General features: G+C 38.2%; 1 protein-coding gene across 2 annotated transcripts; it reads left to right on the top strand.

Moving 5' to 3' along the window:
- The first annotated feature begins 35,014 nt into the window (after window positions 1-35,014).
- On the top strand, window positions 35,015-103,385 carry LOC126754140 (uncharacterized). 2 transcript variants are annotated; one of them, XM_050466066.1, is made up of 12 exons: window positions 35,015-35,668; window positions 50,400-54,973; window positions 64,042-64,196; window positions 76,455-76,615; window positions 78,908-79,180; window positions 84,697-84,793; window positions 85,617-85,744; window positions 92,017-92,159; window positions 94,735-94,857; window positions 97,838-97,940; window positions 98,696-98,877; window positions 101,402-103,385. In XM_050466066.1, exons 2-12 carry the CDS (start codon window positions 50,774-50,776, stop codon window positions 101,807-101,809), a joined length of 5,973 nt encoding a protein of 1,990 aa, XP_050322023.1. In that variant the 5' UTR covers window positions 35,015-35,668; window positions 50,400-50,773; the 3' UTR covers window positions 101,810-103,385. The 2 variants fall into 2 exon arrangements, with proteins under 2 accessions (XP_050322023.1, XP_050322022.1); XM_050466065.1 differs by having other exon boundaries at window positions 35,015-35,812.
- Window positions 103,386-103,715: the final 330 nt, after the last annotated feature.

The raw sequence follows: 103,715 nt of genomic DNA, 5'->3' as shown, positions 1-103,715 counted from the left end.
GTGAGCTCTTCATTTGCGCTATATTTCCCCGACACGTCTGCGGCTGACAGCGCTAGTAAGCAAACTGACACAAGTGTACACTTGGCTATGTGCGTGCGCAGATCTTAGGATTTATGAACTAGGTATAGCACATACATATGCAATAATATATACATATATGTATGAACGCATATGCATGTCCCCGTGTTACTCGCAGTTGTATGCCACACGAAAGCACATTTCCATGTTTCAAAGCCACGTCTCTGCTTTTCTATTGAATTTGCGTGTTTTCACTTTTCCATCTTTCTATTTGCCTTTCGCTGACGTTGCACGGTTGTGTGGCAACTTAAAAAACAATTTGCTTGCAAAAGCAAAGTTGTGCCAACAGCTTAAGATTGCTTTGTCTCCAGTTTTTGCTTTAATGAAATTTCACCTTATGACAAATGTCTGTAAAGTGTCAGCCAAGCCAGCGGGAACTGTTTGCAATATTATTTATGCATCTTTTTTTAAAATGCCTGGTATGTATGTACTATGCTAAATGCATAAAAGTACGTGCGCATGCGTAATGCTTGTGACAATGCTGGATTTTTGTCTCATATTTGCTTTGTATTTGCTGAGATCAGAGCTTTAGAGATTTTATGATATCTTTTCATATCTTTTCCAGGATTGTACTATGCAAATTTCTTCTGAAAATGCTGTGTGGAAATAGTGAAAAAATCAACGGTATTTGTTTCTGTTTAAGGATAAATGTGCGTACTTCTCTAAAGCGCGGTTTCTTTCAGCGATAACACAGCTGATATGCAGGTCTTAAACTCGTTGGCAAAGAGCTCAAAGCTAGTGAAACAGTGTATGACCTCACTATCAGTATCAACATTACACTTATCTGGCTGCTTGGCCAAAGCGGAATCATTGAAAATTGTGAAGCCGGTGAGTCTGCTAGAAAAGGCATCCTAAATCAAATTCCATCAGATTGGGAACTAGCAGTTCCCCTGTCTTCCTGCATTCGCCCGCTGGACTTATGGGCTCAGCAAACTCTGCTCAGCAGCAAATACTTGTGTGGTTCCAAAAGCCTTCTGTCTCAGAGTGGAACATAATAGGTCCATTGAGAAGCTAGCTCTTAGCACTGCTCATATCACCGCATTGATAAATATTCTAACTGGACACTGCCTTATTTCTACTCATACATTGAGACTAAAGAATTTGGAGGACGCAACTTGTCTAAGTTCGCCATAATTCGGATAATAAAAGGATCTCGGTAGCCATACTTTCTAAGAACCCGACGAAATAACTGGAATTGATGTTAGACGCTTTAATAAATTTGTGGCAGACTCTAGTCGTTTTGTCAATGTGAGATGGTCTTTCCGAACCAGAACTATAAGTTCTGAGCATCACAACGGACAAGCGGCGCAAGCTGTCCAAGTTGAACTATTCGCGCCTTCACGAGAAATCACACTATTTACTTAACCTAACTTAACCAGGTGATAAATGTTGAATTTTAATTTTTTTTTTTACAATTTTGAGCAATTGCGGAATTATTTTTTATCCCATAATTGAAATTGGAAAAATTTTAAAAGCTGTTAGTCCTGGAGCGGATATGGTCAAATAGGTTTTTGGAATGTCCTTGTTAATCATCTGAAGAAAGTTTTTTTATTCCAGTTTTTCAGTTACTGCAATTTGCGCACGTCGTCTTCTTTCGAAGGAGCTGCTCATTTATCGAAACCACAAATATGGCAGCACTGTACCACTTACAAAAAATCGCGGCCGCAATTCACGTCCACGGATCCGATACTCGCAAACCAGGCTGATGAAGGAATTTCAGTCAAAACACATCTTCCAGCTGGAAGCGAAACAGCAGAGCCGGCAAAACTGCCGAGGAAAAATGACGACGTTCTAAAGCCAAACTTCAAGCTCGACCAGGAGAAACCAGCAAAGTTCGGGGCATCAGCGACGGTCGCCGGCATTTAAGCGTGGTACTTATTTACCGAAGCAACTTTTTTAGGTAAATTACTCAAGAGAAACGGAATGCGGTATTGCTGAAGTGGCTGGATGTGCTCTTCGCAAAATTGTATGGAGACGCGTGTGACAACTAACGATGGTGTGAGCTGTGATTGTGAAGCTTCAAAGCCTGTGTGAAAGCGCCGTTGTCACACCTCGCACGGCAGAACCGAAAATCGCTCTGCGGCTGCTTAAAGGACTAAATTCTGTTGAGCCGACGGAGAACTCGAGAGTGCAGAAGGTGACCAACTTCGGCATGGATGATGACAGCTAGTTCTTCAAATAAATACGTCGATCGATGCCATTTTATAAAGAAGTTTCGAGAAGATGGCTTGAGGCGCAGGTAGCGTGTACTTTCGTCTCGAGAAGCTCAACTCGGCCGACAACGACAAAAACACGTTGGAGGAGGGTGTATATCTAATATTGACAGATGTCTAACAAATCTCTACCAAGCATGGTAGAGTATATAATGAATGTGTAATGTGACGCAAGCTGATGGAAAGTGTCGCCATGAATTATTCAAGCAAATTTTAGCAACAATGCGAAATCAATGTATGTATATGTAAATATGTCAAAAACACAACAACAAATTCGCATACAAAGTCACAACTTTATTTAACTCTTTTGCGCATTCAAACGCACACGTATTTGCATATGCCTCCACTGTGTTAGCTGTGGCACCAGTGCGTATACGTAACCCAAATACGCCCACGCACAAAGAGCGAATTTCGTGGAATTTTTCGTGTCTGCAAACAGCAAAAATTGACGAGTAAATAAATAGCAAAATAAACTCATAAATGCCACGCTAAACACGACAGGCAAATAAATGCTAACGCTGCTTATTTACGCTGTGCTTACTGTTGTTGTTGTTGTATGTACCTGTGCAAGCAGTCGAGAAATTAGCAAAATGACGTTGGGGTACTTTGCGCGTTTAAAATACTTTATGCTTTACATTTCACCTCCGAAACTGAAACTTAAGCAATTTCACTGGAAATTTGCACAAACCGTTCCATGGAGAAGTTCGAACAATACCTGCCATCAAATCGAATCGATATTGTCGCATAATTCCACATTCAACGCACATCAGCGCGCCACAACAACAACTGCAAACATATAGTACTCGTAACAATGAGCAACTTGGCTATTTCCACTTGCCATACGGCTTGTTTAGCTTCACTGCACACCCTCAAAAGTTTGCGCAACATTTTTTGGTGCTAATTTGAAATTTTTCGCATGTACCTGATGGAATTTTCCAATTCGCTTTTAATCGACAATGTTAACAATTTTATAGCATCTCTTCATTGCACTCATCCGGTTTGGCTTTTCGCATTTTATGTGCACTTACGTGTGGTTTGTTGTTGTTTTTCTTGGTAGGTATGCCAAAATGATGTTGTACAAATGCGCTGTGGAAAGTTGAAAGGCGAGTGCCAAAGGGCATGACATACACGAATCAGTGGGTAATGTTGTAAGTAGAGAGATATAAATTGTGTCTTACTTCAAATTTTCTTGTGATGATTTTTCGATAAAAGCTAACAGATCGATAAAGTACTTTGAATCTATCACAAATTTGTTGAGTCGGCTAACATCAGTTTCCATATGCTGCTCGGTCGAAGGTATAACTGCTGAGATGTTTCAACCTCAGTCCGACAAAATCTGGACAATGGAGGGTAAAATGTTTGACTGTTTCCACCTCACGCTCACCTTTACAACTTTAACAACTATCTTGCGCCAAAAAGTTTAGACTTAATGCCTAATGGACAATGTCCAGTAAGAACCACTACTATTGCGGTACGATGAGCTTTGCAAAGGACAAGTAGTTCAGAACATCTTCTAGGTTCTACTTTAGGCCAAAAGAATATCGAAATCACACAAGAGCTAGCAATCCAACGTCTATTTAGTGCAGTTGAGATACATATTAGTATGTGTGAGTCCAGTGTTAGAACGTGGGATGCCAATGGAGTTCGAACTCGGTCCCATTCCAATGTTTACGGGGCAAGAGTGCTCCATTTGTCTAGACCGTCAGTTTAGCAGTTGATAGCGATTCCGTTATTACCGGGCACCAAAACGAGTCTGACGATGCAGTAACTTAAGTGAAGAAATTTAGGACAGGGGTCCGGTAGCATAAAGCTAAGACTGACGGAGAGCTCTTTACCGAAAACTTCCCTCCAACCTTAACTTCCCATCTACATATCTCTCGTCGGTACGTGAGCAATGAAAAAGCTGTCACGAGCAGCATATGCGAAGCAGTAATCCAAGCTTTTTGAAATGCAGTTTGAACAGAAAATTTCAAAGTGTAAATTTTCGGAACCCCTTATACGTCCACCATAGCACATATTGGAAAAATATGCTCGTAAACTAACATTTCTACCAAGAAATTCCTCTTTCGAATAGACAACAATAATTCAAACCTTTGACTAAATAACACAATTTTTGCCTAGTTAGTTATTTCTATTTGAGGACACATACTTGGTCTTCCCATCAATTCTACATGCATCCAAATTCATTTCAATATTCAAGGTGGTCAATACTCTCGTCTATGGAAAGCATAGTGTGATCCAACAAAATTATTATCCAACATACAAGGCCAAAACCACGCTGGAGAGGCTTAAAGTAATATTCTTGGCTTCAAAGCTGCTGATAGTTGGCCATCTGGAAGTCTAGATTTGAGGCTATTGAACTACAGTTTGCGATCAGAGCTGAGGAACATACGAGTAGCATGTCGATAACCCACAGAGAATTTCGAAACATGTTTTGATTCGAGCAACATCATCAACACCTATTTAAGGACCTCTAAGATCTTGCTATCTCAATTCATCTTTGCGCTCAAACCAATTGGTAATCTCAATGAAACAACTTACGTCCGTTATGCTTCTTGTGGTCAGCCGTTCACAGTTTGGTGCCTGTTGGGTGCCAAGTATTCTGTGTCTGATTTGTGCATAAACTGGGTATTTACGGAGAAAGCGGAAAAGATTTCCTTATTCCTAGAAGCTGAAAGTCTCCGGTTCGGATTTATCTAACCAGGCTCCTAAATTGGCCAAGTCGTCTGCCTTTACATTGCCAAAAATATTCCTGTGACCAAGATATGACCAAGTGGAGTTGTCCTATCAGTAAGCTCAAAGCCTTCCTGCAATTGTATGGCAATGGAAGAAATAAGTGGCGTCCGCAAGGCCAGAAATGACGCTTAACTATTCGTGTATATGGTTGCTTTTTGTATCTTTCCGAAGTAATTGAATGGAACCCCACAGACCTTCTCCAAGAAATTTAGCTTGGAAGATGCTGCTGGTTTCGTAGACAGAACAAAGTATTGTAGTTTAATTTTGTATAACGGCCGCAAATTATAAAAGAACTTATGGTAGGACAAAGCATATATACTAACCATTGTCTGGGGTTGAGCGCAGGCAACCACAAGTAATTTCCGAATTCAACTCAGAGCCAAAATAAAGTGGTGGAGCTTTTCAGTTGCAGACTAACAGCGGGTACGCAGACTAACAGCGCAGGATGGTCCATTTACGTTTCAGGTTTACTACATCCGCCACTTAATTATTATTATTATTATTTACAATAATGCTTGGGGCAATATTTTCGTTTATAGCTTGCTAATTTTGCTACAGGTAGTGAACACAAGCGGAATACGCCGAGCCATATGTTCGAAAATCGATTTTCGGTTAAATGGTATATTCAAGCATATACAAACACACATACACATACAATCAAACAGTTGGTTGGTTAGAGTTTTCGACACAGCATTAGCGTTAGCACAAGCCCAGCTGCTGCGCTGTGGACGTGTGGGCGTGGATTAATTATGGCAACGCTCAGTTATCGGCCAGCTGTTGTTGCTCTACGTGCCGCAGCAGCTTAATTAGTAAATTTTCGAATACTGAATGAGTGGCAAGTGTGAGGATTAGCCGTTATTTTCTTTGCACAGCATAATTGGCAAGTGGTTGGCGGGTACTAAGTCGGCTTAGCGATGCTGGTGTTGTAGTCATTGTGGTCTCAACGCCAATTTTAATAAATTCTTTTCGCAGTATATTTTAATTGGCGATTAGCTTTGCTTTGACAGCGCACCTATTTTATGCTGCAGACATTTTCGGCCGAAATATGCACCTTTAACCTTTTCGCACTAATTCTTAAACAAACATTTTCTGCTATCAAGGCGGTCGCTTGTGTGTATTTATATGTATATGAGTAGCAAAAAATTAAGCATATAAATTATTGTTAATGGCGTGTAAAGCAGTTACCGGCATTTCTCACATAATTAACGAGTTTGCATATTCTGTGTCTATGTGCGTGTGCGTGCCCGTATTGCAATTATATGCTATTCATTTCGTCGAGTTTACCTTCTGCTTTCGCTTTACTTTTGAGTGCACTTGAGCACAAGCTGGTTCCGTAAGGAGCGCCATTTCATTGTCGCTTGCTTACTCGCTCGCTTCACTCTTTCACAGCGCTTATCAGCTTCTATATACATACACACATAAATATGTGTGTGTGTGTTTCTAGGCACTGTCTGCTTGGCCGGTTTACTTGTTTGCTGTTTGCCGCGGCTTCATAAAAATGAAACATTAATAGAGCGCCAACGATAAAGCGTTTATTTATTGCGCCTCCGACTCGCTGCTCTTCGGTTGCTCATGTGGCCTCCACATTCCAAGTCATTGGCTATCATTTTTTATTCTTCATACATAAGGCATTCATTTCAACAGCTTATTTATTCCCTGTGGCATGCTTAAGACATTTGTATACACCGCATTTTGCCTAAGTCTACACACACATACACTTGTGTCTTTTCCTTTTATTTATTAACTTATAAATATTATTCTCTATTGCATTATTTTCTAAAATATTTATTGTTACTTAAAACGTGATTTATTCCAGCGTTGACAGCGAATTTTGCAAAATTTATTTATATGTGATATATTACAGATTTACATAAATAAAAAGAGATATTACATAAGTTTAAAGCTCCTCAATGCATTGGGATTTAAATAGAAATGAAGACAAAACTGCTTCAAAATGGAAATTACTTCGAACCGACCTGCTTAAAACTAACAAAACTTCCAAAATCTGGAAATATATTTAAAAATCGTCAACCAAGCCTTGGCAGCCAATCAGTCTTATCAAAAATAGAATTGATGCTATTGATAACAGGTTAGGCATTCCTAGATTAAGGTCAAGGCTGGTTTCGCCGCCCTGTTATCTGAGTGGATGGTCACTTCTCTGAATCAGGCTGCACTTCGGAGCAGTAAATCTACTGCTACCTTAATAGCAGCAACCTCGATTTGAAAAACATTACAATAGTCAGGAAGTCTGAAACGGGAGTTGATAGAGAACTCCTGACACTAAGACCTCTGTCACTGCCCCTGTCCACCAACGGCTTCTTCCCACCCACAACTCTCTCGCCGTTATGGGGGCAGAGAAGGAGCATTGAGTCGCCAAATGATTCAAGTGATCCGATATGAAGTCAAAGGGTGTGAGGATTTCCTTGTGTTCAGACACGTTTTCCTTTAGGAACCCAGATTTTTCGAGTCTGATAGCAACTTTCGCACCATATACCCTTCCGAAAATGTATATGGGCACTATACGCAAAATGGCGTTAAGTGGCATGGACACACACATGCTGATGAGCGCCACATGTTGAATGCTCTTTGCAAGAGTGGTCTTTTCTAGAGCCCTCCACCACATAAAGACTCCATTGAACATAATGGGCTTGACTATGGTGTCATATAGCCAGAGAACCACTTTCGGTGAGAGACCCCACCATCTGCCAATGGCTCCTCTACAGCAGTATAAGTCAAACGATGACTTTCTTGCTCTCTCTGTGATATTCAACTTCCATGAAAGCTTCCTCTCCAGAATGAGCCCGAAATATTTCAATGTATCCGCCGGTTTCAGACGGATGCCTGTCATTTGTGGCAGCGGCGTCAACGGGATCATGTATCTTCTAGTAAATAAAGCCATCTCGGAATTCTTAATGAATTGTTTGTTTTGTCGGATGCATCCTGTATACTAAGTTTTCAAAATTGTAATATTTTCATTAGTGATTAGAAGCTGGATTACCCTGTATTTTTCAATAATAAGCAAATTTCTACATTACAGACGAGCAAAAGACGCAATTTGCTTGTAATTATCAGTTTGTTGCTTTTATTCCCAATTCTGCTCCATTTTCTCTAAAAGAGTTTCATTGAAACTGAGGGAAATGCTTCATTTGTTTCGGTTCTTGTTTGCCACATTTCGCTCTAACTCAAAATCCTTACGGGAAGTTAATTGCAGTAGCTTGTAAGAAAGAGGCCCGAGGGTACTGTAAAATAATTGCCGCACTATTGGAAGAGTTGAAAGTTCTACTGATTTAAATTGGTTTGGCAATTAAAGCTTGTATCGCTTGTTGCACGTAACTGTAGGCACTTTTACAAAATTTTTGTCTCTTCTCCACAGAATACTACACAGTCACCAACTATAAAAGAAATATTTCATGCACGCAGACTTTATGCTGCTTTAGGCATCATTCTTCTTTGCAGCGAAGCAGTTAAGAGACAAAAACGGAGACCTTATTACAGGCGACAGAAAGACAATGGCGACAGCAGTTGAGCCGCCATTGTTGATAACATTTTAATTTGCAAAATCACAAGCAGCCACAAATCAAGGAACACCGAGTTGACAAGCTGGCTAAGCAACCCTGCAACTCAGAACTACCATCCGTACATATGTACGCATGCAGACAAATAGCTGTTGTGCCTATGACAAGAAATAATTGCGGCTGCCAACTTGCCAGTCTGTCAGCTTTGCCACGACTCGGGAATCAAGGGAATCATTTGTCATGCGGCATTATCAGCACGACAAGCGTAAAGACAAGCTATGCAGCTCACTCAGACACACATCACACATACACAAACGTGCTATCTACCGCATTTGGTATGCATAAGGTATGTCGCTGGCAGCCTGCGCGCATCTCGTGGTAGGCCACAGTGCTACGGCAACCCCCGTACCTTGCATATCTCTCAATCGTGTGGGCAGCGCGACGTCATAAACTGGCAGCTGCGGTGGTGGCCGCGTATTTCGCAGCTGTCATGTGACCTGCTGCCTTGGCCCAGCCGCGCGCTGACACTCACGCGCGCACGTTGGACGTTCGCCATAGCGGTACATTCGCATAGTTATGCATGCGAAATGGAAATTCTGCATATGCATAAGAGTGTGGAAAAACTGCCGGGCTCTCGTGAAGAATACTCTGTTTTTTATGGGCGTACGCTCGTGCAGCGGTGAAGTGGCCGCACTTGGCATGCAAGCATAAAAAAGTGGTAAATTAACTGCGCAAGTGGCATTTGCAAATTACACTCACCAACCTCTTTTATACGCCCTCCATTTTGGCTGTCATTAATTCTACTTTTTTCCACAACTTTTTCCTCTTCTCCCAAGCCGCGAGTGTCACACGGCCATTATATATAATGCAGCGCGTTAGCAGCAGACCGCTTAGGTGTGTTGTAGGCTTGCGAGTCATGTGTCGGTATGTGGCGGTGTGTGTGTGCAGGTGTATAAGTGCCTCGGCGCAGGTAATGCATTTGAAATGAGATTAAAAATGCAAAAGTTGCTAATTGCGTGAAACATGACAGCGGAAATTAGCTGCTCTAATGTCACAAGACGCCGCAGCGGCGCGGCAGCTGAAGGGGTTGCTGGGCGAATATTTGCAATGGCATTGCTGTGGACGTAAATTATGCACATGTTAAAGCATCGCGGCTTAAAGGTGTTTATGAAATCTATTATTTCATTATATTGGCTTTACACCAAGCGAAGAGCAAGCTGTTAGCTAGCAACACTGATAAACTGCAATTTGTGGCTTAGATGATTTAGTGCAGCGGTATATAGCCTACTTCAGCACTTTGCTCACGTAACGGCGCAAAATTAACAGCTGTGGAAAAGGAGAGAGACAAACGAGTAAAATTGATTTGAGGATATCTGTTTGATCAGCTACGACCTTTTAGGGTCTGGATATTTGAATAAAGAAACAAATGGAAGTAGTCTTTGCCACGATGAATGAAGTAGTTTTGAAAGTGACTGGAATGGAACAACCTATGGTAGGTTAGTAAGTCGAAAAGGGAGGCACAAGAGCGCTGGATCGCAGACGGCTATCCTAAGCCATCATTAGACTAATAATGGCCCCGAATGATAATCAAATAAAGCCTTATCCAAAAACTCAATAGATTTGATAAAATCCCTAACTTTCTACACCCATGCCGACTTATGACCCTTAAGTTGGAGCACTGCGAGTCGTGGTATACATCTCATCTCATCCGTCTGAAGGCTGGACATTCGCAAAGATAATGTTTTAGCCGCTTATTATGCTTCGCGCATGCCCTGCTTTCCGTCAAATTTCATTTCGCATTTATCTGAAGGTGGGATCTTATAGGTAGGTGCTCTGTGATGATCTTGCAATAAAACTAAATTCCATTTTACCTGGCACTAAAAGCTTTTTGGTCTGTCAATCAGTAACGATACCACAAAGTGATTTTATGGTATGCCATGTATTGCTAGTGTTCTAAGATCTATGATGTTCCTCGAGGGTCCATTGCTTCAAATAAGCCTTGCAGAAACTGAAAGCTCTGGAGTAGCTTAAGTTAATTGTGTTCCCAGCTACCTTCTAGCAGGTCAACTATTCTGCCTTTTAATTTCCTATATGACCGGGTATACAGAATATATTAAAGGGGTATTCTCATTTTGACAGTAAAACCTATTGAAAACATGCTGTGAAAAATTCAGACCGAAATTCATAGTTTTTGATAAGTTACAGCTCATAGTCGCCGACGTGTCGTAAGCGACTGCTACCAAGCGCCATGACAAGTCTCGCATTTTTCTCGAATCATCATTTTCTGAAACTGTCATGGTCCTAAAAAAAAGTATTCAACCGATTGCTTTAAAATTTACATATGTTCTTCTACTCATTTATAGTTATCGTCCCTACCAGAATTGTTTATTTTCGAAAATATTTTCACATTTTTTTTAACGATTTTTAACGAAAACAAAAACAAGATTTTCGTGACTTTTTTTTGAAGTTCGACATTTTTTTTTTAATGAAATTGTTTATATTTGGTAAGGACGATAGCCGCAGAACTACTGAATAATAATCTATTACCAGATTTTTTTTTTCAGAAAATATTTTCACATTTTTTAACGATTTTTAACGAAAACAAAAACAGATTTTCCGACTATCACCATTTTTTTTTGACCAGTGAACTGTTTTTTTTGTTGGGGACATGAACAGCCGCTATCACCATGACCAGTGAACTACTTTTTTTGTTGGGGACTTCTTTGATTTGAAAAAAAAAATATATTAAAAATGTATGTGTAAATGTTCTTTGTACATTTCAAAATACAAATAAAAATATATTAAAAAATTAAAATGATTGAATTTTGTTGTCGCATAAAAAAAATTTTCCTAAAAAGTGGTAAAACGTATGCGTTCACATGAGAGTACCCCCTTAAGCGATTTATCTACTGAAAGTCTTATTATTGCTTGCTTGCAAAACTCAAAGCAGTGAGACTTGGAATTGGCGCTACGGAGACTTTTCTGTTGGAGCGGTAGATCACTTGGCACCTTTTGTTATTCCTGAAAGTCTGAATTGTAGTTATTTAGTTTAAAGGGTTACCTGAACTTAGAACTTGGACGGAGGAAAAAAAACTGAAAATAGGATTGGAAAATAAAAATCTCAGCGAAAATTTCGCGACATTTTTTTTTCAAATAATCGTAATCCAAGTCTTTAAGGATAGTATTTCAAAGACCTGTGCTAAATTTCATGAAGTTTTGTTGAATAGTTCTCACGAAATCTTGCCAACTGCATTCAAAAACACAGTTTGAAGAAAAACGCGTTTAAAGGTGGCGAACTTAGCCTAGCTAGCCTCGAGTGCACAGGTTCCCAAGGCTGTATCTGCGAAACTATTACTCGGATAAACTTGAAAATTTAGGAAAATATTCTACATGTGTTGTAAGATAATGAGAAATTCAACTTTTTGAAACCCATGTAACCCCTTAAAGCTACTTTCTGAGTATGAATTAATACAGAAAAAGCCAGCTCTTGTTCCTATATTGCACTTTGATTCGCCGTGCTTTATATTTTATCGTTGGAACTGTCGATCTCAGAACCATTGATACATTAGCCCGAGTTCTTTAACGAAGTATGATACCATGGCCGTGGTGACATCTTGCCTGGCTTCGAGCCGGCTGGTCGTAAGCATTGCAACATAGTTCAGAATTTTTTCTGGCTGGATTTCCGGGATAACCCCCTCAGCTTTTGTTGATAGAGTTTTCATTGCATACGTAATCCTCAAAAAGCAGGCCCATTGCATCTGTTCCAGAAGGTGGGCGGCACTTTTTCGATAATGTCATTAACCACACTACATATGACTATGCGAGGTCATAAACCCCATTTTTGGGCAATCGCTGTTCTACAGGAGTTCCATGTTCGAAGTTCGTTGCAAGCTGCTCAATGTGTTCTCCCTGCTCAGTTATTTATCTAGGATAAGTTCGAGATATTTGGCACAGCTCGATATTACAATAAAAACAGAGATTTATTGTGTCATTTTTGTCCTCCTTGTATTGGTCAGATTTCTGTTCTTTCCCCGATTGACAGCTAGATTGTGAATCTCCGCTCAGTTGGATGAAATATCAAGGGCCCTAGATGTGAATTGGGATGGGCGATTAAGATTCATTCCTGCCCAGCGAACACATAACAGACGACCTTAAATTGCTCTCTATCGAGTAGAAAATATTAATCCCTCAAACCTTTAAGCTTAGACCCAATTGCAAAATATAGCGTATTAAAATATCATACTTAAAATTTAGATCTAAAAACAGATATCCCAGCGAAAGTAATAAAGCCTGCGATACTTAAAAAATTACTACTATTTTTATTACACGCTCATTACTCTTGCTCAATTTGTTTGGCTAATAAGCAGTTGAGCTTACAGCCAGATAAGCAAGTTCACTAAAACAGCTACGAATAGTGTCGGTAATAAAAGACTGGCGAAATTTCAGAAAATTATTTTAATCGCACAAATTATAACCACAAGTCACAGCGCTCAGAATTAAGGCATAAAATTCACGGCATGAACACACACATACTACTGCACACGGTAACCCAAGTGGTAATATCGCAACCTAATCCCAGCGACAAATTCTTGTATTAATTTTATGCTTAGAAATTTTACACAACAGCAACAAAGTTATATGTCTACTTTCACATACATATATGCATGTTTGTATATGTATGCATTGGTATTATGTATGTACAGGTCGTTATAGGTATGTTGCACAGACTTTTTCTAACATCAAAAAGTTTAAAATTCAAGGTAAACTCAAATCATTTACTTAAGCACATATGTATACAAATATTATATGTATATATGGGTAAGTATGGTATATACATATCAACCGGTATGCATAATTGCACCTTTCGGCATATCCTACCTCTAACGGTCCGGATTAAAAAGCCAACGAACGGACGCTATTCAAGTTGAGAAGTTAATTAAGGAACATTCAAAGGATTAGGCACACCTACACACACAAACTGAAAGTACATAGTGCGCATACACACCTACATACTTAGCTGCCTTGGGATGTGGTGGAAATTTGAAAATAAAATGAACTAAGTTCAGCAAATAATATATAAAATGGAAGAGACGCTGCCAAAGCTGGCTTTTTTGCAATGAATGAGTATAAAAGAGATGAAGAGGAGGCAAGGAGTAGAAGCGTAAACTCAGCAGTGGCAATACGCATAGGAATGCAGATAAGATGCGTTGAGGCTTAGTTGAGTGAGAAAGTAGAGCGAAGGCAAGCCAAGTGTGCGTGGCAGTGAAGGATTGAGGAAAGTATACGACAGTTAGTTGTGTTGTTGTAAGGCTACTTGATGAGCGTTATTTAAGCCAGACATTGCTAGCAATGAATTTATATATATATTATATATATATATATGAATGTCTGTATATATATATGTATGCATTAAATATATATATGTATGTGTGTGCAATATATATATAATAAAAGTGTTTGAAAAACACACTTTGAGTTGTGTAAGTGGGCACTGAAAGGATTAAAAAGTGTAGACACAAGTTTCAACGTGTTATCCAGCAGCTGCTTAAAGTCGGTTGCCATTAGAATTAATAAGCGTATCGCTTGGTTATGGCTGGGGAATTAAATATGATAACTTAACGTTGTTGAAGTGGAAATGTTAGTTGAATTCAAAGGTGGGCAGATTTTGTTGCGAGAGTATTTTAGCACAAGATGAAAAATGAACCGGACTGACAAAAAAATGCATTTTCAAGTATTTGTATACAAAACTTCATTATAATCTTGAAAATGAGCTGCAGAGAAGATACATGCATGCCAACCCAAATATAAGTTATACACTTTTTATATGTAAGACGCGGCTGGGTTGGCCTTCAGGGCTTTCAGCGTGTTACTTTTATTGGCTGCAATTGACTGATGTCGTTTGCTCCGAGGAAGATTTTTCAGTTTCCAAAAAAGAAAGCAGAGAGCCGAATCTGGCAACTACGGTAACTAAGTGATGACACTCGCTTCGTGTTTAGCCCAGAGGTCAATCAGAGTCATTCTAAAGTGTGACGGTGCATTATAATGGTGTAAGAGCCTCAAAATGGCCAAGTAGTGTTACTTATTGACATTTCGACTCTGTGAAATGAATTTATGCTGAACCACACCAATGAAAATGACCATCACTTGGATATGACGAGATCTACGTTCCCACGACCGTCGGGTCTACGTAACCGGAATGAATCCGAATGTTTTTATCGGGTCAGGGACTGTCAATTCAGCAGAATTCTGCCGCTACAACAACAAGAAAAACCATCATCTGGATAATCTGACCGATTTTGAAATAGTTTTTTCGGTTTTGGCTCATTTTGGAGAGCCGATCTCTGGAGTGTTGAATAGTTTGCATGTCTACACGTCTCATTAGCAGTAATAATGATTTTGAAGTAGTTTGGGTTCTCAGGCACGTTGAAAGCAACTCTTTTGCATTCTCTAATCTACACCGTTTTTTGTAAAAAAACTTGTTGCTTTGCTATTAACCCAAATAAGTTGTGTTGCTCCACAATGGATGGTTAGATTTCTTGCTAGCTCTCTGATATTCACACAATGATTATCAAGCACCGTTTATTTGAATTTTTTCAATGTTATTCCTTTTAACAAAAATAGATGGACTACTCGCCTAAGGCAAGTTTGAGATGTCCTCATAACGTTCGCGGTGTACTTTACGCCTCTGAAATACTTTTGAAATTAGTAGGGGTGATATTAGAAATATATTTGTATTTTATTAGAAAACTGCAAGTTTTCCGATTTATAATGATTTTTTTCTATTGAATTACAAAATTCATAATAAAAGAAATTTGTCTCAAAATAATCAAACTTTAACTGCTAATATCTTTTAAATAGAAAAAATCATCAGAGACTTTTTGTGTGGCATTCAATTTTCTACCAAATGAATGAAACGACATATTTTTGCAAGTAAGTAGTTGGAAGCGAGATTTGAATTTATCCATCTGATAATGAGAAAAACAGTAGAGAAAGGATAGACCTTCCAAGAGGTGTCTAAGAGCCTATTTTCACAGCATCAAGCGAAAAATCTATAAAACCACTCTAACATATATGTAAGTATACAGCCAATAATTACTATGATTATATATTTCCACTTTACAATTTTTACCCTATACATATACCATATTAATCTCTAATAGCGTATGCTAAAATTTCTGGCTAAAATCTGTAAATGTGCAAAGTTTAGTTTTGCCATTGAATTATTGTTATTTAACCTTCGACCCAAAAACTCATAACTAATCCCGTCAGTTTGGCAATCTTACATATGCATTGAAACTAATTTGAATGAAAATTCCTGTTATCGTTGCCATGTGCAAGGGCGATATGTAAGTAAGTGATTTTTCGCATATATTACTTTCTATATATGTATATGTATGACTGCGTTAATATTTAGACAAATTTCCGTGCATGCAAAGGGCCGCATGTCCACTGACACATGGTCGTGGCGCTTGGTCAAACATGAAGTATTTGATTACGACGGCGAGCAGCGATGTAAACAGAATTTGCATTTGTATTTAATTTACGCAGATGAAGATACTGTTGCCGGATTTTATAACCATGGACACAAAAACAAATACAAAACGGATATCCGGCATATGTGAACGTTAGCATGTAGATAAGTGAGCGCTTATGAACCCAAATGTATTAAGGTGGATGCTAATTTCGATTTTAAATTGGAATAAATGTTCACATTATTATAAGACAAGTAGAAAGGGTGTAATTTTAGTTGCACCGAAGCCCTTCGAAAATAAAAAAATATTTCTTACAAGAATTTGATTTCTATCTGTTAGTTTGTCGTCCAATCTTTACAATTTCCACAAAGATTCTACCGTTGTCTTGGACAACAAACCATACCAAGTTTAGTGAAGATACACTTGATTCCTATTGTTCACTTTGTATAGCAGCTATATGAAATAGTAGTCCGATCTGCACAATTTCTTCACAAATTATGTCATTTCTTCAAATAATAATCCCATTTAAATTTTAAGAAGATATATCGTCAAATGAAAAAGTTGTCAATACAAACATTTGATTTCGATCGTGCGGTTTGTTTGGCAGCTATATACTATAGTGGTCCGATCAGAACAGCTTCTTCGGAGATTACAGCATTGCCTTAAATAATAATCCGTGCCAAATCTCGTGAAGATATCTCGTCAAATGAAAGAGTTTCATATACAAACAGTTGATTCCGATCGTCCAAGCATAGTATACTACTTTATTTTGTACATTTTTATTAGCAACCCTCTCTGTACTACCCATATTAAAACATTTTATATAGCGTATATAAAAGCAAAAATACCATCAGCCTTTAAACTTCATTGTCAGTGAAATAATAACCACCCTAATAGACCTTTATGTTCATACGTTCGCCTGCTTTTCGCACTAATGGCTCTCGTGGACGGAAATATAGGTACATATGTGTGTGTGTGCGTTTGTGCACGCACTGCTAGTGGAGACCGGAAAATTAAGAGGATGTCCAATGCGGAAAACCGGACATTTTGTGCGTCCACACATACTCACACACAGCAGTGGGCGTTTGCTGGTTGCTTGGTTGAAGTTGGTTCTTATCTGTAATTCACTTAAACGAATAAGTCATTGAGTGTTAGGTGCACATAAACTCGTGTTAGTCCGTATGAGAGTGTATGTGTGTGTGGACTCACTCCTGTGTGTAGTTTAATGTGCAGCCTAAAACCAAAAATTAATTCAAAAAGTTGTTAGCTGTGGCTACATGGGGGCCCTCAGTAATGTGCAATCAAATGTTATGACTACATTTGTGCGAGGAATAACCAATGAACATGAGGTTGTGGAAGCATATACACAAATTATTGCAATTTTAGACTTTTTTGCAACCACGTATGCCTCTGTAATATATGTATGTATTTATGGTAATATGCTTTCATTTTATACAGTAAATATTCTTGAATATTTTAATAGAATTGAAGAGTTCTAGTTTAAAAAAAAAATTGCCTTATATTAGTATAGAATTTTATGGCAAATGAGTAAATAGATTAGACACAAAAAAAAAAAGTTTTTTGAACAATTTCAAAATCCAAGTAAAACTGAAAGGGTTATATTTACGTTGCTCTCCTCCCTTCCGGAAACTTCACAACTTCAACCTGTCGATAAGCGAAATATCGAGGGCTTTATACTTCATAGAAAACTTTAATGGAAGCCATATCTTGGGGAGAGAGTAAAAAGCGCATTGGTTACCTTATACTCGTCTTCCTTATAGGTGGTATTTTGGCGCAACGAAACTGTAGTCGAATACGAATAAAATTCTATGGTGTATTTATCTGGAGGGCCCTCAAAAAGCCTTTCTAAGAAGCTTTTCCGTGCCCAAAGAACAGCTCTCATAGACATCTCTGGTACACTGCCGACTACGCCAACAATAGTACTTGTTGCCATTTTACACATAGCACCCGTGAGCATTGCCAGCAGGTGTAGTGCTGTAAAGTCCGGAGAGGACAGCTCAGAGAAGCTGCTTATATGAAGGAGCTCGAAAAAGGATACGCCGAAGTTCTCTTCATCTTCAACAGCATCCCTTAAATCTTAGAGGCGCAGTGAGCTTTTTCACGGTCGCGTCAAAGCTTTCCTTCCTTTAGGGAGGTAAGGATCCACTCCGACAGCAGAGCGACGACACTAGGATTGCGCTTAGCAGGCAATAATCGAAGAACCGCTCCTGTGCTACTCCAAGATCTCTTTGGCCTAGTGTAGAATGCAGAAGATCTTCTTAACTATTTTCCCCAATAGTAGGGGTTCTAACTGGACATTGTCTAATAGGCATTAATGTGGTAAGGAAAAAAATCTTGACGGACCAAAGTTTTTGAAGTTGTATGAAAGCGGATGAGGTGGCAATATCCGGGTACTCTATTGTCCAGACTTTAAAATACTGAGGCTCAAACATCTTGACGATTTGACCATCGACGGTTGTGCTTACAATATTTAGGAGTTTTAGGTAACATAACGGACCGGCATTCTCAGACGTTCAAGTGAGATTCTCAATAGGATCGACCTCTTAACTATCCTTTTCGTTCCTAAAATAGAGATTTTCCTAAAAAATTATTTTTTTCTTTTCCTTATTATTATTTTTGTGGTTGTTGATAAATAGCAATAATATATGCTTCAATATAGAAAATATTCCAATGACGCCTGTTACGTATTTAATTAAATTTCTTTGTAAAATCAAAAGTGATTTGTGGTTTATAATGTCGTAGTTCATAATGAAAGTGTATACACTATAAATATAAAATAGAGCAAAATACATAAAATATTACTAAAATTGTGCGGAAAACAAATGATACATATGAATATAATATTACAAGTATACTACATATAATATATTATATTTATTTGTAATCGCATAAAAACCTAGTTATAGAAATCTCTGTTCTTAATTTTTCATTTAAACTAAAATTTTCCTACCACTTTATATTCTTATTTAATTCAGGAAACAAGTCTATAACAAAATGCCCGTGCGTATGAGTGACAATGTGTGTGTTCAAAAAGTGTCGCGAATTTTGTGTTTTTTCAATAATTTTTTATTTATTCATGAATATCTATTTTGTCCCCTTCAAAGTAATCCCCATGAGATGTTATACACTTATGCCAACGGTTTTTCCAATCTTCGATGCACTTCAAAAAATCATTTTTTTATCTTCTTCAGCTCCTCCTTCCATGCCGTCTTTATCTCGTGAAGAGAAGCGTAACATCGTCCTTTCATAGGCCTCTTCAGTTTAGGGAACAAGAAAAAGTCACGGGGGGCCAGATCTGGGAAAACGATGGCTGCGGTATCATTAGTGTGTTGTTTTTGGCCAAAAAGTCGCGCACAAGCAACGATGTGTGAGCAGGGGTGCTATCGTGGTGCAAAAGCCATTTTTTGTTCTTCCACAAATCCGGGCGTTTCTGGCGGATTGCTTTGCGCAAATTGCGCATAACTTGCAGGTAATATTCCTTATTGACCTTTCTTCCCTGTGGCAAGAACTCATGATGCACCACGCCCCTGCAAGCGCAGAAAACTGTCAGCAAACTGTCGCAATACTTTTTGAACACACCTCGTATGTTACCTTGAGCCTTTCATCAGTTATGTAGTATAAATTTACACTTTATGCACAGAAAAATTATCAATTCACAAGAATTATGTTCTACTATTACTATTATTAGTGTAATGATTTTATTGTCAAAACAAAAGCCAATTTGAAAATGCCAGTGCGTATGAGTGATATTTTGCTCAAGCGTATCTTGCTTTTATGCACAAAAAAAATTTATACTTAGTTCATATATGCAGACGCTTAGAGTAGATCGAAATTTTCTGTTCACAAAAAATATTTCGTTTCTCATCATTGAAATTATCTGCTTGCCGAAGTGTACACTCACTAATCCGTTAATTAATGCGATGAGTGGGAAGTGGCATCGTCTTGTTGAAACCAAATATCGCGGAGATCACGAACTTCAATTACAGGCATCAAATAGTCGGTTATCAAAGTACTATAATGGGCGTCATTGATGGTTACGTTCTCACCGGCATAGTTTTCGAAGAAATATGGACCGATGACTCCACCGGCCTAAAAACCACACCAAACCGTTGTTTTTCTGGATGAAATTGAAGCTCTTAAATTTCTTCAAGTTGTTCTTCGTCCCAGATGCGGCAATTTTATATGTTTATATACCCATTGAGCCAGAAATGGCTTTTTTCAGCAGCCCATAGAGCGAAGCGTTGGTGCTTGGGTAGGTCGAGCGCCTTCATTTCTTGCACAAGCTGCAGTTTGTACACTTTCAATTTAAGATCTCCACATAAAATACGCCGAGTCGTTTTACGAGTATATGTCAGACCGAGTTGCTGCGAACGGTGCCGAATCAATACCCATGGACTTCGTGTACACTCTCAGCTACTGCTGCTATATTTTCTTCGTTGCGTGCTGGACGTGGTCTATTCGGTCGAATATTATCTAAAAATAAATGCTGGGTCTCAAGATGGGTCATGATGCTGCTAATAGGCCGATAATATGACCATAAGTTGAGCCGTAAGATGAACGATTTGTTAACGTTTTACAGACGTAAGTCTTTCTTTTCATGATATTTAGAATACCAAGTAATGAACAAAAATAACTTAACAGCTTGACGCGACTTACGCGTGATCTATAAAAGAAAGACTATTGAAAAAGTACCTCCACTTATATTATCCGTTATCTATATATATCCGTATATTTATATATTGCTTGCATTTGGCCTCTTTAAGAGCTTTCATTTGTTAGTTATTATAAAATTAATATATTTTTTTCATTTATAGTATATTCTCTCACTAATTTGTCACTTAATTAATAGTAGACAAAACACTATTTATTAGGGATTTTTAAATTTCCTGCTCCACCTCACTCACACTTTTAATCCAGACTAAGCCTCACATACTATTTAGCGATATGCCACGCACAAGCCACTGATTGCATAACACTTGTTAGTTTTACCGTGGCAAATATAAGTGATTCAACGTGCTTTTAGTTGGGGTTGAATTGTGGAAAATACGGTTGTAATTGAGGTTAATCATAACGCGCGTGTTCATGATGCGAGCTTGCCGACAGCAAACCAGATTCATTTACAAGTGTACGCATTATGCTGCAATGCCTGGTTATATATACATAACTTATTATGCTAATGCAGAAATATTGATAATTAACTACATGACATGTTTTGATGTACAGTCATAAGCGAAAATGAGTCAGCAAAACGATTAAGTGAAAATACACTAGCTTCATTTCCATGAATTTCAATACTGATTTCGGCTGATTTTTGATGAATTCACGCACAGTTTCGATGGAATATCCGGTGATCACGGATTTTGATTGGCCCACAAGTTGATCGTCATTTATGTCCTCACGACCACTTTGAAAACGTTGAAACCACTCGTGCACTCTCCTACGGAATAGGCAATCATCGCCTATTTCATTTCATCAATTGAAACGTTTCGGTAAAAGTTTTACACATTTTAAAACAAAATTTAATGTATTAAAATTTAAAAATGTTATATTAATTTGTTTGAAACTCATTTTCGCACCGATAACACAAACATACTGACACATAAAACGCAATAACTTCACTTCCAATAAATGAAATATCATGAGATTCTCACTGGACAATCGATAGAAATAGCAGATTTTAACGCACTAGTCGACACATATGTAGATCGCTCCACCAGGGAGCGATAGATTCAAAATTTACTTTGGAACGCAACTTGTAATGGTCCTAAGAAATCCCTTTATTCACAGTAGAGCGAGCTGTTGAACGCACCACCATCGGTTTGAGAGCGCTACTACTGCATCATAGAGCAGAATTAGTTTTACAATAGCACCAGTGGATAAAAAAAGGAGTGGAAAAAAGGAGAAAGAGTCAGGTTGTGCCAAGTATCTTCCTAGATAGTTATAAGGCTTTGTGGGCCTTTTCACTCTTTGTACTGACCAAAGCTACCCCAACGTACTTGGTGTGGTCTTTGTGAGAAAGTCGTGTCCCATTTATCGAAGAAAGTTTTTATGGAGAGATTGTGTATTTTTTTATTTCCTCAACCGGACTACTTTTATTACTTCCGGACTCAACCCCAGACCCACTTAGAAATGCCAATTCTAGACTATATTGAGAATGGTGTTCATAATAATGGTTAGGCACATTCTCGTTATTAAAATCGCAATGTCGTTTGCACGTGTGTCATGTTCCCTCTAATTTCCATAGGAGCAGAAATACATTTTAATCCACCTTAAAATGTGCCTCTATGGACTTCCTTTGTCATTCTAGCGTCGTTCTATTATGCTTTTATCCTTTTGGAGTTCAATCGGGTTCTCATCCAACGTGTTAATACAGGATCAACACCTATTTACTCGGTACTATTCAGAATAAAATCTGTAGAAAAGTTGCTGAATGCTCCATAAATTACTAGGAATACCCCTTATATATTATATCCAAGAGTCCTTTCGATATTAAATACCAGTGTGTGGAGTGCAGCCTCTATTTATCTGCCTTTTGTGTGCGTATTGCATTTTAGACAAGTTTCCAGGAGACGCTGCAGTACTGATGTGCACAAAAACTTTTATAACGTTTTCTGAGGGAGAAAGTTAAGCTGATAGACCTAAACTCTTTCAAGTTTATACCTGCCTGCGTATGCTATAAACTACTCTAGCCTCTCTTCGTGCGTGCGGCTTATAGCTGAACTTCAGGCATCCCCTAAAAACCGCCTTTAGTCACTGAATGGTGATACAGCGCATTTTGCAACATGGCTAGAATTGTTCCATCCGTGGCGGGAGATTTGTATGAGGCGAAGGAGAGGATTTTCTATTATTTATAAATTTTAGCATTAACTAAAAATATATATAAGTTAACTTTACATATTTACTTTTATATAGTGACTTATGGTTGCATCAGCAGCTAGTTGCTGCTAAACCACTGAAGCTCCTCGTCCGTTATGCTGAAATGATTGACAACATATCTATTCATAGATGTACGGGTGCATTCTCCGAATACCCCAATTGTCTAGGTATCTGAATTCAAACAATCAAGCAAGAAGACGAGTGGCTAATGTATCTTCTGAGGCCATAAGCCTTGTTCTCCTTCACAATGCTGTGGTTGAAGCGAAATTCAACACCGACAAATTAACCCTATCCACAAGAGAGTCAAACAAAAAAAGCAGAATGGTGGAACACAATGACTAACTGGACTCCGAAAACTTCAAAACGCAAAAAAATATCTAAAAAATTAATATCAAATAGTAGCATAAGTAAAGAGTAGACAACAAAGTTTATTGATGGCAATGGGAAGCATTATTAGTATGAACAACTATTATGCGAAATAGTGCCTAATTTTTTGAGATATTGAACTGAAATTTTGCATGCTTTTAGTTGTTACCAAGAAGCTACTTAAGTGTCGGAACCACCGATATCGGACCACTATAGCATATAGCTGTCATACAAACTTATCGATTCAACTCAAATCCTTGCATGGAAAACATTTTTATTTGACAAGATATCTTCGCAAAACTTGTCACAGATTATTTTCTCAGGTATTGCTACAATCTCCGAAGAAATTGTTCAAATCGGATCACTATATCAAACAGCTACCGTACAAACTGACGAACAAAATCAAGAGAAAATATTTATAATTTTTTATGTCATAAAAAATGCAGCCTTGAATGAAAAAACATTTTTATTAGCGCTTGAATTTCATTGAATGAGCTCACGACTACTTCATTTCACTGCGGGGTAAGTGTCGGCGTATAAGTATGCCGGCATAAGTGCAGCATGAATTCTCTGCGATATTTTCAACTGTGCTGCAGCAAATATGTTCGTGTTTAATTAACTCGTCTACCGCGTCACCGTTGCTGCTGGCATCCAAGGAGTTGAAGTGCAAACAAAAATTACATAAAAAGACAAAAAAACCGACGCAGCAGTTGCATGAAAAATGCAAATACAAGGCATGCAGGCAAGCGCCGTTTACAGCACATATACACACATACATACATACATTCAAGTCATCTTTGTTGTTGGCGTGAATTTATTATTTTCCAAAGTTCATTAACTTCCACTCGAACAGCGGAAATGCCAAGCGACAGCACAATTTGTTGCACAGTTGCATAACTGTTGCAGTGTGTGGCGTAGATGCTTGTCTGTTGATTATTGCAGGTGGCAAGGTGGCAATGCACAGTAAGGTGGAAAAGTGCAGAAATAATTGTTGCCACAGCTTGAGATTATACTTTTGTGGTTGTTGTTATGTGGCACCGAGTGCAAAGCAAACATGTGAATGCTATACTATAACTGTGGCAACCACACACTGGGAAATTTTGTTAACATTTGCGGATAAAAGGAGTTAACAAATAGTCTTAACAGTTATGCCTTTAATAAACTGTTAAAAATAGTTTCAAACAAATAGATGTTTATAATTTTTAACCAAAATTTTCAAATAATAAGAATTTCAGGAGCACTGAAGCTGTAATACTTTTCACAAATACAAAAAATTCCATAAGAGAACTTGATATGCTTGGTCAGTTGGTATGATAACTATATGCTATAATTATCCTATTTGAAAAATTGATCCGGAGATTGTACCTTTGCTTTGAACAATAGGTTAGGTTAGGTTAGATCCGACAGCATAGTAGGGGGATTACACTTAGGCTATAATGTACAGTTCTTTGTGAAGCAAGACCAAAAACTTCTGTTGTTGAATATCAGCCAAGGGTGAGCTTAAGGGTTATATCAGCTGGATATCTAAAAGTATGAAATCTGAGGTATTTTTGCCAGGAATTGGAAAAAGCGGGAAATTCGAGAAGGAATTCTTCTTCCAGATAGGGTATGTAGCTGGCATCCAGTAATATATTTAAATTGACTGCATAAATCCCGATTGCATAGTGTCCAGTGAGAATATTGAAAGATTAACTTTGCTGAGGGCGAAGAGCTCCAGTCCTCTTCCAATTTACTCAGGCTCAGAGGGACCTTGCGAGTGTACAGCTGCTGGTTGAATACCAACGCTTGTTGAGCTGATCTGAATCCCGATTGGACGGTAGAAGCCCCAAACCGGCCATGCCGGAGCTCCTATCCTCTCCAACTACGTAGTTATTAAGGCTGAAGTAGCTGTCCTAGCATCCAAACCGGTCTAATCATAACATAGCTTGATCGTAGAGATAAGGAGATCTCACGTCCCAGCACTTGTGCTGAACGCACAGTCAGCGAGCTCGAGGCTAGTATCGCTGCCCTACCATCGGATTTAATATTCACCACTTTGGAGGAGACGGCGCTCCGAAGCTGTAGATCTAATGCTACCTTTATGGCAGCTACCTCCGCTGGGAATATGCCGCAGTGGTAGCGAACACTAAAACCGAAGTTAAAGTTGGAAGTTCCCAACAGTTTAGGAAATCTCTTTGGTAATATTCCCCACCTCGATTTGATTAAGATTAAGTTTCCAACGTATCCTTCCGGCTTTTACAGCAATACACGGCAACGAGATGCGAGTATATTATAATATTTTCTGCAGCTGAATTACTTTTTCTAAGACAAGTTCGATGTTGGGTTTGCACTTTTTGCATGTATCGTCGTTGATACTGCCCATCTGAATCGAATGTGATATTGAGTAAGTTGCGACCTGTCATTAAGCCAGCAATCATCTTGTAGGCCTTTCGAAACAATAAGCAAAAAGCATGCGTGTTTTTTCAGGGCTGTTGCACATAATCCTGCCGATTCTACATTTCCCTAATGTATTCCATCTCATGATTCGGTCAGCATTTTCGAAAGTTTAGTATCGTTTTAAGCCACTTATCCTGATGACACTTTTAAGAATCTCCTCAGCTATTACCATTCCTGGAATTCTTTGTGGCCTGGCCGTAGTGAATATGCAGCCGTTTTCTGGCAGCCACAACATCTATCCCTGCTTCTAAGCACATTATTTAGCATAATGTGGGGTTTGGACGTTAGAAACTTCCTGGCAAAGTTACTATACCCTCTTCAGAGTATAGAAACAAAAGTTAAGACGGTATCTGATAGAGACATACAGATTTCGTTACTCGTCCTTGTGTAGTAGTTACATGTAAAGTATATCGAATATTCGAACACTTCGTTTAAATGGTCAAAAAAAACATATTGACATAAAAATTTCACTTAACTGCCTTCACAGTCAGGCCCGAAGCTTTAAAATTCTACATTTAAGCTGATAACTTATACAATAACATTCCCTGGCCACAAGAAAGTTTGGCTAATGTACTAAAAGCGCTTGACCACGCCGCCACATATTCAAACACAGCTTTGGACACAACAAAGGATCAAAGTGCATTGCATACTGTTAGTGGGCACAAATTCCTACGCATATTATATTCGGCAATATTTGCTCAACAACCAACTGTTTCTAGGCGGCTTTCAACAGAAACTAAAATGTACTGAATCTTGTGTGTATAAATGCTGTGGTGTTATGTGTATTTAGCAATATTCTAAGAAGCTTGGTAGCGAAGTCCACTATTGAGGAACCGCAGATCTGCCTAAAGTCCGTCTGCATGCAATTGTTGCCAAAGTTTTGTAATATTCACTTTTCGCCTTGATACACAACCACCCTAACCATTTATTCTTCTTACTGCTTAATCCTGTACCATACAACTTGAGTCCACCTGCATGCCAGCACTTTCTATTATTAGTTTTCGTGAATGTTGCTTTATGCCTCTTTGATTTTTGCTTGCGCACAGAAATATAACTTCGTTATTGCCTACACGAAGAGCTGAGAAAAAAGTGCAGTTTGTGGAAACCGAAAACTTTTGCACTTGCCAAACTTGCCGCAACAGCTCTCACACACATACGCAGGCGCCAAACACGTTTGCATTCGACTGGGATAATATTCAATACAAAGTATTTTTATCGCCTTATATTTGCGTGTTTCTTCTTTGCGGATTTCCCTTTATAGCACTGCATAATCTCACTCTTCCGCACAATGTATGTATGCGTGTGTCTATTGCTAAAACACACCTTTGGCAGGAAGACTTCTTTTCACTTTTTCAGTGAGAATACTTCTTCCCAGCGCTGTTCGTTTTCTCTTGTGCTAAGTGCTTATTTGCGCAAGCAGCAACTTTCAAAATTACATTCAACGCTGGTGTTTCGCTTTTGCAGCCCTCATGCATAAATCATTATCTTTATTCGTCCTTGGCATTTGACGTCAGCGAATATATGCATATTGAATCTCAGAGTCGTGGAGCTGAGTGGAATTTCCACTGATAGTCATTGTGTGTGGGACCTTTTTGACAGTTAAGTGCAATGATCTTGGCGCGTTGAGTGTAAATTTTGTTGTTGGGTTATTGTTATAGGCGGAAGAGTATGTATAGCGGAGAACATAGTATAAAACGGATTGCGAAAGAATTTTATGCATGTTTTTTATTAAAAAATAGTACACGTTTTCATTAAGCAACCAACTAGAAGAGAAAAAGTGTGACTTTAAGAATTTTAACTAACAATTCATGGGCAGCAAATTTGAAGATATTTTTACATGCGCTCCTAAATGTAGGCAACATTGTTTGTTATAGTACATATTAAGAACTATTTACAGCTCCTCTATATATTTTTAACAGCTTTTATTAGATAGCGTGCAATAACTAAGAATCACTCGCACTCCTAATTGTAGACAATTCTCTCTAATATCCATAAAGTATCCTTGACCGCACTTGTATATGTTTTCAACAGCTCCTTAATAGCGTAAAGTAACGAAAACGTTACTGGCGCTCCTAAATGTAGCCAATATTTCTAGCATCTATGAAGTGTCTTTGACCTCACTTGTATAACTTTTTCGTGGCTCCCAAACAGAGTGACATAATTTCTCGTTGACCACGCCTGTATATATTTGCTGCAGCTGTTTTTAGCTACCACGAAGTAACTATATAATTACCAGCGCTCCTAAATGTAGGCAACATTTTTTCCTTTATAAATAAAGTAGCATTGACACCTTCTGTATATCTTTTCTGCAGCTTCCAACTTGCATTTAGTAATTAAAGAAAGTCCAGTCACCGTTTATGGGTGTAAATATTTATAATATAATATCTGGATCCATTAACTTACATAATTTCTAATAGCTCCAACTATTTGTTGAGGGTGCTTGCTAATTACAGAGAATGAGAGCGAATTTGTTGAAATTTATCGAATTCTTATTACTCTGACTTACACTGACGATACCATTTAATAACTCGCTGCTATTTGGAGACCCTAAAGGGGACTCCTCTGAGGTTTATAGCAACCAAAAGGTAGCGTCGGAGACCATATAAATGATCGTCATGACGAGCTGAGGCCATTTAGCAATGTATATATACGCAAAGTAGTCACTCCGTTTTTGAGATATCGTTCTAAAATTTTTCACACATCTTTTTTCCGGATCCACCGATGTCGAACCAGTAAGCATTTAGCTGTTATACAAACTAACAGTTCAAACTCAAGTCCTTACATGGGAAACTTTTTTAATTGACAAGTTATCTTCATGATGTTTCGCACAGATTAATGCTTAAGTCAACAGTATAATCTCAGAAGAAATTATTCAGATTAGTTCATTATAGCATATACCTGACATACAGACTGAACGATCAAAATCAAGTTTTTGTATGGAGAACTTTTTTAATTGTAAAATTATCTTTATGAAATTTGGCGTGGATTTTTGACAAAGGCAAGATCGGGCTACTATAGCATATAGCTGCCATAGAAACTGAACAATCAATATCAAGAAAATGATCTTTTTAAACCCTTCTGCGCTACAAAAAATACACCTGCGAAGGGTATTATAGCTTCGGTGCAGCCAAAGTTAACTATTTTCTTGTTTTTCTTCAATATGGATCCATTTAAATCATGTTCGATGAGTTCACACAAAGCGCTTTTGACATCCAGCAATACTAAAGCCTCACCTCTCGCACAAATACGAATTGATATGGAATTACTTGAGCGCATTGTCTTATGAAATGCCGTCATGGTCAAATCACAATAATAATTAGCCGCAACTGCGCCCGTTACTACTAGCAACATATTTTGCCTGTCAACAAGACAGCAACTAACATTTGTTGCACAAATATGTTATCTGCTGGCAGCTTACTCAACAATGTTTGCATTGCTTGCATCAACGCTTTGACCACTGTCACTTAGCTGCGAAGCTGTCGTGTACCACAAATATACACACAATATCAATCCGTTTACTGGTAGCGACAACAAGCGCACAACATTGACGAGCATAGCAAGTTGTAGCGAGAGGAAGTGCAAAACATAGTCGGCTTATGCAATCAGCATTTCCGTGACGCATTCCGTGAATATAATCGGAAATGTAAGCGCCATTGAGTAATGCACAGTACGCGCGCGTTTATAGCTGTAGACTCTCATATACAGAAACCAACACGACCGCATACATACTGACGCATTTGTGGCTGGAAGTGCCGCATATCCGCAGTTGGCTTGTGGTGAACGTCGCCACACACGCAGACACAAGCGAATAGCTGCAGCATCGCAGTCATTGTATTTGATGCGAAGAAAAATAATGCACTGATAAAGTCATAGCAAGAACTTGTGTGGCAATATTGTGTACTTGTATAATAAAAAGGTAAACAGTAAGTGGCTTGTTGGTTGTAGCTTTTTTGGTATTTAATTATCACTTGATATAGTAATTGCTATAGCTGACCGCTCGTTCGTTGTATTGGAACGGGCAGCAATTGAAATAATACGTTAAAAGCGAAAGGTTCGCCACAAAAGAGTGAGCACTTTGTATCATCTATGTATATAGACAACTTAATCTACTATATTAAAATATGCAGTATTTTCACTTTTTAAAATACGTAAATACGTCCTTGGCAAATTATTAGCATTTTAGAGACATTATAGAATTACTCTTTGGAAGAATTTGTAAAAAAATTCATTCAAAATTCCAATTAATCCCTATTTGTAAGAATTTTTTAAATTAGTGTCATCGGCTACCCAAAATTTTCAACGCATCGAAACGCCACTATATTCATAGTTGGCGAGTAAAATTTCTGCGAAATGGTTAGATCAGTCGACTTGAAATTTCCTTATGAACTTTTCAGATATATTTTTTTAGTAATAGTCGATAAACGAGAGTTTTGACAATAACTTTGACTTTTAACCGACTCTGAAATGAGGTTTTTTTACAAAAAAAAAGAATTTTTTTAGAAGCCGCCATTTTCTGTTTTGAATTCATTTATATTAATAATAAATTCTTTGGTTTTTAGAATCAAGAAAGAATTTGCAGAAAAATCTTCATCACTGCCTGACACCTTTCTCCAAAGGTCCTCTTGGGGATCGACTACGTCTCCAAGGGAGACCAAAATATTTCAAAATTAATCATCCATTTAGGTGAGGTTCGATGGCTGATCTAGAGATCGCACTTAAAGTACTTTATGCAGCTCTTTGTAAAGCCATAAAAATAGATATCTTGTATCCGATCTTACTATATATGGTAAGTAAACTAAGCACCTTTTGGTCAACACAACTTTTCGCAGGCGTATAATTTCTATTTCGATCAGTTAGGAAGGATAACTGAAAGCGGGACCTCCCAGGTGTTTGAGCCTTGATCCTATAAAAGCGGTACCATAGAGAAATAAAAGTTGAGATATTTCCAGCTCGTTTTCTTCCATACACTTCTGCAGCGAGCCATCCAGTATGATTCTCATCCTTATAGCGTGGGGGCTGTTAGAACCTACACAACTAGGGAATAGTTAGCCTTACCGAGATCAAAAACAGAACAATGAAGAAGGAAGTGTTAAGATTTCTCTAACTCGACATCGTGCATACAACTTTTACAATTGGCTACCAGTAAGATTTCCAACTGTACAGCGTGTACGCCGATCTTCCTAATCGAGAAGTCTGAAAAAGTTAATGTCGAGCCCCTGACAAATTATTGCTCAGTAAGAAGTAATCGCGTTGGACGTCAGAACTTTCTCTAGTCTTCATATAATATGAAAGCATCTTTTCATCAAATAATTTTAGGATATATTATCTTGCAGTATCCGCAAAACCCCGGTTAAGTCCAGTTGGTCGGTTGGATGAGAACATTCCAGCTTTAAAAGTATTCAATTCAGTATAGAAGCATAGGTAGAGTAAGAGTTGGAGGGATGAGGTAGACAAGGACTTATCTGCTTTTGAATCGCCAATTAGCGCCAAAAGGCGAAAAGAAGAAACGACCGGCTGTTGTTAGCTCGGCTATAACTGTAAGTAGTATCTCCAGTAAAGAAGAAGATCTGTAAAATATAAGATAACAAAACAAGAAACTGTGTATTTATTGAAAAAAATCCGAGAAACCATTGCGCACATGCAGTTATATTCCCTCTCTTCTACGTATAAAGTACTGTCGGCAATAAATTACGTTTTTCGAAATTTTATTCGGAATTCCCGCATAAAATGAATGCACTTTATTTTGGCCATTTTAAAGCATTAATGTAATTTATTGTTTAATGTTGAATTTTGTTGACCTCAAAAGCGGAAACCATGTACTTGAGTGCTTTACCCACGCTCCACCCTACACAGACTCACTCATGTGCCCACATGTTTGTTAAGCGAGTATATATATACAAGTATATATATTTAAATATATATATACAGCTGCATGACTCATGCAATATTTACGGGATGCCGCTATGAAATTCGATGCGACATACATGCACAGGCAACTTCAGCGCACGAAGCAAACAGTTTTCGAGGTTACCACTCGAAAGGCGTGCGAAGAAACAAGTAGAATAAAAATTACGAGTTCAAAGTGAAATTCAAAAATCGATACTGACACGTAACCCATAAAATGAGAGAAAGTTCAGCAACAGAACACAAGGAAATGAAATTGGTGCAACAAACAAATATAAAATAACAAAAGAATTCGCAACGCGTTAATGCCGCTGACAGACACAAAACAACAAGAATCGCAAAAATGAAATCCTGCGCTGCGAATGTCCTTGTGACAGACAAACAATGTGTAAGTATGCAGTATGTGCCGCATGTTTTTGATTCGAAAGGAAAAGCAACGGTACATGCATTACGAATGAGCACAGCAAAATGAGCTGATAATTATTTCATAATAGGGGAAAACAAGCGGCGCAAAACAATTTCAAATTGTTGAGTGTGGCAGCGAAAACGTTTTGTGTTGACAGTATTGAAGGCAGAAAGCCCTTTTAAAAGGCTGAACATATTCAGGTTTTAAATTTAAGAGTTCAATACGTGAGTAGCAGCAGATTTTGAAAAATTTAAATATTTTCATATTTATGTGGAAAGGTTTGGAATCACTCTGGTGAATCCTTTTCTATATTTTCTTCTAGTAATGCATGGATGCCTATTGGACAGTATCTTCTAAGAACTTCTACGATAGCTGCAAGATAACCTTTGTTCAAAGCAAAGTAGTTCAGTGGATCTCCTGTGTTCAACTAGGCAGGGGCAAGGGTGCTTCTTTTGGTTAGCTCACCAGCGCATCCGCTGTGTCTAGGTGACCCAAACGAGGTGATAATGAAGTATAAATAAATTTTTTTAGGTTCCGTCGATGAATCTTTAACCTTCACTTTAGCATCAAGGGAAACAGCTCCCTTACTATCCTCGGATACTCCTAGACGCTCACTTTCCGCTAAACCTATCTATGGAAGAAGCAACCCTTCGAGAGCTTCAAGAAGACTACAAGAAGGCTAAACAGCTGTCGCAGATATTCTGAACGAGCGTTGTCTCAAGTGGGCTATGAACTCCTTTAAAGGTTTTAAGTCGCCGGAACCTAACGGCATTATACCCCGCACAGCTTCAGCGAGCAATAATGCCATCAGGCAGTTGGTTGGGAAAGCTCTCATGTCAATGCTAAGGTCTATAGGTCTATCAGTCTCTCCTCGTTTCTACTGAAGTTGTTGTAGAGACTCATCGATATGTACATTAAGAGTCGACTTCGAAGGAACGGGCTAGGAAATGCTCAGCATGCACAAAGCAAACGCATGCCGGTCAACACTGTCTTGCACTCGGTAGTGTCATGGTTAGTGAGAGCTCTTATATGTATATAAGGACTATGCTGCAGATACCTTTCTTGATATCGAAGGGGCCTTTAAAAACGTATGACGAAGGCGATTATTAGAGCTCTCAATAATTTTGAAGTCGAGGCTAATCCCAAGCATATCATCTATAGTCTCCGTTGCGACAGAACGATTGTGGGGGAGTGGAGAAATACACGGGCATTTCGAAAATTGAAGGGTGAATCCCGCAAGATAGCGTCCTTTCTCATTTGCTTTGGATCGAAATGATTAACGAACTTTTGAGGAACAAGGCTGTCAGGTAGGACAGGTGTAGAATTCCTGAATACCACTTACGATTCCACTTAAGGGTATGTAACTGTGTGGAGTAACCATAAATCCAATTAAGTAAATTATTTATTTACTAGGAGGTTTAAATTCGCTTATATTGCTCTCTCCTCGTTCCCATTATTTAACAAGACTGGGTAAAGTACTTGGGGTTTATACTTACTAGGAAAAGCTCATTGAAACCAAATTTCGCGAATAGAATGAAAAAACCAGCGGTTGCCTTATACTATTGTGGAGGAGCAATTCACAAGAGGTTGGGCCTCTCAGCAAAAGTGGTGTTTAGTCTCTATGAAACCGTAGTAAAATCAATAATATTTTGTGTGGTAATTGTCTGGAAAAACTATACTGTCAGAGCAGCTGGACTGTCTTCAAAGAGCGGCCCTTATCGATATTTATGGTGCACTAAGGACAACCCCAACAATCGCATTCAATGCAATTCTACAAGTCCTGTAGTCATAGCTGGTAGGTGCTTGGCGGATCTAGTTATCCACTTTTAGCAGATTATGGGAAACACAAAGAACGACTATCTGGCCAAGTGAAATTAATTGATCTAGATCAGAGGAAGACCAAATTTACTGAATATTCCCAAATAAATATAAATATACGCTTAAGAAATTGAAAAATAAATGTATTTCCAAAACGCCTTATCTTTAAACTATTACGTTAGATTTTTCCATTAAAAAGTTCATAGTTTATAATACGAATTTGTACCAGAAATTATAAACTAGCACACAAAGACTACCGCTTCTCCAATTATCTAATTAATAATATAATTATGCTAGATCATGGCATCCATTTCATATAACATACCTAATATCAGCTGTTATATTTGCATGTGCCTGCACTATAACCTCCCAGTCGCCTGGTGACCTACCACATTTCTAATTTGTACCGCATAATCACAATAAGCGGCATACAAATACTCATTATTGATGCTAATGCTTACATTGCACCCTCACTGACCGTTGTTTATGAGTGCAAAATTGCTGAGAACCCCAACACTGCACTGCGCTTCATTACACTACAGCGCAGAATGGCACACTTCTCTACGTACATATGTACAGGCTGACAAACTCAATCGGCGGATGCAAGCTATGCAAGTGGATAAAAAATATTTACCAGCAGCAACTTAAAAATTATAAATGTTTATATACAAATGGATACACACTAACATTAAACTGAAAAAATCACGTATACGCCATGTGAGCCAGCCAAACAAAAAAATATTCATACATATATGCAGAACGTACTAATAGCACAGCAAAACAGTAGTTAAAAGCTTTTGGTTGCGCACGTGCGACTAACAACACAAAATGACTACAATACCGTTATGTACGCCGCATTTAACAACAACAACTTAAAAGCGACGCGCACTAAAATCCAAACGCCTTGTGCAGCAATCAGCTGTCTGTGGCGTAAACAATGTTGCAGACAAAATGTTTTGGTATATTTTCACCTGCCACTCCTTGGCTTGTTATTGTCCTTGCTGCCACAGCGAAATACCCAGTATTTTTACGAGCAGACACGCCAAATGCTCGGCGCTCTCGCTTTCGTACGGCCGTCAGCGCTCTCGCAGCATCATGGCAAACTCGCAAAGTCTCGATTTCACTGCTATGAAATCACGCAGCATCCCTGCTGTGCCAGCTAGTAGCGGAGTGACTTTCAAACGGCACGGTTCTCGTACACATTGGTACTGCACGGCGTATAAGTAACGTGTGAATCAGTTCATGTGTGTCAACTATGCTAAACAAATGTGTCAAAAGTGAGAAGTGCAGGACCAAACAAAAATAAATTAATAAGAAATTATTTGTGCAGGAGAAAAACTGAAGTTTTGAAACTAAGTGATGAGTAAAGTTTTTGGCATTACTCGCCTTTGCATGTGGCATTGAAGCTCAGTTGCTTGATAGCGCTACACTTTTACCGTTGCGCAACTTAAATTTACGTATTCAAGCGCGCATAAGAGCTAAGACGTTACTAAAACAAACACAAACACACAAACGCACATACACGAAGATGCGGTTCGGTCCGCGAAACTGCTCTGCTGGAAATAACAAATGTCCAAGTGTGTTTATGTAGTGCATGTTGAATTCATATTTGCTTTGCACATACACCAGCACGTGTGTGTGCCAGTGTATAAATCAGAGTAGACGCTTTCAAGTACAAAGCGTTAAGTACAAAGCGCGTTGCAAAAGTGTGCCCACATGTGTGTGTGTTCCTGTGCCAAGTGTAAAGTGTAGACAAAGCAGATTAATGTAAACGTTGCTGCTAAGGCATTGTAGGCGTGCCGTGTGGAGTGAGTGCGCATGAAAACAGTAAGTGGCATTGCATAAATCATGAACCAATGCGTGTACTATTAAATATTTCAAACTGAATGCAGATTTAACTTGTACAAGTGTGTACATGTGCTAAATGGGCCGACACGCAGGGCGCCAGCCGACGGTGTGAAGTGGTCGAAGGTGAGAAACGCAAAGCGGCAGTTTGAGTTTGGTATATTTAAGTTTGAATTTATTAGCATACGCTTGCATTTTCTCCTAGGAGTGGCAGCTACAACCTTTGCAGCATATTATATATGAAGTTAAGCGTGATGAATGAATTGTCATTTGTAATGCAAATATGCTTAGCGGTGTTAAAAAAGTATAGTTAAGGAGTAGGTTTGTTAAAAGTATTTGAAATGGGATTAAAATGTGTTTTTCACCTACCTTTTTCCTTCGTGCAATGACATTTTTGGTAATGCTGCAAAATCAGCAGCGCAAGAGTCCGGCACTTAATATGATTAAGAGCCAAGATTAGCAATCTGAAAACAAGAAGCGATTTTGATTAAATGTTTACCAATATATCAATTTTCATCGACCTAAAAAAAAATTGTCTAATAACATTTCGAAAAATTTGAAAAATTCCATTTTAAATAAAACGTTGGTCAAAAAAAAAAAGTTTAAAAAATTTTAAAATTTTTCCTAAAATTCAGTAGTTAGTTTGAATAATAAATTTCGACATTCCAAAAACAATTCAGAATTTCTCAGATGCAGTAAAAATGCAAAGGCCTTCAGCAACGTTGAATTAGATCATCTATAAAAAAAAATATACTTTCATTGCTTCAAAGAAATCTGCGAGTCGTCTGCAAGATATCCCCAATTCCTCAGAAAAAACTATTCTAAAGTTTTTTTTTTTACTTTTTTCGCTTTAAATCTTAAACAGAAAGTCATGTGTATGTGTGGATTAGATCAAAATATGAAGACTTTAAAAGTTTTGAAATTTTTTATGCTCAGATCAATGTAACGACTGAACTAAATAGTCAACAACCCTTGACAGTTGTTTTAACCGGATATTACATGATTTTACCGTTATTTACGCCATTCTCACGACAGTCGTTTATACGTAACCAGAATGTAGCCGAGACATAACCGGAACGTACCTGGATTTTTAACCATACAATTATTGCGGTTTCATCAGCGTTTCTCCAAATTACTTCAAGGACGTTTTCAAACGGTACAACAACTACATATTTTGCACAAAATAAGCTCAGCAACCTAAGAATTTAATTTTGAAAATTGTAAAGGCTGAATTAATTTAGATTGAAATTTGAAAGAGAATCTCTCAAGGATACCTTCAAATATTAAAAGTTAGCCAGATCATATTTATAATATTCAGCGCGAAGTCTTCTTACAAAAAAGTATGCGAAGCGGCATACAATAGTATTTTGGAAATATGTACACATTATGAAGACCTTCATCATTTTTTCTTCTTTATTTTTTGTTGACGGAGGAGGAATCTTCAAAAGATACCGTCATTGATCCTATTTGCTATGAATACAGCTCATCAGGGATCATGCCCAGCTAGTTTTAGTTTTTGCAGGACTTGCGAAGTAGGACGCCTACGGACTAAATCCTTAACTCCATCTCCTATAGTTCTTTATTTTCCATCCGGGACCGTCGCTAGGCATTTCTTCGCTAGGACAAGTCTTATCCGATTGACTCTTCGTTTAAAAGTTTTTCTACTCGTCGTGCATGCAACTCTCGCTCTTTTTTAGTCACTCTTTCTTTCTAAACTTTATTAAGGCTGTTACACTTCATTTTATAACACGATTCCACACCTCCTGGAATCGGATCATGTGTGGTACTTTGTTTTTAAGGGTCAGCCGCTCGGCATAGATTGAAACGCCCAAGCTTATTTGCAAAAGCAAGCAGTCATACCCATCTTCTCGCCCGTATTTGTATAAATACTCTCTAAGCTGTGTCCAATGAGGTATTGCGCCCTGTATTAGTCAGAGTCCCCATGGTTCCTCTCTACCCACGCTTGCACCTTTCCAATTAAGGCGTGTGTCCATCTACGTTTTACTTAATTTAGGCTAATTTACCTTTCGTGCTCCCTCTCTTCAGTAGTAAGCCGTTTACTAAAGCTTTTTGTTTCATCGAAAACTGTTTTGAGCTCCATCGCTATTATGCTTGATAGCATCCATATATCTGCAACTTCCACTTCCAAAGGTTTCGAGTCACAAAGTCCGGGAAGCGCAATCTCCTCGAATTGCGTGAAACCGAAGTACTGATTTTTCTTTTTCCGATGTGCATAAGTTCCGACTGGCTCACTTTGACTGGAAAGCGTGTCTACTCTGCCTAGGTCCACCTATGTTTACCATTATTCTTGTTGTTGTGATTGTTTTTATCTTTGCTGCTTTTTCGCAGATTTACTAAAAGTGAACGATTATTTCAATATTGTATCCATTAATGTTGAGTATTACCGCTTCGGTTTTTTAGCCTGTTTTTTTCGCCACGTGCTTTAACTGCTTCAGCTATATCGTAAGCATACCGGATTACCTGTATCTCCTGTGGAAGACGTAATACTCATCCCTATATATCATTCCACAATAATTCCATTCCGCCTGCCGCTATATATAGCTTTTAGTTCCTTTATATGTGTCATATGTATAACAACCTATCCGAGAGGTAGCTAGATATGATAATCAGCAGGGATAGTGGTGCTTCTACGATATACCACTTCAATGCCGAGTTGCAGACATTTTTAGCATCAAACGTGACTACTGCACAGCTTTCCTTAGAGTCATATATCCATCTGGTTGCTTCAATTTCTTTGATTATGATTGCATTAGCATTTTTGTTGGCATCTATTGTTAAGCTGTGTCCTCGAAAACCATATTGATTTTTTATCAGGCCCAGTGGTTCCCCTTCCAGGTGTTGTTCTAGCCGTATACGTATTATACACAAAATAGGATCTTCAGCTTCCCACATAACATATGTACATATAATAAATAGCATTCACAAAGTGGACGACTTCAAACGCTAACTTAAGCGAAAATATCTGCCACGGCGCCTACTTCTTCCATCAAAAAGAGACGGCTCTTAAAACCTTCATTAAATCGAGCAACCACAATAAGCCTATCTATGCCTCAAGAGTAATCGTAGCATTGATTAAAATAGGCAAACTAATTTCGGCAATATTTCAACGACAATTAAAGCTTATTACGCAACTTCGCATCAAGTTGGCTTACACTGATCAAAATCTAGTTTTTAACCAAGCTTTAATAGAAAGTCTCTCATGGATTCACACTTCTGCAGGGCTGCAGGCGTTTGCCTAACGTAATGTGTAGTTAGAGTAATAGTTCATAGCGCCTAGTGTCTGGCGGCAAATCAAGATAAATGTGAATTCAAGCAGCGTGCTTTGCAACTGCTTCACAGCCATATACTTTCATTACCAGCGTTGCTTTCGCACCAAAGTGCTTTCTCTCACACAGTGCTTTTTTCTTGTTGTCGTAGTTTTTGTAAATTTATCTGTCTATAGCTAGGCGTGCTGTGATATACTATATATATATACATATGTATCTGCATAAAGCATTTGAAGTCCTGTTATGATACTCTCTGTACATATGTATGTGTGTATGGGTTAGTCACCACGTGTACATGGTTGGGGTTTATTTTTCAACTGCGCTTATTTACCGTGTCCTTTGCATACTTTCCTCTTTTTCAACATGTTGTTGTTATTTTTTGTTGTTGCTTTTCTCCTTTTCTGCTTTTTGTGTAGCGCCCGCAGTTTTTTTTGCTGATGTCGGTGTTAATGCCGTTGGTAAAGCTTTCGTATGGGTGTATGTGTGTGTGTGTGCGTGAAATGTTTGTGGTGCATGGTGCCACTGTTACTTGTTATTATTGTTATTGCTTTCATGCCGCCGGTTCTTTTTCCTTTCAGCTTGAGTTGTGCTACTGTATAAAACAGTTGTGGTTTTATTGCTGCTGTTGGTGCCACACCTTCCCACATTTCCGTTCGCCGTGTGATTTCGGCAACGCTTCAAATTTAACTGAATTTTCCATGCAGCCACATAGGCTGTGAGTGGCGTAGTCCTGATTTTTTTCAGTTGAATACCCGCAGCGTTAGTAATTTTTTCCCCATTGTTGTTATTGTTGCTGGTACCGTTAGCATTGTCATTGTCTGAGTCGTTATGCTTCGCTGCATTTTAAATTACATTTCGCTTTTTTCATTTCCCCTTTTTTTGCAAGAGTTAATACTCTCTTTATTATACCCATTTATACAGTTTTTACTTCAAAAGTAACAGTATTTAAAATTATACTTGTAGCTTGTTATTAAAAGTAGCATTTCTGAAAGGTTACTGATGTAGCTTTTGGGATACATGGCTCAATTCTAAGCAAGGAGCTATAACTAGTTGTTAGCAGACGTGTTGACGCATGATAAGACTAACCGAAACGAACCCCAATTTTTATATTTCTAAGAACTAACAAGGTAGCACCGATCCTCAAAACTACTTGAAGCATATTTTTTGCCACTACTACAACAACAACGCTTGATTGGGAGTTTCTGCCACAAGCATGAACATTATCGACTTCCGAATATCGCATTTACAATACCTAGATATTGTGAGAATATTGGAGTTATTATGTTAATTGTCTATTTTTGTAAGAAATAAAGTTTTCTGCGTCCATTTTTTCTTCGAATGAATTATCATAGCTTTAATGGTTCATCACAACTGCACTCTAAATTTCAATAGTTAGAGAGTTACGAATCCAACATACTATACTAGATATGCGAACTGATTGCCAGCACTTTCGTCACAACCTATCGCTAACATGTGCTCTAAATTACGCTGAATTGTGTGACGCTTTATTCTGCGCAAAGAAACTTGATAATAGCCAATAACCCGTGAGATGATTTTTGATGCTGATCTATGCGACAATACTACCTATTTTTACACCCTTAACAAGGAATATGTTAATAAAAGTTTGGCACTGTGTTTATAATACTCAAAAGGAAACTTCAGAGATCCTATAAAGTACATATATTAAATGATCAGCCAGACGAGCTAAGTCAATTTAGTTCGTCTGTCTGTCCGTCGGTAAATCCTCATATTAGTCCTTCAGTTTTTGAGATATCGATCTGAAATCTTGCACTCGTCCTTTTATCACCATTATGATCATATGTCGGAATGGACGACATAGCACCATTATAGCATATAGCTGCCGTACAAACTGAATGATTGGAATCAAGTGTTTCTATGTATTAAGACGAAGTCGTTTTAATTTTGCAAAGCCAGTAGAAAAAGCTCATGTATGACATGACAGTCGAGCTAAAAATTCGAAACTGGAAACAAGGATGCAGAATCCCGGAAGTTTCAGACCCTACTTGAGGGTAAACAATAAGTTATCTGTCATCAAAATCACTTTACCGTAAGCCCAGGAAGAGAGCTCTTTCGACGGGTTAGGACCCAAAAACAACGCAGAATTAAGTGAGAGTGGTTTTCATTGGGCATTCAAAAAGGTGATTAGTGTCAGGGAGGGCCTCAAGCATGCAAGAAGTAGGATCTATTGCAGATAAGTAGATGTTTAACCTGCTACAATACCCAAAACGAAGTTACGCAAGGGTCACCCCGATCTCGACAACTCGAGTACTTGTTCAGGGCTTTGGGCTCCAAGTACATCATTCACTGGGAGGCAGTCAGGGAAGATGTTAAGTCCCAGTGAATGCCGTTCAGTACCCGACGGAAACAGTTTGCGTCTGAAATTTGGTCGTCATAGTGTTCTTGTTCGTCCACATATTGGAGGAGTGTTGGGATGATTTCTGTTTTCGAAACTACTTCGAGAGAAATGTATTATGCTCCTTAACTGGCAGCACGGGGGTCTTGCAGTTAATATGTTCCATGGAAGGCATTAATAGACGTTCTGTTATAATGCGGAGTGCGTTATTCTGGAAGGTTTGCATCTTTCTCACCTTGTCGCTACATCTAGCAGACCATGCTGGAGCGGCGTACTTAAATACCGACCTGCCGATTGCCTTGTATGTTGTCAACGCAGTCTTTTTGTCCTTGTCCCAACTGCTGCTGGCTAGCACATTGATTATTTCTTATTGCGACTCTGCTTTTTTGTAACAATCGGGGTTGTCTGCGGAGTGAAACAGAGCAAACCTTCGTTTATTGTTTCAATTTCAGCTCCATCGATGGCGATATTGAAGTTCAGTCTATACTTCTTCGCCCAGTTTGTAAATAGCGTGGCCGCGTATTTGGCAGGGAATAGTTTTAGGCGCTTTACAATGAAGAAGCGAGTAAGTTTTGGAAGATAGGTGTTTACCTGGAAATTTCTTTTAGCTTTGGCCAAAAGTCTAAAAGTACGGCTATAATGCAGATTATGATAGAAAATTTAAGTGCCCAAATAATTATGTTATGAAATATCGAGTTTCTGAATTTGTTTCATGAAACATCTACTCATAAAAATAAAACAAAAATGTATTTTCAAATGCTTTTAAACATAAAAATTCTTTAATTTCTTTACATTTGCCATAACTTAACTTCATTATACTTTATTATCATTTAAGCAAGTTCTCACTTAAGCTGATGAAGCAACATTACTATTACTCTTTTGTAATGATTTTTAGAAAAAACCTTACAAATACATAGCTTGAGAAAATACAGTGCGAAATATTTTTATATAATTTGTTCTAGAAAAACGCCATGCTTTTCACGAACTCTTAAAAAGAGAGTGGAAAAAAGTTAAAACTTAGCGCAGTAGACGCCGCCGCTAGTCTGTCTGGCTCACTCTAATGCGCAGTAATGTTGTTTAAATTTTAAAATTCAGCAGCATGCAGCTGCGTCCGATTCGGCTATGAAACTTTTATATATTTTTCCATGTTTATTTGTATGCACACTCACCGCCACACACACAGGTACACGCCGTGCACATAAAAGATTGATTACTAATTTAGCTAAGTGCAGAGCTTTGCAGCGCCAAAAAAAATCTATACAGAGTTGATTATATAAACGAGTACACTTTTCAACCCGCATTACCGAAATACCGAATTTGCACATTTTACGAAATTGGATACATTCCAAGACTCAAGGTCGGTGGATTTTGCGGCATCGCCTAGTTTTACTGGTTGTCATTTAGATGATTTATATTGCAGCGTAAAAATACGAGTTTTACGAAAACAGTATTTTCATGGCCTTATTTGGCTACATTATTACGTTATTTCTTTTTTTGATTTTTTTCTTATTTTTTTTTGTTTTTCTTCTATTTACCATTCAACTGATGAAAGCTTGTTTGCTTTTCAGCGCATTAGCGCAGCTTTGTTGTGGGTAAAGCTGACGTCGCCGTTTAAATTGTCTACCCGAAAGTATACATTTCAATAGCGGCGGAGATTTTCTTTTATTTTTGCGTCTATACTCATGGCGCCTAGTAAGATTATATAACATTATTTAAATCGAAAGCATTTACAGAGACATTTGAATACGTTTTAAATTTTTTTATGTATTATTTCGTTATTTACATTAGACATTGGCGAAGACATTGTGCTGTAATCTGCTTAAACTTTCTTTTTTTTTTTAATTGCGAGGATATTTTTATAAAATCCGACTTTTGTTTGACTGAATTTTTTTCAGCAAAATTAAAACTTACATTTTATAATATATAAAATTAATTATTTTTTATGAAATCATATTACGAAAATTTACGAAGAATTCATAGACCATATTTTCCCTCAACAGAAGCATTTCTTATTGTTCTAAAGCGTATAAAAAAGCAGCTATATGCTATAGAGGCCCGATCTAAACAATTTCTTCGGAGTTTGTAGCATTGTTTTAGGATATAATTCGTACCAAATTGCGTTGAGATATTTTCTCAAATATGTCAAGCGCGGTGACTGCTTTATTTATATAGAGCCAGCTTTCCCTGAAGTCACCTTATGACTTTCGAATCACATCACATGGAGACGCGAGGTAACTTAAACACTCACCAGACGCGGTGCCTGCTTTTCTTTTATGGAGCCAGCTGGCAATAATTCGTGCCAAGTTTCGAGATGATATCTTGGCAAACTGAAACGTTTTCCATACAAAATATTGACGCCGATTGTTCAGTCTCTATGAAATGTCAAGCAATACTGAACAAAAATAATATGACAGCTTGACAAGTGATCTGTCAAAAACAGGCGATTGAAAAAAGTACCTCTTCTTTATTCATCCGTTATATATATATTTTTTTTACTTAATATAAATATTGGTTAATTTTGTTTCAATACTTCTTTAATTAATAAAGACTAACAGCTCACTCCATGTGCCACTGTACTGTTCTGTACTCTCAACAATCGTACCATCTGAAGGAAGCAATCGCCCTGAAGCATCACATTTTTGTCAATATCAGATTTTTTATTTTCCATATAGTGTACATCGATAGTGACTCGAAAGAAGCTACGAGGCTGAGAAGTTTCGTCCCATGCACCTGATAAGCCGGACTTGGCAAAAAATGATTTCCATATCCTCTTGTCTATGGCGAATAATTTTTCTTCTGAAAACTTCTCACCAAGAGAAGGTGTGAAAAACGACTGACCCAGTTGTTTGCTAATATAGACAATGGTATTACCAAATTATCTTCGAAATAGCAACAAGTTATTGAACAAAATGCATATCTGACTTACAAAGAACCAGCAGGTATATGTATAGCATGGCAGCCGGAGAGTATAACCTAATCCATCCTGACTTAAATAGGATCATTTTAACATAACCTATTTTTTTTAACGAAAAAATAATGAGTTTCCTTTTACTAGCCCTCTGTAAACATTTTTAAAGTATGTGATTAAATTCTTAACGCCTATCAAGCAGCGTTTATTAAGTTTTTCCCCCATTTTCATCACACGATTAGAATAGTAATTGATTGCGTTAAAGCAAAATAGGAAGACAACTTTTTGTTACCTTACTTTGCTCCAGTATTATCGCGATATATTTTAATGGGTCTGGCGTGAATGTGCACGTGCCTGTAGTGTACGACTTTGTGCTCCACCATATCAACAGCAATTAAGGTAAATGTTAACACGCCACGTACATATGGCCGCCATAAAAACAACGTTGCAAATGCATTAGTGTTGAAGTGGTTATCCAACGGCTAGAGCTGAGTTCATGCTTTATCGCTGAACTGGGTTATATTGTGTGCAAAAACCGTTGCACATATCGATTACATTGTCATTAATAGCGTCGAGGTACAGCTACTACATGGAAGCAGACAGTAACCAGCTAGGCGTATACGTAACTTTTCACTTTGAGGGAAGAAACGCCACATTCGAGCTTATGCAGACACACACACCTGTATTTAAGTAGCTCTATATTGAGATTTACAAATTTGCCAGCAAATGCACTGAATATTGCATATAAATAGGATACTCACACTCACATACTCATATGCGCACTGAGCAGATGGGAAGCATAAACAAACACATTTATTGAAGCCATTCAAGCGTACAACGATTTATCTTAAGACGAAGTCATAGCCATAAAAGCACTATAGGGAATATATATATATATATATGTCTATATAAATGTATTAATACATAAATGTGTGTATTTATGTGTCTATGCATGCATCTGTATTACAGCAGTCTATATACAAAGCCGACTAAGCAACAATATTTTACTTAGGCAGATGAGCGTCAATGTATGCTTCTGCCTGCACATTCAGTATGTCGTTGGAGAGTTTAGGTGCGTATAGCAAAAGGCAATAGTTACACACACACACACTAACATGTGCAGCTGACAATATTTGCTGCTGATCGCTTGTGTTCGCCTGTGACAAACTACCCAAAAGTACTAGGATTAAGCCTGAATGATGCGGCAAATGCTTGTCTCATGTCGTGAGCGTATTAATACGTTATTACAAACGCACATACGCGCACACGCATATGGTTACATGCTTACATGCACATTTGTCTTAGCTGGAGGATTTGTGGTGCCTAAGATATATTGAGTAAAATCAATTAAGGCGGAATGATATTGAATGATGTTGAAAATAATGAGTTGTAAGATTGTGCAAGCGCAAAACATACAAATATATGTAAATACTTGCTTTAGGGTGGTGACTAAAGACAAAGATGATGGCAGAAAGTTGTTTGTTAATGTCTCTTTTGTAGCAAACTGACAACGAAATGTATTTTGTGGTTGGTTCGGTTAACAAACAGTAATTTAAGGCAAAATTATGGGCGATATTTGACTGTTCAAACGAATTTACTTGAACAACAAGAAAATGGGTGGTTTATAGAAAGCACTGGAAACAAGATAACTCCAGTTTCACTAGGAAAATAAATCAAACATTCAATAAAAATTTTCTTTTAATATTTCTTTTATTTCTCACACTTATGTACTGTATATTTGTTTCTAAACACTATTCAAAAACACAAAAAATCTTAACTTTGGCTCCATCTAAGTTGTAATACACTCTACGGCTGCATTTTTTATAGAGTAAAGAATATGAAAAATAATTTTCTTGAGTTTGATCGATCGGTTTGTATGCCGGATCTATGCTATAGTTGTTCGATCTGAACAATTTCTTCGTAAATGCTGACAATGCCTAAGACAATCGCATTTTTTGAAAATATATTGTCAAATAATGAAGTTTTCCTTACATAGATTCGTCTTTATCAATCAGTTTGAATGGCACCTATATATATGCTATAGTTTTTCGATCCTCAAATTTTCTTTATATAGTAAAGCAATGCTTTTGATTATTATCTTTGTAGAATTTCATGAATATACCTTGTCAAATGATGAAGTTTTCCATACACGTACTTCACTAAGATCGGTCATTTGTATGGAAGCTATATTCTAAAATGATCCGATACTAACAATTTCTTCAGAAAATGCATAATTGCTTTAGAAACTAACCTATGCCAATTTCGTGAAGATATCTCACCAATTCGATCGGTAACTTTGTATGACAGCTATTTGCTACAGTGATCCGATACTAACAATTTCTTCGAAGATTACATAATTGCTTTAGACAATAGTCCACGCCGAATTTCATGAAGATATCTCACCAAATGAAAAAGCTTTCCATACAAGCACTTTATTCCGATCGGTCAGTTTTTATGGCAGCTATATGCGATTATGGGCTATAACAGCCGTTCCGATAAAGGAGCTGCTTCTAAGTGAGAAAAGGGCAGGTGCAAAACTTTAGATCGAAATCTCAAAACCTGAGTGACTCGTTCACATATATATAGTGCAGACGAACGTGTCTAAATCAGCTCAGCTGGTAACGCTGATAATTTATATACATACTTTATAATAACTCCGATGTTTCCTTTTGGGTGTTTCAAACACGATGGCGACATTAAAATACCCTGAGCTCAGATTTTCTTAAAAGCTATTATTCCAATATACAGAAAAAATTTTCTGCCGATTTTTTAGGTCATTAGGAGATATAAATGCTTTCAATTCGAAACAAAATTTACAAACAAAAAAATATATGTATATATTTTACTCTGATGTACCACCCTAACAGCTTTACATTTCTCCACACAGACTTCTGCCTGACAACAAAAATATTATCTCACTTAGTTTTTCTTAAGGCAGACGTCAACTTAAGACAATCAAAAAGACTGATATACGCACATACCACACATTTATACACTTATGCATATACATATGTACACACACATGTATATATCGATAGGTCAATATTTGCTCATATTGATACACCACAACCCATCATTTGCAAATACATACCTACTTCCGTATTCAAAATAACTCAATTAAGAATGCTTGCATATTTAATAGTTTGGAAGTGTGAGTAAGCTTAAATGGCAGCGAATATTCAAGAAGAAACGAAGAAAGTAGGGAAAAGCTAATAAATTGTTATAGTTGAAACTTTCTTCACATAATTTGCATATACATACATACATGTACCTGAATTAGGATTCAGTTTTTAGCACATTAATTGGTTATAATTAAATGTAATGAAGGGCTTAATGATTGTTAATATGAAATGGGTTCGAAAACGGTAGAGGTAACTAGAATTAATGAAGAGCATGGGTTTCATTGTATCTACTTCGGAACTCTTAATGATAATGTATGGTCCACTACGCAAGAGAACATGATTTGTCATGTGGTCACCATGTTTGTATTTTAGAAATGAGGAAGCAACTCTGAAAAGATAATGGTTTGAGCAAGGTTTGAAAGCAGACTTCGCTGTGTAAAGAATTTTAGCGGTATGATTACCGAGAACTTTAGAATTGATTTGTTTTTGTAGAGTTATTTAAAAGGCTAAGCATACCACCGATTTGATCGAAGTAAATTTTCACACCGAAATCAAATCATATCAACGTTATACCGGGAGTGATGTTCAAAAAGTGAGGAAAAGTATGCAAAATATGCCCGGCTATAATCTTAAGAGGCAGTAGGTCGAATTAAATTCTACTCAACAAAAGCTACCAAAATATTCAAAGGGATCCAAACTAATGAAAAGTTTTAGGAAAAACCGTATTATTTCTATCGATCTTCTTCTTCTTGTTCTTTGGCACTACAATCTTGTGTAGATCCGCAATACAAAACTTCGCCATTTGCCTCAATCCTTTGCCGTTTCCTGAAGTAATTTCAAGGAATAGTGCCGAGTTTACAGTCCTGGACCGGATAAAAATCCGTTCCAGTTACTCTGACGCGACTGTCGTGGGAACGAACTTCTATCCTCCGCAAGTTCACGTCAGTTGCATATCCCAAGTCGCTAAAGGCTTTGTCATTGATGGCGCTTTTGCTCCCGTTGTCCACCCATGGATATAAAATATAAAGAGCTTTTTGTTAAGGCATCATCTTCTATTATTAACGCCTTCGTCGAATTTTTATGCGCCTTACTAAGTACATGTCACCGTAGAGCTCATACAGCTTCTTCATTTTTCATCTTCTTCATTTCTCGTGGACGGCTCCAAAGACCTTGCGGAGAATAGTTCTCTCGAATGCGTGTACCTACACCATATAATGGGACGGGATTAATGAGAGGAGTCTACTTTCAATTGCCTATCAATTCCAAACCCTTACCAATGATTTACTGTTCGCTTGATCTACAGGCTCAGGTTATTAATGGAATTGATGCTGACCCCATGGTATACAAAGTCATTAACTTTCTGTAACTTTATAGCTACCAACAGTGATGTAGTTCGCAAGATGTGAGGAATCATTGTGTGAAACCTCCAGGTATTCGATACTTTCGTGTTCGTTCCCAAACGCAGCGGCTCAACCCCAACTGGGGAGAAACGTTCATTGTATTCATGTTAATATACCGATTCGCTTGTTCCAACACAGACACTCGACTGCAGACGCACCTCCTAGTGGTCAGACGCTACAATCTTGTCTTGCCCTTAAACTGACTACCTCGGAGTGACACCGTCAGGGATTCCACTCTCTTAGTGGTGAGCCCTCGAGTTCCACAGAGTTGGCTACCGCATTTCACTCAAGATTGCTCACGTTGCTCAGGGTGTTCGACGCGAATGTAGGAGTAGAAATTGAGTTGTACACTCATGTATAAGATCGCACCTTCTCTATTTAGCTCTGCAGCTCAAATTATTTTCTCCTGCAGTAGTATGAAAAAGTCGCACGATAAGCAGTCGCCTTGTCTGAAACCTCTTTAGGAATCGAACGACTCGGAGAGGTTCTTCCCTTTACTGAGGGGCTTTTGGTATTGCTCAAAGTCAGTTTATACACTCATATTAGTTTTGCGGGGATACCAAAACTTTCACACAATACGCTCAATAGAACCTTATATGCGCTGTTGGCGCAGATTGTTGGATCTTCCTTTTTGTGGATGGGATTGGATGCTACAGATGCATGCTTCTTATCAGTTTTCCGCTGGCGAGTAATTGCTATTCTATCTTCTTCATGGTCGAGCAATGGAACGTCTGCTCAATCGTCATCGATTGGGGAATCGGGTTCATTATCTCTTGGTGTTATGCTTTCATTGCCATTCAGCAGGCTGGAGAAGTGTTCCCTCCATAATTTCGGTATGATTTGAGTATCAGTCACTAGATCAGCTCTGGGTGTTCGACAAGAGTATGATCCGGTCTTAAAACCTTCTTTTAGTCACCGCATCTTTTCTCCTTTTACTTTTTTTGTTTGCAAATCCGTCTCACTTATCTCTTTAACTCTCGGTATCTAACGCACCCCGCACGTGTTGTAACGTTGCGAGGTAGGCAGTCTGTTTTCTCGCCACTGCGACACCGCACTCCTCATCGCACCAGCTGTTTTGTTGTTATTTCAAGGGATCATAAAAATTTGTTCGTCAGTTTTGGAGATATCTGAATGAAATTTAGTACGTAAGTGCATTTTGGTATTCAGCTGATCATTTGTCTTAATCGGCCAAATCGAACAACTATATCACATATCTGCTTACAACATAGCTCGAAACTGTTTTCAACCTTGTTCTCCTAGGCAAAGTTGTTCAGAATGATAGGTAGAATGTTTCCCACATACACGATTTTATGATATATACCCTTGATATACTACATATACTCCTTAATTAAGTGCCATAATGAGCACGTAGCTATAATGCATTTCTAGTAAATTTGCTGAAGCAATTCAAGTCACAATCTCAGAAAATAGCACATATATAAGAACTTTCCCAGGATCCCAAACACAAAAACGCTTACATGCACACCACTTAATTGGCTCTTGTGCAACCAAAACTACCACACACAAATATGTTTGTCTTTAAAGAAGCTATCCTACATTTCATGGTAATAATTTATTTCTTTTTCCGCTTTTTTCTCTCGAACGCTGCTGTTTCCGTTTAGTTGCAAAATCGAGGAACGGAAAACAATGTCACCAGTAGCACCACAAATACCGGTAGCAAATGCATTCTTTAAACTAAAAGCAAAAAGAACAACGTTACGAGCAGCTGATGCAACAACGGAAGCCCTAATATTGGGTAACGCAGAGCATAACGAAAACTTAACCGAATTTAATAGAAGTTAAAGGGTAAAAGAACAGTGAGTCCAGCAGAGTGGTGCACAGAGCACGGGGTGTGCAGCGTTTTGAGTGCGCCTACCACATCTGAGCGGAGGAAATAGACGAACAACAGGAAGTGTGAGAAAAACAGGAAGTGCTGAAATAGCAAAAGCCAAGCGAAATAAAAATAAACACACACACAGCCGAAAATTCAGCGGAAATGTTTACAAAAATGCAAAAATTCTACATTTTAGCATTTTCAATTGCAACAGTGTTGGTGTTTGCTGATGCAGATGGCTTTGCCGAGTCAGGTTTACGGCCAGCGACAACGACAGCGGAAGCGCCGATAGTGGGTGCGACGGTGACAGTGGGCGAACAGGCGTTGGAAGGGATGCCGGTGAATATAAATGCAAAGGCGATGCGTCAACAAAAACTGGCGACGACCCACACCCACACGGGAACAACAACCGCCACAGCAATGGCAGGGGCAATCGCAGCAACAACAACAACAACCGTGACATTGGGATCCTCAAATGCGCCTGCAACACTAACGTCGACAAACGATGCGGACGAGCAGGTTTTGAATACAGCAACAGTAACAACAGCGCCAGCAGCAGCACAGCCAGCTGAATGGGTGAGTGATGAGCAGGCAAAGCCAATTCAGCTGCAGCAACAAGAATATGCAGTAGAGGCGGCGGCAGCAGCAGCGACTAGTGAAGCTGATGGCAAACAGCAAGTGTATGGCTTTGTAAAAAATGATATTAGAGAGCGGCCAACAACAACAACAAACAAAATTAATGCTGCGGCATACGAGAATGGTGTTGCCACACCAGCCATGCCCACGAGTAGTGGCAGAGCAACAGCAGGCGGTACAGCCAGCATTTTCGGGGAAGCGCCAGCAGTAAATGTCGAAAGTAAATCACGTGCGGATACACTTCCGCCAGGCAATGGTGCGGCGAGTAATGGCGGCCGCGGTGCAGCAAAACTCGAAGAGCACGGAAATGTAGCAAACACACAAATCATTAAAAATGCAGAGGAGTTGCGTGAGGCGCACACGAACGACGAGCGAGCGGATGTATATGCAGATGAGCTGGACGGCGAGCGCACCGAGTCCAAAGTGGGGGAAATTGAAACAGCCGAAAGGGTTTCGAATGCTGAACGTGGTGTTAGAAAAGTGACAAAGCAGTGGGAACCGGATGGCAAAATAGAAGCGACTAGTGACATGCAGCCAATTGCGAAAGAAAATAGCGGAACAGCTGAAGTGAAGAAGCCACAAGAGGACGCCACCGCAATGTGGTTAAAAGAGGCGGTGAATACAAGCAAACAGATGACAGGGGTGGACGACACTAAAACTTTAAGCGCGAAGTATACTGTTAGCACGGAGCCAAAGAGAGAGCCAGATGCAGCGGCAGAGGAGAGGAGCATAAAGCCAACGACGACAAACGAAGAGACAACGGTGGAACCAGTGAAAGATGACACAGCAGCAACACAAACAGCGAAGGATGGCATCAATATTGAGCTCCGACTCACGGATGGACTATACCGCATTAAATTGGCTGAAATTGTAACAGACGAATACAATGGCAGTGGCGCGGAGGAGCAGCAGCAGGTGCAGCAGGCAACAGCTGGCTCTCGAACAACGGACGATGCAGCTGCAGCGGGTACCAGTAAACCAAGCGAGCTGCCAGAGGTACAAGTGAGCGCACAAGCGCGATACGGCAAAGCACGAACGGCAGGGGCGGTGACAACAATACCCATGCTAGATAAGCCACAAAAGCAACAAGCAGGCACTGAACAAGTAGGCCAACATGCACAGCAAACTGCGCTGACAAAACCGGTTAAACAAAAAACACAACAAGCGGCAGGCGAACAAAAACTCGTGCAACAACAGTCACAACAGCCAGAGCAACCAAACCAATTACGTCGCAAGCAGCCAGCGAACAAAGATATAGAAAACCGACAGGTGCAGCAACACAAAACAGACACCGCAAGCGAGTTGGATAACATGAATAGCCAGCACATGAACAACAACAAACATGAAAACAACAGCAACGAAGAACAGAATGACCATGTCGAAAACACAAAGCGTACAAGCACTGTAATTGGGTCGCGCGCCACGCCGCCCGCACTCAACATAGTTGATCTATATCCCATGAAAATGGAAGATTTCAATCCAATTATACGTGACTCCAATGCGAAGTTGCTAAAAACGCGTACCATCTATAAGCCGGTGGATAGCGACGACGCAGATCAGCAGCCGCAACCAGCTGAAGGGTTGTACGTACAAGCCGACGACGTCGGGGAAATAGCACACCAACAGAATTTATTGCCAAATGAAGTGAACGCGGCGGATAACATTGTGCTACGTTACGATAACATCAATAATTTGGCAGCGGCACGGCACAGCGTCAATCGTAGGCCAAGCGCGGCTACATCAACAACAACAACAGCCACGGCACAGGGTAATGGTAATGGAGTTGTAGCGGCAGCTATTAGCCCAGCACCCGAACGCCGGCAGCAGCAGGCCGATAGCATCAGTGATTTCACCGGAAAGCTGCTGGCCGAACAGGATGGTGTCATTACGGAAATCGAGCAAAAGTTCCGCTTGAATGAGTTTGCGGCAACGCCGACCGGGTTGCCCACCGCATCGCCGACAACAAAAGCAACAGCCAGCAAAGAACGACAACTGGTTGGCGGCAAAGCGAGCTACAGTGTCAACCACAAAGTGCAACCAACCAAAGGCGCCAGCAATAAATACACAAAATACAAGAGCGCTGGTATGCAACGCAGTGCGACGCAACAGCACGACTTCATCGAGCGACGCGTCAAGAAAAGTTTCGACTTCCCCATGCACCGCGCGGCCAGCGTTAGCGATGCGCTCGGCATGCCACATGTCGATTTCGCCAATACAAAGTTCAACACGGATGGTGGGGCAACGCAAAGTCACAGCGACATGCCTGTTGGCGGCGCGGAGGGTGGTAATGGCGCATTGAGAGCGGCGCTTGGCACACATCCGGAATTTTCGACAACGAAATTCTACAACAGCAAAGAACTCTACAATGAAATGATGCTGCACAATCGGCAACGGCTGAAGGCAAAAGCCAAGGTGGAGCAGGCCGCAGCTGCAGCAGCAACAACAGCAAAAAATACCGTGGAGAGTGCGGCAAGTCGATTTGCGTTGCGGCAAAGTGCAAAGTTGGCAACTTCCAAGTACACGCCAAACGCAGATACAAGCAAAGCAATTACGGGTGAAGTGCGCATGAACTCTCAGCAACGGGTTAATAGCGACAGCGATGCCAAGCATGTCACCGAGTTACGCGCAGATAACAAAGTTGCGGCGAATGTGGGGAGTAGTGGCGCACAAAGCGTTGTGAAGGCTAAAAGTGTTGCCGCGCATGCAGAAAGTAAAGTCGTGGAACTAGAGGGGAGTCAACTGGTGGCGCCGGAAAATGCGCAAAACGCAAAGGCAAGCGCACAAATGCTGTCAACAGCAACCACAGTAAGCGCTGTATATACACAACCAGCTATTGGCGACAAATCGACTAAGAAGTACCAAAAAGAATTGCAACACGCTAAATTGCTACTCAAGACACTTTTGTTGCCGCCGACAAGCGTTAATGCCACCAGTGCGCACAAGTTCAAGCCAACTGTAGCCACAGCGACAACAACGCGCGTAATTGCAGCAGCAAACGGCCAAAATTACAGCAGTCAAGCCAACTTGCACACACCGCACACCGCTGACGACACGCCTGACACCGTTACAGTTACTGCGAGTCATTTAGATGCGCTTGCAACGGCCAAAACTTTCGACATTAAGTCGCTGCCGCGCAAGAGCCAAGCCGTTACGCCTCCAATAGCTACGGATGCAGCTGTTGGCAATATTGACAGCGCCACACACAGTGCAGTAACGAGCCAGCCACTGCAACGTGTTAATTTCGATGGCGTTAACATCGTGCATGTTAAGCGCGCGCAACCGGCGCATATTGCAACAACTGCTATCACGACAACAACCAAAAATGGTATGACAACAGCTTCGTTGATTTCTTCCAAAAAGCCTTTTTCAGACTCAACTACAGCAGCAGCAGCTGACCCTACGACACCAACGTCGCTCATCTATCCCTACCCACAATTGCAGCATGCCAAGACGACCCATATTAGCCAACCGCATGATACTACCGCCACAGTGCGCAGCACAAGCAGCACAATGGTGTTTGCCACTCGCACCAGCGCCGCCCCCACCACCACCACCACCACCACCGCAAATCTCTCGAAATCCTCCTCAAAGCCAATCGTCCGACCACGCATACTTAGTCGCCTGCAGGAGAAAATCAACTCACTCGAATGTGAAATACAAAACGTGCCGAGCGATGCGCATTTGTGGCGCGGCAATGAGACGCATGAACTGCTGCTACCCATTATGGTGAGTAGGCCAATTGCCTTTATGAGTTTTCGCATTGTGTTCTATTTATTATACAATACATATTTTTATCCCGCATAAGCCTGCAAATACGCATATTATATTAGCAAATATACATATATTGCAAGGTATAACTGTATGTCTACTACTAGCAAAATATTCGTGGGTGTGTATGGTATTTGATAAGTAAACCTTTATTGGCTTTCATAACAAATTCATTGTATTATATGAAATATATATGCCCTGCCTTATAAGTTAGGTAAATATTTATGATATATGTGAAAGCCTGGCTTAAAATCTCATTTAGCCATGATTGTTACACATTTCTTGCGTCACTCAAATGATAGAGAGAAATACTTATATAAAATATTAATATTTGTGTATGTGTATATTTTCATCCATTTTGGCTAAAAATAACAAAGTTTATTACCCATAAGATTTGTGTTGGCATATTTCAAACAAAAACAAGAAAAAAAATCAACTTCGGCTGCTCCACAACTATAATACCTTACACAAATTCAAAAGATTCATTACATGGGTGGATTTTGTTATGCTATAGTCATCCGATCTCAACAATTTTTTCGGATATTGTACAGTTACTTTAGATAATATGTAATGCCAAATTTCGTAAAGATATCTTATCATATGTAGAAGTTTCCCATACATGGACTTGAGTTTGATAGATCAGTGTGTATGGGAGCTACATATATGCTATAGTGGTCCGATATAAACATTTTTTTTGGAGATTGTACCGTTACTTTAGATAATATTTAATGCCAAATTTCGTAAAGATATCTCGTCATATAAAGAAGTTTCCCACACATGGACTTGAGTTTGATAGATCAGTTTGTATGACAGCTGTACGCTATAGTCGTCCGATCTGAACATTTTTTCATAAATTGGATCATGGACTCAAACAATAGCTGTTACCAAATTTTGTGAAGATATCTGTCCTAATAAAAAAGTTTTTCCCACAAGAACGTAAATTTGATCGTTCAGTTTGTATGACATCTATATATATACCATAGTAGTCCGATGTGAACAATTTCTTCGTGGTTTATACCGTTGCTTTGGATATTAATCTGTGCTAAATTTTATGAAGTTACCTCGTGAAATGAAACAGTGTACCATACAAGGACTCGATTTCAGTTGGTTCCGTCAAATGAGCGTCGTCTTCGAGAGAATTTCAGATCGATATCTAAAAACTGAGTTGATTAAAGTTTGGCTGTAGTGGATTGAGGCCATCCAAACTAATAATTTAAAGAGTTGAGATTGGATTTCATCTACTAATTTCAGTTTTAGCCAGAGGCGGGTAAGCGGAGCGCACATAAGTTCAGTGTTTGCTCTCGAGCTCAATCACTTGAGTTTAACTCTTGGTATCATAAGCAGTTCTATGAAACAATGTGAGAACTTCTCTTCTGACAGAGACTTCTGGTCATATTAGATTCTGTTATTAACTCGATTACGACGCTCATAACGAATTCGTAACTAATCATATTAGCTTCTGATATAAACTCGTTTAGGGCACTCATATCGAATTCGTGTACTAAAAAACTAAATTTTGAAATGGTAGATTCAAAAACTTTGCCTATTTTTTTCATAAGCAGGGAAGCAGCTTTCCGTTGATATAGAAGCAAGCTAGAGAACCTTACCGGCAACTTATTATCATTTATCTCTCTTTCTTTCTATAATCTTTAAGCGGACAACACCTGCTATGTTTCCTAACCTTATCTGGAGCTAATAATCAGCTGTTATTTCACCTTCTCTCTCTCTCCGTTTATTTTTGCCGGGTTATAGCAAAAAAATCTTACGCCGTTTCCACGATAGTCGGGTCAAGGTAACTAGAATGGACCCGGATATCGTTAAATAGATGCTTTAAATATTATTATCTAATCATAATAACTTTGAAATAAATATATGCTAGCGCTATTTTTATAAAATATAGCTCTATATATTTATTATTACTTATGTGTATTTGTGGCTATTTTGTGTCCGGGGCAAACGAGTAAATCAGCAGCAGCTGCTGTCCGAATAAACGAATAATTTTCACCCTTTAAGGGTGGAGGTCAACAGAAGATTGCTGTTAATTAAAAAGCATTCAACGCTCCAACAATCAAACGAACTGCCCGCAGCAACAAGAATACCCAGATAGTATAAGTGCTTGAAGCGCAACACACACAACTACAACTATAAACATACGCAGACTTGCATTTGTGCATAGCTTGAGTGCGCAATAACTGTGTGTGCTGAAATTGAAATATAAAAGAGGTCAGTACAATCGAGACTACGAGTGCAAACATATAATATTGCAGCTTGTTAAGAAACTTTATGAGCTGCAAGCAAATGAGAGGAAAATTAAATTTCAAATTTTCGAATATTTATACAATAATAAAAAAATTAAAAAATAAAGAAAAATAGAGAATTGGTGGCTGAAAATTTTCTGCAAGGTTTTGATATTGCAAACTGCCTTTTTATACAAAACTTTTTCCAATATATAACAGCTTTATTTTCACACCAATTGATTCGCCTCCCTCAATAAATGCAAATAAATAAAAGTAAAATACTCAAGTAATACAATCATGCTGGGATTATTTGAGCGCACAATTACTTGATTTACACCAAAATAAACACAATATAAAATCGGAACAGCTGGACGTTGTCGAGTTCACCCTCAGAGCCAGCATGTATACATTTGTATATAGAAAATCATATATGAACTTTCGCTTACAATACAATGGAAAGCACTTGAGCAAGCAAAGATGAGCTGAAACGAATACAATGAAGGCACGTATGCTTATAACCGATATACCCAGTAGGAAATGGTAAGTGTAAATGTTCGTTAAGTAGATTTGTAGAAAGATTGTTGAACGAAGTTAGCTCTTTACCACTTTTAGAAGCAAACTCCTTAAATTCAAACAACACCAATTAGAAAAAACTTCCTATAGCGCACTAGTTCCCCGGTTTTTAAGATATCGTCCTGAAATTTTACACACCTAGTTTCTAACCACGAAACAGTTCATTTGTCGGACTATTATAACGTATAGACGCCATACAAAGTAAACTATCGGAAAAAAAGTGCTTGTATGGAAATCATTTTTATTTGACGCGCTATCTTCAAGAGTTTTGACATAGCTTACTACCCAAAGATTTACTACATTTTCCGAAAAAATGGTTCGGATCGGACAACTATAACATAGAGCTGCCATACAAACTGACCGATCAAACTAAAGTTCTTATGAGGAAAGCTTTTTTAGTTGCCAAGGTATGGTGATAAAATAAGGCATGTATTGTAACTCAATGCAGTATACGAAGAAGTTATTCAGATCGGACGACTATATCATATAGCTGCCATACAAACTGATCGCTCAAACTCAAGCTCGTGTATGGAACATTTTATATTTGACAAGGTATGTTCACGAAATTTGCCACAGATTATTATTTTAAGTATCTCCACAATCTTCGAAAAAATCTTTTCAATCGGACAACTATAGCCTTTAGCTGCCATACAAACCGATCGGTCAAAAACCAAGCCCTTGTATGGAAAACTTTTATATTTGACAAGATAAAACTCACTAAATTTGGCACACATTATTACTTTAAGTATCTCTACGAACTCCGAAAAAAATCTTTTCGATCGGACAACTATAACATATAGCTGCCATACAATCTGATCCGTCAAGCTCAAGCTCTTGCATGTAAAACTTTTTTATTAAAAAAACTATCGCCACGAAATTTGACACAGATTTTAGCTCAAGACATTGCTACAATACCCGAAGAAATTATTCAGATCGGACCACTATATCATATAGCTGCCATACAAACTGATCGATCTAAACCAAGATAAAGAACTTTTCATACTTTTCAGACTATAAGAAATGCAGCTGCAAGATAATTAAAGCTTTAGTACAGCCGAAGTTTGTATTTTTGCTTGTATTGTTATTAAATATACTTCATATACTTCAAAAATTCTAGTCCCCGATTTGGTTTTCAATATAAAAATAAAATAAAATCTCAAAACAACTTAATTAATTTTGCATTTCGCGAAAGAATACTGCAAAGGCACACATATTTTCATTGTTATATGTATAAGTAAATAGTTTACACATTCTCTCCAATGGAACCATAGAACAATTATAACCACACCAACGCCGATTTAAGCCGAACCACAGCTCATTTTGCATACTTTCCATAAAGCGCCCACTGAAGTGTGTGAACATTGGATACTAAAGAGTATGGCAATGAGTTTATATATATGTGTGTGCACACGCACCTCCAATAAGTAGTGGCATTATGCGGTAGATATTGTTGGGAATATTAAATCCTTCTTTCTCCGAGCATACGCTTGCCCAGCGGATCAAATTACATACATAGATGCACTTGAAACCCATACAAGGCAGACGCCACTTAAACACAAAGTCATATGCACACGCACACACGCCTCTCAAGCAGGCACCGTTATGTTGATAAGCATACAGAGAAAATAATACGAACTCGCCAGCAGAGAGGGAATATGCAAATGTACTCTATACTTTAACTGAAAATTCTATGAAAACTGTATGGATGCTGAAGGGTATACTCGCAACAACAGTAACATCAATGAAAAGAAGTACGGTACGCACACACACACGCAATTGTGTACAAAATTTCCGGTCAGTTTATTTTCTATTACAGTGAAATTTCCATACTTTTGTAATTTGTAAATTTGCACGCAGAAAAACAAATTGCGAGCAAAAAAGGAAATAGAAAAGTCGAAAGTAGAATGAAATGAAAAAGCAGTAAAAAATCAAATAAACTGCGAACTAGCAGGGGAAACGAAATGGAGAGTGTTTCAAAAAAATCTGCGATGCGTGCGCTGACGATTTGCACGAAAATAGCATAGTAATTGAACAACAAACGGTAACAGCGTTGTTGGTCCACAATGAAAGGGAAAAGGTTGTGCTGGGCGTTGTAAATGCGAAAAAGTTTTGCGTGTACTCCAGCAACTCTCGGCAAGTGATATTGCATTTGTATTTAAATAAAGACCAAATTACCAACCCTTTTCTATAACTTATTTAAGCTGCAAAGTTTTGTGAAAAAAAGTGCAAAAGCGAAATGAAGAGAAAGCTTTTGTAATGGGTTTCAAAAACAAAAAAACACAAAATATAAAAAAATAAGAACCACTATTTCAGCGATCGAAAATAAAAACTGAAACCAAGTTACCTTTGGTAGCACAGAAGCTATACGAGTAATACTCTTCAGAGACAAAAGTTTTCACACATAGACTGAATTTTGATGGATCCGTTTGTATAGCAGCTATATGCTATGGTAGTCTGATATGAACAATTCAGCTGCAGATTGTAGTGTTGCTTTGGAAAATAATCCATGCCAAATTTCGTCAAGTTACCATATCAAATAAAAAAGTCTTTCATTCAAGGACCTGACTTCGCTCATTTAGTTTATAAAGCAGCTATATGCTATGGTTGTTCGATATTAACTATTTCTTCAGTGAATGCACCATTGCTTTAGAAAATTATTTATGCCAAATTTCGTGTAGCTACCACGTGAAATAAAAAATTTTTTCATACAAGGATATGATTTTGATAGTTCAGTTTGTATGACAACTATATGCTATAGTAGTTCGATGTGAATAATTTCTTCGGAAATTGCAATATTGGCGTAGGTAATAATCCTTCCTCAAGTTCGTGAAGATATCTCTCAAATGCACAAATTTTCCATACAAGCACTTGATTCCGATTGTCCGGTTTATATGACAGCTGTATGCTATAGTGGTACGATATCGCCGGTTCTAATAAATAAACTGCTTATTGGGAAGAAAAGAACGTGCGCAAAATATCAAAGTGTCATCTTCAAAACTGGAGGACTAGTTTGCGCATATACGGACAGGCGGACTCGGCTGAATCGACACAGTTCGATCTATTATTTTGCTTGTATTATATTATAATGAAATATTATGAGTGATGTTTGAGTAATGAAAAATTTCGAAAATTTTGTTCGTAAGCAGGTCCATCTCTCATACAAGCCTATTGTTAAAAAATACTAAAAGTGCGATGATTGAGTTGAAACTAAGGCCATAAACGTCCAATTCGTTTCTAAGAATGGCATAGAGTGGCCACACATATAATACCAGTTAAAATTGTGAGCAAAGGGCGTGGCACCACACGCTTTCATATGTAAATGTACAACATTATACTTGTAGGATGCTCAAACGATTTGAACCAAAATTGCAAAATATGTAAGTCTCCTGATACCCTCTCATTACAGCTCAGAAACTAGAAAAATCAAAGTAGAACCACGCCTGGGTTCTGTATATAGTCATTTGGAGCACATCTGTTTAAGAAACATAATCAAGGAAGTTATCGCCTAAAAATTTAGCAAATATAGTAATCTCAATATGTGGCAACTCCTTTACCAAAAACAGCGCTGTTGGTCTAAAGTGTCTTTAAACCCCATTAATTCCTTTTATTTTTCCTTTTAGGTTCCATACGTCTAATATAAGTCTCAGAAAGTTATCGCATTGAAATTTAACAAAATATATGGCTACTGGGTTGAATAGATTTGTAGCAGGTTTTTAGATGTAAACTTGGATTCAATATCGATCTATAAATGAGATATATTAAAAAAATTGAGTCGGAATGTGTTGACATGGTGTGATTCTGCCCATAGGGTTTTATAATAATCCAATTTCCAACTTCTGGGACCACATATTTAGTCGAGTTGAAGTTAGACTTCACCACAACGCTTCTCGGGGAAAATTATTTCTTTTGTTTGGTTGTTTGGTAAAGGTCTTCGAAGTCTAACTTCAAGTTGAGTCTAACAAAAAAAAATTTTCCCGGAAATAGTTGCCGGGCCAAATATAAATTAAAATTGCTCCTAAATGTATACTATAAAAATATGAAAAAATACGTCAGTGCAGCAGTCTAAGTATTTAATTTCCAAATCAAAATACTTTACGACCTCTTTAAGGTCCCCAAGCACAGTTAAAACCGTTTAATATATGTACTTTTATAGCGAGCAAACAAAAATTAAAATCTTTATAAATATTGCAAGGATGAGCATGTCTGCGTTTATTTCGCCTTTACCAGCGTCCGTCAAAAACAAATTAAGGAAATCTCGCAAAAATAAAAAAGTGCAAAAAAGGGTGTACGCCCGCATATGCTAATGTAATAAATTTTGTGGTTATAACCCAGTACGTGTACTTAGCAAGCTACACTACAACTCACAACCCTCCACCGCAAAAAGGACAAATACAGATTTCGCCTGTGTAGCCAGCCCGAATGTTAAAGCGAAAACCCGTTGTCCTTTTGCTAAGATATGCAAATTTTTTAGGACATAATATTCCTCAATAAAAAAGAACATAGAACGAACAGTGAGGACAAAAAATACGCAACTAAGTGCAAATGCATATACCTAAGGCACACATAAATATTCATATGTACGCGCATGTGTGGCGGAATGAGGTCTTTAGCACGCCCATCAATAAATATGCACATTTTATTTCTGTGTGAAAAAGGATACATGGCGGCTTGATCCATTTATGCGCGACATATTGAGTTGGTTGGGTTCAAATTTTCGCATATTTAGTTTGCGTTGACACAATAACATTCGTGGGTCACACCGTTTTGCGGCAAATGAAAGGCATATTTTTGTTGTGATTATAGGTCGCAAAAGATATATGTACATACATTGGCGCACACATTTGCAACTTCTACCTTCAGCCATTATTTTGCCATTCCATATACATATATTCAAATATGTATATGACCCACAGCAGGTCAGCCACAGTTTGTAACTGTTTAGCGGTTCCGTGAAATCGCATGCAAACTTTTACAATAACATCAAAACTAATTTGCAACTTTCGGTATTTGATTTGTAATTCATATTTATATGAAAATTTGTATGAATATTATTTTCAATATAATTGAAATAACACGTCAATTGAAAAGTACACGGCCTATCATAGTAAAACACATTTTTGGCTTGAGATAGTTTCAAGGTACAATTAAGACACACTGACAGACAGGCACAGAACAGTTCACTTCATAACTCAGGTCATGGAAAATTGTAAATACTGTTCCGCAATTTCCTTGATGTCCGTCAAATATTTGAGAAGGTCTTTGAACGAATTCTATTATATTAATTAAAGAGAAAACAACGCATCCTTTTCTACCTACTGCTAAAGTATATTATCAGAAACGTAGGTCAGACATCGATGTGATGCTGAATCACCTATACCATAGGACCGCGTTCTTACTCTACATTTTTTTAACTACTGACCTCCCAGTGCTTTACTCTGACTCCATAATTACGGCTGATGCATATGATACTGTACTGCTGGCGTAGATTTTACTGCTGCCTTCAGGAAACTTCAAACACAATTGACAGCTCCACAACGATGGCTTACCGAATGGGACGGCTTTAATACTGAAAAGCCCGTACAAGTGAGTTATACCCTCAGAACGAACTAAGTATGTTCCCAACTGGCTTTGGTACCAATAAGCATAAACCTCTGGAACTTGTAACTGATAACAGACGTACATGGAGAGACCACGTGGAAATTAAGAGAAACTACCACAGGTTAAGATCCGGGCAACTGTACTGACTCCTTAGTTCAAGATCCCGTCTCAGCCTAAAACAAGCTACTCATATACATACAAAGCAATACTAAGACCGATCTGATCGTATGGAATTCAAACTTGGGAGCTGAATCAAAATTTAAAACTATGAAAATTTTATCAAAATATAGTTTTCCGTTCTATAATGGGTTTACCTTTTTATGTGAGAAATGACGTCCTCCAACAAGACTTCTAATTAACTACTTTGAAAAATATCATAGAAGAGTTTGATAATCGTTAGCTCTCTCGGTTTGAGAATCATGATAACGTACTTGTGATCCAATTGCTTCAAAGTCATTGTTTTTCTCATCAAATTTAGGTAATGTCACTTTAATAATAAGACTTAATAATAAAACTGAATATAAGTATTCTACCAAAAAAAAGTTTAATCTATAATAAAATATTCTTTAAATGTTTATTTCGCTTTTATTAATTTTTTTACACAATTTTCAATTGCAGACCTCCGAGAATTGTCCATACGGCGGTACAGACTGTTCGCCATTATTGGTGTCCTGGGAAGGTGAAGCCGAAATACAGTCGGGCGATATTTTAATCGTGGAAATCAATGACACTTTACTGCATTTCAACCAGCATCATATCACGCACACCAGCCTGTAAGTAATCCTCACAAAACCTGAGTAAAAAAATTATATTTTTAAACGAATGTTTGAAGCAAGTTAGCAAATTTTTATAGATTGTAGTATTGTATGTGTGTTATAGAAAAGTTTACCAATTTTGCGAAAGATATATGAAAAAGTTCGTAATTATTAGCCAAATATTTTCACTTAAGTCCCTTCCATTATTTCGTCTATTTAGACTCAATCAATCAAGCCGAACCATAAAGATTATTTTTAGATTGGTACAACCTTCTTTTATGCTCGTGTGTAGTTTGATCTTCATATACCGATTAGTGTTTGTTTGCCTACTGAAATTTTACATTTACTGCCAAAAGAATTGTTCTGTAAGCAACTGACTGCGATATTCCTGGTAGCTCTGAAGACGGTGAACTAGCAAGAGCAGACCTCAACCAAAAATTAGACTCCGGAAAAGCGGGAATTCATATGCCTCTGGCTACTTGTAGATATCTATTCGTCAAAGTTAAATATAGCTGATTTTCGGCAGAATCAATCGCTAACTTGTTCAAAAAGCAGGCAAACGTCGCATGAAAGGAATATGAGCCGCATATGCCGATTATTGAAATTCAAAAGGAATGACATAAGAACTCGAGTAGGACTACTAACAGATCACTGTCTAATTGGTAGACATGCCAGCAGGCTGTAAACTCTGTACACTGACTACTGTAGAAGCTGTCAGGAAGAAAACCGGGGTGCATGTAACATCTTGCATGTTGCAATGCAAAAGAATCAAAGCTATCGTTCGAGGTTTTCTTGACGACCTTTCGAAAAACCATTTTGTACTGATGAATGACGCATCATCAAACGCATTATAACTGGTGACAAGACGTAGGTTTGTGAATATAACGGAAAAACTGCACAACAATCTAGCCGGAGTCAAAAAAATCACGTCAAAGTCGGTTATAAATGCAGCTGATGATCTTTTTCTCAGATTACTGTGGTGTGGTTTACCACGAATTTACACCCTTATTCGACAGACTTATTGACTCTGTGAGACTTTTTACTATCTTCGAAACTGAAGAATCCGCTTCGGGGAACACGTCAAGAGTTATTCGAAGGTAATGAAAGTCATTCAAAAAACATAGCACAGCTACCTTATTCGACAGATTTGACTCTCTGAGACTTTTTACTATCTTCGAAACTGAAGAATCCGCTACAGGAAACTCGTCAAGAGTCATTTGATGGTAATGAAAGTCATTCGCTGAAGGCGCTGAAGGCCATCCCCGCCGAGGCTCATAACAGGTGTGCGGATTATGCATTGGTTCACTTGTATTGGCTCAATACAGCCTATGTTGAAGGCGATAATACAGTCTTTAAATAAAATGCCTGATTTTTTTCGATTGGGGTTGAGTCAGATGTATCAATAGTATAAAAGAGGAATCCACGCGGAAGAAAACTTTCCCAAATTAATTTTAAAGAATTCTACTAAGTTGGTAGTCCTTGGCCGTATAAAAATACGTATCAGTTCCGATTACGTAGACCTGACTGTCCTGTGAACTAAAGAAGTATGAAGGTCTTCAAATTCGTAAATATGAGACTTGTGTAAAAAATAATAATACATCCGCTGAAACAACCGGGCACCAAAAAATTGCCTTTCCCTTTTCTTGCTTCTGACTCTAAATAGTTGTAAGGTGATAATTCCAGAATTTGTAGTTTGTTCGCGCTTGTCTACTAATCGCATTACGACAACCATTTACAATGTTTATTGATTTCTAACTCCCTCAATGTGAGCACACCCACATTTTCCTGATGCTACAATGTAAAACACGGAATTGCAAAGCTAAGAATGCCAGGAATTGCCCACAATCGCGGAGAACATATTCTATGTACATATGTATGTTTTTGTCCTGTTTTATTGCCGGCGGCTGTATAGAATGTGGTTGAGCACATCACTAATGCCCTGTTAGCGACTATTGACAGCAGCATCGGTTAGCTCACCCTTTTTGTGCTGCTGCAGCGAAATTTTTCTCTCAATCCTTTATTTTCTTGCTATTCACTATGCTTTCAGCGGTCTATTAAATTCTCCCAATTGTTTACAAACCAAACAAACCTATCTCCACACACACCCCCGTACCTGTAACGCGCAGCTACAATTGTTTTCCTTACTATATTTTTATTATTATTGCTTCCCACTAGCTTCCTGCCGCCGTTGAAATTCCAAAGCTCGGTCACCGTTGCACGATGAGGAGCGGACGCCTCCCAACTGTGCACATAAATTTCCTTTTATAGCCGCTGGCTGTGCCTCCTTTCACATACACATGCACACACAAGCTGTTTTGTAACGGTGAAATTACATTAGGTGGACCGAGTTGCGGGTGGGGGATGCAAGTACGGTCTTATGCTGAATACACGAGACGCAGGCATTCATTTGGTGTTTTAGCGCAGGTGCTCTTATACGCACATTTCCATATATTCCCCCAAGTGACGATCTGTTGAGGCAATTGTACGGATACTTTAGTCCGATAGTGAGTGCTTGCAGAAGTCTACGGCATGCTTACTACAGTTATGCATTTGCCGCTGATATGTGTAGGCACCCCACCGCCACCGGCTTCACATCAGCCGCACACATCTCAGCACGTTTGAATGGTTCGTAAATGGAGCATTTCGCCATAAGTGGAACAAGTAGCGGTATCTCAAGTGAACCCACTTAGATGACTCAGACAACGTTACACCTTACACACGTATACTGACAACTTACATACAATCGCATAGCATAAGCCAAGGCGCTCTAACGCATTTATTGTTTGGTTAAAGTTTCGTGTTTCGCAAATTTATTGCCGAAAATATCCTTTATGATATGTGTTTCGGAAATGTGAATCTGACGGTGAACAGCTGAGTGTCTTTACTCAAATGCGCTGAGACTTGTGTGGATTTTGAAACTTTTTCATAAAGTCCTACTTGTCTTTAAGTAGTTAGAGTTCCTTAAGTGAATAGAAGATTTGATTGCATTTTGGATTTTGACAAAAAATTATGCCAAAGTTTATATAAGTTCAGTAGAAAGTAAGACTATTCGCCATTCGGGGGTTAGAGCAATCTCGAATCCGCACAAAGAAACCGTAGTTTTATTCTGAGGGTCGGGAGAAAGTACAGGATTTCTTCCACGCTTACGTAGGATTTGCTAGTAAAGAACGTTTGCTATTAGTTTCACATTAATATTTGGAAAAATAATACCAAATTGAGGGAAAAATGCTTCTCATGTCCAGAAATAAGTCTTTAGAATTATGTACAAAATCGGGGCATGGCAAACCCCGAGGCGTTGAGTTAACAATAAAGGAGCGTAACAATCCAGGCCTAATTTTGGATAGCAAACTGAGAAAAGAGCCAGTAGTGGCCTCTATACATGTAGAAACATCCTAAAGACTAGATTGACCTGGCTTCATGCATTGGTGTTACATAGCAGTAGTCAAGCCAAACTTGTTTATGGTGGAACGCTGTCAGCAAAAAATGCCAGAAAACGGCTGTCTATATACTGGGTTCGAGGGCGCAAATGAATTCCGTGGAATGAAAAACTGATCAGATTTCCAAAAGTGCCATCCATTTGGACCATACATAATGAAAACTTCGAAAGTGCCGACAGACGGATCATGGTGAGATGGAATGCCCTAAGCCTTGCCAAAATCATGTGCAAGAGCTACCAAGAAAAGCAGGCATGATTTTACCCCACGGTCTCGAAAGGACTGCAGAACGGTTGTTGGCTTAATACTTAACACCACAAGCTGAATGGATTAATAATGCGATTACACATATAGTATGTGTAGGAAAGTAGTGAGAGGGACATTGGAACTCCTCTTCACTGCTACAGTCCAGCTTTAGCTCCTCTTTTATACCTAGGAGCTTGCAGTTGAAGGGTCAAAGGGTGAAATAAGAGTAAGAGGAGCTTATTCTATAGTAACTCATACAAAGAAGGTAGCTTCAAACTAAATAGCTACACTTCGGTCTTCCAAGCCGAAATTTTTGATATAACTGAATGTGCCAAGTGGGCTTCTGCCCTATCCATCAAGCCCATAAGCTTTATATTTGACAGCTAAGCGGCAATTAAAGCTGTCTATAGCGCCAATATAAAGTCCTTCTGCGTTAGGTTATGCAAGTAGGCAAAAGGGGACACAAGGCACCTACCCTTAAGATCCCAACCCAAATTGAAAAAAGTATTCGACAGCATACATATGTAACAAGCGCAGAGAATGATGCGACGCTAGAACATTATCTTTGCGAATGCCCAGTCTTCAGTCGAATGAGACGGATTATATTTCGCGGCTCTCAATGCGCCAACTTTAGAGACATTGACCAGCTAGATCTGGAGTGGAAAACACTATATATGTACATATATATTTTACCAAATCTACTGAGTGGCTGGATAAGCCTTGATTTTGTTACCACGCGGGAGCGCAATGAGCCTAATGATGGCCTAAGTGTGACCGTCTGTGGTCTTGCGCTTCCCTGCCTTCCTTTTGAACCAATCAAGCGTAGGGCTTGCCTTCAGAAAATAAATATAGTAAATAAATATAGATTAGATTAAGTAAAAATAGTCGACTGTCACACCATACTAAGCTTGGTCCTTAGTATTGCCAGAAAAAAGATATAAAAGTCAAAAGAAATTGTTGGTAATTTAATATACGTGAATGTAATCTAAGGATTTCCTAAAACTTAGAAATATAGTTTATATAATGGGTTGTCAAAAAAGTCTTGCGGTATTTTTATTGATTTTTTTTTTTATTGAAATTGAAATGAATTTTTGATGACTCATGCCCAGCTCTTGACCGATGCTACGGCTGCTACTATGCCGGTCTCTTTTGACCAATTCAGCGATTTTATCGCAATTTTCAGGGCTTCCGGAGCGTGGCGCATCTTCGACCACCGCTACACCAGAACGAAAACGTTGAAACCATCGTTGTGCGGTGGAAATGGAAACTGTATCGGGTCCATAAACTGTACAAATTTTATTGGCGGCTTGAGATGCTTTTTTGCCTTTATCGTAACGTAGTAGTACTGTAAAATATGCCGTATTTTCTCTTTATTTTGCTACATGTTTGCGACGCTGTAACTCACGGACGACAATCAATCAAACACGTGTTAGCGCGTGAAATGAGCTTTCCAAAAAGGTATAGCATGACCCGATGCGACGAATAAAACTAGAACTACGCGCTTTCAGCGCCAACTAGCGAAAATACCGCAAGACTTTTTTGACAACCTATTATATAGAAATTAATCTAACTGTTTCATTAGCAAATAAAAACTTTTCGCTTCAATACCGGACTAAATACTTACAGCTGATTGATTTCTTCTTCGAACTTGTGCTACTTTTCTCCAAATCTAATATTTGTTATCGACAAACACAACTTTACGCAAACTTTAGCCCGAAGTTAATTAAAAACAAATTCTACACATACCAACAACATTGAGAAATATACATATGTTATGTGTTATTTCCAAACATATCTCGTTCATATTAAAACTCGGATCTTGCGTTGGAAATTTTATTTTTAATCAATGGCAATATTTGCTGGCCAATATTTGAAATTGAAGTATTTTATACATTTGTTATTGGATTCCCGTTTAATTACGCATTTGAGCGGACTGCTGCGGCTATATTACCACAATAACTGTACACAACACATACCTATAAGCATTTTTAATATTTTCAGCATGAAAACGCTTTCTCTCCGGGAAAGAATGCAATATTAATGCCGAGTGAGAAAAATGTAACAAATTGCCTCAAAAGCACACACAAAAAAATTAAATAAAAAAAAACATTTTTCAAAAACTTTTAATGAATCTTTTTCATTACTTTTTGCTCACAAAATTTATCAATTTAATACAATACATATACAAAAGCCTCAAACACATACGTGGGTGGGTGAGTTCATTGTATGGGCATGCACTTTTTAAGGATTCTTACTTTCGTCGGCGTACCATTCAAAAAGCCGCAATCAAACCGAGCTCATTGAGCACGCAAAACTTACATACACATATATAAGCACAAGTTTTTAAGTGTGTGTGTGTAGAAGCGCGAGTCAAACATGAACGCATTGAAAGGAACAAATGATGTGAAGTACGAAAGTTTGCACACATTTGAAAAGAATATGAGACGACAGCCGTTGTTATTGTTTTTTTTTTTTTCATTTTCACAAAAGCAGGAAAAGATTGCAAGCGCAAAAAGTCGAAGAAGAAAAATGGAGCAACTAACTTTTGATCTTGTAAACGTGAAAAGTCAATGCGACCACTTGTGTTGGCAAGTAAAAAGTCGGGCGTTGAAGCCAGCACAGCAGCCACGCGAACGCAGGGGTGGAGGCGGGAAACTCATTTCAAGCGAAATAAAATGCGAAAAAAATCACAACTTTTCACAATGTCGGCATGACAGCGTGCAAAAGTTTTTATTATCGATTAAATGTACACCAAGCTATATATATGTATATATAAATATATATGTATATATAAGTATATATCATATATATAGGAGTAGAAGGATATATATGTATAAAGGTGTATAAGGAAGCAGTGACTAGTCTTTCAGCACACTTTTTACACAAGTGCGCAAGTGTATGTATGTATATTTCGAAAGCTGATTGAAGTCATATAAATGACAGCGAATGATGGAAATGATGATATTACAAAATAAACACATCACGTTATCATCAGCTCTCTTCTTTTCGAAATTTATTGCGCTTTGCTAATAACTAACGCGCAATATTTAAAGTATAAAATCTCTTAAATTCAATTTATGTCATTATCTATATCCTTCAGTGCTTTCAATCTCTTCTCGTTGCTATTAAAAACGCTATAAAGACATAAGGGGTCGAATTCGAAGAAACGTGGTGGTATTCGCTCAGCATGGTCAAAGCAAAGACAGGCCGGTCGACATTGCCTCGCATTCGATAGTATCATTGCTGAAAGGAGTCTTTGTAAACAAAGACTATGCTTCGGATACCTTTCTTAATATCGAGGGGGCCAAAGACATCAAAATGTGGTATCTCACTGGCCAGATTGAAATGCCATTTTACACGTTGCACCTACAGATTTAGCTTCTAGGTGCTTTGCGGGGAAGACTGCTATTAAACTTGTCCACTACTTTAATTGCATTCCGTACAATCTAAATCGCTGCATATTAGAACCTTCTCTTGGCGGTTCATTATCTGCCCACATACCTGTGAGGGTTTTGTGTGCGGGGCGAAGCCATTGGAGAAGAGGTGTAGTAAAATTGTTCACACATGAATCGAAAGTTAAGAGTGATTTTAAGAGTTGTAGTCTTCTTTCGTGAGCTACCCAATAACTCTTATTTCATGCTACCAAACCACTGTAATGTATTTCAAGGCTGCCATCAATAAAGCATTATACCTTATATGTATATACCTCTCCTAAGAGTGCCGTGCATCCATTCTGATAGCCTAGCGACTATACTGATTTTGATTTCAACTGACTGTGCGCTCCAACCTTGTTTGGATTTGTATGGGTGACCAGCCGCAACGGAGTCGCAGCAAATTGAAAACCCGATAAGCTTGTAAGGAAGGGCAACTTTTCCCCAATTTCATCCGATTGGAAGCGAGTCGGTTTTTCAAATTCTCAGCTCAGCTCAGTAAACTCTGCGACTGCGAGATCCTTCTGGCTGAGTGAACCGTAAGAGGTGCTCCAAACTACTGTCACTTGAGTCAATCTCGCCGCAATTGCAAGTGTTCTGACAGGGCAGAGTCCAATAGCTGCACATGCAGTGCGGTTAAATATTTTATCGGACGATCTTTGTCAAAGCTGTATGGAGGACGGCGAAGTGGGATCATCCTGTCATTTCCTGTTTTTGCCAGACTGGGATTGAAATATCTCGGTAGACTCACAATGGCGAACTTTGGGAGGTAGCTGGGATTAATGTTAACCTTCTTAATAAATTTGTGGTAAGCTCAAAACGTTTAATCGACCTATGAGTATCTGGTTAATCACAACGACAAAAATATGTTAAAAAAAAATCCATTAAATTTAGATTAACACTTTAACCCAACCTGATCTAAGCTACGCCATTACCCTCAGGCTCGTATGATAAATCACAATAAAATTAAAACCTAATGATTCGAAACTATATGCTAAGCATTTTTTTAGAGTGTTGATATAAGATGATTCAAAATCATCTAAGCAATCGAAAGTGGGAATAGCTTCACAGAAAAAAATTAAATAGCTTTCGAGTTACCTACGATCTCCGGCGGCGCTACAACAAAGGTTGATGTAGTCTTTGCGCCCTTCTGCTAGGATAAAACCTCAAAATTCCAATATACAATTTGAAGATTTCAAAAATTCATTTAAAATTTTAATTTTGTATAGAAATAATCAAAAAATTAATGTTATTTTAATGTTTTTTCAAAATTTCAAGTTACTTAAAAAAAGCTCTTATGTCGTGGCACTTATACGCCATGGGACTAGGTATCATTAACGATTTGGTTTTCCTTTTCAAATCTTGTTAAACATTTTCGAAAGTACTATAATTATCGTGGACTATAAGGTCAGTATCTCAAAAAGTATAAATCTTAAAGGACCTAGACAAATATGTTTTGTTACACAAATCACAAATACATGTGGAACACAGTGCCGCAATGATTATAATAAACTTTGGCAGATATCTCCATATATTCGTAAATATATATGCATAATTTACCTATATTCAAACTACCTACATTCAAATAATTTCTTAATTATTTATAACGACTTCAAAACTATGAAAATGGACCAAGTAAGGGAAATACTTTTCGCAAACAAAAAAGTTAAGAGTTCAACCAAATTAAAGCAACATTTATAAATGTGAATACTTCCGCCTACATATAAGCATAAGGATATACAGATGTATACGTATGTCTAAATGCTGGAATAAAATAACAATTTCACATCAGAGCTCTTCCAGCAATACTTTAACACAAAATGCTACTTTCACTCATACACCCACACCTACTCATCTACCTTTCAAGAGACTCAAAAGCATAAAGGCATTTGTGACGACAATCCACATATTTTTAACCTTTTTTCAGTCAACCTTAATTAGTTTAACAACTTTGAACAAAGCTTAACGTTGAGCGCACAAATATTTAGAGAAAAATATTTAAGTATGAGTAGGATGATAACTATTGTGCTACATAACTATTAAGAGAGATAAACCGAGTCGTACTAATTAAACACAAGTTACCGCACAGAACTTCCGCTATCAAATTCCGCTCGTTTGCTTGCTTATTCCATGTGGCAATGCGAATGAGGAGACGCAAAAGTTGAGCGGAAAAACAAATTGGTAAGTGTGTGGGACTCTTCGTATGCGTACGAATATATATAACTGGTTTCACAAAGTACAATAAGTATACGTAAATCTTGCAAAATAGGTACCTACTTGCATAAAAATTTAGTAAATCTTGGCGAGTATATTAAAATTAAAAGTTTTCGACCGATTCAAGTTAAGTTTTATAGAGAAATATACAAATAGTGTTTATAAGGATCTTAGTCAAGCGACCTTTGATCTGAAGAAAGAACTTTTCTCGAAAGAATTTCCTTCAGCCTAGGAACTTTTCACTGATTACTCTCTTCAGATGTTATCCCATGCTTACTTTCCAAAGCAAGCCCGTTGTATTCTAGCATTCAGCACCACCATAGAGAGTTATTCATAGAAAGATGTACCATAAGCAATATTCGAAGACAGATTAGATCCATAAGACCATCACTGAACGCCGACTCAAACAAAGGACGATAACGGCGTAGTTGAAGGAACGAGCCACGTCCGTGTAGTACCTCTTCTTCCCTTCTGGCTCGTTACTGGTACCTGAAACCGATGAACCATTACTGTCCTGCTCAGCCGGTCCATAGCAAAAGACTTGATACTTAGCTCATTTTCATTTTTTACTCTGGAGGTTTTTCAATTTCGAGGAGAGCCCTACTTTCCTTTGGACTAGGTCTAGATGCCCGTATTCGCTTTTAGCGCGCCTAACGGTCCCGGAAAGCTTGCTAGTCTTCGGGACAGGGTTTCCATCTGCTGCCGAAATGGTATGTATTTGTCGAACTGTGTGCTTCCAGAATCCGTGCCCTTGCTACAGCCAAAGCTGAAGGGTGATTGTTGTTGTTAACGTCACTCATATTGGTTTATTGCGTTTTTAACTTATGCTAAAAGGTGGAAGAGTCTTTCAGAGGATATGGGTCGATTTTTCCTCCTACTTCCCGAGACGTTCATAGAATCCAATCAGGGTACCTAAACCAATCCTCTTCTTTTCACAACATGAGCTTGAGACCGCCCAATTGGCGGACATACCTCCGAGAAATATGTACATAGATGGGACGGAAGGGAGGCGCAGTAAAATTTTCACGGATGGATTGAAACTCAAGGGAAGGGGAGGAGTTCTCTCTCGGAAGCTATTGCTCAGCAGGATGAATGGATGAGGACCAGTAATTGTAGGGTTGTGAAAGCCTTCTGACCCAGAGTGGAACATATGGTGAAAGGTCAACGGAACAGCTATGTAGCTATCAGCAATGCTCACATCGCCGGAACGACAGCCGCCTTAACTGGACACTGTCCCATTCGCACTCGCGCGGTGCAGCTATAAACTTTATAGGACGCAACTTAAGGTGGAAACATTTAGACACCTTCTCTACTATCTTCTACTATCCAAGAGTCCTCTTAGTTGCCATACTTTTTACGAACACGGTGAATTGGCCGAATTTTATATTAGCCGCTTCAATAAATTTTTGGTCCTAGACGTTTTTTCTGACGGTATTTCTGATCCAGACCTAAGGGTTCTAGGAATCACAATCGACAGTCGTCTCTAGCTGTCCATGCAAGTTTATTGGTACCGTTACGAGAAATCAGCTGATTTACTGTATCTAATCTAGCCTAACTCACATTACCAATATATTTGAATGTAAGCACTAATATTCGTCAGGACAACAGTGTAGGGGTATGCGAATCTCAGCATGTCTAAAGCCAAGGTAATACTTCTCAAGGCAGAAATATGTTCGTAGAGCCGTTTACTTGCCTCTTAAAAGTTTCATAGCCTAAAAATAGATCAAAAATATAGCACGAAGTATGACAATAGCTTTTCTTTAAAAAACACCAGCATCCTGCGGTTTCTTGTATCAATATTGAACTAACAAAAATCTATTTCCATTGGCTTGGCTCAACTGAGTATGTAAAGTGTGGCATGTACGGCTCAGTCTACGATGCTCAATTGTTTATCGGCTTATAATCAGGAACCTCTGAAACTGATTTTCGAACAAATATAGGCGTTCCCATCTCAAGTAAGGTGTTCTGAGGCGAATTCACGACCGCCAAACTACTCCTTAATCGGAGGATGCTAGATATTCAGTTGAATTTACAATGAAAAATCTTTAAATATTGTTTGACGGAACATTTTTAAGTAGAACTTCTTCTGAGAAAATATTTCTGGATCCGATATTGAAGGGGTTTTCGAGCTAATTTGAATTTTTTGCATACAAAAATAATGATTTCCATTTATCTTTGCTTTATATACACACATATGTATATATACATCTAACACTGCCTTCCATTTAACGGTATTGGGTAATCTCAATCAGTAATGAATGCGTATTACGAAGACTCAAAGCTAATTTAATTTAACAATTTAGCAAAACAGCAAAAAAGCACCACTGTCACCAATTTATTCCCGGTTTGTTGAACACTTTACATACTAATTGAGAGCATCTTGTTTAAGTGTACGCTTTTGCGGTGTACTCAAGCGTACAAAGATATAGTTTTACTCTTTGCTGTGCTCGTTTGCATTTTTTTTCTTATTTTTCACTTTTATAAACTCCTCTATATACGGTTTTTTTTGCCGCACTCCACAGTGCAAGGCATCCACATACGAGTTTTGCAATAAAATTCAATGTATTTTCTTACCCTACACTTAACGCATGGTTGCATTTGTTTCTGCTCTGGCGCCAAACGGCTACAGTTTGGTACTTACTAGATATGTGTATTTGTGTGTGATTCATTATATCTACAAACATGCTATATATTGGTAACTTTGCTGGTGTGTGTAGATGTATGAGTGCGTGTGTGCTTTAAGTTTACAGTGACAACCGCATTTATTTAGCTCAAAGTAAACACCAAAACAAGTAACCAACTAAAATGTGTACGCTTCTACTCTTTTCATTGATTCCTACACCAACACATCAATTCACACACACTAACACATACACGCACATAAACATATTGCGCTTACATGAATGAATAAATGCAAACAAACGCTGCAACTCGTACAAAAACACACACAGTGCCCACAATACTCAGGTCTATCAGGTGACACGCTCGGGACATGAACATTGCGACGTTACGGAGGGTATACTATTGGATATAACACCGTTGGTTGTCGATGGCAGGAAACTGGTGACACTCTATGATAAGGACCTCACCGAGGGAGTCAACTTGCTAATTGGTGAGTAGCTCAACAGTTATAGCAACTATATATTTACAAAATTCGCAAACATATACATATATGTGTGTATATACAATGCATACAGTATTTTTATGTACCCCATTCGTTGAGTTACCTATACCACATAGCTATGAAAGCCCCACAAGCATTTGCTGTATGCTACAAATGGGGGGCAATTTTATGCTATTCCATTTGTTTGTTGTTGTTGTTTGTATTGTTGGTGTTATGTTTGCTGTCGTTAGCTATCATACCAGCTTTTCAACGCCGTTGGCTGTGGTGTGCGGAAATCACTCGTAGAGCAGACCAGCGTGTTTCCGGTCGCAGCAAAGCAGCACCTCTGGCGCAGGCGTGATTGGTTATTAGTCGAGGCAAGTGCTTTGCATGGTCGAGTGCTGATATTAAATGCGTGTTGATGGTTTAATGTGTGCTGCATATGCATGCCGTCAGCCAGTGTGCATTTGCGCGTATGCACATGAAGATATAAATATCACTCATACGCCATGGTGCACGGTTTGTGCGTTGCGACTACTAAATTAGGCCAGCTGAATGCGTTTGTAAACGCAACTGTACTGCTTTAAAAGCTTAAGTACTTTAATAACGGTGCATAGGGTTTGTGCTTTTATTGCACCTCTGCTAGCTTATGCGCCTATGCTTATGCTGTCAGCTTGCAACCAATGCGCAAAATGGTGTAAGCTATTGCTGCAAGGCAAAAAATAAAAATATGAACAAAGCAAAAATGTTAACTTCGGCTGAAACGAAAATTTAGTGAGCTTCACAGGTGCATTTCTTATTGTATAGAAGTGTATAAAAATATGTTTAGCTTGATTTGTATGAGTTTAACTTATATGTTATAGTTGCTTGATTTGCGTAATTAATTAGGAAACTGTAAGGTTACATTCGAAAATAATGCATGCCAGATTCCGTGAAGATATCTTGCCATATAAAAAAGTTCTTCATAGAAGAACTTCATTTTGATCGGTCAGTTTGTATGACAGCTACATTTTATAGTGGTTCGATCTGAACAATATCTTCGGAAATTGTAGCATTCTCTTAGACAACAAGCTAAGCTAAATTGTTTTAAAATATAGCGAAAAATAAAAAGGGTTTCCATACAAGAACTTGATTTTGAACTGCCAGTTTATATGACAGGTATATGCCATAAGACTTCGATCTGAACGAAATGCTCGGATATTATAGCGTTGCCTTGGATAATAATACATTCTAAATTTCATGACAATATTTTGTCAAATAAAAAAGTTTTTCATACAAAAACTTGATTTGGGCTTGACATCTACTATATGCTCGAGTAGATCACTCTGAAAAATTGCTTCCACTATTTTCGTGAAGATATCTTGTCGAATAAAAAAGTTTTCTATATAAAAACAAAAATTGGGTTTGGCAGTTTATATGACAGCTTTCTGAAAAAATTCTTCGGAAATTGTAGGATAATTTTAGGCTATTATCCACGCAATATTTTGTGAAGATATCTTGCCAAATAAAAAAGTTTTCCATAAAAACTTGATTTGATTTTGACAATTTATATGACAGCTATATCCTACAGTAGTCAGATCTGAACAATATGTTCTGAGATTGTAGAATTGTGTTCAACAATAATACATATTAAAATTTGTGGAGATATCTCGACAAATAAAAAAGTTTTTCATACAAGCAAAATAAGCTTGAAGAGCACATTTTCGCCTTTGGCTTGCTGTGCATACTTTCAAGCGTTGTAATCATATTCAAGTGCATAAATCTCGCTATATTTAAGCAGCGACGGAATAGCCTTCAGTTAGTTTAGCAATTTTTGCGCACAGTTACTGCATTATCGTTATGAACTCTACAGCAACATGTGCACCACATCGTATTTACATAAAGCTGGAGCCGCATCCACATTAAGCGAGCGCTTTACAACCACCATACGCATCATATATGTGCTTTTTGGTGCCAGTGTGACGTTTTAATGAAGTTGTCATTGCTACGCAATAGTGTTGGTTGACAATGGCATGCCGCAAAACTGAAAAACTAAGAAAATTAGGAAAATTTGCAGCAGCCAGCAGTGAAATGAAAATATCTCGAAATTTCATTTCACTTTTCGTTTTCGCCACTTGCCAACGTTTATTATTATTTGTTTTTTCTAACATTATTTCTACAATTTATACGCCAGCACACTACACTACTTATTTACTTAGAAGAATGCAAGCGTGCATTTTCTAACAAATATTTTTCAATTTCACGCTGCCACTTACTACAACCGCCACATATATATAAACATAATATTTTCTCGCTCTGCAGTTGTTTCCGAGTTGTGGGGCTCGCAGTGCGTTCGTCTGAAGGTCACTGCAAAAACCGACAATTGTGGCGAAAGCGCTGAATGCTCCGGCAAAGGTGTGTGCTACTCGAATTCAGCGATGGAGGAGTATGAGTGTCAGTGCTGCAGCGGTTTTGCTGGGCCCCATTGTGAGGAGATCGACGCTTGTACGCCCAGTCCATGCACCAACAATGGCATTTGTGTTGACCTTTCGCAAGGGCATGAGGGAAATTCATATCAATGCTTGTGTCCGTATGGTAAGTTTAATAATTGTGCTTTCAATCGTAAAAAATATATGTATGCAATGACAGTTCAGTTGAAAAGTACTGGCCTGACACATAGATGGCGCTACTTGAAACAAATACATATGTATGTATGACTTTTAGTTAGCTCTAACATTCAAAGAGCTGGTTTATAAATTTGACAACTGTGGGTTCAGTGGTATGTCAATTATATTGTTTTAATTAAGCAATTTCTTTTGTTGTAATAAAAAATAATTAAAAAGAAATTTCGCATGTTGAGAAAATATTGCTTTTTAAAAGGAACAAATACAGTTGAAGCAAAAACTGGGCTTGATAACGAGTTCCCGAATACGGACCCAGTAAAATCAATCATCAAGGATTGGTAGCCTGAGTTTAGACGTAGTGAAATGAGCACCGAAGGCAATGAACGTAATGGATTTGATTAAGAAGTTGTTACCGACGAAAATATCAAAAAAGTGCTTAAAATAATTGTACGGAAAGTATAATTTTTTTCCGCCACGACTGTAATTCGGACCGTCCGCGCACCGACTGGATTCGATAGAGCGCGTTCCTAGCTAACGAACGAGCGGCTGGTCAATTGTCTCCGAGCACCTGGAGAGTCAGGACAAACATTTTCGAGCTACGCGTTTCTGTGAGTGGTGCAAGCCGAAAATGCAGCGTTCGTTAGAACAGAGGTACGCGATTAAATTCTGTGTGAAACTCAGTAAATCTGCGACAGAGACGTTTTTATATGATCAAGCAGGTTTACCTAGACGTTGCTTTACCAAGAAGTGGTGTGTTTCGGTGGCACTAGGCGTTTTTGAAGGGCCGGGATGAGGTCGCTGATAAAGACCGTGCTAAGAGACCAACGATTTCGACGAAAACCGACAATGTGACTCGCTTGCGCAAAGTTTTGAACTCAGAGACGTCGACTAAGTATTCGTTTAATTGATTAGATGTTAAATTTATCAAACTCTGAGGTTCATGACACTGTGACAGAGCCCTTGAACATGCGCAAAGAGTGCGCATATTTTCGTCGAATCAAGAGGAGATCGCCAAAACTGGGGCCCAGTTTCAACAAAGGATAAATCGTATTGCAAAAGAATAGTAACTGTATCACACTTATGTAAAGTGAGCTATATACATACGAGTATGTTGATTAAAAAAACGAGTTTTGTTAAAAAAATGTGTTTTACTATGGCAGGCCAGGAACTTTTCAATTGACCTCTTATAATATAAAAAATGTTAAACTTTACGATAAAGGTGTGCATTGCCAAATTATGTACAACTCTGGGGCTGCCAAATCCCGAAATTTAAAGGGCACCCTCCATATAGAAGCTTTGGTCGATAAAATTTTAAATGGAACCGTTAAGTAAAAAAAATATTAAAAATAAAAAGTATATTCTACTCCACTTTCAAACTATTTCCTCCATTTCATCATTTTCACTTTATTCCTCAAGCTCCACTTAAAATTTTAACGCATTTTTACCGCCACAATCAACTGTTTTAAATAAAAAAAGTACTGACTTCCAAAGCAAATTTAAAAATCTCCATTATCTCTTAAATTAATCCGTAGCACAAGAGAATGATGAAAAAATATACAGAAAAAGCTCAATTAGCCCCCATCTGCCGAGGCGCACAGTCAGCTCAAATTTAATGTGGTTTTATAATAACAAAACTTTATTATTACCATTTTACTCGAACTATTTTCAACGTCTCCATTAACCACACTCAGACTCAGCAGACTTTAACCTTTAGTCCGCTGGCAAACCAACCAACCCATCAAGTAACAACAAACCGGTGAATGCAGCGCGACCCCACCGCTGGCCGGCCAAATAAGCAGGCAACATTGTAAGCTGCCATTGGTGGTCATTCGCGCTAATTAAACTCAATTAGGGTCACTATAGAAAAAAAAATATATTAAATTGGTACAACAATGCAAACACTTTGAAGTTATAGCAACAAAAGCAGAAGCAGAGCACAGAGCAAGACTGAAATAGAATAATGGAAAAAGGAAAGATTAAAAGTACGAAAGGCAAAATGTATGAATAAGCGCACGTTTGACGTAAGAAGACGCAACGAAAGGGCACTTTGTGGACCCACTCCGGTGCTTGGTCAAAAGCGGATATAGCAAATTGATGGCTACGTTTGTACTACAATATTGTTGTAAAAAGGGTTTTTAAACATAACGCTTGAAAAATTATGAAATTAAATGGAAAAAGGCAGGCTACAACTAAAAACAAAGGCAAACATTGCTTCTACTCTTTACTTCATTATGGGCGAGTAGAAAAATCTCCACAAATATTAAAGCAAAGAAAATATTAAGAGCTGACAGAAAATATGAATAATTGCCAAAGAAAGACGTAGCATGAACGTTGTAAAGCGGCAATCAAATAAGTGGAATAAAATAAGTGTAAAACTGAAAAGGCAGCCAATGATGGGTTGAATTGGATGGACAAATTTCTGCTGATTTTATTCCTGTCAATATCCATTTACGTTAGATTTCGTGTGATTTTAAAGCAGTCAATTGAGTGCATTAAGTTGCTCTATAAATTGATATGTAAGTCATACCAATTAAAGCTGGTAAAGTGACAGCTGTGGAAGCTAATTTATTGGGCTTGCATTTCGCTGCGTGGCAACTCACGTAGACGGGTTCAACTGATACTTTCTTGCACTTATTAAATACGCCAGTCGTTCCAAAGTGAACGCTCACGCTTCTAAAACAGCATATACACTAGGGTGGCCAGAAAAAATCCAAAATTTTTTAGTCTTGTACTCTCAGAAATATGTACTTAGACGCCTTGAAGAAAGGCTCTCCAATTATGAGCGCCAATTTGTAAGGAGTAGGTGCTCCGCTTTACAGTTTTCTTTTTTTCTTAGTATCAGATATAAACATTCACAACTCGCTGCCAACTAGTTGAAAAAATAACGCGATTCATAGATTTTGAAATTAAATGCTTTACAGACCGGTCTCATACGATTTTTTCGTAAACTTAAACGTTTAAATGATATTGACGGTTGAAAATTTGATTATTTTAAGGCATATTTTTTTAGAGTTGTCTAAAAACTTATATTAAAAAGTACCAAAAAAATGTTTTTTTTTATTCACCCATATTCACACACATAGGAAAATCTATTATTAGCTCAAACCACAAAATATAACTCGCGAACACCCCACACTCTCACAATTTGACCACATTATGTGAAAGTCCCAAAAGCCTATACAATCCTCTTAATTTTATTTCCATATCGCTTCATTAATTATTATTGTGGCATTAGCGATTGCATTCAATGCGCTATGTTAGCTCCAATGTACAAAGGGATTATAACGTTAATGGCCCGAAGCGAAACTAAAAAATCTGATTGATTTGCAAGCATTTAAAAAAAAAACAGCACTTTAACGGGAGATTTGGAAAAGTAGTAATTAAATAGCATTTAAGCTTAAGCTCTGCAAAATAAAAATAATAATAATAATAGCTTAAAATTAAGCACAACACATTAAAATAATATTTGTGAAAAAACTTCGAGTTTTGAAACTACTATTCATTACATTTCATATTAGGAAAGATTTAAATAGAATTATTTTCGATATATGTAATTAGATACCAGAAAAAATAAGCCGATGATATTGATATCATTGGCTATAATAACCGCACCGTAAGTTCTGCTTTCTCCAGGTTAGGCAGAAAAAAGATGCAAAGGCATGGACGATGACAACATCTCGTTCAGTCTGCGTTACAAATTTTCGAAAGAAAGGTTCTACAGAAGTTTTATGGTCCTTTACGCATTAGCATCGGCGAATACCGCAGTCGATGAAACGATTTAGGTGTTAAAGTCGTCCGTATGGATGAAAACACTGTTGTAAACTCCGCAAAAACGTCGTTAGCGGTGTCTATGCCAATAAAGAAAAAGAGGATATGCTATAGTAACTAGATCAGCACACGATATACGAAGATTGTAACATTGTTTTAGGCCGCCGAATTTCGTGAAGATATCTTGTCAAATTAAAAATCTGCCTTTATGGGATCTATATGCTATGAGCAACTGAGCAAATGAGCAACTTTCCGAAGAGAAAAGAAAGTGTGCGGAATTTCATCGATATCAAAACAACTAAGGGATTAGCTGTTTTCTGAAAATATGCGCATCTCAATAAACATAAGTATATACAGAAATTGCCGGACCACTACAGTATATTTCAAGGAGAGGTCTTTGCTATTGGTAAAACTGCGGAGCCAGCCTCTAATGCATAAGCAGACAACTCCAAGTCAAGATCAGGCAAGCAAAAATTAAGACATAAACCTCCAGTCGCATACCCATCAGAGGTACCTTGGGTAAGAGTACATCAGTGAAGAATGTCGCCAGGTCACAAAAGCTTCGATGTCAATGGGATAGTAGCCGAGATTGATAAGAGTGGTGTACGGTTGTCATCCGGTAGACCGGTTGACCGATAGTCAAAAGAATAGTTGCTCATAATGATAAAAAAATTAAACTATTTATCTATTTACTTACTTCCTCTTTCACCACCATGGGAGACATGTTTCTCAAGAGATATTTAAAAATCGTCAAAAATACAGGTCAAGCTCAATTTAGATAGGAAAGGGCCCATTGGTAACTTGGAGTATTTTTTATACAATATCAGCTGATTTTGTTTCGTTCAATGAGTGTACTTCCTTTTATTACAATTAGTTGACAGCAAAGAATCTGACTTAAGTGATTTTACCGTTTCTGACTCAGAGTATATTCTAGATTCCGAGAACAAAACAGACGATCCTCCGAACTAGGCAAATAAAGGTGTGGACATTTAAAATGCAATAGTGTTGTCCAATGAAAATTCCAATCTTTCAGTAGTATGAGAAGAATCATCAGCTTTATTTCGTTCTGGCTTTTTGTAATGAGAACATGACATATCTGTTCAAAAGGTTAAAAGTTATGAGCAGAACAGGGAATCGAGAAAATGCTGCCGTGCAGTGTTTTTCAAGCTCCTTATGACATTTTCATATTTTTTATTAGGAAAAAGTTCACAAAAAGTTTCGACTGAAATTTTTTTGTTCTTCTCGCAGAATAGCTCATTTTGCAAGGAAGATTTGGGACAAAAGTCAAAATGAGCAAAAAATAGTTAAACGTGAGGGATCATATTCCAGGGAAAGCCGATCGCCGCTAACGCTGTGTTTCAGCACCTTAATAAAAAAAGAATCGATATGCAAAAAGTCCTTATGCTTTGAATGGTTTGGCAAAATACAAAAATGACTACACTTAGTACCGTCTAAATATACAAGTTGGACATATTATCCCAGGACATAACTTTCTTCTGAAGGTTACAGAAAAAAAATTGATTCACTTTTCTTTTTAGAAAATTAAATCTATCCAAAAAAAATATTTACATTTTTGTAACATCGCCGCGTAAAATACGGTAGTGAAAGGGTTAAGTTTGCATTACTTAAAAAAGTTATAAAAAAATGTTTGCTTGCTTTACTTAAAAAAAAACTTTAAGCTGCCATTACTGAACTATTACTTGATGCATTATTTTGCAGGTTACACGGGCAAGAACTGTCAATACGAGTCGGATCCATGCAATTCCGCGGAATGTATGAATGGCGGCAGCTGTGTGGGCAACTCGACGCATTTCAGGTAAGCTTTTGCATAATACCACAACAAAAGTGACGTAAATCACTTTATTTATAAATATTTATTTATTTTAGTAATGAGATTTGAGGTTACAATTATTTATAGAAGGCTAATTGCAGCTAAAATATATATAAATAAATGCAGTTTTGCACAAAAAAAATCAATAACCAAATGCAACTGGCATTTCACCATAGAAACCCATGCACATACACATACAAACATATGCAACACAGCAATTCATACTGAAAAACTTCGCACAAAAAACATTTACACACTCACTTTAATTCAATAGACGCGCCAACGCGTTGGTGTGGAGAGAGAGAGCGGGGGAGGGAGTGACGTTTCGCTATAAATTCACGACCACAATTGAACAATACAAACGCCGCAATATATGCGCAATACGACAAAAATGTCAATTAAAACTACAACAACAAATATGTATCGACAACAATTAAAACCACAAAAAGACAAAAATAAAAACAACAAGCGCAAGTTTCGCTTTGCGGCATTTAATTGAGCAAAAATAGGCGCGGATTTATTTGTGTGTGCATAAAACTCTTTGCACACACATACATATATATTTCAACCTGCAAACATATACACACACCTGACTGCATATTTGCTGTTGTATTTACCGCGGCATTTCGCGTGATATAGTGCACATATTTGCTAAACTTTCCGTTAGTTTCCCAAGCAAATTCCCTCATTCACCTACACGAACCACAATTGCGTACACACATGCAGAGTTGCATTTAATATAAACTTTCGTATTTTGTCAATTGTCTCTTGTTTATTTTAAATTCGTCTGTTTTGTATGCGTAAACAGATGTGACTGCACTCCTGGCTATACGGGCCCACTGTGCCAACACAGCCTCAACGAATGCGAATCATCGCCATGTGTACATGGCATTTGTGTGGATCAAGAGGATGGCTTCCGTTGCTTCTGTCAGCCGGGTGAGTATACGATATTGTTTGTGATCATTGCTTTTCACGATGTTGTTTCACTTGGCTTTGTTTTATGCTGGGTGTATGTGGCTGGGTGCCATGGCAGTGCCAACAGTGGCAAAGTGACTTTTGACACAGTTGAGGAAAAAGTGTATTAAAACGCATATTTATTTATGAACTGTTGAGAAATAATACAGCTGCATTTCGGGGGAGAAAATGGAATTTCTCTGCTGTTGTGTCAATATTTTCGGGCGTGATACTTAAAACAGTAAATGAACTTTCTTGTGACCATATATAACAACATGGTGATAATTAAGTGAATAATGACACCGTAGCTTAAGAGTTTTTTAATTGCTTTAAGAGGTCTTAAAGACCTCACCATATTGAAGAAAATTTGAAAATATTACATATTTTTAGTTTAGGTTAATTTAGGTCGTATAGTTGATCCAAAATCCATGAATCATACTTGAACAGATATTTGTCCTTGTGAATCACCTGATACGCAAAGATCATCGACAAGGACAGGATAATCCCACTTCGCCTTCTTCCATACAGCTTTCACAAAGAGCTTCCGACAAAATATTTAACCGGCGAAATTGACTTTTTTAAGTTGCAGTAGTTTGGAGGACCTCTTACGGTTCACTATGAACAAGAAGAATCTCGAAGTCGCACAAATTCTGGTTGTTGATCAGCACTTGTTGCACTCACTCAGGAAGATATCGGATAGTCAATACGGAGTTCGATAGAATAGGAAAAAGGTGGCCTTCCTAGCATGTTTATCGGTTTTGCAAGTATAATCATGCATTTGGATGCCTGGCTGTCCCGTACAGGCTCTTTTACCAGCTGTGATGGTACTTGTTCCTCATCGTACGGCATATACCCTGACAACAATCGGTATCTACTGTCGCCCGTCTTCCAGCTTACTGCTGCCATGTTTTGGTTTCTCTAATGTAACATAGAAACATTAAGGTTTTTCTTTCCTGTTAGACATACCCTAACCTTACCTTCACAATTAGCCTTATATAACTTTTCTTTGAATGAGGAGAAAATCAGGTGGTTCTATTTCCACACTACTTGAGCTACTGAAACTACTTTGCTGTGATGGAGATTAATTGGTAAATGACGTATTAGTAATGTGCACCTCCTTGAGAGTCACTACAGATCTCTCTCTCTCTTAGTAAAAAGTTTGTAGAGTCTCTTTGTAAGCCTAGACCTCGAAGAACACTTGTAAGTTATGATTTTCACCTTCGGGAATCCATAATTGAACTACACGGCATATTCAGCTTCGGATCCTCGAAGACCTTAATGAATTTCTACCGTTCCATAGCAGATTAGGATTACAGGCTCTGATGAGCTGCATTATCTGATCCAGACCTTTGCCATTGGCTTGAAGGCGATGTTCTTTTTGTCCACCGCTACCAGTTTAGCTCCGGGATATACCACCTGGCTATAGCGACTTTGTAGAGTTCGACCTATCTCTCGTCGTCGCAATCAATCGTTTTTATTTGGCCCTGGTTTGACCTCCAGCGCGACTTCTGTCAGCGCAACTTGCTCTCATTTCTATTGGGCTCTGTAGAATTTTTCGACGGAATCTCGCTCATCCAGCACACCAATGATAGTGGTATCTAGGTATCATCAGCAGGTGTTACTCGATTAACTATTTAGTTAGCTCTTCTATAAACTGTGCGATCAGCATGAAGTACTTGTTTGGAAAATTGATTTGTCAAGATATCTTCACGAAATTTATCAAAGATCATTGTCAAAGGAACGGCAACAATCTCAAAACATATTGTTCATATCGGCCCCCTATAGCATATAACTGCTATGAAAACATAAAAATTAATTAATTAACCTTAATTCAACTTGAAGGTTGTTTGTATCAAACATGGTAGCTAGAAAGAACTAGCAAGATGGCTTCAGTTGGATGAGTTATGTTTTCTGAATTAGTTATTAATATATAATAATTGATGCACGAAGTTACACTTATGGAATATAGCTTCGGTGTTTTAATAACGAAGTTTGTCTTTTTTCTTTTTCTCAATATATTTTTCTAATAAGGAATCCTAAATACGAGTATATTTTCAAACTTGTTTGCTTCTAAAAAGATTCCAATATATTTATAACATTTCCAAAAAACACAACTTGTCAAAGACATATTCCTTATTCGAATATTCGAACGAATATTCCCTTTTCAACTTGATTTGAAGAACAATAAAGCTATACGACATACGAAGATTTCATTGGAAATATACAAATAATAAAAACCACTTTTAGACATTATTTAAAAGTAATATTCGAAAAGAGTAAACTCAACATGCCTTGTAACTATTTTAGAAAGTAACCAAAATATTTTGATGCTAAAAATAATTCATCAGATGAGTGTCATTGCAATAGTATTCAAATGCCTATAACCGCTTTACCATTTCAGTTTGAAGAGCCAGACAAAAATAACCAAATTTCGCAATCCCAACTACTCTACACTTGAAAATCTCAATTCGATTGATTTCCCAGCCATTTGACAAATAATTCCACTCACAGTCTTTTGTTGTTGCATATCTAAATCCACGTGAACTTGGTGGCATTGCATGCCGGTACTTTATTGTTCATGGCCCGGTGTGTGGGGTGCATTGTTTGTGCACAGAGGCGAGCATTGGATTGCGTGGATTTTGCACGCGAATTCGTTGCAAATGAAATCACAATAAAACGTGGTGCACAATGGCAAAACCACGCGCACATACATATATAAACATATATATGTATATATGGTATATATAGTACATATGTATATATGTATATTTATATATGGATGTGCACGCAGCGAACAAACAACGCTAACCGCATATAATGTGAATGGCAAACGACAGCGCATCACATTCACTTTATTTGACATTCAAGAGCCCGCATGAAACAAACAAATTAAATTCACGAATTGTTTCGAGTGCCAAACAAGACTTCGATGGTAATGGTGAATACTGAATGAGTGCTTTGAGTGGCAAATGTTGTAAGCTGGCAAAATGAAAAATTCAATTAGAATGCAGTAAATTCTCACACACAAATCAATATGTACAATATTCAAATTAGCAATGAGGGAAAATGCAATAAGCGAAGTGAGTGTGACATTTGGGCAATGCCAAAAAAAAAAAACTAAAATCAATTCAAATAAAAAGATATATAAAATACACAAAAAATAAAAATAAAATAGCAAAGGTAGTAGGAAAAGCACATAGTTGAAGAAGGTGCGCAAATATAAATCACACAAGTGACACAAAAAAATGCCAAACATCAGCATGTAAATTTCTCATAGGACAAAAAGCGGCGGTGGCAGAAAAAAATCTTTGTGAATGTAAATGGGCACTGACAACTGTCTGCGTGCCAGCGCCAGCGAAAGTATCAACACAAAGTATAAACAATATTTGGGTAAAATATTCCAGAGTCACAGCCAGCGTCGCCGTCAAACGACTGTGAACCCAGTGGCTATTGAAGCTTTGACTGGCGCCATTTTCAATTTGTGAATTTTGTGGTTTGTCCCTTGTGGCTTGCTCTCATCAACAATGCTTCGCTGATTCCAACCCCAAACCCAAAATGTATACAGACATACATATATTATGCCAAATAACTAACTTTATGCTAATGAAATTACAAAAATAAAGTAAATACTTAGGGAATACTAAAGACAGTATCTATTCGTCTAGAGAAAAAATAATAAGAAAAGAAAACAAATTGGAAACTCAAGCTACTTTTAATACACTCACAATTTTAAGTATTAAAGACTTGATAAATATTTAAAAATGTCTGATCACATTTATTTTAAAAACAATTTGGCATTAAATCAGCAATGATTTTTGGAATGAAACTAATTAAACTGAAAGCTAAAAAACGGTCTTTTTCAACAAGTTATCTTCAAGACTATGACTCGAAACATCTACTTAAAATCCATAATATTCATGGAACTGAAAAATCATACGGGAACTAGGGTAAAATACCCTCGGGTAATACAATATGTCCAAGTCGCAACTGCCGCGTATGGCAAGCATCCGCCTGCAACCTTCAGATACGGTGAAGTATTAGTAGAAGTTCGTCTTAGATAGGAAGTTTTCATAGAAACTGTACTGTAGAAGAGCCGTGGGTAAAAAGTGGGGTCTCTAACAAAAAGCAGTTCCCTCCTCTCACCTCTTTTGTGGTGGAGGGCACTAGAAAAGGACGCAATTGCAAAGAAAGCTCGAGAGCGTTCAAACCATTAGCATTTATGATGACTAATGGATATCCTTGGAAGGTGTATGACCGCGAAAGTTGGTATCAGACTCAGAGGATCGGTGTTTCCAAACGAAAATGTGTCTAAATACATATATGGAAATTCTAACAGGCTTTAACTTCATATGGAATTTTGTGGATCATGACGTCGCCAAACCAAACTCTGGCGGCTCTTTCTCTGTCTATATACCTGGTAGTGAGTTGTGGGTAGATAGAAGCTGTTGGAGAAGAGGCGGAGTCAGTTTCATTACGGATGAGTAAAGGATTGGGAGGAAGGTTGATGAAGGAACGCTCTACCAACTTCAGTTTCAGACCTCCTAACTATTGCAGATATATTTACTGTTTTACTACTTTAGAGAGGAACCCCTTTCGGAGCCTAACTGACTAACTACTCTGATAGCAGGACGGCGTTAATAGCCCAAACTCGTTGTCAATGGCATCGCGTCACTTTGAGTTAAGACTAATATGGGTGCCAGGCCTTAGCGAAATTGCCGGTAACTGTAAAGCTGACGAGCTGCCAAGGAAAAGCACCTGAAAGCGTTTTCAGCACTAGATTTTCATCGGCTTATGCGTTGATTGAAGAATTTTTTTTGACACAAGATCGATCATAAAAGATTCTGTCCTTAATAAGGCCAGCCTCTCCACAGTTGTGGGATTCTAACATGACACGGAACTATCTCAATACTTCCTTCTTCAAGTTGCCACATTTGCGAGATCAAGGCATAAACATTTGAGAGCTCACATTTTCAGGTAACGTATCAAGCAGCTGGGAATAGAAGATAACCACCTAAGCAATTTGTATTAACCACAAGACGCTTTTCCGACTTATAAGATCGGATACAGTAGTAATATTATTATAGCTTCGCACAGCACTGTATATAGTAGTCCAGAGTCTACCTTTGGATCACCAAAGGAACGATTTCACTAGTTTTGGGACCTAAACATGAAACACTCCAAAATTCGATCTTCCTACATATAGAACTTTTCTAATGAATAAGCATGACGAGCTGAGTCAATTCAGCGATGTCTATCCGTCCGTTCGACTAGTCACCCAATTTTTGAAATATCGATCTGATGTTTATCACACGTCTTTTTTTCCCAGAAAAGCTACTGATTTGTGGAGAACGCTGATATCGGACCACAACTGATCCATACAAACTGTCATACAAACTGATCCATCAGAATACACTCCTTGTATGGAAAACTTTTTCATTTGACAAGATATCTTCAAGAAATTTAGTATAGAGTATTGTTCAATGGAGTGATTCAATCTCCGAAGAAATCGTTCAAATCGAATCATTATTGCATCTAGCTGCTCTACGAACTCACCGCTCAAATTCAACTTCCTTGTGAGCATTTCACAAAGTGTAAATCGACCGTAGCTCTGAGTTACCCAAGAGCAATATATTTTTACGCAACTTATTTTATGTGCTGTCGAATATCTTATGCATCTTCTTTATTACCACTTATGTAAACTCAATAAACTGCGTGATTATCAACTGTCAACGCTGCCTTATAATAACCATTCTGTATTTAAGGTGCATAAATATTGCGAAATCCTTTCATCGGTTTTTATTTACTTAATTAAACGCAGGTAGTTTGTGGCAGTCACAAACAAACTCACAGAAATGCAATGTTGTAACATGTACAGCATCTACTTGCAACATAGCTTATGCAACTTACTTACTTGACAGCAATGACTTACAACTTCGCAAACATTTACGTTTTTTTGGCACACATTTTCCAGTTCATAAATCAACGGGGACATATCATCTGCATAAATCTCATTAAAAACATTTCCATTAGTTTTCATTTTTTTACACGATTGTGCCAATACCGAATGTATTCTTTTCAACTCAATTTTTTACCCGCATTCTCTTTCATGTCTTTCGTGTTATTGCCATGCCAAAACGCCTGCAACGACCGTGTGCCGTTCGCCGTTACGACATGCAAACACACAAACACATCACCAACATGCACATCATTCAATAATGGTTTGTTGATTATGTTCATCTACGGTGGCATCACAGGATTCGCTGGTGAACTCTGCAATTTTGAATATAATGAATGCGAATCGAATCCATGTCAGAACGATGGCGAATGCATCGATCACATTGGCAATTTCGAATGTCGCTGCACCAAAGGATATTCTGGAACGCGCTGCCAAAATAAGGTAAGCATCATGGTTGGATATACTATATACGTATATATATATATAACTCTACTATGTATGTGTAAATGCATATGTTTGTATATAATTGTGGCAAGTCTATATTAAGTTTTTTTTGCATTGGTAGCAGCTATAGCAAGCAAGCAGAAACGGCAAACTCAATTTGTATTGTCACATGTTATATAAAGAACTTAATTTGTCGCCAACGCTGGGTGTCTGTGGTATACGATAAAAGTCTCGTTGAGGATTTTGTGTTTTATTTATATGATTTTAACATTTATTTATTTCTTTTTTTTTTCTTTACATTTCCTTTCTCTACTTTTACTTTTACATTATTCTTATTTTCATATTCAGTTGTGTTCACTCAAGAGCTTCCTGCTTGAAAAACCGCGCTCGAACGTTTTCTCAATCTTTTCATATGTTGTTAATGTAATGACAGAAAAAAATCGAGGAATCCCCCGGCGAGTACTGCGACGAACACTCTCAGAGCCGGAGTGTTTTCACCCATTCGGACAACATGACCTAGACAGCATAGCCGCTATATCGAACAGTTCATCGTTCCGTAATTCTTCCGCAAAACCTTCCACACGAACACTCCTAAGGCCGACCCATCAGATATTGTCACCGTCCATGGCTATGCACCTTATAGCAGTACGGGGATGATGAGTGACTTGTAGAATTAGGTCTGGGAGTGAACGACCACTGCTTTTAAATTAGCAAGCGAAACTTTTCAATAGCCTACATATAATATAAAATCACTCTTTCTCCATACTTAGGACAGCTGTCAATATTAGACGATTTATAACCCCTTCAACATCTTAAATGTATTTTAGATATCATAATGTGATAAATGAAATGATGAATTCGACTTCAACACTCCAAGTATAGAACGAAGGTTGAATTTTATAATTTTATATTTCGGGATCAGAGATCAAAAACAAATATTAATATTAAAAAATCACTTCAAAATATTCTCAATTATGATCTATGCACATTTTTATATGTTTAAACCAATCTTCGTTGTCTTTTTTCTACTCTGATTGTGATTGCTCCAAAACATGCGTTCTAAATGCAACAACCGCTTCTTTAGCTCTCGAAAAACGTTGACCTCTTGATTTATATTTTGCGTACGGGAATAAAAGAAGTTATTTGATGCCAAGTAGGGACTATACGGTGGATGACATATAAAATCTATATTTGAAATGCAGTTTTTTAGTCAATGTGTGAAAGCTTGCATTGTGGTGTTGAAGAGTGATCTGTCTTCGGCGGTTGGCTCTCCTGATTTCTTGAAAGACAACCGGCAAATAAATGGTTTTATACACGTATCACTAAGAATTTACTGTTCTGCGTTGCTCTCGTGGTATGGTTGCAACCTGTCCAAATTTTCTAAAAAAAAAAAACTGGAAACCATTTGCTTGGAAGTGCTTGGTGCGCGAATAACTTTTGTTGGATTCGGCTCATCTGGAAAAAACCCATACTGTCGAATGTTCCTGAAACATTGAATATGTCTGTGATTTAGTGCCATTTTTTGACCAAGCATACGTTACTGTAAGTAACACAAATGACGCTCGTATATCAAAACGGTCTGAGTATGTATAACATCAAAAATGACGAACTTTACGATAAAGTTGGGAGTTGTCAGCTTGCAACACTAGGGTTGTCACATGCTGAAATAAAAAAGCGACCACTTACGTTAAATAAAAGTATGGAAATTTCGATACATTGGAGACCTAGGTTAACCAAATATTGGTAGTCGAAAAATTGATTTTACATTTTACTGTCAACAACTGATGAGATTGAAGCAAGCAATCGAAAAAAACGGCCAGAACTGATCAAAAGAAATGGCTTCGTCTTCCTTCAGGACAACGCTGGACCACACACATCTTTGTTGACTCGGCAAAAACTGAGAGAGCTTTGCTGGGAAGTTTTGATGCATCCACCATATAGCCCTGACCTTGCACCATCTGACTACCATTTGTTTCGGTCAATGCAGAATTTCCTTAATGGAGTTAAGTTGGTTTCATGAGAAGCCTGTGAAAATTACTTGAGCAGTTTTTCGCTGAGAAACCAGAAAAGTCTTTAGCGGAAAAATGGCAAAAAGTGGTCGACCAAAATTGTACATATTTGGTTCATTAAAATTCATTATAAATATAAAAAAGAAATAAGTTGAAGTTTGATTAGAAATACGAGATTACTCTATATTTATGAGGGCTTAATGATTTCAGTTCATAAAATGGTTATTGCTCCATATATATGGGACATCTATCAATATTTTTTAGACATTTATGAAACATTAAGAGAATCTTAGATATCTTAGATATCGGACACTACACTTCAAGTATGAAAATCATAATTTTATAAACATTTGAATGAGATAAAATCTTTAAAATATCTCCATTGACTCCGCTCAGTTTTGTAATTGCTGCCATAACACACAAAATTTTATGTCTTTCTGCATTTATTATGAAATCTACTGCAGAGACTCTTACTCATATATACTATTACACATACTCGTATATATACAATCCATTTACCCAGTTGACCTAACCGCCACTTTTTCCTTTCCGTTACTATTTAGGTGGATTTTTGCGCTAAAAAACCCTGCCCCGATGGCCATCACTGCATTGACCATGGAAACGATTTCAGCTGTGAATGCCCGGGAGGACGCAATGGCCTGGATTGTAATCAAATGCCACGAAAGGTAAGTCGCAATTTATGTAAGAGAATTTTTATTTTCGCCAAACAGCAAGTACATATACAAACACACACATACATACACACCCCCTAAAATGCTGTAGACACGTGGGCGCCAAAACCAATGAGTTTTTATGATTTTTATGCAGACAGCGATTTCGTTGCGCAAAAATTAAACAAATTAAAAGTGGCGAGATTGTGATCAGCCAAAAACGTACCTAATTTGGGTTTAGTTAAAAGATAAGCTTATCTTAATCAAGCGCTTTAATTTTTATAGAAAAAAATTTATAATTTTTATTAAAGAAATACATATATGCTACAACGTCGAGATTTTGTAGCGAGGAGTAGCGTTTCACTGCCGATTTCATTTCGAATTCACTAGAATGGCTCTGAACTCGCTCTCGCTTGCTGTTTACTCGCATTTAACTAGTTGCCGTTTGAAGTGCGCTATTTTTTTTGCCACTGCTGACATTTCGTTGCTCTAAAATACGAGTATGCAAATTGGCACGGTAGCCGGTTAGTTTAACTACCAACATATATATGTACATATGTATGTATGTAGAAATATTCGCGTTATTAGTTTTGCTTAGCTACCAACAGCATTTTTACACTCGCTTTCATGTTTCTTTTTTATTTAATTTTTTGACTGCTTTTATTTGATTTTTTATGCAAATGAAATAGCACAGATACATATGTACATATGTAAAGTAAATACGGAAAGTCAATTTACGACAGTCATTTCTCTCCAGTTTTATGCACTTTGACTAGATATTAGCTAAAACGAAAAGCAATTTTTTGTATCTATCTAGCTCAAGGGAATAATAAATATTTCGAATATCTGTTGAGCTATATTAGTTTTGCTGTTACTCGTATTTACTAATTGCATTCATAGTTAGATGGTTTTATACTCTCGCTACATTATCTCACAGAATATAAAAATTTCTCAACCTAAAAGTTATTTGTTAAACCGATGACTGTCTGCCCGTCCGTCTGTGCAAACGCTAACTTGAGAAAAACTGATGATGCTTAAAGGCTTCAAAATGTCAAAAATCCCCCTGAACCCTCCCTGAAGACGGTTAATAGATACCATAATATCCCGACGAATGCAGGAACATCTGGTATGCGCAAATGGACATTTCCCCCTACACACGTGAGTTCAAAACATGAAGCATATTGAAAAAAACCAAAAAAGAAGTAAAAACGTCCGGTTCAGCCATACAAAATCCGTAGGGAAGTAGTTCCGAGGACAGCGTTTGCAACAACCTCGAAAACAGCCGGCACAAAAACAGGAGCGAAACATGATATGGGTAAATGAAAATATCAGGAAACTTAGTGCTCTCAATGTATGCCATCTCAGGTCTGAGCTTGGAAATCGAAATCGTAGCAAACATTATCAAGCTCCCTACATACCGACTTTTTACGCAAAATTTAGGTCAATGCATAATGACATAACAATAAAAAGACATTATTTTCCTGATAACAATGTGTTCTGATGCAGAAAAGCGAAGAATCAAGTTAATACTTTCCAAAGCCCCCACACACGTTGTTAGGTTGGTTAAATAGGCTCATTTCTCGTGAGGTCACGAATAACGCGACTTGGACTGCTGGAGATATGGATGACAAAAACGGTCGTAAATCCAAAAAGGGCTAGAACCCGCCACTATTTGAACCGGCTAATTCTGGTACAGATTAATACTTATGTTTCCATCTCATCTTCTTCTCTGTTAGTTTGACAAATTACTCTTTTGTCTTTCAAACTCTTTAGCCACACAGCGTGAGTGCCAATGTGACAGTGTCCAATTATAGCACCTAGCAATACGACCTCCTGAACCAGGGTTAATAGTTCCACAAAAAGTTCACTGCTCCTTTCTCCGCTCCACCCATACATCCCTCAAAAAAGATGACATTAGAAGTAGATTCCGCGGTGCAGGGGTTCAAGTTATCAGAGATGCTATCGAAGTGAGAGAGGATCTCGGAATGTCACACTTTGAGACCCTTAATGTGTCCGACTTCCTGATGTCTGATAGGAACCTTCGCAGTAATTTACTTTCCGGCTATGTCCAAGAATGCTATATATACAATAGCATTAAGTGACATCGTTGGTATTGTACGTACTGCATCACTGGTGATTATGGGAGCCGCTCGTTGGAAACATTTTAGCTTTTTATCAAGTGTAGCATTACTGAGGGCTCTCTATCAAGCAAATATACCATAGAACAGTATTGGCTTAACTACGTAAAGCTAAAGCATAATTTTTGGTAAGAGTACCCAGCGATTTCCAATAGCTGCTTTACTTAAATATACGGCCTTTATCAGCCTCTTCACAACATTGGGCTTCCATAATAGCTTTCTATTAAGAATGATTTCCAAGTAGTTTACCATTTCGATAGAGAGAAGCCGAAAGCCTCCCAATGAAGAAAACAAAACATCCGGGATTTGATACCTCCTGGTATAATAATACAGCCTAATAAAGTCAGTTCAGTTTTATTTGGATTGATTTGTGGCTACGAATCCTAAAGGACTGCAAAGTAAAAAATATCTTTAAGTTCTGCACTTTGTGTCAAAAAACCACCAACTGTCATAAATTGACGACACGACAAAGTCACGCAACAAAAGAAAATCTATGGACACCCTGACATGCTAAATATTAAACATCATTTATCGCGTAAATTATCACGAGGGCTTAACAAAAAGTCCATAATTTCTGCAAACTCGCCTCCTACTGAAATAATTAAGCACATTTATTATCATTTGCGCCATGCTAACCTCACATTAAAACGTCATTATAGCAACGTCCGCACGACTGACGGCAACACCAGCGACTTTGATACCCACACATACATACGCATATGTATGTAACAACAGCCACACATATATTTGCGTGCTACATATTTTACACATTAGGAAATTTACTGGCATAATTATATTTAACTTTTCACTTTTTGCCTCACTAACACACTTGCACACGCGCCCAACTATCGTTACAGCAATGCACCGAGAATCTTTGCAAGCACGGCGGCACATGCTGGACCAGCGGCGCCTCCTTCTACTGCGCCTGCCGACCGGGCTACACCGGCAATATGTGCGAAGGTGAGTGTCTAGGTTTATACTAGATGTATACTATACATATACGTATATATTTATATATGTTGTATGTATATATGTAAATATATTTATGTACTAGTCCTTTAAGCGCTAGGGAGTATAACTAAGCATAATTTGGGCGATAGCATCACTGGCAGTAGTCCGGAAGCCGCAGTCGCACCACAGTAGTGTGGTGTATAAATAGGCGCTTGACACTTGCGCGTTTGTCTGTCGGACTGGTGTCATGCATAATTTTTGCCATTATGCCAAGTTGTAAAATTAATTATTTAAAACGGCAGTTTTTCGCAGAGAAAGCAGAAAGCAACGTTGATGTACTGCTACCAAAGTTTACTACTAGTAATAACTCGCCGTTGGCGCTTAAAAGTATGCTATAATAAAATAAATTATATTACAACGAAATACTGCTAGTCATTAGGCAAATTTATTATAACGGTAAACTGCTAAGAGAAATGCCGCATTATAGTCTTAATTTTTTAATTGCTAAAACCATTATACTATATAACTGTATTTCACTATAACGGCATTACTTTCAATTCATTATTTAGTAATATAAGTGTGTAGCTCTGTCACATGCTTACTTAGCGGTAATTTATTTAATTACTTTACTAATTTCTATACCACTAAATATCGCTCCTTCTCTTACCCTCGCCCTCTTTGCTTTTTATTTTCGCCAAATCTTGCGTTACTACTCTCACGTATTCAACATACTTGAAAACTACTTTTCACATTCCACGTTGCAGACGAATTTGTTGTGGAGACCGTCGTCAGTTCCAGCGAGTTTATGGTCGACGATACGAGCGCCAGAAATTTTAATGACAAAACTTTCGGTTCATCGGTTGTGCTAAAGAGCCCCATTGAATTGCATAATGCATACTTTGGTGCGGGTGTGCTGGCGGCAGCCGTTTTTATTGTGGCCGTTGTGGTAAGTATCTCCGTATATATACGTATACATAGTCTATTTTAGTCTTCCACCATAATCATTATTTTCTCACACCAACGCCATGAAGTATACTTCAAATCTCTTCGAGTGTGTGTCTCTTGCGGGCTCATTTAGAGCTAAATTATGTGATACTTTGCGAATTCCTCAAAATCATTACCAATGCCAAAGCATCCTCATCAACATACTTATAATTTGTCTGCATCACTACGCCGGAATATTTCCCTTTGAATTGCCACTTTCCACATTTTATTGCTTCTTTAGATGCTTTCGCCTACCACATGGAGCTTAACTAGTGGTGGCAATAGTTTTGTGGGTCTTTACTAATATATTTAATGCAAGGGTTTTGGGGTAAATTCGCATTGAATTGTCTTAAAAGGATAAACAAACTCATTTGACCTCATGGCGAGCCAAATTTGCTAGTCGCTGCTTGAATACTAAACTTTCGGATTTGAAAAGCTTTTAAAAATTTTCTTATTTACATAAAGCTTTTGCAAAACCAATATTGAAACTTTTTCTTCGTTTGCGTCGAAAGCTCCACAAAAGTTTTCAGTGAGGTAAAAATAGTTTAATTTTTTGTTACACAAGTTTCGGCTTATCGCTTTTATTAAAGCTGAGTTAGCTTCCATTTTAATACTTATTACCAACAGGTAGGAGGTTATAGCCCTCGAAAAGTTAGTCTTGGAATCAAACCTCAAGTTCGTCATTCAGGTATATATGCTTCTTGGCGACAAAACGATCGTAGCGGAGTGAGATAATGCAAAGTCATTCCGAAAGGTTAACCGCACAGGGTAGGGTACATTCCCTTCTGCTTCGGATCTTGGTGGCTAACGACCTACTTAGAAAACTTGAGAACCGAGGCTGTTGGATGATAGCCCACGCTGAGGGCGTTGTCTTAGGACAACTCATGAATACCGTTTACGTGCTAGCCGTTATAGAACGATATTTCGGCGAATAGAAGTGGCTTAGCCGTCAAGTCAAGAAATAGTTTTATTTACTAGGTTTTATTTAATAAGCCTCTTCCCTCTTTGGAAGGTTCACGTTTTCAACGTGAATTCACGACTACCTAGGGCTTATCCTTAATAGAAAGTTTTCGTGGAGGCCAAATTTTGAGTTGGGAGGAAAAAAGGCTATTCTAGGGCAAGGGCTTCATTCGCTAAAACTCTAGAACGTATCCAAAGAGCTGCTTTCTTTGGCAACTCCGCGGTACTGCAGACTACACCAACAATAGCACTAAGTGCCATTTTAAATATATCATCTGTGAATATTACCGGCTGGTATAGAATCTGGTTAGATGAAGGAGTTCGAAAACAGCCACATCAACGATTGCTGAAAACATGGATCACTGCGTCTTAGAAGTCAGTCACTAGTGGCTGTTTTTCTTTTGTTCTCTGCTCACATACTGGCGAGGGATAAGTGGATTGAGGAAAGTCACCGAAGAAGAGGCGCAGTGAGCTTTTTACAGAATGAGAGTAAAGTTTGGGGGAATTTTCTGTAAGGAGCTCTTCACCAATTTTAGCTTTAAACTAAAAAGTGTTTTTCAGGCAAAAGTGGCGATAGACATACTACTATGAAGTGCAGCCTCTTTCAGGGACGTGTGCATTCACTCGGACAGCAGAGCGACAATACTAGCGCTGACCACTGCAAAACCGACGGTCCAATCAGAGAGGCTCTCTTGCACTGGACACATTAGAATGAGATCGCGCTGAATCTCCATTGGCGTCTTGCGTTCCAGCACTGGACCAATGGAACCGCCACGCTTAGGAGGAGGTGGTCGACGGCGCGCTCATGTGCGACTGCGAGATCCTTGTGGCTTATTGGAGAGCGTAGAAGATATACTGAATTACCTACCCTTAGAAAAGTGCGTATTCTCTTAGCTCTGTCCAAAAAGCATTTATGTTGTAAAGTTACCAAATTTGTCGAATACTAGTTTTCAAAACTGTATGGAGGAGGGTGAGGTAGAAACATCCAGACACTTTCTTCTCCTTTATACAGCAGCTTTATCCTTTATTCTGTTAGGATCGATCTCTTAACCTAACTTAACCTAATCAGCAGGTATTTCATTTAATACCTTCGCAGAAAGAGTATGAGCATTCCTTCTAAGGACATGGCTTAAATATTAATAGTTATGTATACAGAACGGTACTTTTCGCGAGCAATCCTGCCTCTACAACCACGCGTCTATATCGAAAATCACTGAAAACGCTTGAGTTGAGAGAAATGGTTTTTTTCATTCTCGGAACGACAACTTTTACTTCGGAGTGGCACAATCTTATGAAACACTGTTTGAAGAGAGTTCTATTCTTACTTTCTTAATAGACTAGACAGTCTACTTCGACAACTTTTTTGATGACAGGTGATATTTGTGCTATTCCCAATCCACACTTCATCCAACAGCCAGTCCTCTTCTACTAAAATAACTTAATTTTCTTAATTTGCTAGGAATACGACATATTTTAAGTAACATCGCTCACCTGTTCTCTCTCTCTCTCTCCCCCCCTTCAAACAGGTGGCCATTTGTCACTGCAAGGTGAATCAGACGTATCGTAAATTTTCAACGCGCTCCTCCACATTCTTTCCAATACTGGGATTTGGACGACGCAGCAAATCCCAAAGCAAACTCAACAAACACTGGCTCAGCGGCAAAGGACTGGGCGGTGGCAGCGGTGCGGGCACCAGCGCCAGCGGTTCACTGCGCTCATCCGGCTCAACGACATCGCTGACGCGCGGACACCTACCTTCCGCGCAACATGGCGCCGCCGCACATCACTCACAACAGCGTCAACAGCAGCAACAGCTGGGTGGCCAAATGCACGAACGACCGTTCCAACGGCATTTGGCGATGAATTTGGAGAACGATATGTATTATACAGTTGATTTTAGCGAGAATTCACAGCACTCACCGCTGATACAGTGAGCCAAAGACAAGCGCGTCCCAACAATGGGTAAAGTAGCGGCCGCCGACACTGTTGCCGCTGCTGCTGCTGTTGTGGGCGGTCTGGTGGTGCGGGCTTTAGTGGGTGTTGTTGGCAAGCAACGGCTGGGCGCAATTATTGGGATCGGCGCGGTTAAGAGGGAAGAGTCAACGGCGATGGCGAGTGCTGAGGCTCAGCACACGACTGGGGATAACAGTAGCTGCAACAACAAATACAATAACAACACGCCCACTAGTTGGTTAGTTAAATTTACAAAACGTTCTTATTAATGGCCAAACGCTGATTATTGATCATAATTATGTAGACGACGCTGATAATAATTATAAGTTCATTATACAGTTAATTGAAAATTATGCATGTGTACACGCCTACACACACACATACATATGTCATTGCGCAAAGAGTGAAGGCTGCTTCCGAGCGAGTTTAGTGGCACTGGCGTTGGTGCGACCTGTGCTTTAGGGGCAGCACTAGCGAAAACACCGTTAGCGCGTTTTTTGCATAGCAACTAGAAGCTGTCACCACTCGCTCGCTCGAGTTGTGCAAGTTTTTCAAGTGAAATATTGCAGGTATTGAAAATTTAATTGAAATTTTCTTCACTTCTACTGCGCGGCTGGCGATAAACTGCAGCCCAACGGCAAGTAAATATGTATGTATGTGTGTAGCGTTGCAAATGTTGATGTGTAAATGGCGTGCTAAGCAGCATAAGTTACCGTGAAGGACAACTAAAATCAAACTGAAAATTTAATAAGCTTAACTACAAGCTGAGTAATGAAATACATTAACCTGCAAACATATAAAATTACATTCGATCAAGTTGCAATTGATTTGTAGATACGTTATATGCGCCAGCACGTGTATGTGTTGTTGCAGCGATAATAATTGAAGAGATGAAAACGAAAATTCTATTAAATTAACACAAGGAAAAAAATGCATTTTAAAATAATTACTTAATTAATGTTATCCACCGCTTCAAGTGGACAGCCGAAACGTACTGAGCGACAACTTTGCGGATGGATGAAGCCACTTCAGGCTAACGGATTCAAATTCTAATCGGTGCGTTGGTTAAAGTTTAGTTCAATAAAAGTCAAAACCGCAAATAAATACAAATGAAAATAAAATCCAAATTAGGCATAGAAATAGTGAAATATAGTGAAGAACAACAGTTATTAAAATAAAAGATAATAAAAAGTATTATTATAAAAAGTAAAAAAAGCATAAGAAATACTCGTAAGAAAGTATCTAACATTTTGCTACGACTCGCTCCTTATAAAACGACTGGTTTAACGATGCATGTGTGCAAGGTTTAGCATAAAAATAATTTACGAAAGGCGTGGCTCTGCTTTTGCCAACGTTTATAATTATTATTGTAATTATTATGGTAATAACTGTGACAAGAGCATGTCAAATATTTAGCTTATAACGTATGAGAAATTATGAATATGATAAATAATAACTTAAGTGTAATTATATGTAACAATACGCTTTCATTATGTTCAATAAATTAAATGTTGCATAATTGAAGCAATAATTGATTTGCTTGAATAAAATCAAACAGATTGCGCATTTTTTTTTTAGAAAAGTAGTAAAACTGGTAAGTCCATTATGTATTCTTATAATTAGTGGCAAATACAAAAGATTACTTTGATCGTTCATTTAGTATGATAGCTATATATATGTTATAGTGGTTCGATCTGGACAATTTCTTAGGAGATTTCACGACTGCTATAGCCAATAACCCATGCAGCGTTACTTGCCTTGAACTCATTAAAAGTGCGATTAAAAGTGCGTTCAGGGTTGGTCAAGGAATTCCTAAGCTCGCAGTCAATAGCATCGAATGCCTTTGTGATAAGACTGGTATGGGTACCAAACCACAGCGCAATCCCG

This window comes from Bactrocera neohumeralis, chromosome 3 (assembly GCF_024586455.1).
Source record: "Bactrocera neohumeralis isolate Rockhampton chromosome 3, APGP_CSIRO_Bneo_wtdbg2-racon-allhic-juicebox.fasta_v2, whole genome shotgun sequence".
NCBI lineage: Eukaryota > Metazoa > Arthropoda > Insecta > Diptera > Tephritidae > Bactrocera > Bactrocera neohumeralis.
This window is presented reverse-complemented; position numbering and strand designations above follow the sequence as displayed.

Bases quoted from the DNA above. Each gene is read 5' to 3' on its own strand.
- LOC126754140 (XM_050466066.1), top strand. From the start codon at position 50,774: ATGTTTACAAAAATGCAAAAATTCTACATTTTAGCATTTTCAATTGCA. The intron at 84,794-85,616 runs GTAAGCTTTTGC...ATGCGTAAACAG, and splicing joins GGCAACTCGACGCATTTCAG to ATGTGACTGCACTCCTGGCT. The intron at 94,858-97,837 runs GTAAGTCGCAAT...CTATCGTTACAG, and splicing joins GTAATCAAATGCCACGAAAG to CAATGCACCGAGAATCTTTG.